The sequence below is a fragment of the Chelonoidis abingdonii genome, chromosome 19, assembly GCF_003597395.2.
Source record: "Chelonoidis abingdonii isolate Lonesome George chromosome 19, CheloAbing_2.0, whole genome shotgun sequence".
Lineage (NCBI taxonomy): Eukaryota > Metazoa > Chordata > Testudines > Testudinidae > Chelonoidis > Chelonoidis abingdonii.
This window is the reverse complement of record NC_133787.1, coordinates 30,189,101-30,333,279: the sequence shown is the minus strand read 5'-3', so window position 1 is coordinate 30,333,279 and position 144,179 is coordinate 30,189,101. Positions and strand designations below refer to the sequence as shown.

General features: G+C 41.5%; 2 protein-coding genes across 2 annotated transcripts; both read right to left on the bottom strand.

Annotated features, from left to right (window-relative positions):
• Positions 1 to 24,025: 24,025 nt before the first annotated feature.
• On the bottom strand, positions 24,026 to 29,043 carry CLEC3A (C-type lectin domain family 3 member A). Its single transcript, XM_032768118.1, has 3 exons — positions 28,929 to 29,043; positions 26,702 to 26,785; positions 24,026 to 25,302 (listed from the first exon to the last, which is right to left on the bottom strand). The coding sequence occupies exons 1-3, from the start codon at positions 29,041 to 29,043 to the stop codon at positions 24,911 to 24,913; spliced, it is 591 nt and encodes a 196-aa protein (XP_032624009.1). The 3' UTR covers positions 24,026 to 24,910.
• A 28,147-nt stretch (positions 29,044 to 57,190) lies between these two features.
• VAT1L (vesicle amine transport 1 like) lies at positions 57,191 to 137,326 on the bottom strand. Its single transcript, XM_032768119.2, has 9 exons — positions 136,929 to 137,326; positions 126,650 to 126,779; positions 120,948 to 121,163; positions 108,970 to 109,112; positions 103,067 to 103,170; positions 101,930 to 101,985; positions 98,807 to 99,001; positions 60,343 to 60,426; positions 57,191 to 57,366 (listed from the first exon to the last, which is right to left on the bottom strand). The coding sequence occupies exons 1-9, from the start codon at positions 137,159 to 137,161 to the stop codon at positions 57,268 to 57,270; spliced, it is 1,260 nt and encodes a 419-aa protein (XP_032624010.1). The 5' UTR covers positions 137,162 to 137,326; the 3' UTR covers positions 57,191 to 57,267.
• Positions 137,327 to 144,179: the final 6,853 nt, after the last annotated feature.

Sequence of the window (144,179 nt, the reverse complement as noted above, 5' to 3'; positions counted from 1 at the left end):
TAAGTTAAAAGTTAAGAAATTAAATGACAATGTTTAAAGATGTCAAGATGAATACTTTCCCCTGCTGTTTTGAAATTGGCTCACAATTTTGCATCTCTGTCAATATAATTGAAAAAGAACGTGGACGATATTATTTTTCCAAAATAGGAATAGTGGAATACTGAGGCAAATCCAAAGACTGGACTGATTTCAATGAGGTTAGGATCAAATGTACAGGATTTGATCCAGCAAGGCATTTGCTTAAGTTTAAGCACATGAGTAGTCTCCAGTGAAGAAACCACCACCGAATGCAATGGTACTATTCACATGTTTCAATACTCTGCTTGATTAAGGCCTTAGTAAGGGACTAATAAGAGTATAGGCAAATATTGTATAGGCTAGTGTGATGCAAGCATTCCACTTCTGTTCAATATCTTCATCAATGATTTAGATAATGGCACAGAGAGTACACTTATAAAGTTTGTGGAAGATACCAAGCTGGAAGGGGTTGCAAGTGTTTTGGAGGATTGTCATAAATAGATAGCTAAGGATTAATGTTTCTTTTACCTGTAAAGGGTTAACAAAGGGAACCAAACACCTGACCAGAGGACCAATCAGGAAACCGGATTTTCAAAGCTCAAGGGAGGGAATTTTTTTGGTTCTTTGTCGGCTCTCAGTCTATGAGAGGGGGTTCTTTTTCTATCTGGTAACTCTCATCTTCATTGTACCCAGTTGTATAGTACAGAAGGTAACAAAACAGATGGCTTTTATATTTTTGTTTGGTATTTACATTGTGTGTGCTGGAATGTTAAATTGTGATTCTTTTTGGAATAAGGCTGTTGATTCATTGAGTTTCTTTTTTTTAAGCAAATGATCTCTGTATACATTGTACCGTTTGATACAGAAGATATTTTAATGTCTTTTCTTTCTTGTTTATATAAAGCTTTACTTTTTAAAACCTGTTTCAGTTTTTCTCGGTTAAGGCTAAGGAAGAACAGGCGGCGGGGGAATCTCTTTGTGTTAGCTACTAGGTTGAATTGCATAGCCATCAGGGGACAGAAGGAGGGGGAAGGTACATGCCTCTCTGTTTGCATTCAAGAATTTAAGTACATATCGCCCAGGGATAACCCGGAGGGGGAGCTGGGGATGAGATATAAGGAGAGACAAGGGAAAGGAGGTTGTTCCCTTTGGTGTGAGACTCAGGGCTTCTAGTCTTGGGTCCAGAGATAGGTTGGGAGACCAGAGAGGAGAGTCAGGCCCTGAAAATAATCCTGGCTGTGTCAGTGAGATCAGATCCAAAGCTGGAATACTTGGGGGAGTTTTCATAAGCACCCCAGATGTTTGGACGCAAATAGTCAGATTTGGGAAAGATGCCTTATGAGTAGGAGGATATGAAAAAATTCAAAATGATCTGGATCAAAACGGAGAAATTGGTGTCTTGAAGTAAATAAGATGAAAATTCCAATAGGCCAATGCATCGTACTTCACTTAGGAAGGAACAATCAATTGCAACACACACAAAATGAGAATTGCTGTGGCCTAGGAAGGATCCTGCTTTGAATAGGGATTTGGGGTCATGTAGGATACAAAGCTAAAATATGAGTCACAGTGTAACACTGTTGCAAAAAAGCAACTCATTATGAGATGTTATTAAGAGGAGTAATGTTAAGCTAAGAGGAAGAAGTGATCTTCTGCTCTACTCCAGCTGATTAGCTCACTGAGTAACTGTGTCCAGTTCTGGGTCCATATTTCATGAAAGATGTGACAAACGGATGAAGTCCAGAGAACGAGCAACAAAAATTATTAAAGGTCGAGAAACATGACCTACGAGGGAAGATTGAAAAAATTGGGTTGTTTTAGTCTGTGACAAGAAGAAGACTGAGAAAGGGACATGATAACAGTTTTTAAAGTTACATACAAAGTTGTTTAAAACGATGAGGGAGAAAAATTGTTCTTAAACCCCAAGGATAGGAACAAGAAGTAATGGGCTTAAATTGCAGCAAGGGCAATTTAGGTTGGACATTAGGAAAAAATTCCTAACTTTCAGAGTGGTAATGCACTGGAATAAATTGCCTAGGGAGGTTGTGGAATCTCCATCATTGGGGATTTTTAAGAGCAGGTTGGACAAACACCTGTCAGGGATGATCTAGATAATACTTAGTCCTGCACTGAGTGCAGGGGACTAGACTAGCCGACCTCTCAAGGTCGCTTCCAGTTCTATGATTCCCCACATAGCTCTGTCAATGCATTAGAATTGCATAAGCACTTCCTGCTATTTCACGTCCAGGACTCCCTTTCAGAACAGATGTCTTTAATGCTTGAATTCTGCTAGTGTGGGTTGTGCATGTGTTTAGTTTTATTTGTCCACTAGAGTGAAGAGAGGAGACCAAGCTTGTTTGAATTTAGGTCTATGGAGCTGAATATCTTAATCCTCAGTTGGGAAGGATGGATTTAACCAAAGCTTGTTCCATTGTTAAATCTGGACAATCGTTCTAAATTACGCTCACATCCAAACTGAACCTTCCGAGGTCACCCTTCAGCATATCTGTTCCCTGCTTAATTAGATGCTGGCTACAGTTTGTTTAGTGCCTTCAATCTTGATATATTTCACTCTGTTTACTTTAGGTGGCTGAGACAGATTACCCTGCTAAATATATGATGGTAATTAGTTTAACAGCATGTTAGATTTATAGATCTGTTCAATAACAACTCATTACTGGCTAAACTAATCCTGTAATGTACACTAACTTAATTATTTCATATATGCTGAAGTAAATATAAAATGACAGTGTGTCAATGTAACCCTTAACATGTCATCTGACTCATTACACTGGAATCAAGAAAACATATGCTGCTGAAATCTAAAAGTAACATAATAGTAAAAATAAAGATTGTGTGTAATAAAATAAATTATGTCAACCTATTTTCACCCGACCAAAGAAGATACAGAACAAGTTTCAGATTCCAAGTTACTGTCTATTAACTGCAGTTCTGGTCAAACACTACAGGTCTAGCACTAAGAATGGTCTGATGGTTAAGGTTGTGACTGGGATCCACAAGATGCAGGTTTCTATTCCCTGCTGTGTCACAAACTCCATGTGTGACACTCATCAGCTCATTAATTTTTCTGTGGCTCAGTTCCTCATCTGTAAAATAGGGATAATCATCTTTCCTTTGTCTGTTTCTGTTATAAGATCACTGGGGCAGAAACCCTGTAACTATATCTGGATGACGGGATGGATTGCACACTCAGCAAGTTTTCAGATGACACTAAGCTGGGGAGAGATGTAGATATGCTGGAGGGTAGGGATAGGGTCTAGGGTGACCTAGACAAATTGGAGGATTGGGCCAAAAGAAATCTGATGAGGTTCAGCAAGGACAAGTGCAGAGTCTTTCACTTAGGAAGGAAGAATCCTATGCACTGCTACAGGCTGGGGACCGACTGGCTAAGCAGCAGTTCTGCAGAAAAGGACCTGGGGATTACAGTGGATGAGAAGCTGGATATGAGTCAGCAGTGTGCCCTTGTTGCCAAGAAGGCTAATGGCATATTGGGCTGCATTAGTGGGAGCACTGCCAGCAGATCAAGGGAAGTGATTATTCCCCTCTATTCGGCATTCATGAGGCCACATCTGGAGTATTGAGTCCAGTTTTGGGCCCCTCACTATAGAAGGAAGGATTAGCAGCCTTCAACTACCTGAAGGGGGTTTCAAAGAGGATGGAGCTTGGTTGTTCTCAGTGGTGGCAGATTACAGAACAAGGAACAATGGTCTCAATTTGCAGTGAGGGAAGTATTGGTTAGATATTAGGAAACACTACTCCATTAGGAGGGTGGTGAAGCAATGGAATGGGTTATCTAGGAAGGTGGTGGAATCTCCATCCTTAGAGGTTTTTTAAGGCTGGGCTTGACAAAGCCCTGGCTGGGATGATTTAGTTTGGGTTGGTCCGGCTTTGAGCAGGGGTTGGACTAGATGACCTCCTGAGATCCCTTCCAACCTGAGTTTTCTATGATTCTATATAGAGCAGTTAACACAAGGTGGCCCTGATCTCAGTTACACAGTAATTCAAAAGATAAGAAGTCCTACTTTAAAATAAAAGTTAATCCTCCAAAATGCAGGGTGCCTGCTGGATAGTGCTAGTTGTAAGCATGTCCTACTAACAATGTTTATTTTCCCTTTCTCTTCCTGGGGACCTCGAAGTCCTAGTGTCCCTAACTCTCTCCCCTACCCCAGAAGCTTAACAAATAAACATGCTTACTAGAGTAGGTGGAAAGTTTTTAAATGACAAAAAGGGTGTCAACTAAAGTAGAAATTCCACTGAAAGTCAATTTTTAACAAAATAGTTGGGGGGAGTGATTGTCAAAAACAGGTCCTCCCAAAACCCAAGCAACCCCTGACCCCCCCCCTCCAAATATTTGGAAACCAACATTTTTTGAAAATAAAATTATGAAAACCTCAAAACATTGCAAAAATATTGTTTTCTCCCCAAAAATGTGTGCACAGGACAGAGACAGAACCATTTCCCAACGAGCTTTTCCAGATAAGTCATCCCACACTTCAGGTAGCACTCCACACCCAGAACATCTTTCCTCTTTCTACCTTTTTCCTTCCCATGTGCTTTGCTCTGATAAGGGAGACAAATTGCTGATGCTCCTTCCCTCCCGTTCCCGCTTCAGCAGGGGGACTGCTGCCTGCACAGTTCCCTCCCCCAGGCAGTGGACACAGCACTCCAGGCGAGGTCCCTCCCCCAGGCAGTGGGCCCAGTCCAGTGAGGTGCTGCCCCCCACCTCACCGAATTCAGTGGGATCGGGCCCTTTCTGAAGCAAGTTGGCGGGGGGTGGGGGGAGCCGGCAGAGACGAGTTACTCACCAGGCTTCAGGGGCTCAGTTCTGCACTCCAATTAAATCATTGGCAAAACAGATCCCAGTGAGTCAGGCCCTAGCCCCCCACTCCTCTCTTTCCCTCTCCCCCTTCTAAGGAACCGGTGGGGAGGGGGTGTAAGTTGCAAGCTGAAGTTAGTCCCCGGGCAGAGCCCGTGCAACTCGGCGCGTCCCTGCAGCTGCAGCCTGACTGCAGGGAGCCGGGTACTTGCCTTGGTGCCCAGCAGGATCCGGATCTCCTGCTTGTACTTCTGCTGCTCCAGGATGCTCAGCAGGTGCTCCTGGAAGACGCCTATGCGGGTGAAGAAGTGCTCGTTGTCCCAGCAGCCCTCCATGTTATCGAAATCCACCCCCAGGGCCAGTAGGAACCGGACGCTGCGCGGCTGCAGGGCGATCTGCTGGGGTCTGCAGAGCAAGGCTGCCCGGTAGCGCTCGTCCAGCAGCGTCAGCTTCAGCACCTTGCCCGAGCGGACAGCGACCAGCGCGGCCGTCAGCCCCACGGGGCCAGCCCCCACGATCAGCACCGAGACCCTCGCCCTCCAGTGGCGGAGCCCGTCCACGCTCACCTTCACCGCCACGTACAGCAGCACGGCCAGCAGGGTGCTCAGCGCCGTGTCCAGGGCCAGGCGCTCGTACTGCGCATCCAGGCGCCCTCCTGCCTCCTCCATGCTCCCCACGCGGCCAGCAGCCCCAGGCACCCGGGCAGAGGAGCGGCTCTCCCTGTCCCCCCGCTGCGCGCCCCAACCCGGGCTCCGGGGAAGCGCCAGCCAGGCGCGCACGCCCTGGCAGCGGCGGATCCTCCTGCACCTCCGCCCCGGCGGTCACTCCCCCTGCTGCACCGCTCACCTCTACGCCTTAGCCCCTGTGGCTCCCAGCAGCGTTCTGCCCCCTCCTGTTTCCTGGTGAAATCAAGGGCCCTCCTCCTCCGCTCGGGAGCCAGGATAAACAACGGAGGAGGTGCCGCCCAGTTCCCTTTTCACCCAAGGGGTCAGTTTCTCAGTGCGGCAGGGGGACTTGGGGTAGGCGGAGAGCTTTGGCGGAAAGTCATGCTGCATCTATCCAGCCGATTTGTGGGGGCCAAGCCCTGAAATTGTACAGTCAGAACCAGAGATCGGGTCAGGCAGCTTCTGCTGCGCCAGGGAACTCCAGCCTCGCCCCCACGCGTCCCGGAGCAGGAGGGCTGCTAAAGAAAAGCAGATCCAGCAGCAGGGATGCTGCCGCGTTTCGGTTCCGAGCCCTCACTTTCTACTGTCTAAATAGAGCCAGTCTGGCTTCCTCCCTTCCCGCCAGTTCTAAGACCCTGACACATCCCCGCACATTAACGTTGCAAAAATCCAGATCTAGCCCTTGGCTGGATCTGGCTCCTCCCTGGCAATTGTTGGCTCCCGAGTAAACACTCGAAAAAACTGCTCTTCCTTCAGGGGAAAAGTCTGTAGTGCAACTTGTAGTGGCAAATCTCATTGGAAAACTGCTGGTCTGGTCTGTGGGCACTGCTCGATGAAGACACTTTTTCATCCTGATCCTGCAACATTTCACTGTCTAAACAGAGAAACCATATTTAGCAGTTAGGAGTGCACTCAAGAACCTAGACGCGCGTTGCAAAGCGGTGGAGTAGCAGCACCAAAACATACATACAGAACCTGGAGCCTGCGGGCTCCAACAACTTTCTCGGTTTTTTGGCCCGTTTTTTAGCCTCCCCTCCCCCCAGATTGATCACTCGTACTCAGATTTAGGAGCAGATTCTCCATTTTGAGGGTACAACTTTATAGCAGGGGGCAGAACACGTCAGAGTCTGGCAGGATCCAAGTAGATCCAGCAATTATCGCCTCCCAGGGGGAGTTTCTTCTGCCATTCTGGGCTGCTTTAGAAGCTTACAGGAGTCATCCAACCCAGGAGGGCTGTCTGTTTCTTTAGCCAGGGCGCAGGCACAGATTGGCAGGGACCCTGGGGTTTTTTCTCCTTCCTTTGCAGCATGGGGCACTTGCAGGAGTGAGTGGGTGAGGGTTTGTGTTCTGGGATGTGCAGGTCAAACTAGATGAGCACAATGATCCCCTCTGGTCTTAAAGTCTATGAGTAAGAATGGAATTTTTACCTTTGGCTGGAGGATGAAAGATTCTTCCAGCCTTGGTAGGTCTGGACTTCTCTTGCCAGTTGGACAGTGTTGCTAGTCATTGCTGGGAAGGTTTAGGATGGAATCTGGTCAGATTGGTCTCCAGCCTCAGTGTTGTGAGCAGAATGGTTGAAGAAGCAGCATGATTTTCTCCCCATCTTTTTTCCATTGAAATTTTGATCCAAGTTCTCACTGATATGTTAACATTTCAGATATTTAAACCAGCTCTATAGATGGTAAAAGAGCAGAAAAACATTTCAATTATTTTTTTCAGATTCTCCTCCCCAACATTTTTGTTTTGCCAAAACAGGAAATTATTTAAAATGTTAACTGAAAAACTGAAACATCGACATTATGACACACTAACTGATCAGCTTTGCCCAACCCCGTGAAGGGTGTGTGTCTATCAGGGTTCTTTGGCTCCACAGCCACTGTGATGATAGGACATTGTCTGATGCTGGTTCTTGGAAGGAGCTAGTTCCTGATGATGGATTCCATCTCTGCACTGAGAAGATTAAAATGGGTTGACACTACATGTGCCCAGAAAGAGGATAAGCAACATAATTGCAGAGACCTGTCTGCCTTTGAACAGTTCGCTGCACCTATCTGAATCCTAGTGGTTGCAGCAATTTCCCCTCTTTATATTGGTAAAACAACTTTAACGCAAGCTATAAACATGCTGTGTTACACCAGCCACATCCTTTAATGGTGTACAATAAATCCTTCAAACTGAGCCTATCATTTTACCTGAAGCTATTTTATCATATTTGGGATTTACTGGACCAGGCATAACCTAGCTTTTTAAAGTGGTGACATGGGGTCTTGTTTGCTATAATTTGAAGAATAACCTTAAAACATGCTTCTACTGTGAGAAGAGGCTGTGTAAAAATGGCACCTTTTTATGGAGATCCACTTGTTAGGTGGAGTCTGAAACATTTCTGCTGTCTGGGAATAAAATAGTTTGTACCTGTTAGAGGTGGCACAGCCAACACAGCTAAGCAAGTAGGAGATGGATTGTGCTCTGGCTCACAAGGAAATTGTTCATTCAGTTCCAATTGCAGGGACCAAATGGTGCCCTCACTTATAACTTTTAGTGCATCCCTGCTGAAAGCAATGGCATTGTACCCATTTAACCAGGGGCAGACTCTGGGCCTGCATTAACCAGAAAGAAAGTAGCTTGAGTTTCAAATTCCAGGCTGAGTTTGCAGAGCTGCAGTCCTTTCCTGGGAAGGAGTCCCTGCAAGCTCGCAGAGAAAAGGCAGTGAGCCTATCCTAAAAATATAGATCTATCAAATCTCAACTTTAAAGCTGAATGTAGGGGGTTGTTTAATGAGCTTGCCCAGGAAGGGTGGATCTGATGCACTATTCATTTGCTAATTGTGTCACACATGAGCCCAGGCTTCATCTTCATGCAGGAGAGAGAAGGAATATTTGGGATGAAGATTAGGGATCTCCAATGTGCATTTTCATCTATCCATATTTTTTTTAATTTAGGAGCAAAGCTTCAGTGCTCCACTTATTAAATATATTCAATAGTATGGGCTACCATTTTCATCTATGAAAGGCTTCTTAGTAACCGCCCAGTCTTGTTCATAAACATGCAGGGCCGGTGCAAGGAAGTTTCACGCCCTAGGCGAAACTTCCACCTTGCACCCCCCTAGCTAACCCCCCCCCCAAGGCAGCTAACTCAACCCCCCAACCGGGAGCCCCCCGGAGCAAGCTATCCCCCCCACTTGCGACAGCTAACACCCTCTGCCCCCCCCAGATCCTTGACCCCCCCGCAGCTAATCTTGTGTGGCGAGACTTCCCCCCATCCCCCCTCCCGGCAGCTAACCCTGCCTGAGTAGCCCACCCCAGCTCACCTCAGCTCCGCTTCCTCCACTGAGCACGCTGGCGCTGCTCTAATTCTCCTCCCCACCCAGGCTTGCCACGCTGATTGGAGAAGACTTAGAGCTGGGCTGTGTGCCCAGCGGAGGAGGCAGAGTGGAGGTGAGCTGGGGCGGGGAGCTGTTCCCCTGTGCGCCCCCCCCTTTGTTATTGCGGGCAGCCCTCTCGGCACGCCCCCCACCCAGCTCACCTCCACCTCCTCACCTGAGGGGGCTTTTAGGTGCCCCCAGCCACTAGGCGCCCTAGACGGCTGCCTAGTTTGCCTAAATGGTTGCACCGGCCCTGTAAACATGGTATGCTTGCATCTGCTCTTTCTTCTGTACTGCGTACAAACATGTCTAGATTTAACATTCAGAAAGATGCTCTCGGAAATCACATATTTAGCTCTTGCATTTATACTAATGCTTCACAAGAAGACACTCACCTCAGCATTCTTCTTTCCCCTGTAAAACACCCCTATTCAGCAAACAACATGGTTGATATATAATCAAGAAAAGCTTATTCATAGCAGAGAACCAATTACAATACACCAAAGGTGCTTAATTAGGTTTTTGCAATTCACTTATCAAACCAGACACAATGCTGTTTTGTGGTAGTTGCCTTTACAGCTGCTTGTCCCTTGCAGTCTATTTAGAAAGAGACAAAAGCCCTGTATAAAACTGGCAGAAAAGTTGTTGTCCATACAAGCAAACACTTTTCAGAATTCATTAGAAGCCCTTATTGGGCTGTCAGTATCATATTAGTTGCAATAAGCAGCCTGCATTCAAGATCAGATCCAGAGACTATTGAAGTCAGTAGAAGTCTTTCCATTGCCACAGGTTTTATTTCCAAGATTATTTATTTAAAGCACTTAAATACCACCATAAGCCAGTCTTTAGACATACAGAATGCTAAGGGCCCAGTCCTGCTCCCACTGACATCACTGGCAAAATGTCTATTGACTTTGATGGGGTCAGGATCAGGATGTAAAGAGGGTACATAGCTGCTGGAACTATGGGTGTGTGTGTGCGGGGAAGCGGTGCTGCAGCACCCCCTGGCTTGAAGTGGTTTTCATTATATACAGGATTTACAGTTTGGTTCAATGGCTCTCAGCACCCCCACTACACAAATTGTTCCAGCACCCCTAAGAGAGTAAGTTGTATTCAAGGGGATTACAATTTATCTAGTAGTTAAGTTTGCAGCAAGAAATTGTGCCAATTAATTTGCACGTGAGGTCACACAAGTCTAAAACCATTTAAAACTGCATGAGGCAATCTAATGTACAGTATCTTTTTCCATTTTCCCCAACCTTGACTACTGGGCTAGTATACACTAAAATTCTACTGATATAACTGTCAGTTAGAAGCATGCTTTTTTCTGATTTAGTTATACTATTATGCCATGTGGATGTAGTTATATTGGTATAAGAGTTTCTTGTATTGGTATAGGATAAGCAATACTGGTTGCAAGCACTTTTATACTGAAATAAATGTATCCACACTTGGGGGAGTTTTGGAGCTTGATGCCAGTAATATTTTCTAGGGGAATGCAGCAGAGTTGCTGCTGCATCACACTCTCAAGTAGGTGGATGTGGAATGATAGTAGCTTTTTCCCAGTTTCCTCTCTTGTGTTTTGTGGCCTGATCTCTGGTCAAGACACATTCAAGCATTTGATCCCTTCAGCATCCTTTAACACAGGGTTAGTCAATAAGTGCACTGCAGGCCAAATCTGGACCACCAGATGCTTTTGAATGGACTCCAAAATCTTTTTATTTACTTATTATTTCCATTATTGGGTTTTTAAATTATTATTTTCTCGGGAATCTGGACCTTGACCAAGAAATTTGGACACTGACAAAAAATAATTGACTACCCCTGCTTTAACACATCCAACAGAAATATAAAGATGTCCTTCAGCCCTAATCGGGCTCAGCTGGCCACCACTCTCTTTCAGAGGAGACCCTCAACTATAGTGTAATATCCTCACAGCAGAAGACTGCCTATTTCTCTGCTCTTCCCACCTTATATCAGGTCCCTTCCCAGCAATGGGGAGCTCACTGTCTTCTCTGTCTCCTCCTTTAAACCCATCCCCTTCACCTGCCCAGACCCTCCTTAGGTGCAGTCAATTCTGGTGCCTGTGTAGGGTCTACACCCTGTCACATGGAGACGCTCTGGTATATGGTTACATTTAAGCATCTTTACATTGCTCTGCCAGTATACAAGGGCTATACAGTAGGTGGGAAATGACATTTAATTATATGTTGAAGGCCCTTCATGCTGCCCAAGCAGTGCAAGGAGGCTATAGAAGAAGTAAGAATGAGGCCTAGTTCACAGAACTGAAAAAAATAGTCAAAATAAACAGTGTTTACAAAGTTGGTTTTTTAAAGTAACAAATGTCTCAGCTACTCACCAGAGTATGTATGAGAAAACTTATAGTTCACCTCATAACAGGTTTTTTTTTCTCCTGTCTCCATACGTACATGCTAGAAGGCACTGGATTCACAAGGATATGCCGGTACCTAAAGTAAGACAGGCTTATTGGGATTTCTCAGAATATACAACAAAACAGGGAAGTGACAATCCAGTTCTAAATCAACATCTGCCACGGCTTTGGATTTTTAAACTACCCGCTATTCATTTGTATTGCTGTAGCACCTACAGGTCCCCCATTGTACTAGGCTCCATACACAAACAACAAAAAGGGAGTCCCTGCCCCAGGGAGTGTGAACTTCTACTTCTGAGGAAACCATCTGAGGAAGCCCCTATTTAAACCGGTCCCCAAGTGCTGTTATGCTCATGTACACTCCAGGCTGACTTTTTATGAGAACACCTAAGAACAAAAGAAAAGAGCAAAGCAACACCTGACCTAAACAGGAGAATGAAGCGATACATAAGATTTAGCTTTGCTAGGTAATTATTTAGCATATAAACAGCACTAAAGAAACTCTGAAGCAGGCTAAGGAGGCATAAAGGTGTTTAAAGCTAGAACTGGTCTGAGATCAAGAAAACCTGACTCTCACAGTAACAATTTAAACAAAAGCCAATGTTAATTGAATTTACACTTATGGGTCCAGGATAAATTACTTCACACTCAGATATGTATAAATTACAGAGCAAATGTGAGGGGGGAAAAGGACTGACAATAAGGCTGAATAATGGAAAGGAATAGGAACACTGAAGTGACATTTCTAAATGAAGTTTGAATATAGGAGGCTTATGGGTATAGCATGTAGTACCCGGGCTACTTTTACCAGCTATTCATTTGCAGAGAATTAGGATCAAATCCTACTTTATTTCATGAATGAACATTAATTTTGTGGTTTCATTCAAATTCATAAGGCAAATTCTGCCCTCAGCCCCACCAGTGTAAATCCAGAGTAACACTGTTGCAATCAATAGAGTTTCCTTGCACTTATACTGGTGGATGTTAATGCAGAATTTGACTGAATCTTGTTGTCTGGTGAGCACAATTTTTATACTTCCAGTTATTTCAGCAGGTCTGTTTCATTTAGGCTGGGATTTTCAAAGGAGCCATAAGAAGTTAGGCATACATCTCTCTTTGATTTTCAAATTGATTTGGGCTCCTAATTTCCTTAGGCTGCTTTGGAAAATCCCAGCCTTCAAGGATTGTTGTACTCATTTTGTATTGTTTTTTATTTACAGGTGGCCAAAAGCTTGTGGGGGCGGTGGCAGGGAGAGGAGGTCTGATCACTGGAGTCAGGGAGGTACTTTCCCTGGATTTCAGTGGCAATGGATCAGACACTAATTCCAGGCCCATTTTTAAACAATAAAGGAAATTTGCAACACAAGTAAATTTAACAAAAGTAGCAAAAAAGGGGTCCTCTTTCCACAAACCAGACACAGCTACACATACAAGGTGGGCACGTACATGATGCAAAAGTTGTCATTTGGTGCCCATCTGGAATTGTGGGTAACATTACTTTAATTCATTCCCCTTAAGGGTGAGTGGGAAGCTGAAGAGAAGCTTAAATATCACGGGAAATCTTTTTATAACTTTGGCTCAAGTTACAGTTGCTAAGAGAAGAGTGTTTTGTTTAAATTTGAAGACTTTATTAATTACTGAGAGCTTGGTGATCCAGCCACCTGACAGAGAGAATCCAGCCCATCACAACACTATAGTATTTATCCGAAGAAGCAGGGGATTTTCAAACTCTACTTTTACAAGCGTTGGCCCCAATTCCATTTTGTTAGCCTATATTCTTGTGCTACCCTGACAACTTGGTCTATTTGTGCAGAATTTTCCATACTGCAGTTCCCTGGCAATCTGAAGGTAAGTCACAGTGTTGTTATACATACCACATGGTTTTCAGGTTTGGATAATGCCATTTTCCTCTGTACTCTGTCCCCAATTCAGTAAATTTATCTTGTTCAGCATGTGGTCACAGGTGCTTTGCTAATTAGGCGTGGGCTTCAGCACATGGTTTGTAGAAACAGGACTTTGTTAGGGGTATTGTATTGTGCAGGCACAACCTCAGGCAGGCATATCCCTGCTCTCTGGGGGCTGCTCTATGTATATGGAAGGCTGCTTCCTTCATTGGGCTGCAGCAGAGTGCTTCTGCATTCATGCTGGTCCTTCTCTTTGAACCCTGCCGTCTCCACTCCCTTTTTGCCAACTTATTCTGGGTGAGAAGCAGAGTCCAGAGCACAGGGAGAGCAAGGATTGCTATTGTGGGAGGCTCTTCGGCAGTCATACAAATAGAGGGCCTGGGTTCTTGCACCTCCATCTTCCTTGGGCACAGGCCATCAAATCTAAGTCAGTTATTTTAGTTAGAACAAACTTCGCTTCACAGAAGCTTTCCTCTCTTCCATTTGACATACCAAAGAGATTGGTGGATTGCTCTTTGATGCTGTGCTACAATAATACGATGCCACGATACCACTGCTACAATGATCCAACCCAGTTCATTAAGCCAATACTTGAACTCAGCCCATTCACTGGACCTTCTACAAACATACATTTCAAGGAGATCAGGGCCCCAAATTCAACACAAAGCTTATTTAAAGTTGCCAGTTTTCACCTTGTTTCATCTCAGCACTGGAACCTCACAGGCCTCTGAAAAGAAGTCACAAAATGCTACACATTTTCTCAAAACCATATCCATTGTGCTGAGTCTAACACAGAAGGCCTCCTCCATGCTACAATGGCAGCACAAAGGGGAGGAAACAACCCTCTGAATATACCCCTTGTACAGAGGCTGGCATAAATGCTCTGTGCTGACCCTACTCCCAACCACTGATACAGGGGGTGTATTGAGGATGGGAGAGGGGTCTGGCTGGCCTTCACTCTGTTACAGCTGGTTTCTGCTTCCCAGAACCCGCCTACTGCTCTAACTTACACCAGTGGCTGAGCGACCCTGACTGCTTCAGAATATGGGGAGTGCAAAGTAACTTAAAAGCACCTTTATTCTCTGCTTCCATTCTTGCCGCATACATAGGCAAAAAAGAACCAAGAATCAGGACCCTTGACATCTGTGGAGTGGTTCCTGATTTACATCATTGTAAGAGAGAAAGGAACCAGGCCCTAATTATGTAGTATAATGTTCCTAGGGCGCCCATCAGTGTAGCCCATCTGAGCTCTGACATTCCTTGTCTTGTTAACTAAGCTAATCACAGATAAGGAATTTAACAAAAAGCAGCTATGCCAGAATGAGGCTTTGTAGGTGAAAACCAGCAAACAAAACCAAACCAAACCAAACCTTTCAGTCCTCTAAACAGAAAATCAATAGGGAAGGAAATAGCACCAAACTCTCAGCCGAAATGGCAAACCACAAAGGACAAACAAAGTAAACACCACAGAGTAGCAGAGCTCTTTTTAAAAGATAAATATTTATATTGTAGGTCTTACTCTTTTCTTCCAATTCCAGAAGAGTCACACATTGCATGTGAACCATCCTAGATAGGCCACATTCTGCCTTCATCTATATAAAGGCAACAACTTGGAAATCAGGGAGGGCAGAAAGAGGACTAGGATTGTACAGCAGCACATTCTTTTTATTTAAAAATCTAATCTTCAAAATCATGTCAGCTAGAGTACTCTCTAGTAGGGTCTGAGGAGGAGATGGCTGGGTTCTGGTGGCCCTTTGCTTTCTGTTCATTATTAGTGGTCCAGTAAGGAGATGGTTTCATGGAATCCTACCAAGAAATTTCTAGATCATCATCATCTGCTTAACAGGATGGGAGTGGGGCAAGGCCAGGGTTTATGCTACAGAGATAGTTCACAGGAGTTCTACATCAGACAAAATAAACCCCTCTATGAGGTTTCTGGTCTACTCACAGTGTTCTTGTTCAAACTAATGGATGTAAACTGTTAAAGTCTCTGCCTATCTACCCTTCATGCAACTCAACAGTTTGTCCTAAGGCAGACAGCAATCCTGACATCTGCAGTGCACCCAATCACAACTCCCAGCTAGCAAACACCTATCTGTAGTTGCTATCATGTGATGAAAACACCTTTTAAAGCCTTTGAGCCCATTTAGTCACATCTGCATCTGATTGCCTGAGCTCAGGGAAGTACTTTCAGCTGGTACTCTGAACCCCCCAGCTGAGATTTAATCTCCCAAACCTTATGCTGCTTTGGGGGCTTTTCTTTTACAGATTCCTAAATGATGGGGGTATAACAGGGCTGTCACATCTGTCCCAGATGATACTGAAGGACCGTATACCCCAGCACAGCAGCTACTGTGGTCTACAGAGCTGTTTTTTATTGCAGGGAAAGGTTTAAACTGAGCATTCTGAGCAAGAATCCTGAAATTCAAAGTCTGGAAACTGTTTCCCAGTGTATTAGTGGCTCCCTGCTTCATTTTATTTAGAAACTCCTAGGCTACTTTCTTCTATGCAGACTATTTGTACTGAAATCCATTGCACATGGACATCCACCCTGCAGATACTACTGCAGCCAAAACCAGCCTAGGGGAACTTCCCACTGCATTCTAAACTTCCAAGTGAGAAGGGCAATTGGGGAACAAAACTGAACAGTGACTTGCCTAAACTCACAGAGGACCAATCCCATAGTCATGAATAAGACCCAAAAGTCCTGCCTCTCAGTTCATACTGAGGTAAAATATCACTTGTAAAATCTGTAAAAAGGCAAGAACAGCATAGTGGAGGAAGAATGAGAGTCCAATACAGATGAGTGTTGTGGGGAGCAGGACTCTGTTCTTATGTGCAGTGAGTTGCTTAGCCATGACAGTATGAAATTAGAACCTCATGCCTTAATAAGAGTTGTTTACCTACTATGACAAGCTGAAGTTAATTGTATTTTTAAAAATATTAATTATTGAGTCATGTGTTTGGGGATGAATCCTTTGTACAAGGGTCAGTTCCCTGCTGGTGCCTCCCCAATAAAGATAGCGGTGAGGCTGGAATGAAGAGAGTGAGCGACTTTTCCCAGGGCAAGACAAAGGCAGCAATGACTAGAGGAGGACTCCTTGAGGGCAGCTATTTCCAATCCAATCCTGAGCTCCTGGAAGGACCTTTCATTGCCATCACCAGAGGTCAAGGTGGAAGGAGAAGTGGGGAGAAGAGTATATGATAGGAATTAGCTACGATGCTGATAAACTGCAGGCAGGATTTTTAGTTTTTACAAATATTGAACATTTTAAGCCTCTTCCTTAAAGTTTGTGTATAAGGCCCTATGGCTGCTCAGAACTTCCCAATGGTCAGCACAGAACTCAGAGGCTCCAAAAGCACAGGTACCTTCTGGTAGAGCTAAAGGATGAATCTCTGTTCTCTGTGAGCAATTTAGGATCTATGACCCACAGCCAGGCAGTTTTAAATCTATGAAGAAGAGCAATATACAATACTAGTTAAAAATGAGTTGCTGTTTAATGGAAGCTATATTAACCATTCACTTAAATATTAAGAATATGCTAGAATCTTCATTATGCTATAAATAACTTATGTATGTTGAACTAAAAAAACTAGAACATACAGCAGGACCTTACCATTGGCATTGCTTGTAAAGCATCAAGATTATACTAGATAATACTTAGTCCTCCTTGAGTGCATGGGGCTAAACTAGAAGACTTCTTGTAGTCCCTTCTAGTCTTACACATGTATGGTTCTATAATCTGATGTAATTTGTGTCAGCTCACTGAGTGCTGTGCCTAGAAGTTAATACCTAGCAAATCCATTAATGATATATATGAAATATTTCTCACTAGCTTATACTGACTTCATTATGCAAACCTTGGAAGATGGAGCACCTGCTTGTTAGATGAATGCACAGGTGCATGTATTAGATCTCTAGTCCATTGTGATACAGCCATATTACACACTCACTAAAACATACACAGCCATTCTCCAGAGACTTTACTTCCATACAAGATAACCATTTGCTCTGTCCTGCAAGTCTTAAATTGTCGGTATCTATAGTAGTGAGGTATAGGATCATCTAGCTGTAATAATCCTAGTGGATTCAAAGTGAATATGATCTGGCAGAAAATGTTCTGTTGTATATATTTATTAAGCACAATTAAACCAGATGCCCAAGAAACACCAGGATCATTCTTTTTCCAGATACCAACCTGCAGCTGGTTTCTAAAATACATAGTAGTAGCATCATCCTTTTAGATTCATTACCTATTTGTGACATTTATGGCCTAATCATTTAGACTCTTCAGCATCTGTCAAGATGACTGTTACATATAATTACTTCATACACATTGAGCCTACACCGTAGTGTCCCTAATAGTTGCTCCTTCTCTTTCTGCATCAACATCCCTATCTTTCACTGTTTCTCGTTGCCCCTAAGACTTCTATACTTGAGCCCTTTCTCTTCTTCCTATTTTTAGTGTCCATGGGCAATCCCATCTGTTCTGAACTAACTCCTAAATCTACCCCTAAAAGTAACATAAATCAATACAAGGTTATTCTATATTGGTTCCTTCTGCATGCCTGCTAACTAGTGCTATAGTTTTACAGTGGGTTGATGGCGCAGATAAAATAGTCACATGGGCCCTCTACCACAGTATTTACAAGATAGCATAGAGACTCCCCCCACGAGACACTAGGCACCAGAGTTTCCAATGGACTTTTTAACTAGTCACCACAGCCAAGATTTTTAAAAGCAGGAGCCTAGAATTAGGTTCCTACATCCACAGTTAGGCTCCATAATAAATGGCCTGAATTTTACAAGTACTGATCACCCATTGACTTCAATGGGAGCTGCTGGATGGTCAACACTTTTAGGATCCTAACTATGATCTCCTATTATGCTCATCTTGTCCTGCATCATCATGAAGTAATGCTGTTTTTTCTGATTCTGGGGAATAACTTGTCATCACACATCTTTTTATTTCCAAAGTTCAGGAATTAAATGCTTGGATCATCCTCCTTTTCCCTATGTTTTCCATGGGTTAACTTATTAATTCTATTTACACAAATTTCTGCTGAATGTAAGCAGAATCCTCTTGATATTCCACCAGCCATGAGTTTAATCATTAAATCTGCATGGCCATCAGTGCCTTTGGTCTAACCAGAGACAACCTCAAAGCCAAACTGCAGGTAATCTGGCTTTGTACTCTCTGCATTGCTACTGTGAATCATGGGCTACTTATCATTGTTGCACAGACCTGTGCACTTTTAACCCATTCTGTGGCTCATCAGATTAAGTCTCCTCAAAATTAACCTGGCAGGTCAGATAACAGAGGATCCCATCTCCTCCTGGATATCCCAGATTCGGGCCTTTTGAGACCATGCTACATGCATCTGATCTCATAGACCTGCCAAGAGTATGCCTGATTCTGCACTTCTTGCATTGTCCTGGTTGTCCACATAAGGGCCATTCTAAGTGTAATCTTATAATTTAGGTTGAACATAAGTCATCATCCGTTAAATGGACTAGAAATAAGTCAGACAATACATTTGCCTTCAGAACATTTTAAATAGGTGTTAATGTAGACTTCCAAAATATGGATCCCTTCCTAATGTAATAATAGCTGGGTTGATTTATTACACTGCACTAATTTCTTTAGCATTGAATTAGAATGGGGGGGAAAAAAGCAGTTTTAACAATACTTACTATTAAGATCATCTGGCATTTTTAAAAACTAAGTAGGAACCACACTGTTTTGTTATACCACTAGGTGTCACTACTGCAATTTCTACTCCAGATCTTGGGTACTTTTACTGTAACTTACTTAACTGGAAAACTATGTATCACATTCAACGACCTCCAGTCCATGCAAAGGAACCAGCTGATTTCCAGGTCTGCCATCACAACTAATCACTAAGGAAAGTCATCAGTGGGAAATCACTAACTAACCAACCACCTATCATGTGCTGCTCTGACAGTGATCAAAACAAAGCTACCCTGGCTGTGTTCAGTAGAGACCATCATTATTTGTATTGTAGGGCCATCTGGGAGCCTCAAAGGAGATCAGGACCCCATTATGTTAGGTGCTGTACAACCAGGTGCAAAGAGCAGGGACTATCAGAATTTGGAGTCGGGGGAAGGCAGCAGAAGGGGAATTTGGAGGAAATATATCAATAGGATTACAGGTGGGGTTTGGGAATGCAAGGTATTTATGACTGGAGGGTCTGGTTAGGGGATGAATCAAGATCCATGGGTTATGCGACACATTCCATTATCAGGAGAGAGTATAAGCTGTTTGGGGCAAGGAAGGTCTTTTTGTCCTTTGTTTGTACAGCACCTTGCACAATGAGGTCCTGATCTCTGACTGGGATACCTAGGCAATATTAATAATTCATATGAAGATGACAGCCCCACATCCCAATCAATGAATTCAGACAGCAGAGCCACAGCCCATCTTAAGTTCAAGCCTTAAGTTCTCTGTGGTCATGGTTTCACAGATACTCAAAGCTATTATCAGTTATTATCATGCTTGTTTGCTTTTCAATCCTTGTCATATACTGTTCGCCAAACATGTATTTTATTACATCAAAGCAAAAAATCATTTGAGGGAATTGGTAGCTCTGTGTTTGTACTTATGTAGTTATAGTCTGAAAATCTTTCTGGGTTTTACTAAGGAAAGGTAGACCTCTGCTGGAAGAAATAAATACTAAGACTCTTGACATACACTATATCTGTATAAAATAAAATGTGGATGCAGATTACAGGTAGCCAACATTTTTCAAACAAAAGCATGTTTTATTGAAAAATGGTCTGTTTTCAGAAATAACATTTAATAAAATAATTGTTGACACTGTCAGTTTTTTCACAAAAGAGACTACCTTTTTTTTGCAATTTTTATCAAAACAATTATCAATATTTCTCATTTACCAAAAACCAATTTTTAGTAAACACAAAACGTCTATAACTAGTTCATTAACATTTGCAATATAAATAGTGAGAATTAAAAAAACCTCTCAAATATTTTGGAAAAAACAACTATTCATTGTTCCATTTCAAATATTTTGAAGTGAAAACAACTTTGAAGTGATGATACATATGATAAAACAGCTTCTAAATTCTCAAAAGGCTGTAATCATTGTTTTGAACATAGAGAACAGAGGCTACATGATTGCTACTTGACTTGGAAATAACTTTATTGTCTGTTGAATCTAATTCATTTGTCCCATTTTGATTCTCTTTAACCAGGAACCAATATTTTCCTTGTTTTTTTATTTTTATTTTTTGTGTTAATTTATTTCACTAATAATCCAAGTGAAAGAAAAAGAGCTAATTAATGCTGTACAATTAATTGCACTTACAACCACAGATGAAGAAACAAAACTATTTAACATGTAGAAAAGTTGGCAAAAAATATTTTGTAAATGATTAATTTCCCTTTGCCTGTCTGATCTCTAGTCTTTTTTTCTGTCAAAATGCTTACATGGGTTCCATCCCAGTAATGTCTGAGCACTTGGGACAAGAATTCGTCAACAAAGCTGTACTCTCTCTCTTTCAGAGTGAGTAGGATTTATGTCAGTGTTCCCAAACTGAGATTATTTACAGAGAAGTGTGATTCTCACTGTGCCATGATGGCTCAAGTGCTGTTCATGCTGCTTACCAGCTTGTACCTCTTACCTTGAACCCAAGAGCAGTGCGTTGCTTTGGGAGCATTCTCCATTTCACTCACTGTTCTAGGATAAAAGTGGAGCTGCTGCACAGAAAGGCTACAAGAAATACATTCCCCTGTGAGGCTCTGATGAAGTCATTCAAGCCATCTGGGACAGGGTTGTTTCCTTATCAGGCATCAAACACCTATCCCCTAATGCTAAGTCATCCTGGCTTCACGCAGGGATAGGATCACAGTTAGAGGAAAAGCAGGGGAATGTGGCAGTTTGTGCCTTGCTGGTGCACTCAGACCCTTTGCTGGCACCAGCTGGTCCCTGCATTAGGAAGGCCATGCAAGCCCTCTTGGAGGGAGAGGAGCAAGGAGGTGAAACTGACTGTTTTCTGTGGTGAGAGGGCAATACTCACTTCTGTGGAATTGCTACATAGTATCTACAGGATGGGATACGCTAGGTGAAGGAGTGAGGGTGGGGGCAATGGAAGAAGATTGTCTGTGCTATTTAATGAGGTCCTTCTAGGACTCGCTAGTCACTACTGTCTAGAGCCACAACTGCAAAGCTCCGTGCAGCTCATCAAGTGACCTATTTCATGGATGTGAGTGAATGGGCGGAGAGGAACATTCTTTGCTTTGGCCCAATTACCAGCAATTGACTCTTACCATCACTCTGTTTCCTCTTCTTCATCTATCCCAGCTCCTCTCTCTCCCCTGCCCACTTCCTGCTGCCCACCCTCAACTTCCTGCCAGCCATTCCATTCTTTTTGCCCTGCCTTTTTCACCCTATCCTTCTGGTCTACTTCAGATATCCCAGTTATTAGATAAAGCATCTGTCTGCCAGTGTTAAGACCTAAATTTCAGTCCCCCAAACTGACTGTAACTTTGTGAACTAATTAATTGGCACAGATGTCTGTTTGTTTAACAAAGTGTATGACATCTGCTGTATATGGAAAAATGTCCCCCAGTAGTGTCCATAACCAGTTTATATCGCTATTACCTAAAGTAAATGGATGAAAATTAAGTAGAAATAAAGAGTAACCTCCTTGGAATTTGGTAGGTATTTGTGCTACTGCGCATGTGAATAGATTTCCAAAACGGTGGTGAAATTACATGTTGAACATAATGTAGTTTCAGATATATTTATATAATTAACCAACCCAATGAACCAGCACTCAAGAGGCCATATCAAACTACTTTAGGGCTCTCCATTTATTTAAATCACAGTTTATAAACAAAACCAAATGGGGACCATAGCATCTGCTGAGCTTAATAGAGATGGATAGCTCCTGATAGCCTGCTTTGCTCCCGTAATTTAATTCAGAGGACGGCTAGCAGGGTGGACAGTTAAACCTCTATTGCAGATTCTTCGTCTAGGGAAATAATGATTTCACCAATGAAGGTGCAGTAATAGTAACTATTTATGCATAAAATGGTTCTATATGTACAGATAACATTGTCCACTATTGATTTGTGGCCATCTCTGGAATGGAAGGGGCAGCTGTTTGCCAGTACACAGCAACACAACACAACAGCTAAAGATGAGGAGACAAGCTTATCTGATTGAAAGTTCAGGAGAATTTAGTTAGCCGGAATCTAACTACTTACAGTGAAATCTGCCTACAGAACTCACTCTCTCTACTCTTGTGATAAGGGCTATGGACAGCAATAGACTAGATGGGATCAGGATTTTGGTGTAGCATCTCACCTGGAAGATGATCCCACAAATGTGTCAATTCCTTTACTGCCGTACTGAAATGCTGGATCAGTCAGAAGAGTGACACCTGTCAAAAAGGACGGCATCATTTCCTGCTGCAGCATCTTGCACCGTCTTTGGTGGTCTCCCAGCCAGGTGCCAACCAGCCCTAATGGTGATTAGTTTGTGAGAAATTATGTCACCTTTGCCCTAGCTGGCTAGAGAAATCTGTGGGTGAGCAAACCATTTACCCAAAGGTATCACGTTCCACTTACAAATACTAGTGATGGGCCCAACTGGAAGTGGAACCTCCACTCTGAGTCACTGACACCCAGCAATGCAGGTAGGGTGGTACGGTCCAGTACAGCATACCAGCAAGATATTTATAGGTGGTGCGGCGTACCGGAAAGACGAGCAGCAGAATACGACTGAATGAGCTGAATGGCCCCATGCCAGCAGCTCCTCCGGCACAGCTGTACCACCCCCAGTCCTTCCATGCAGGGTCTCCTCCATCTGTACAGCAGCAGCCCTGATGGAGGACAGGGCTGGGGAGGGTGGGGCTGGGGAGGTACAGCCACCAGAGGAGCTGTGGCTCCACATTCTGCTCCTTTCCCCGTTGTGGTTCCAAAGGCACAGTGAGAGGAGGACAGAGGTCCCGCCTCCCCAGGTAAGGGGTGTGAATCATGGGAAGCGGATGGGAAAAGCATGGGGGCCCTGGGCTGGGAGCGAGGAGGAGTCACATGGAGTGTCATGTGAAGAGGTCACCTGCTCCTGGTGTCCCTCCTGCCCCCGTACTGGTAAGAAATGGATGCCATTTGCATCACTGCTGACACTAGACCTGCTGCATTAGCTTTGGTTCTCGGTTGGAGCTGAAATCAGAAAGGGCCTATTTTCTGTATCTCTCATGTGACTTCAATAGCATCAAACTCAGCCCAAGATAGCAGAAATGTCACAAGAACAGCTGAACTCTTATGATTTTTATTTTTCTGGCCCAGAGTCTTGCAAGATTTTGGTGACATTAGACTCTGATCCTAGCCCAGATTTGGCTTTGAACATGAATCCAAGCCCTATCCTAAACCTAATCTGTGTCTGAGCCCTGTCTTCTCAATGTATCTTGAGCAAAGCCCACCTCAAGTACTCGATATTATGGAATAGCAGCTTCACTCAGATTTCTCCCAGCCTTAGCATTGATGGATTTCTCTCTCATATAGGATGTATACACAATATTTACAGAACCACAATACATATAATCTTGTACACTTTATCTTTGAAATGCTGATAGTACATGTCTTCATGTTCTCAAAAAAAACTCAACAATGCACTAGTGAATTATATGTTTGATTTATTAGCAATTAAAATGTATTGTATAATTAAAAGGAAAACTAAGAGTTGGCCTCCAAGTAACAGAATTCAGGTTCTAGGATGCAAGAGGTTATTTGCAAACTGCATTGTATATACCACTAAGATAAAGCATACTTGGGTGATGCAAAGCAAAGTATATGGCTGGCTTCTTTTTTTCTATCATTTCCATTTCTCTGTATGTAAATGATTTATTTACAGTTCTTTTGAAAGATTAAGAATAGCAAAAAATAAACAGTGTAATTCCTCCACTTCCAAACATCAGGTGCTTAACTGGAATTTGCGTGTAAACAAGTCAGGGCAGAAACACAAAGACAATGTTTTCCAAATGACAAGTACATACAAAAGATTTCCACAGCTGGCATTTCATGATGTCTCGATCGCTAGTGGGAATATTTCCCCCACTTTTTAGGAACATGTCATTTTTAACTCCATAATCTTTCAGAATAACATCAGCTTCTATTCATTTTTTAATTCCTTTAGATCAAAATCTTATCTCAGAGCTACATTGTTGAGCTCCAGAAGATGAATTCCATCCATTTGCAGAGGTTTATACACCACTAAAGTTCTACTTAAGCTTCCATAGCCTCATGCTGGCAAACTTCACTCTCTAGTGAATGTTTTTTGTATGGAACTTTCATAAATATTGACAGGAGTTCTGCATGGGGTTCAAGCAAACACTAATCTATAGAGACATGTAGTGTGGGTTTGAAAGATGGATTTTGACTTTACGATGTTGATAACATGAACATCGGACTGTGAGAATATGGCAAAATATGATGCAATACATCTCAAAACAAAACGTACAGCATATGCGACAGTTGTATGGTGAGAGACCTCACTAAACACAAACTTTTTAGCAGTTGAATGGAAAATAAATTAATAAAGAAAATTCCTGCCTTAGGGCAAGGTTTGTGTATTGTGGGAGATGTGCATTTCAATAAGTATTTTCAATTCATCACTGAAAGTAGGAGGAACTACTAACATGCAAAACCTGCACATTAATAACCAAATATTCAGCTAATGGGAATGGAATTATGGGATTAGAAATTCACAAATGTATCTTTTGACAGTACGGCAGACTTCATCCCCCCACTTGCCTTGAGATGACTGGGAAAACAAGACACAGTTTTCACGCTTTCCCCCATTTGGCTGGGAGCGATCCCAGTTGAAATAGTTTAGAGCCATCCCATTGACATCAACAAATTTCCCTTCGTTTACCATGTCGGTGATACCCAGCCAAAAGTCTGCAATCCCTGGCAGACTTTTCTTGCCATAGTCTCGAAGGGAGTTGGTTTCATCATTGTCTCTGGGGATAGCCAGTGTCCCTCCCTTGGCTATGCAGTCTTCATTGGCTTCATGGAAGTGCTTGGCACCTTCAGATGCCAGGTAGCACTTCTTATGGATCTTTGTTCCACGAAGACAGACTGTGAATAGATATGGTTGAGCATGTTGATTAAGAAACAGAGTCACATATTAGAATAGGGTCAGGACCAGTTCTAAGGGTAGGTGAGCAGGGCAGCGCCACCCAGCTTTTGTTTGGTTTTTTTGTGCATTTGGCTTCTCGTGGGCAGGTTTGTGGGGGTGGGGAGAGCACCAAGAACATTTTCCACCCTGGCTGGCAAAATGGCCAGGGATGTTCCAGAACAGAGTTGACATTCTAGTGGGAGATTTTCAAAAGCCCCTAAGGGAGTGAGGCCTGCAAGTCCCACTGAAAGTCAACGTGACTTGTGATCTTAATTTCAGAAGGGGCTATTGAAAATCTCACCTCTACGCTTTTTATATTAATCTACTTGGCTCACCATTCTCAGCCTGGATCCAGTCAGGAACGTAATTTCCTCAGGATTATTTATGCTGTTGTTTGAGACCACACATACACACAAAGACGGTGTAGGTCTGTTGTTTGTTTAATTTTTTTTATTTTTCGTAAATAGTCCCTACTGCCAACTTTACACGTTTGGCTTCACCTCATTGGGTTCATAACATATGCTGAGGAGAAATGGATGTTTGTATTGTTGGCAGAGCTGGTTTAGTTGCCAGGAAGTAGGTGTATTCTTGGCTTCACACCAAAGACAAGGATCTAAAGGTCTTTTCATACTTGTGATATTGAAGTGCCAAAGTAAAGTGTGTTATGCATTAGCTACGCCTAGTGCCTAGTAAATAAATGGAAGACAGAAAGTGCAAAAGGGTTAGTTACAATATGTCCTGGTCATCAGATATTGATTGGAAATTCATAATTCAAATCTTCGTTTGGGCAATTGATAGATAAATATTGTCACTGGAAGGATAACATACAGAGGACCTAAACTCTTTAGGGCTTCACTTCCAGTCACTTCTTCCACCATCCTCCTCCCTTCAAATGCCAATTTCAAGTGACCCAAGGTGATTTAAAACTAGAAATCCCTTTTAAAAGAGAGAGATTACATTCAATGCTTGATTTGCACAACAGTCTCATTTATTAAATCTTATTTAATTTTGGCTATGCTTCCCTATGTGGTAATAGACCACGAGGTATGCCCACATGGCTCTTCCAAAGTCCAGGTCATTGCTGGCTTCATCAAATGGAAGATGTTGGCAACATATCAGTGACATGTTGCTAAGGAATCCCACTTATAAAAGAAGTATGATTCCTCATGGAACATTATAGTGGGGCAGGAAATGTTTGGTTTCACTTATAAAATGTTTAGTGACATTTAGTTAATTTAGTTGGGGATTGGTCCTACTTTTAGCAGGGGGTTGAACTAGATGACCTCCTGAGGTCCCTTCCAACCCTGATAGTCTATGATTCTATTGCCTGGTAAAACAGACTAATAAAACACGTTTTACCTGTTTGAAGTGCCTGCATTTCTTTCAGGGAGTTTACTTCTTGCCACAGCTTGTCAATCTGAGTCTTTAGATCACTGTCCTTTTCTTAAAAGAAAGAATGAATGAATAAATATACACATTTGAGAATATCTTAAAATCAGAAGCCCTGTTAAAATACCATGGGCTTCTGCAGGTATGAGATTTGCATAACTCTTTAGTTGGGAGAAAAATCATAGTAATTACAATGTTCATAGATAATCAAAATACTATAATGCAATAAAACTAAGTAGCAATAATTTACATGCCATAAAATCACAACATCAAAGCAATGCAATTCTAATAATCATTATAAGCCAAAGGAAATGTTCACCTGAGTCAGACTCAGTTCTCTGCGACACTAGTGCACCTTCTTCCATTGAAATCAGCAAGATTATACCAACACAAAATTTATGCAGGATCAGAATAAAGCTACAAATATTCATAAACAAATAAATTGCATAGTTAACTATTTTAAAATACAAAGGTTTAGTAAAATTAATTTCCCAAGATTAAGTTCAGTATAATATTAATATGGCAGCTTGCTGTTTTGTCATTGGTTTCTACTGAATTGAATTTTGGACTCTCTTTAGGTAAATACACATGAAATTCCAATGCACTCTCATGGTAGTTCACGTATTCCAACTTTTTAATGTGTTACTGAATTATAAATTCAGACTATTGCTTAGAGATCAGTCATTATTGTACTAGGGCTGCTGACGAGATTTGGTTTTGGCTGTACATTTGAGGCCTGGTCTATGCTAAATGGTTAGGTCAATGTAAACTGCATTACATCAATCTTGCTGTGGAAGTGTCTTCATTTAAATTTGGCTCCCTCCAACATAAGCGTCTCTCTACACCAATTTAGTAACACCGCTTCCCCAAATGGGGTAGAGTCAAGGTCGATGAAATTAGGTCAATGCAGGGTCAATGTAGTCACTGAGTTACTTCCGTCAACTTTTACTGACTTTCAAAAACCATCCCACTGTCCTACACTGACAATTAATTGGTACAAGAACTCCTGGTACGGACATGCCCTGCTGACACAAGGAGCCAACCGTGCACACACACAAGCGATTTAATAACTACGGTGGCTGTATGAATATATAAGTTAGATCGACATAATTTTGTAGGTTGGACATGCTGAGAGTTTGTTTTCATGGAATTTTTAAATTGAAAACTATATTTAGTGGCTGGGCTACAACCTGCCTTATATATTTGTCTTAGTAAAAGAACCCCAAAAATCCCAAAAGATGCTATCTATGGCAGACATTTTCAATTTTGGGTGTCTAAAGTTGTCACCTAAATAAAAAAGGCCTGATGTTCAGATTTACTTTGCTACTGCACAAAAATGCACATGGGTTAAAATAGGAATCAGGGCTCCCAGATACCACAGTAATGAGCATGGTGGAAAACCCTCAAAACTAGACAGATAGATTCATGAGAAGGGAAAACAAATGCCGTATAGTCTCCTGACTTTCAGAATAGTGTGAGTATAGTAAGAAATGGAATTGGGTGAGCTGCTTACTTTTCACTGAGTAACAAGTAAATATTCACCAACTGTGTAATCCACATTATGCTTTCTAAAAAATGGGAAGTAAGTTTAAATTAAATACACACATTTCCCAACATTCAAGGTTTTTGTCTTTGCTCTGCATATGTTTAGCGGGAAGCTATACTTTTCTCACCAATTCTTTCTGGCTTCTTTTGTCCATCATTGTACAACACTCCTAAAGAATTACAATAGAAGAATATCCTACAAATATCCCATTAAAAAGTTACAAAAAATGTTCTAGGTTATGGAAAATAAATCTCAACAAAAATCCTTGGGAGTCTGTTAGTTTCTTCAGTTTGTTTTGATCAGATGCACACGATATTCCATTCTTGGTTATATCCATTATATAATACATAACTGAAGACCAAACTGCAATCTCATTTACAACTCAGAATCCCAAATAAAGTCAATGGAGCTGAGAGGACAGTATTTTGCTTTCTACCCTATATTTATGTAATACAGTTTGGCACGTGACACTACATCCAGATAACGTATACAAAATCTTCTCTCTAGATAGAGTAAATATAGGCACAAACCCCCTTTGACAACACATTTTAAAAATAGTAAAATAATATTAACCACTGGTTCAAATAATATGTAAGGGTATTGTAAATTCCCATGGCATATACCCCCCCTCCCCCAAATTAAACTGATTACCTTTCACTCGACGTTTACTGTGCTTTCTGGCTTTGAACTTGGAAGCCTGGCCAGTAGCTTGATCCAGCAGTAGTATGCTAATGAGGAGAAAAATTAGAAGTCCAGTTTGTGCCATGTCTCTTTTCAAAAGCTAATAAGAAGCTTCCAGAGAGTCTCTATAGCAGCTAAGAGAGCAAATCACACAGCCACAGCTCAATATGAACTGCCTGAGGTCAGCTTTATAAAACTGTAGTGACAGAGTTGGCTGTACTCCTTGCTTACGAAATGTGTTTGATGCTTCAGCTGGCTTCAGCATAAGGTACCCCCTTGTTCTCATTCCTCCTCTTCAACTGATTTCAATTGGAACAGATCCATTTTACGAGCTTATACCAGAACTGAACAATTTATTTGTTTTGCTGTCAGTGAACTCCATTTTTCAGGAGTAATTTTTAAAACTTTGAGGATGAATGTCATGGAAAAGCAAATGGGCGTTCAAGAAACATACATCTGTGCAACGTCACTTTCAAGGCGATACAGTCAGGCTACTTATGCGAATGTTATAGAAACATTTAGCAATATCCCCATCCAGCTTCTTGAAAATAGGTCTGGCCTAGGCCAATTAAAGATTGACAATGGACATGATCCTCCTTCCATTGAGGTCAATGGGAGTTTTGCCACTGAGCTCTTTAGCAGCAGGACTGAGCTCTGTAGCTCTCCAAGGAGTTTTGGTCACTTTCTATGAAGGGTACATTTATCAATAGATACAACAGGTTAATAAGTGACTAATAGATGTTACAAGTTTACTGACATGAGTAGTATGTGTTATAGACTCGGGTTGGATTGGGGGGAAAGTCTTAGTACTCTTCCAGCCTTCTTCCCCACAATAAGCACTTCTCACTTAAGTCATCAAAATCAAAGGTCTCTCAGTTAATTGAAGTCCACGGGGCTATTTAAATTGAGCTTCCTTGGGTGGTCTTGAGTATGCCCATGGAATCTGCTGTCCTCCATGGGCCGGGATCCTTCTTGATTAGAAGGAAAAAAAATAAGCAGTGGCACTTCCTGCCCATTTGTGACACAAAAATGAGATGTTGCCCACAAGGAATTGTGCAGATCTGTGACCTGGCTTCTCCTCTTTTACATGAGGAATGGAGTAGCTAACTGTGTTGATGTTCAAACAATCATCATTGGGTGTCTGGGTTCACATCTCAGGAAGATGAATGGGGCCATTCACATCTGTTGGAGCTGTTTCAGACTCACCTTGACATCGTTGCACTGCTACATTCCTTTTCCCTTTGAGAGGTTTTCTTCACAATCAGAACAGCTGGGGGTGCAGGAGAGTGATGAAAAAGCTGAGATTCAGGAGAACGAGATAATAGTTTCAGAGATGTGCCTGTACAGTGCATAGGTCTGTTTCCAAGCCCTGGTTATCAGGACATCAGGAGAAGGTGTTAATAATTGCTATAAACAACCTGTTTGACTCTAAGAATCCACAACACTTGATTAATCATTAAACCATCTATTAATAATTAATTAACCCTTTACAAACTATTTATAAATGTACCCTTAATATAAAGTATGAGTAGGTCTCTTTAGCCCTCTCGCCAGAGGAGCTGGGCACTTTGCAGTTATGTTAGATCAGCATAATGAAGTCTCTGTCACAGTAACGTTAACTCCTTGGTGTTGTTCTTAAATATCACAGCACAACAGGGTCCTGTAGTAGTGGGCATTCTGGCATACTTCTGACCAAGTACAAGACATGTATGCAAACATACAGTCTGCCTTGAAAACATAGTAGGTAAGTGTGATGGCTGCCATTTAAGCTGTCACACCAGAGACTGAACTGTCAACTACTATAGCTGAAAGCATGAGTCTCTACAGCATGAGCTAAAAAAGCCAAGCAACCAAGCTGAGAACTGTAACAGACTCATATCCTCTGTAGATCAGGTACAAAGGGAATCACACATTTCAATAATTTCATCAGTGACTTGGATAATGAAGTGGAGAGTGCACACAAAATTTGCCACACTGGGAAGGGTGCAGGCAGTTTGAGGATAGGACCAGAATTTAAAATTACCTTGATAAATTGGAAAACTGGTCTGAAATCAACAAGATAAAGTTCAGTAGAGACAAGCACTAAGTACCATACTTGGGAAAGAAAAAATAAATCAAATGCACAACTACAAAATGAGGCATAACTAGCAAGGCAGTAGTATTGCAGAAAAGGCTCCAGGTGTTATACTGGAACACAAATTGAATGTGAGTCAACAATGTCATGCAGATGCGGAAAAGGCTAATATCATTCTAGGGTGTATTAACAGGAGCGTCCCATGTAAGAAACTGAGATAAAGGTTCTGCTCTATCTGGCACTGATGAGGCCTCCGCTGGAATATTGTGTTCAATTTTGGGCACCCTACTTTAAGAAAGTTGTGGACAAATTGGAGAGAATATACCTGTAGTCTGGATGGAATTATATCAGTGTAAAGGTGCCTTATGCCAGTATAGTTTATTTTCCTTCCCCTAGAGGACTACACTAGACGAGTACAAGCACCTTTATGTTGGTGAAACCGCATCCATGGTGTGTGTGTATGTGTGTGTATTGCTTTAACAATACTGGTATAGTTAAATCAGTTCAGCTTGTGTGTTTAGACAAGGTCTTATGATCACCTCCAACTTGCAAAAGCCATAATCCACGATATTGTTCAGTGACCCAGGTGGGTTTTTAGAAGCAGTTTTCTCAGTTTGTCCATACTTGCTTTCCAATAACAGGGTCATTCAGAAAATGAGATAGCTTTGTTTATAGGACCCTGCAGGTTAGTCCATGGAGGCTGCTCAGGGTAGAAAGTATGCCCTATTGGCAGTCAGATCTTTATCTGCTGCTGCATACTGGCTTTGAATAACCCATTCTTAGCCTCCACTGTGTATATAACAAGTCTGTGGAAACAACATGCAGTTACACATCGAATACTAAGAGATCTATGTGGAGCCAGCCTTGGATGCTGGGCTCAGCTCCTGAAATAGGTGTGGATGCATGAATAATTTCCTGTTGCATGGAATAAGAAGTTACTGTAAAGGATGGTCATGTCATTCACTTATCTCCTGAGTCGGTAGAGCTGCAGATAAAACACAGCTGGTGAACAGATCTTTTAAGACGGTGAATGCATTGATCTGTTCAAAGGAAAGCTGTTCAAATATTGCTTTTTGGCCAACTATGTTTTACTGTTAGTCTTTAAGGTGCCACCAGACTTCTTGTTGTTTTTGTGGTTACAGACTAACATGGCTATCCCCTCATACCTGAGGTTTACCACCTCCTCCAGGTCTTGGAACTAATAGATTACTATGTGTGTCATGTCATGCTTGGACAAAATGTGAAACTGACATGTTGTTGCAATAGCTATTTCTGGAGTTACAGTAAGTTGGTTTCCAGAGTTTCATACTCTGACAAACAGGACCAATAGGCTTAGATAGAAAAGCTCTTGAGTTTGTGGCTAATTGTCTGTTGTAGAGAGAATCTGAAAGCTGTCAAGAATTACACTGAGCCACTGCCAACCTGTGGAATTTCAAGTGGCACAACCTTAGAAACTAAACATGGTAGATAAAAGTAGATGATATAAAGCTGAGAGTGAGGTCTCTTTCCCTATCATAATTCTCTCTCCAAATGTCATTTCATGACTATCCAGGGTAGAAAGTATGGAGTACACTGGATAACATACACAGTACTTGTTTCAGTTAAATGTAACAGGTTTGCAAACTCTTCAAGTCACTGAATAAGTCATGCTTGGAAAACTACTGTATGTTTCAATTTCCTCAGTCCCCAAAAGCCTTGTAAGTGCCTCTTAAAAAGATCTGAACTCAGACCAAGCAAGCATAAGGGGAGATTATGGCTGATATCCCAGAACTAGGAAGCAGCACATGGATACTGAGTAAATGAAGTTGTACGTTTGGAAAAGGGATGGCTCAACCTCCTAGTGTGTGAGGTTTTGTAAATGTGATTAGCCATATTCTGGGTTTGCACAGGGAGGGTGAGATGGATAATCTTCTTTCCTGTCATGTTAACCCATTCTTTCCAAGGAAATTTTCTAGTTAAAAAGAAGACTGTGCTATGTATTAGAGATAGAGGGGGTGCAGGATTTTTACTACACAAAGTAGGACGCATAACAGGAATTTGTCTTCTCGTACACTGAAGACTAGAAAGACTCTGAACACAGATACTGACTAGATGAAGAGTTATGGGCACCAATTTAAAATGAAAGAATCTAAGAGTATTTTAAGTTTCTTTCATGAATATTTTGTGTTATACATAAGGTCCCATATTTGGGCCTTTTCTAAGGCAACTATCACTGTCCTATCTAGGTGGCCTAGAGTATTGTATCTTTATTCCTCCAGTTCTCTTGAATAGTCAGAATATAGCAGGGGTTCTCAAACTTCATTGCACTGCGACCCACTTCCGAGAACAAAAATTACTACATGACCCCAGTGTCCTGTAGTACTCTAGATTCTAGAATCAGGGATGGCATTAGAGGGCTGTAAGCAGGGCAATTGCTCGTGGCCCCATTCCACAGGCAACCGAGTGAAGCTAAGTTGCTCATGCATGGCTTCAGTCCTGAGCGGCGGGGCTTGGACTTCAGCTTTTGCCTCTGGCGGCAGGAGTCCAACACCAGCCCTGGCGACCACATTAAAAGAAACTCACGACCCAATTTGGGGTTGCAACCCACGGTTTGAGAACCATTGGAATGTAAGTATAATGGAGGTGGTGGAGCAGGAAGGCAATGTTAGTCAAATGGAGTTGCAGAGAGTCACTCAATAAATATGAAACAATGTGAGGCAATTGCATTACATTGTAGCCTCTCACGTCATGTTGTGTTGACAGGGATGCATTGTTGCAACAGTTCAAACACGTCACTGGAATGTCAGACCATTTGCTGTGTGCCTTTGTGAATCGTTATCACTCTTTGCTGGCTTTGTAGCACCGCCAGGATGAAGATCATTGAAGGAGAGAGAATGACCATTTCCATGAGGATAGTGGCAACTAGGATTTTTGCATAAAACTTCTTCTCCAGAGCACAAATATTTCCAAGTTGCTTTCACTTTTGAAATGCAAGAGCATGGTTAAGCATAAAATTTGACTAGGTAAAATGTATATTTTACCATCAACCCTCAGCTCCTCTCCTGGGATAACTTGTATTTCAGAGACTTGTCTCATTGCTGCTCTATGGACTGGTCAGCTTGGGAGCATGCTGAAGCACAGCTGGTAGTAGCACATTCACCTCAGTCACCTATTACATCCCACCTGCTGGGCGACTGATTCCCTCAGGGCCAAATTGCTGGCAGGTGGGAGAACCTGCTGCCCATCAAGACTAGCTGTGAGTTTGATTTTGATTAGTGTGCCATAAGGAGGAGAATCAAGAAATGTTGACTGTTCTTCTGGTTTCAGAGAATGGGAGCATGTGGCCCAATGTGAGAGTATTTCACAGGCGCTCAGCAGCAAGGCTGAAGTGAAAAGGCTTTTTCTATTAGAAGCCGTCAATGGATACCCTGTTCTTCCTTAGGAAAGTTTTCTGGCTATCACCTGATTTTTACCAGGTGCCTGATGGGATTGGCACTCATGTTTTCTTGGCCTCACTGTATTTTAATTTTTTCCCATAGCTCAAATTTATTATGGTACCTTTCAGGCAAATAAAGGGCCTAAATCTTCAGAGTGCTGATGCCTTTCAATACCCCTTGAAGTTTGCAGTCAGGATTGAATATACTCAGCATATTGAAGGATTTTTCCCATCATACCACAGGTTCTGCTCAGATATTGTACTGGATTTTGCTAAATAAACCTAATTTGCAATGCACTACCGTGGTCACATTCTACAGGACAAATATGAAATTAAAGAATTATGTTTAGTTTAAGTTTGGTTAAGAAAATGGGTTGTAAAGAAATGCCCTGAGTAGTAAGTAGGAGGAAGGCCTTGAAAATAATTAGATACAAGGCCGGAAGGAGTGAAGTAGAGAGGACATCTGGTTCAAAGAACAACTAATGGGATAAGGGGAAGTTTGTGAAAAGAAGGCATGTGACCAATAGGGGTGGCTGCAAATGGTTTTAAATAAGACAAAGAGAATCTGTCTTCAAATAAACCAGCATGGTCCTTCCAACCCACACACCACTGCTGCAGCCTATGTGAACTTGGTGCAATGGAAAAATTGGTGGTTAGTAAGAAGGAGGGGAGGAAAGGCCTTGAGAAGAAAGGAGGTTGTAAATTTTATCTGGATTAAGACTGGTAGTAGGGTAAATTGTCTACAATTGGTTTTAAGCTGAAGTCAGTATTTGGGGATGACATCACTTGTTTGTTGCAGGGTATAAAAAAGTTAACTCTTGAAGGGTTCACTGCTAATAGCTGCCTGAGCACTCTGGAGTGGACCAATCTGGGTCTAAGTACCCCTCGGTTTAGCCCTCTTGTATCTTGATCAAATGCTTGTAAATGTTGTGTCACTGTTTGGATGTAGTAAATGGCTTAATATTTAGGCTTTTTAAAAGCATGTTTAGAGCAATTGTATAAAATATCATTTGGCCTTTGAACTTTAAGGAATTTTTATGGTTACTTTAGTATTGTGGTAATACCCTGTATAAATAATAATTCCAACAGTTTCCAAACACTGTTTTTGTTAGGCTAAACCCTGCACTGTAATGTCAAAAAGAACATATTTTATTACATCGTGTTCCAGAAGAGAATTCACTCACAAATAAAATGAGTATTTGTACCATATAAAATGCATGGTTATTTCCATAGAACTTACTGAAATCTTCAGTCAATGGCTTCCATTTTCTACTTCAGCTAGTTTTAATGCACTAAATATTTTTTCTTAGTTGCAGTAAACATTTTAGTGGTTGTCACACAACTCATTTCTCATTGGGGCGCGGACTGCACAATTAAGTGACCATTCTGCAGACTGTCCCTGAACTCTTGTTCTATGTAGTTGGAGAGGAAAAACACCAGAAGTAATTTTCCATCAAAACATTTCTCTGCTGATTAATATGTGAAGTATTCAAATGTCGCTGAATACCCAAACAAACTCCTGCAGACTAGAGACCTCATGCACAGGATGTGGTTTGGGTTTTCTGTCCCAAACCCCCAATTTTTACATTTTTTTAAATCCTGCATTTTTGGGGAAGGCTGAATTATACCTTCTTTGTTTGTTAAAGATAAAATGGAACTTTGTTTTGTCTTCTTTAAGGAGAAGGAGAGTTAGGATTAAAAGTAAAGCCTCTGTTTCTTTGCATTCCAGGTGCAGTGAAGAAGCTGAATGGAGGCTTTTAAAATGCTGCCCCTTCTGGCTTGGCAAAGATTCCAGGCCTGGCTGGGAATTACTGGCGGCACCTCAGTTTGTTTAGACCTAGGTTTGGAATTTTTTTTAATTTTTATTTTAAATAAGCAAGGATAACCCATTGTGTTAATTTCTCCCCTGTAATGTGTAGTGCTTTCTTTCCCTTCCAGGAAATGATCTGAGAATTTCAGACTCATGGAAGTTTTCGTTTTTTCTATCTCAAAATTGTCCTGGCCTGGCACTGCTGCTATTCCTCCACAGATAGGCAACTTCCAGGCAAAGTGGTGGGAATGAATGTTTAGCTTCAGTAAGCGAGACAGAGGACAGCTAGTCACATATGCACATGTTCATGAAATCTGGTGGGATATTATCCTTGTGAACTCCCCTTCATGAGCAGCTAACTTAACAGGGCAACTTGCCTCTTGCCAGAGTCCAGCCAGAGTGAGATAAATGTGCTGGCTTGTTTGGACTGCTTTCCCACATAGGATTTGGTGACTCTGGACTTTTATTTAAGCTTTAAGAGCAGGTCTTCTCAAGTACGTGGTCATTTCTCCCTTTAGCAGCTGCATCCTACAGAGGATACATCATCCATACCTCTTAGCGCCACAAACTTCTTCAGGCCTGTGTTACACCCATAAGGTCTATGTGACCACAGGGATATGTAGGGAATAGATGAGGTCTGAGATTCCTCTGCAGATGTGGGTTTGTTAGAGTTCCTTTGAGGGTCCCAGCAACCCTACTCTTCTTACCTGGCCAGCAAGAGTTATTGTTAGTGAGAACAAACAAACAACACCCCCCATCTCTCTCACTCATTGGGCACTGAATGCCCTGTCTGTGGCAGCCAAGACAGACCACCAACTTTCAGCTCAGGGCTATCACTGGATGAATAGCTGACATCAGCTTCCAGTGTTCCTATACCCAGAGATCAGCAGCCTTTGGCATGTGACTCTCCAGGGTAAGCCCCCTGTGGGCTGGGCCAGTTTGTTTACCTGCTGCATCCGCAGGTTCGGCAAACCGCAGGTTCACCACTCCAAGCCAGTGGGCCTGTGGGAAGCGGAGCGTGCTGTGTGCCAAAGGTTGTCAATCCCTGCTATAACCAGCACCAGTTCAAAGCATAGCCACTATACATCGGTGTACAGGTCCTAAGTTTTGTGATGAGGTCAGAAACTCAACTTTCATTTCACATAGTCTGACATCATGACTGGAATGAAACCTCTACAGTGACATCTGCCCGAGTGTGCAGATAGCCTGGAGCAAGAGTTCTGAGAGGTGAGAGTTGCCTCCTGCATCTCAATGAGGTGTTAACTCCAAGACAAAAAAACAAAAAGAAACCACCAAAACAAAACCTTCCATTAAGGATGAGGGATGAAACCATATGTCACTTCTTGCACTACTGGAAGGTACTGAGATACTACAGTGACCTCATGGTGCTGCATCTCCAGGGGCAAGTGGGGACTCCTGCTGCTGCCCCTGGCCAGAGGAGGGGCCTTGATGCTGAAGCAATAGGGGTGCTATGCTACTGCCCCTTCCTCTCTGAGAGGGAATACCCCCACCCAATCCCACTATAGGGCCAGACAAAAGTGTGAGGGAAGGGCCTCAGGGATAGAGACCCAATGGGCCTAGGTTTGGTATACTTAGGCCCTGGACTGCCTTAATCCAGCCCTATTTATAATATGGGTGACATCTAGCTGTGCTGAGTTTGGCATCTAGCATCTCTAAGGCCCAGATCCACAAAGGTATTTAGGCTCCTCGTTTCCCTTGAAGTCAATGGAAGTAAGAGCCTAGAGGCACGATCCAACACCCATTGATGATTGTAGGGAGATGCCATTCCAGGGCATTCTAGTATGGGCTGGGGTGGCTCTGCAGGCATTCTGCCACAGTTTCCCTCAGAGGTTCTCAGAAGAAAGCCACTAACAGAAATGAAGTATTCCCCCCCCCCCCCCCCCCAGATCTAATTTGTTCAGTATAATCCATCCCTCTTTCACCCTTTGCTAGGTGCAGGGTTTCCATAGAGCTCCTTTTGGAATGTGCAGTTTTAGTCCTGGCTGCCCCACCCTTCAAACTCACCCCTTTAGATCAGAGTTTTACAGTCTTCCTCCCAGAGCTGGGGACTAGCTGCACACTTGCTCTTTCTAGGCTCCCAACCACAGCTTCCTCAAGCAACTCCTTGACTGAGCTTAGAGTCTTCTTTTAAATTACCTGCCCAGCCACCTGACCAATCCTTAATCTTTCCCAGTTGAGTCTAATAATCTCAAACACCTGTTTGTGTTGCCGTGGCGATAGGTGAGTCTTGTCCCACCCACTGTATAAGGATTATGGTCCTGAGGCTCTTAAAGGAACAGTGGTCTGGGTTTTCCTCCAGCTTTCCCCTCATAGTCATTAATTGGTCCCCAGATCCAACTTCCTCTCTCCCAGAGACTGCTTCATTCACTTTCCGGGACACATGGAATGGGGTAGCTGCCATCTCAAGCTACCTCCTCTGACCTTAAAAGGCCAGTCCCCTATTATAATGCCAATGGGGCGGACATATCACTGGGCATTCAGTCAGACCCTTAGCAATACATTCATTATTCTAGAACTCTGGCAATTGTGTCTGCAGAATTCTAGAATGCTGACAAATACATCAGTGAAACATCAGGAATCACATTCCCATTTACCCTAAGGCCCCTGTACACCACTCTGTCAGGGGGAACGGGGACTTAGAATGGATGTAAATGTAATTTACTCCCACTTCATGGTCCCTTCACATGGCCAGAATGGTTTAAAGGAGAACCTAGCCTTTGATTTGTTCCATGTTTTTTTTATAGCTGATGTTTGGATTTGTATAGTGGCAAATGAGGGGGTGTACTGTGGTGGGGGAGTCTGTGTGTTTGGGATTGTATATGTTGATTGTGCTGTGGAGTGGGTAGTTATGTTGATTTAAGTCTTGGGGCATTGCTGGGGTGATTTGTTGTGTTGATTTGTGTGGGTGGCAGTTGGACCTAGTAACCCCGCATCTGTGCAGTCTCCCTCATACGACCAATGTAATTGTTGCAAGAAAATCAAGTGCAGGGGAAGAATGGTGATATGTTGAGTTATCTTTGATAACACAATGGTCTAGAACTCTTAGCAAGACTCAATGGACATTCTAGGCTAGGCTTCGGTGTGACCCAGTGACATTCCTGGAATCTTATTATGTAGATTACTACAGTTCTCACTAACAGTCCGATTTGTCTATTTATAAATTATGTTCCTTTCCAGAAATGCTGCCATCTCATGGAAGCTCAAGTGCGTAACATGCCCTCCAATTTTCACATCTGCTATGGTCACTATGGACTTTTATAGTTGCAATCCTTATAAGTTTATTTTAAATGCACTAGTCTATGAAAGGTTCCCAGAACATTTATACAGTATAAATATATTACATACCACATCAAAAACATGCCCTCAATTTTCCTGTTTATCCTTATGATACAAAAATCTTGGAGGGCCTTTTCAAAATCTTGGTGACTTCCCTTTGCTTAATCTAACTTGGGCATTTAGTTATCATACTGGATAGCTGGGACAGCACTGCCTGGTGGCTTGACAGCTCTTGTGTGGCTGGATTTCAAGGCAGCTAGCATCTGTGGTGGAAACCAGAGAGAGATGTGGCCACTAATTGATGAATAGGTTTAGGCTGTTTCAGAAATTCCGTTGATTTACAGACCTTAGCATTTATGACAACTCTAGAATTACTTAAACAAATGGGGGCTGAAGAAGTCTTTGTGACAGCCAATTCAATTGTACATGATAGGAAAGATTCATCTGACGTTTTAGGAAAACTAGATGTACTCTCAGACAAAAGTGTGATGACTGATAGACAAATAACCTCCCCAGGATGCGGGCTAAAAGGTGCCCAGGCAAGCACCAGGCAGAAATAGCTGCTAGCCAGGGAAAGGAAAGCATGAAAACTGCCATATCTCTCGCTCCTTTGCCTCTGAAACAGCTGTAAGTTTGGTCTCTATGGTAGAGCTGGAGGAATCCTGTAACAGCCCATTATCTCCATTTGCACACAAGAGTGACTGCTCAGAGGGCTCAGGGCTGTTAAGGGGACAGGTTCAGTCTGTAGGGATTTCACCATGCAAGACAAGAATGCAACTTCTCAACATTTTGTTGGCTGACATGGCATACTTCAAGCAGTAGCTATGTGGTCCACTTTTCTCATTAATTCCTGGACGCCTTGCGCTTCAGATATAATGCAACCAAAACCATATTATATGTTGTATCATGCTCTTTTGCATTGCAGTTTATTCATATTTCCAGTAGATGGCTCAAGAGACCTAGGAATAACTGAGTACTCAGTCCATGATTTTGTGCTGCTAAACCTACCAAACTGAACAGAAAAGGCCTGATTCTTTTCTCACTGGTTTACACCAGAGTAATTTCACTGAGGTTTATGGAACCACTCCATATTTATACCAGTGTCAGTCAGTAAGTGGAGTGTTGGGCTTATTCTGTATTGTATATTCTCCAAACAGTTCTTCAGTGCATGATGTCTGGTTGCAGAGATAGCCAGAAGGATGAACACCTTCATGGGATCCAGAGATATTTCACACATGGGGGAAAAAATAGGCTGGCGATGTTTTCTCTTGTTAATATTGTTCCCCTAACGAATACCTTGATTTCAGTGCTCGTTAATCAACTTAATCCAATGCTGTGACATGATTTCAAGATTTCATGCTCATGTGTGCCGTAAGTATATGGCAATATGACAGGCTGGTTATGTTGCCTAATCGTTCACAAGCCCTGTGTTTGCTGGATCAAAGTTACTTGTCTGCCGCTCATCTCACTATATTGCTATGGGAGAGCGCACACATGCCAAGACTTGATGCTTAAGTTGTTACCCACCTTTACAGAAGACACCTTAAATCGTTATGAGGCAGGCCTCCCTCTAAGACCCAGGCCAAGCTGTTGGGCTGGATGCTGGGGTCTACCTTGGAGGAAGTAGGAATCCTTAAGCAAAACCATGGAGTGGCTGGAGCAGCCTCCCTGGCCCGGGAGTGGGGAAGGAGCTGGAGGAGGCATGCAATGAGATCCCTTGGTGCAGCCACTCTCCTGGCCCAGCCCCAAATGCCACATGTGCATGGCCAGGCTCCATACCGAAAAAGGGCACACTACTACTGCATGGCTTTCCCCTCCCTGCTAGCAGCCTTATGTGGTGGTACCATCCCAGCTGTGCTGCAAGAGGGCCCTCCTCACAGGGAGGAACGGTTTGCTCTCATGAGCCAAATCCTTGCTGAAGTCAACAGGGGTTTTCTCTGAGTGAGGCCAACAGGATTTAACCCTCTAGTCTTACTTTTTACTCATTGGAAACATCTGTGTGTCAGATAGGAATGGTCTTTATCAAGACAGTCCCTTTGCAAAACATAATTCCAAGAAACAAACCAATCATTCTATGGAAGGGCTAATGAATTCATACTCTCAGCACTGAACCTATAAGATAAGTGTTTTCTCCTTAGCTTTATATATCTAATACCTTTTACATGGGAGCTTAATACAGCTGGCTTGGCTGGCATTTTTGCAGTCTTTGATAGAGCAGAGTTTCCTATGTGCTAAAGAGACTCTTTGCACATAGGAACCAGTGAGTCTCTTTAGCACATAGGAACCAGTGCAGCAATGATTGCAAAGTAACATCAGTATTCTCCGTACAGAGATTTTCCATTTCATACATCACTTACTTCACGATTTGCTTCAGTGGCTCTTCAAAAACCAATACCTACTAGTCCAGGAGCCTCAAGGAAGACAGGCAGCTTTTGCCAACATCAGAATTTGACCTTAACACAAATTTTACTGAAAAAGAGAGAATTAAATAAAATTAAGTCAATGCAACATTGAATATATTTATTAATCAGTTGTTCTCTGAATTATAAATACTACAGCTACAACAACTGGGTTAACTTAAGGTGGCAATTGTAAGATCTTTGGGGCAGAAACTATCTTCATATTCTGTGTTTACACAGTGCCTAACGCAATGGGGTTCTGGTCCATGACTGGCGCTCCCAGGCACAACAATAACAACAAATGAATAATAATAAAACTTAATAATGATCCTCTCTCCAGCAAAGTCAGTAGCAGAACTCCCATTTATTTCAGTAGGGATGAGATTGGGCCTAATTTACCATCTTATTGGGGATAAAGCAGGAAGCTTAATAATCATAATCATTATTAATCTTTTTATTAGGTCTGTGTTTGCTCTGTTGGTCCAATGATTAATAAACAGAGCAATGTGAAACAACATTATTCAGTGATGGAATGTCGAGCTAGAAGGAAGCTCAACCATCTCCACATGAGTCATATTAAATATTATGTGTTGTTATTAAATTAAAGCCACAATGCCAGCACAAACGCTGCTGCCTAGATAGTGCTGAAATAACACCAGCGTCCTGCAAGTGAACTGTGTGACTATGTAAAGCCAATATCATGTAGCACAGTCTGGAAGGACCTTGAGAGGTCATGTAGTCCAGCCTCTGCACTGAGGCATGACCAAGTATACTTAGGCCATCCCTGACAGGTGTTTGTCTAACCCGTTCTTTAAAATACTCCAGTGATGGGGGATTCCACAACCTCCCATGGAAGCTTGTTCCAGAACTTAACTCCCGTTACAGACAGAAAGTTTTTCCTCAGATCAAACCTAAATCTCTCTTGCTACAGATCAAGCCCATTACTTCTTGTCCTACCTTCAGTGCACATGGAGAACAATTGGTCACCATCCTCTTTATAATGGCCCTTAACATATTGGAAGGCTGTTATCAGTCCCCAAATATTGTTTTCTCAAGACTAAACATGCCTTATTTTTAAAAATCTTTTCTCATAAATCTGGTTTCCTAAATCTTTTAACATTTGTTTTTGTTTCCTCCGTGTGGACTCTCTCCAATTTGTCCACATCTTTCCTGAAGTGTGACACACTACTCCAGCTCTACTCACTGCTACTCTACTCACCAGAGCTGAGTAGAACAGGACAATTACCTCTAGTGTTTTACACTCCTGTTAATATACTCCAGAATGACATTAGCCTTTTTTGTAACTTCATCACATTGTTCACTCATCTTCCATTTGTGATTCACTATAACACCCAGGCCCTTTTCAGCAGCACTACTGCCTTGCCAGTTATTCCCCATTTTGTAATCGTGCATTTGATTTTTTCTTCCCAAGTGTAGTACTTTTCACTTGTCTTTACTGAATGGGTGTCTATTGGCATTGGTATCTAATGGCAAACAGGTGACTGTGTGCAGATCAAAGTTCCCTGGGCACTTTTGTAGGACAAAAATTTAGTCTGACACCTTTGGGCAATATGTACCCTTCCCATTACTGCTATGCTCCGCACCATTTCATATACACAGGAAATCATTTCAATAGTGCTATATGTAATTCTTTGGGATTAAAGACATTATAGGGTTAATATTTTACATTTCAATATATAATGCTATTTTCCATCTGAGGAGCTACAAACACTTTGCAACAGTTCAGTAAACCTCACACTAGGGGGACAAGTCAGGAAGCTTGGAGCTAAGATCTGATTTGAATCCAAACTTTGCCAAAGTCTGGTCATATTGGAACTGGGGTTCCAGCTTTGGCCCCTCTTTACCCAGGATACCCGCAGGGAGGTAGTGTGTTCAAGCCCACCCTGTTGTGACTGTCAGGAAGGACAGCAAAAATGGTGGTAGTTAGATAATAATTGCCAAATTCAGCACTGAGCCATCCCATTCAATATGTGTTAGTAAATAATTTAGCCTATTGTTTCTAAACTAAGTCTAGGGTAAGTTATTTCATTCTTTGCAGATTTTGAGTGCAACTTTCAGCTCAGAGCATAGTTTCCAGCAATATCTTCCAGTTAGCAGAAAGGCTAAATTCAAAGGGCAGCTATGGCCTTCTTGGGAATGGCCTGGGGGACCAAGGAGGTCTTGAGTTTATTCCCATCTGTGCTACTGACTCACTGTGTGGCCCCGGGCAAGTCCTTTAGCCTCATTGACCCCTTCTAGAATGGAACATAACAGTAGAACCAAAATGCACTGTTGAAGGAAACGCAGCCTTTTACATGGAAAATAATAAGGTTACTGGTGAGTCATGAGCAATTCAATTCCAAATCCAAATGTGAAATGCAGGCCCTGGAGGGAAAAAAATAGCAATGAGAGTGAAATTACAGAGAACTTATGTGCCAAAGCAAACTGACATTGATAGGGAATGAGAGGGAAATCACTTCAGTCACCATCCATTCTCCTTGGTGTTAGTATTAAAAGAAATGCCCTCTCCTGTTGGAATCTTTGTGAAATCCTGTGCATCTGACATAGTTCCTTTTCACAGTACAATGCCGGTATTGTGGCCAGTACATAAGGCCTGTAGTCTACTTGCTTCCCCGGGGTTTCACAATGCATTGCCTATATTTCATGCGGAGGACCTTAGCTGTCTAGTCACCTGGTGCAAGAGCAGCCTCACAGCTATTCAGTGGACTCCAGGCTATATATGCACAACCACTGTACAGGCATTCACTACAAATAACGTGTTTTCGTTAGTCGGAGTAGCTTTGCAAGTAGCTGAACAGTTTGCTCTGACATGGAGATGCTGCACCAGCTAAAGCTGCATTTTATTCCTTGAGAGTGTGTCTGCATTGCAGCTGGGGATGTGCTTCCCAGAGCAGATAGACAGATTCATACAACACAGCTGGGGGCAGCTTAGGTAAAAACCGTCCAGACTCCTGGGTACGTGCTTGGCTAGCTAGCCCGCGTCGTCGCCTGTGCTACCCCTGGCTGGTACACTGGTATTTTGAGTGTGCTAGCTCAAGTACATGTCTGTCCCCCCATTCTGGGAAGCATGCTCCCTTCTGCAGGTTAGACACACCCTAAATAACGTGATGTACATTTGAGGGGTAGGGGTTGTCGAGTAGAGGAATATGCAGTCATCTGTACTGCAAACGGCAGCTTATCAAGAAAATGGTACTCGGTGGGATAGTGGCTCTGGTCTGACAATGCATTTGCTTTGCAGAGGCAGAGCAGTTTCTGAAAGGGTTGTAGGTTGCCAGGGGCTGATTGGGTGCTGCACAGCACAAACGCTGGGATGGAAGAGCGCGCCTGAGGTTAGAATGGGGAGTGGTGAGGTCATGGGCACTATGAATGTTCTCACAGCTCTCAGAGCAGACTTGTCACCCGATAGGACGGAGCCCTCTCTCCCCAACTATGTGCTACAACTGCCTCCCTAGCTTCTTGTCTCACTACTTTTTTCCAGCCCAGTTGTTTTTTCAGACTCACTGTAACTGTTGAAGCTCCAGGGGCTCCCAAAGCAAGGGTGAACTGTATCCAGGTCAAAGCCTGCCCATTTCCAGGCTGCAAGCGGGCAAGACAACGCTCCCTCCCTTTTCCAGGATGCAGTAGAACACCCTCTTTCCCACTCAGCTGAGGACCATAATTTCCCCCAGGCTCCTCCCTTTCCTCTTCCCCTTTTTTATGCATGGCAGCTGGATCCAACCATTTAACCCTTGGCAGGCTGGTTTGCCACACTGCAGCCCTGCTAGATGATGGCAGCATTGCTAACCTCAGATGTTCAGAAATAACGAGTCAATCCTTCTCTGCCCCTCCCCTCCCAATAATCTTAAAGCTGGGTCAAAATCCATAAGATTTTAACTAGGTTCATTTCCTTTGCCTTCTATTTTGGAGCTCTTTGGTTTTACTTGGGTCACATTTTTCTGCTTTTCTCTGCAACCATGAGCGCTAAAATCTTACTTTTCTCTCCTTAAAGGGCAGCTAAGAGCTTCACATAATCAGATTCCTCCAGGAACAGGGGTTTTAAGAGAAACACCAAATATTGTGGGATTTGTTAACCTTCAGTTCTGGCCTTCTGTCCCCCTTGTCCAAAGTACCTAGGGGGCCTTCTGCTATGTGGAGGGTTAATCCACCTCACCGTACTCTATGGGAGTGGAGAGCCCACCCTCCACAAGGAACTGCCATGGAGTGACTATGCATAGGGATTCCCAGCTCCCGTGTGGCACAGACCAGTGCTCTGGTATGACTCTGCTCATAGCCAAGCAGAGGGGAGATGTGGGCTACATCTCCACCTGTCAAACCTTCAATGTCTAGGGTTGAGGTGACAGCCACAGCTGCTCTAAAAGTCATGGTTACAGCAGCAACATGAGTGTTATACACTATTTTGTGGCAGGGGGAAGGATGTTTCCCATTGCCCCTTTTGGAGATCTCCTGCATGAGGCCAGTTTACTCAGGCTTTGAACAAATTTGGCTCCTGGAGCACTATTGCAGTGTTACATACATCTCGTTTTGCCTCATTGCCGTGCCGATGGAATGTACTGCAGCCTCTTGGAAATGCTGCTCATTCTGAAAAAAAAAGAGAGAGAGAGAGAGAGAGAGAGAAAGTCAGTTAAACTGCGTTGCAAGAGCTGAACCCTCTCCCCGGAGATGAGGTGAATCAGATCTCTAGTGCTGCTGTGAAGGAGGAGAGGACAGAACAACTCTGAGCCTGCACTGGAGCAGAACAGCCTGGCAGAGATTAAAGGAGACAAAGCCAAACCTCCTCAGCGAATCGCCCTGCAGTGTCCATTCCCCTGCTGCCTTTGGTTTGCAGGAATGAGCACTGGCTGGTATAGTTTGCACAGATTCACATGCCCTTTAAACATCACATAACTTGCCATTTTCAAACAGTGAGGCTAGTCATCCTCCTTTGAAAGCCATGGGACCTCCCCCCCAATATAGGATCCAGACGTTTTATCAGAATCTCCATTACTGCATGGTGCAGTCTTGGGGCATCTCAGGCTCTCAATTAGGGTCACTCTAGCTGTGGATGAAGAATCCCTTCTGGTAGCTATGCTGCAGAAAGGTTGGGGGAGGATGGGTAAGAATCCTGCACTTCAATGCACATCTGCCAACAGAAATCGTGGGAGGCACAGCCTTGTGTTTTACAGCCCTCCCTACTTCTCCTGGCAGAATCCAGCCTGGAGTCATGAAATGGCCAATAGGCCACCCACTGAAATTCCAGGCACAGGGAAGGAAGTCAGCCAAAGAGGAGAGAGTAGACAAAGATGGTTAGCAGGCTAGTGGATTTCCTGCAAATAACTACAGGAAGGGGTGTGGGTTATGGTGCATGTTATGGCTATGGGGGAAGGAGATGGTGTAAGGAATGGGTTCCATTTTTTAGTGGTTTTATTCTTTGGTTGACAGCCAAAACCAGTGGAGAAAGAGATTGATGGCTTTTATTCTCAGTATCCAAAGGAATTCTTCTCCATCCTTGGGGTTTACTTTCTCCAAATACCCACGCAGGATTACATCCCTCCTTAGCAGAGGTGGGTGAATGCTGCAAACACTTATTCATCAAATAATTCATCCAACAAACAATGGCAAGGTTTATGAAATAATTCAACAAATGAGAGGCAACCAGCTCCACTCCTCAGGTGTTGCTCTGCCTTGATGCACATAGTTAATGTAATATTTTCTCCTACATCACACCTTCTCACCTCTTCATCATCTGTGTTTTTCTCTTAAGACCTTCCAGGTTCTGAACAACTTCTGGCAGTGAGGCACTGAGCACAGTGTTGTTCCGCTTAGGGTGACCAGATGTCCTGATTTTATAGGGACAGTCCCAATTTTTGGGTCTTTTTCTGATATAGGCTCCTATTACCCCCACCCCGTCCCAATTTTTCACACTTGCTGTCTGGTCACCCTAGTTCCACTTGGCAGGGACCCAGCCAGCATGCAGATTACCACATGATTTGTAATAGAAGTAATTGATAGAGATACTGCAGGTATGGCTTAGTTAAGATCAATCAGATGGGATCAATCAACATGACAGCTCAGACTAAGAAGATGAAGTCACATTCACACAAACTCTAACCTGTTCCCTCAAAGGAAAACATTTGCTGAAGAATGTCAGCCTGAATATTAAAAATGACTTGGAACAAAGATGTCTTGTTTGAAGAATAGGGATGCAGATGTCAATTATAGCTGGATGATTGTTTTAGCTCTTGTCTTTGTGAAAAGGGTGTTAACACCCGGGATAAGGCTGGCTCATGCTGCGGGATTTACAGGCTGCCAATGTAAAAAATATCCCCATTGATTGCCTATGAGCTGGAAGTGTTTTGTACACTGTTATGTGTTGGCAGTTATGGCAATAACCAGGAGAATCTATTCTTGGGATGACCACCAGAAAGAATCACTAAACTCAAAGAGAACAAGGACTTTAGGGGGAAATATTAAACCCCCATTCCATCCATTTTATGTACTGCAAGATGAATTTGTATTTCCTTTGGCCTGAGGTGATAGATATACTCCTGCAATTCTGTTGTAGTGTAGCAATTCCTGTGTGTTAGAGAATAAGATAATTGAGTACAGATGGCCCAGCAGGAAAGCCTCAAAGAGGCAGAGCTTTGCTGGTAATCACAAAAAGTTTACAAAGGGCTAAGGCTGCTTGCTTTTGGCCTACTCTTGGCCCCATGATAAGCAATGGACTGATGATTATTTGCTTATTAAGACTGGAAATCATAGAGCAGAAATCTGATGTGCTTGCCTTCAAGTTGACATGTGTGCTTTTTGGATTATGGGACTTATCCAAAGCCTACTGAAGTCAACAGAAATTCTTTCAATGACTTTAATGTGTTTTGGATCAAGCCCTGTGTGACTGAAATTAATCAAAGATAGCCCTACTGCTTTGATTTTACATCAAAGTGAACAATATTGAACCATTTTCTCCCTCCATGCACTAAAGAAGAGAACTTTAAGGCCTATTTCCAAATGACAAAGCATCCCAGTATGAATTTGACAAGACCACTAGACTTATTTTCTGACAAGAATTTTGGTGGGTTCTTCACAGAACAAGACCACTTATTCAAGACCACTTTTGATCCCCGTGGACTTTCCTTAGAGAGAGCTAAAGAAAATCCCTCCAAGGTACAGCTGACTGGATGAGAGCACTAAAAGACAGTGAAAATAGAGTCTGTTACTCACCTTTGAATAAACTCCATATTCATGAAGAGACATTGGAGACTTTCATTGATCTATACTGTACGAGAACGGAAAATTGACAGTGTGGAATGCTGAGGCTTTTTTTTACTCTTCAGAATTATTTTTCATGCTCTTTGGAATAAAATGTGTGATATTTCCTCTTGTAGATTACCCTGCGTTCCTCATAGAATATTTCCTGATGATTATTTGCTATGGGAAGTTTCATTTTGTCTTTTGTTGTTGGGTCCAAATTCACAACTAAAAACAAGCTACATATGTTAGTTGCTACACCCTACGGTTCAATATACAAATGTGTAAGGTCTACATTCCCATACATAAACTTACTCTATATAATCAACACAGTTCAGAACACCAAACAGATTGTGCAGTCATTAAAATATTCTTCTACCCCATCCACACACCATACTATGATAAAACTTATAGAATTCTGACATTATGAGCCTGTGATTATTTTCCTTTCTAAATCATTATTATACATATTAAACTATATATAAAATCAACAGTATATACGCCTAGCAGGTTATTTCCATTACAGAACAGAAAAAGGGAACAGAATTGAGGCTGAACATAGTCAGAGTTGAGTTATATTATATATAAAAAAAATCTACAAATATCCATTCAATTTTTCAAATCAATTCACTTAGAATATCTTCATGTTCCTCTGATGTTTAATTTCTAGGAAAAGTCCAGAAAATGAGTTTAGTGGCAGGACCGTTCGGTGGGAGAAGCATTATGAAAAAAACATTTTGAATTAATAAGCATGAGTATTCACATGTTTTTAAGAGATACACTCTTTCCACTCAGGGAGGGGAAACGTGTCATGTGACCTACATGGCCAGTCAAAACTAAGCAAGGCAGCTCAAAGTTTGACTATCATATATTCACAGCGAACTGCTGACACCCAATCTACAGACCAAGGCTATTCAGCCAAAATTATTTGACAAATAATTTAGAATAATGAATGATTATTTTAAATTCAGAAACTCAAAATCAAGGAGAAGTGAAATTCACTAAATAAATAATTTACCGCGATGGATTAATTCAGTGCTGAGTCTCATAATTGCTGTCCTCATGCCTTCACAGTATGCATAGTTTGCTCCCTTTGAAGTAGATATGAGTTTTGCCTATGGCAGGTCTGAAGGATTGGCTCTTCTATATTTGCAGATATCTATAATCTCCTCAGAGATGCCTCCAAACTGCAGTAATTAGAGCTTTGGAGAAAGAAGGTGGGGTTGTGCGTAACGGGTTTGGGGATGGAGTCTGATGATCTACTCTGCCAGAGGAAGAGAGAAAACCTAGTTCCTTCTTTCTGTTTCCCCATGTCCTTCAAATGTTAGCTGTCTCTGAAATAAGGCATTATGCATCTTAGCCTTTTCATACGCTGCTTAAGTAATCTTTAAATAAGTGTCATTCATCACCACATATAAAATTGCTGCATCACTCTTATTTGCTTTTCTAAGGCTGCCTTCAGCCCCTGCTCACATTTAATTATTCCAAGTCACTGCATTATACCAGGTCCTTTGTTTCCCATCCAAGTCCATTATGGATTACTTACAAGTCCCATCAGTAGAACTCTTTTCTCAGAAGAGTTAGCAAAACTTTTCCACTTTGATGCTCTGTAGGCTTAAGTCCATTGTTTGATCAGAGAATGTGCATTTTGGATCTTTTGAGTATCTTCACACCTAAGTAGCGAGAGTCGCTATTTTATAAACTGTAACTTGCAATGTGAAGACTAGCAGTTCTGCCTACCTTCAGTAGTGACTGTACAAGACACTGAAGCATGTACTATGGGAAACAAGCCTATATTGCCATGGAAATGGACTGGATGGTTTAACAGGTCTTTTTCATCTTGAACTTCAATGAAACATAGAAATGACTGGTGGCTGTGTTGATAGCTGAGCAAGCAACCAATGGAGCTCTTAGATCTGGAACTCCTGTTCTCTTTTTTTCAGGCAAAAAAGTCCACTGAAAAACCCAAGTAAGGAATGTAGAAATCCCATCAATGCTACTGGCAGCCCAATATCAGAGGTGCCATTCATGTGCCCGAGGTATCATGTCACAGTACAGACAGGTTTCAATGTTATCTGAAATCTAAGCAACCAGGAGAAATGCTGGGTATTCATTAGTTTAAAGAAGCTCATTTAAAGGAACTCACCAGATAGAAGGATGCCTCACTTCATATAATCCTTCAGCAAGACATTTATTCTGAAATGTCAAGTCATTTCGGCTAGCGATGGAAACTTGCTATTGAAAAAAGGTGGGAGTAAGAAGTAATAGTGCGGAAAAAGTCAGCTAGTTAAAATGGGTACCTTAGAAATGAAGTCAATGGCGAACTGGAAATTCGCACGAGAGACTTCTAATGGAGCTACTAAATCAAAAATATCACTTTGATAAGTGTGCTGAGAGGACATCTGTGTATAAAGTTATCATCACTGGTTTATATATAATATTGTGAAAGCCATCTGATCATTAGCACTGGTGTGTGTGTCTGTATACACACACACACACACACACACACACACACACACACACCAGTGCTATTGATCGGATGGCTTTCACAATAATTAAAAGCACACCCAATCTTCAGGATGCGAATCAAAGACATGTCCATAGAGCTCGTAAGAATGCATTCAGAAAATTATATAGTCTAATCAACACACCTGGAGTGGATGAAACTTGGCTGTGAGATGTTTCATGTCCTTAGGAACACCTTGCATAATAATAATATTATTATCACTTACATATCCCTTTTTGTCAAAGCACTCTACAGATATTGACCAGTCAATACTTACAACACTCCTGTGAGGTGAAGGAGGCATCAACTACTTACATACCCTTGACTTAAACCTGCAAAAGCCAGGAAACTGACAGTTAAAGTTACAGCATTCATTCACTGGCCTACAGTGATGAATGTAGTATGCAATAAGGGCCTTGTGAATGCTTTGGAGAGGTGCTCAGCTTCCTCAACTCCCATGGGATTTAACATAAGCTAAGGGATGCTCAGCACCTTTCAGAGTAAGGACTTAATGGTCAGCTTTTTAAAGGTATTAAGGCATTTAAAGATGCAGTTCAGAGTCTCCTTAGATTTTCAAAAGCATCTTGGCACCTAACTCCCATTGGGAATATTTTGTGTAAATATCCTTGAAAATCTAAGCCTAACTGCCTAGATAGCTAGTTTAGATGCATCTGAGGGCAGAATATGGCTCAATGTCAGTATATGGGAAGGCTCCCTTAGTACTATATTGGCTATTTGTCTAAATCAGAGTCCAATGAGGAAACTGAGGAAGAGAGCTGTTAAGGGACTTGGCCCAGGTCATATAGCAAGTTAGAAGTCAGGTCTTCTTACTCCCAATACTGTGCACAAAGCCACCTGACCTCGCTTCCAACCAGTCCCTCCTGATTGTTTCAGATCACCATGTATGTGGTTCTTTCATTTAGTCTACACTCGGGGGTGGGGAGGAGAATCTAAGTTACGCAACTTCAGCTATGTCAATAATGTAGCTGAAGCTGATATACTTAGATCTACTCACTGCAGTAAGTTGATGGATGACACTCTCCCGTCGACTCTGGCTATGGCTCTTGCCTGGTGGAGTACTGGAGTCAACGGGAGAGCACTCGATCGTCGATTTATTGTGTCTACACTATATGTGATAAATTGACCCCTGCTGGAATGATCGCTGCCTGCCGATCCAGCAGGTAGTGTAGACAAGCCCTTACACAAGTTTGTTCGACTGACTTAGACAGAGCTCCAGTGTGTGAATCAGGAAGGAGGCGAAAAACCCCCGATCCCATTAGCTAAAATTATCTTATTACTGTCTGAAAGGAAAAAATTGCCTCTGATGTTAATGTGCATGTAACAGATTTATGTTATCAATCTGCCTGGGGCTTCAGGTGATCAGGCTGATGCTGCAGGATCTTTAGGGGAGGATATGAAGGAGCACACCAAGTGACTAAGTTTAAAGCTTTATTAATCAAATAACAGCGGTGAGTGCTGGGTACGCCCCACGTCATTTGGAGGAAGGAAGAAAGCATTAGTGCCTGAGCCCTAACCCACTTTGATACTCACATACATACAACCCAAGGATGGCCAAGCCTGGGTGAAACGTAAGAAGAAGAGGGGGAAGGGTAGACGAGAGTTCTGTCCTATGCACAGGCCGTCCAGGTTCCGCTGTTGATCTCTGACTTGCTTCAGCTCTTGGGAGGGTTTTAAGTCCTGGGTTATTCCAGGGGCATTTTCGTCTAGGGACCTTCGCGCCCCCACCCCCACCCCCATGATCTCAGTACCAGTCCAAACTGGTCTTCCGCAGCTCTCCCAGTTTCCCCAAAACACACCGTCTTCAGGGTTGTGAGGCTGTTGTTTTCAACTCACTAGCCTTCGCAATCGGTCTAGTTTTGCAACCTCATCAGGTCTGTCTGGCTCAGTTCTCCTTTCTCACAAGGTTCTGGCTGTTTGGCAGCAGGGAGCTTGTTTGTGTGCATTGGCCTTGGGCTGCAGTTTCATTCCTTATCTTTGAACCTAGCTGGATTGTTAAGTTAACCCATTCCTTTCTCCCTTCCTCGCCCTCGGCCTTTTGCAACCTGCAAAGGAACCTTTCACTCAACCCTTCCCAAGGTCCTTTCCCATGCATATATAAGCATTAGCAATATACAACCCTGGTGCTACCCAGGGGACCCCATGGGGGGAGCAATCTTTACTGTGACACGCATGCCCATATTTATCTCAATGCAACCAGAGAGAACATTCTGAAAGTTGGTGTTTACTTGCTGTGAAAGCCACTGATTCCTCCCCCTAGCACTTCAGGAAAATGCTGCTGTGATAGTCTGACCTTTCTCACAGACTGTTAAAAATACCAATTCTTTGTAATATCATAGAACATTTTATGCCTGAGTTGTTACTGTTCCGAAAGGCAGTGTTTTCAGCTGGTTTTAATGACCCTGGTCCAGTGCATTTTGCAAAAAAAATGTTCATTTTCTTAACCTGTCTTAGCCTCCTCCCAAACAGGAGCAGGATACTAGAATGAGGGACACCAGTCTAGGGTAATGCTATACGTAATATTTTATTTATATTTTTATGTAAACATAATTTGCTTTGTAGGCACAATATAACAAAAGCTCTAAAGCAACAAGACAATTAAACAACATTTCAGTTCACTTCAATCAGACTTCAGTTAAAGAGAAGGTTTCACAGTTCCTTAAGGCAAAATTGAGAAATAATTTATTTCAAACCAATCAATTATTTAGAGAGAAGTTGTTTAACTGACAGAGTTAGCAAGTGGTAAATGCAAATATTTGTTTAGACTGTGAGAGGGTTTTGTTCAGTAATAACAGCCTACCTACTACCATTTTCTTCTGAATGGCCTGTAACATGCCAGACGAAAGAGATGCCACCTTTTGTGAAGTTTCAGTAAACTCTTAGGACTAGTGGGTCAAATTTTGCTCTCACAGCCCAACCCTGCTTCCACTGAAGCTAATTGAAAAACTCCCATTTAATTTCAATGGAAGCAGGACAGGATCTTCACTTAATCCACATTTACACCAGTGTAATGAAGCGTAGAAATTAGCCCAGGTTAGGGGAGGGTAGATCTGGAGGAAATTCATTGTATCCAGTGGAATTGCTCCAGCCCTTTCAGGGGGTGTTTTGGAGCTCAGAAACTGGCCCTAAATTGGCATGTGTTGCATCAGAAGTATTTTTGCCTCACTAAAACAGCCAGAAAGAATGAGAAAAATGGTTTCTTTTGATCCTCTACCATTGCTACAGATACTCTAGGAATGTTAATCTTTATTTGACTCAAAAGGAAATGTAAGTGCTGTCCCACCAAGACTGTATTAACAGAAGACCTGGTTTGTTACTCTGCTTGCCCTAGTTATCTAAGGCCTTGGGAACGCCACTTTGCTGCCAGCTCAGGGTTACTAGCAATATTGCTCAGTTTAGTGTCAAATGAAAAGTCATGAATTATGTTTTAAGTGTGGTGCAGGACAAAATTGCTACAGTAACTTTTAAACAAAGATAATCAACCATTTTTCTTACTGTCGTCATCTTATGTGACAAAAACTAAATGGCGATTCCTTTAAAGGTTCAATTTAGCAGTCCCAAAGCATGGAAAACTCTCACTGAATTCATTTGGGCAGCATTCTGATGGCAAACTTGGGCCTAATGTGGCACTAATACCTTAGATAAATACCGGCATTATAAGATGATACCATTATGCTGAAGTTCTGCGTTAAATTCTATAAACTGACATTCTATTTTGTATTTCAACAACAGCTTTTTCTGTGGCATTTCTCTCTATAAACTGACTATTTGGCTTTTTTCATTATTTGTCATTTTTTTCAATCCACGGTAAACCCATTGAAAATGAACATTCTGCACAATTAATTAGTATTAGAGCAGCAACTGCATGAGCACAGAGTAAAGAGATGGACATTGCTACTCACGGAGCATGGATTAAACAGGAAAAGAGGAAGAGGGTTAAAAAAAAAAAAGAGAGAGAATCTTCTAAAACCACACACACAAGTCATCCAGACCTCTCTTTCTCAACACATTGAGAAAAGCCTGAGAAACCCAATTTTCACTTTGATCACTACATAATGCTGATAGGTTTAGGAGCTAACTTGGCATTTGGGAGAAGTGTTTTCTTTTGTGAAAAAGATATTAAATCTAAAAGGGAATTGTCAGAATATGAAGTCCTGTACATGCCTTTACTGCTTCTATTGTGAGTGGCTGCAGTCATTTAAAAAAAAAAAAAAAAAAAAAACGACCACGGAAGAACTGAGTAGCTACTACTTGGGTAAATGGAATATAGGAACAAGCATATTTATTTCAGTGTCATGTTTTGTTTTTGTTTCCATTACCGGGAGGTAGATATGCTACATGTTCTTAAGGGCTCGATCCTGCAAACATTTCCACACATGACTAACTTTACACAAGGGAACAGATCTGCAACGGGATTACTCACCTGTGCAAAATTATTCATGTGCAAAAGTGCTAATGGAATTGAGGCCTAAGAGTTGTGATCAAATTGATTAATCTTTGTAGGAGTTTGGCACCATTACTTGGCTTATTAGTCCATCAGTGATTTCAGAAGTGTAAACTCAGCCAACAAAACAACATCTATTCCATGTGCTGAACAATGATCCCTACTGTTAGCCAGCTTTTAAATATCACTAAGAATATGCTTGCTTCGGCTTTTGGACACAGCCAGCTCAAATTAAACCTCAGGAAAAGGCGCTGTTGATTCAACAGTACATTTGGTAAGTTTCATATGGTAAAGAAGCACTGGACAGAAAAAGTGGACCATTGACTTTTCCTTGCAAGTAATATAAGGGAATGGTGTTAGGGGAATCAACAGTAAGCATGACACTTGGCACCAGACATCAATTTCCATTTAATTTGTAGTGCTGATGACTAATGTGGTTATACAACACTAATCAAAGCCACTTAATAATGACTTCCGGCACATTTTCTTTCAGACTCTAACAATATTATCTAGGTTTACAAATGAGGTATCTTTTAAAACTTAAGACAGAACTGTTTATGAGATGAAGTAGCATGATTCAGGGAAACAGAATTTGTCTTCTTTGCAGCCTCTTATTTATGTCTCGTAAAGAAATGCTATGTTTTGACCTTCTTGACTGAAAGTCCACAAAATGAAAGCCCTCCCTCTGATTACTGGAGAATATCAGACGATGGGCAGGGAATTAAAAAAAACAAATCTCTGAATTGAAAAAATATTACACAAATTCACAAGAAGAAAGATGCCCATTTAAAATTACGCAGAGTGTTAATAAGGCTTTTAGATAGGAAAAGAAAAATCAATGGGACTCCTACAGACTGGCCGTCACACTATGGAATGTCATAATACTGCACTGGATGGGAATGGCACTTGAGTTCAAAACAACGAGCAACAATTTATAGCTCAGCTGGCTGCAGACAAATACAACACACACTGTACTACAGCATTTGTTCACTGATGCACAGAATAGATTTCCCAGTCTTGTTCCCCAGAATAGATTACCCAGTCTTGTTCCCTTCTCCTCAATCAATCTTTCTGTTTGCCCCCATTCCCTGTTCCTAAGGGTTACTGGATGAATGGCATGCGCTCTTTATTCTCATTGTCCCCTTCATGGTCCTCCTCCTCTTCTCCTGCTTCGCTTGTCTCTGTGCTGTCATTGGCCATCTGTGAACAAAATGAAGGAAATCACAATATTTACGGTGGTTTTTCAGCTATTTTTATTTTAGTTTGCCTCACCTGATAAAGTGACATTAAAAAAAGAAAACTTCATTAAAAACGGAAAATGCACATTCTATCTGTGCAAAATATTTGTCTGTTGCACATCAATTTCAGTGTAAGGTCATAAACCATTCTCCAAAAAATTACACAGTTGAATTATTTATCAGGAGCTGCTATGTACGACATTTGTGCATTTGGGTTTGATGTGTGTATTGGTAGCAAAATAACATCAAGGCTCCCAAAGATGAAAGAAAAATGAGTGGGAGGGTCACAAAGCGCACCCATCATGTGTTTTATGAATCCTTCAGAATCAGTTATCTCACAAAAGCGAATAGCAAGATACTTTGGTGAGTGTTAATAGATGGCATCCGGTCCTACAAATATTCAAGGAGGCACAGTGTCTTAGGAACCCACAGAATGGTTATTTGTTTTGTATACAAACAAATACAAGACCTATTTTTATAGGACCACTGGGCATGTGAATGTGCGTATACTTGCTGCCATAGGATAACTAGATACTGAATCAACATCATTACAGTGAAAATACAATATAATTTAATGGTGGGACAGATGCTAGATTTCTATTGTGTAGTGCAGGAACTTCTCCAGGTTGCAGATAACCACACAAAATATTAATCCATAGTAGTATTTAAAGAGCACAGCATCATTTTTTCCAGACAAGAATGATTATTATATGCTGTATAAATAGCAAAGATGCAACAGATGCTTACACTGCATCTTTCCAATTTGACTGAGGTCAAGCAGGCATAAACACAATTGTAGTCATTTTACATGTTCCATGAGAAGACATCTTTGGTGCATTCATCTGCATGGACTGAATTTTCTTGTTAACTAAGACTACCCTACTTAGTACATGGTGAAATCCTCACTTGACTTTATAGGTATTTTCTAAACCTGTATGAAACAAGGAATTAAAAACCAAACATTAATACCATCAAGCTTTGATTTATTTTTCTGCCTGCAGATCACAATAATCCACAATGGAGAGTTCATTAGTGGGCTCAGCCTCAGAGGGGTGTATTGCGTGAGGGCACCAATAAGTTAATTATGCATGCCCTGGAATGGCTTATTACAGTAAGAACCTGACTCCTTAATTTCACAATAAACAACTTACTTGGAAACATATTCGGGGAAAGAAGGCAGTTTTACTATGTATTCTTCCATTCTTTGAAAACCAGAAGAATAAGAGGTAACGCTGAGGAAAATGGCTACAATCACTTTTCCCCTACTGCTCTGAATATATTTGTGGATTATTGTTTCTAACGTATTTCTCTCTTTTTGGAGTTCCTGGCCCATTTGGATTCCTTCATCCCACTCCTGATGCCAAAGTCCAGTACAGCTAAATACTTACCTTCAGAGTAGCAGACGAGTTTGCAATAGTATAGCTCTATTGTTCTGAATTAGAACGGAATCATGAAATACTCTAGTGTTCATAATGCAGTTTGGGTTCCCTAACTAAGGACAATGAATAACTATAAACTCTGGAGGAAGAAAAAAAAAACGGAGTCCAGCCAAAATTATAGCTCCTCTATTAGATTGTTGCTAGCTCTTCAAACCCCATGGAAATGAAATGAAATAAATAAATAAACGGAACCTTATTTTAATGGACACACAAGTGACATTATGAAATTTCTCATATTTCTGAATGAATTCCCTTCAGCGTTTGTGAAAATATATCACATATCCGCTCACTTTCTAAGTCTGTAGCTTCCACAGACACTAATGGCAATTAGGTGTGTGCATTACCAAGAGAATAGATGGCTTAATAAGTATTAATGCAGTGTTGGAGACTCCTCCTCTTTCCTCCCTCTTTATTGCTCTGCTGTGTTTTACAGTTTTAGGGCTCAGTTGAGTGTCTGGTGTCAAATAGTGTCTGGTTTCCATGTGTGCGACTCCAATCGCCTTTAAGTCAGGTTTCCTGCTGCCTTGTGAGGGTTATATACAGTATGAAGTAACTTGTGGTCAATTTTAGAGCACATCCAAACCACCTCTCTCCAAATAGGGAAAACTTCAGATTTGAATCCAAACTGTGCTTTTTAGACCCATCTCTAGTTAATTTGTTCCTGCTTTTCTTCAATTACTCTTTCCAATGTAAATAGCCAAAGTTTGGGGTTGATCCTGCTGACTTCCCTCTACCAGATATTTCTCTGTAACCTTTCGCTCTCAGCATCTTGATGTGCTGGGCTCAGTCTGAACACAACATTTAGTTTCAGTAGATCCACCATGTGCCTTCTCTCTCAGGTGTTGCCCAGTAACAAGTACAATTATCTTTACATTAAAGCTTACAAAGCATGACTTTACCCAAAATATCAGCATACCTGGCATTTTCAGAGTTTAAAGAAATCACTAGTTGGTTTCTACTCAAGACACATCCTGTCCTTTATATGGAACTGGGAAGGCAATTCTACAGAGATGCAGGTTTTAAGGGGAGTACTCTCTTGTGTTTGTAGGTAAAGATAAGTTGATTTTGTCTGTTTGGCATCAATCCATTGCATTATCTCCACTAATGTAGCAATCTAGTATTACACGGAACAGCTATTTGTTTTCCATCAGAAACAGACATAGATGCTGTGTTATTTTTTTCCCTCCAATCAAAGTAATTCAATAAGATTTTCCAGAAGCAATACTTGCTTATATTTTGAGAGACAGAGATGGCCATTTTACCTATGAAATGAACTGCTGTGGCTATTTACTGCAAATCTCTTTCAAAACAAGAACTACAAATTTGTACTGTACCTTACGATATAAATTAAAGATTGTGATTGTTGGTTTTGATTTTGTCTCTTTAGGTGAGATATATCTGGTAGAAAACCACAGGCAAAATAATTAACTCAGAGTTGTTGACACACTGTCATTTGTATGATAACAGTTGTTATAACATACTCAGTGCTTTTCACTCACCAGCGGAGTGGGTGCCTTCTCCACATCCAGAATAAGTTTTCCTATATTGCCCCTGTCATGGATTCTCTGCATGGCCTCCTTCACCTGTAAGACAAAAAATGTTAAATTCCAAGGATGTAATAATGCAGAAACCAGAATTTTATATTCATACTAAAGTGACAGCTATTTTCCAGGATGCTCATGTTGTTCTTCATAAAGAAAAATGAGGAGAATTAGACAGGAAATAGTTTTGCCATCCTGTGACTTCATAAACTGTTCCTCTTCTTCATCGGAACACAACAGAGACCTGTCAAATTTTTCATTAAAAAAAACAAAGAGAAACCCCTGCCAGAATAGCCCAATGTTCAAGGCATTTACCGGGGGTGTAGGAGAGTTCAAGTCTCTTTTCCAAATCAAACAGAACATGGAATTGAAACCAGGTCTTCTATAGCTCAGGCAAGTGTCCTAACCAATAAGCCATTAGCTATTCTGAGGTGGCCTTTTCTCTAACTGGCTGTCCCCTCTGGTTTTGACCAGAAATTCCATCATGGACCTGAAAGGCCTTTCTGATTAAAGTTTCATCAAACCCAGTACATTCTCGTAAAAGGTTTTAATGAACTGACATAACAAACACCACCAACAAAAACCAAACAAAAATGTTTTGTCACAAAGTTCCTGGTCAGCTCTAAAAAAATTACATGTTTAGCGCTATTTAGATTATAAATACTTGGGGCCAGGGATTCTCTTTTCTATAGCACCTAACACAGTGGGATCTCTGTCTTGATCAGGGTTTCTAGGTGCTAGTTTAATACAAACAACAAATTATACTATGGCCACCTGAACCGCGAACTAATGCAAGTAGTGATTAACCAGTAATTCCCAGCAAAAAGTTCATTTCTGCCTCTTTCTCTTTGCAGAATATCTGTGAGCAGACTGTTTTCACTGAATGTATTCATTATAGGAATATATTCAACTACTATATTTTCAATTAGTTTGTCATGGTTTTCAATTAATATCTTTTTTGCATGCAGGAGCAATGCTACGTACACTACAGCAAATGCATGGATGTGACTAATACCATAATTTAACCCCTCAGTGCATGAGCTATGTGCATTTCCAATTTTTTTCGTGTCCTTCAGATAGCACTGAAAAAAAAGACATTCACCAGCTGAATGTAATTAGTACGTGTGAAAAAGGAACAAAAAACCCTCAGCTCACCAATGCGTTGGAGAGGAGCTTATTTTGATGTATGAAGTTTCAGAACTCATGGGAGCGATGTGTTGATGAAATGGAATACTGTGAGTGTGTGTTTTACTGGCTATTTGATGCATAAAATGTAGACATTATTTAATAGTCGAAGATTGGAAGAGGAGTAGACACTTTCCTCACTTTAATGCTGGGAAACTTCAGTAACTGTGAACATTGCATATAAAGGGTGTTTCATATCATTGTCACTTCATTTTTTTTTTTTTTGCCAGAACAATGGGATGTGATGAGGCAAGAATGTAAAACACAGAATGATATGTTAATAAGACCTACCACCCGTGACATAGCTTTATTACATTATTAAACAAGTTAGCACGGACATCTGAAACTAAACATTGTTCCATGAACAAATAAACCTTGCATTAGATTTAAGGGCATAAATCAAGACCTGGATACTTAGCATAGTCAGTTAGGGCCCAAATATGGATGTAGATACTTAACTTTAGACATCTTGACTTGGCTCTGTAAAAGTGCCTAAGAGAGTAAGCCTACAAACTTCTACTGAAATCCAATGAGAGCTGGACTCCTAAATCCCTTATTAAATGCCATCCCAGTGTTTGAAAATTGGAACCAATGAACCCTCAGCTCTGAAACCCAAATGTTGCACAATGGTGCTCTACGTAATAAAATGCTGGACTTTAGAAATCTGTGAGAACATGAATGAATACGTACATTTATAATGTAAACAAATGTACTACCAATATGAAAGGCTTTCCAATTAAGGACTCTGCTGTAACTTACTTTTGGAAATCTTCCCTCTTTTCAGGAATCCCAGATGCTTTCACCAAAAGGTAGACTGTTGACTTTTTTTAAATGGTGTACATAAAACCACACAGACTTTTATGAAATAACTGTATCGTGATCAGTAAGCCCAGTTACACTGTTAAGCTTTCTGTACTGAGCAGGATACGTTCTGTGAGCCTAGGAATTCTTTTCAGAAAACAAACATTCTTTTAAGAACAACCAACAGAGTTCCTGAAGAAGAAGCAGTTTCTTTTTTAAAAAACCTTTTCAGCTAAATCTAGTCTCTTTAAAAGGTTACAGAATAATATAAATAATCCAAATGAATAGGACAGAACTGAAGGAACAAAGAATAGGACAGAACTGAAGGAACCAGCAAACACATTTGCCCACCAGTTGAAACTTATCACCAGAAATGTCATGCTGAAAGCAAGGGCACACAACATTTATTATCATCACGTTAAGTGAGGCAAATTTGAGAAAATGTGCTTTCCCAGCATTTTTTTCCCCCCATCCACAGTATCAGGTTTAAGACTCTGGAGAAAGGTTCAGGTGTGTTTCTAGGATACCCTTAAGTAGCTTGCAAATGCAAACAGCAGGCAAGAGGAGAAGGGAACATTACAATTTCTAAAAGCAATATTGGATATGGGATCCAGATGGAGCAATTAAGAATAATATTTAAAAAAAGCCTCACTTGACCGAAAGTTTGAAGGAACTGCTACAATTTCACACTCCAAAATCTGTATATGAGAATGTCCTTTGTAACTTGCTTGCCCAGCCAATAGCCCTGGGTTCTGCCCTTCGCTGTATCAATGCAATTCCATTTGCTATACAGTATCTGAATCAAGCTGCTGTAAAATGCATGCAAGTAGAAGACTTTGCAGTATATGGGTGCCAAAAGTTCATATTTGATAAATAAGTCTGTGGCAACTTGTTTCATCAAGGTGCTAGGAAAAGAAAAAAATCAAACCATTCTTTGCCACTATATCTCACTGCTGTTGATATTTATTATAACAGTTATTTAAATGACAGTAATCTGTACTGATGCCTCTCTATTGCACAGCAGTGCATCCTGGTGACATTCACTCCAAATCAGAGGTCTCATGCCTTATTTATCATGTTACCCCATTTGAGTTGCATCCTCTGGGCTTGAGTTTAAGTGGGGCTTAAGTGATAAAAAGAAGGTAATGCAGATTCTCTGAACTTTGGTTGAATTTCATCCACAGGGCCTGTATCATTAGCTCCAGCAAGGAACTGCTGGAGTTGTATAGCATGCAGAGGCCAAGCAAACTTTCTTATCCCTAAATTACCGGTCACTGATCATGCTGTGTGTTTGCTGTTTGTATTTGTCAACTCAGAAAGTCAAAATAGACAAATAAGATTCACTTTAGTTTTTGTAGTTTAGTCAATTTCATTTTCTGCTTCTTGTGCATTAGCACAGTGATAAAGTGTTTGGGTTGCAGACACTGCAAGGGAATGTTTCCTTACTTAACAATGGTTCCCATTGAAATAAGGAAGCCATAGAAACATTCCGATAGGCTTGCTTTCATACAACTTACACTTTGGGCCCAATTTGACCTGAGTGCGTTTGGTGCTTAAACACCACTGAGGTATTGATTTTAGCCCCAAGAGGCTCAATAGAGACACAATGACCATCCCAGAGGCATTACACAGCTCAGAACTGGCACCAAATAACCATTTACACACAGTCAAGGAGAAGAAGAAAAGACTGCCATGGCCAATGCTGCTGTAAAGAAGTATAGTGCCTTGTGAATATGAAGCATGTCCTCCTGTGTAGCAGGAAGAGATACCAATGAGTAGGAAACTGCAATAAAATGAATCCCTGGAGTTCTCTCATATCAGTCCAGGCTGATGGAGACCTATTTCCTTCTTGCTCCCCACTCCAAGAACTATATCTGGGGGGAGAGCAGAGGAAGGATGAACGTGCATCGTGGGATGGTAGATGGAGGTGAGGTAGGGTATTGAAGGCTAAATCATGATTATAGTTGGGAAGGACTGTGGTGGTGGTAATATGCACGTGAGCAGCTATAACTGTTTTTAACAAACTTTTTGTTTATTTAATTTACACACACACACACGAGTCATTTCATACCATCCTTTTTAAAGCAGAACTCCTTAATGAGGCCTAGATAGGAACAATTTAAAAGAAATTCACAAAACTGCCTCAGAGACGGCCTGCGGTGAAAGAGCCCATCACAGTATATTTTCCGGTGGGGGATGTTATGGTTGGGAGCTTAGAGCTGCTGCTGTTGGATCAAAGCCATTTCTGTCCATCTGTATTGTGTAGCATGCTGAGAAGAGCAGCACTTACTGCCAATGGACCATGGTAGAAGAGGAAGGGCAGAAATGCATTTGCATTAAAGGTCAGAGGATGTTCTGAAATAGGTTTCATGACAGCTGTGTTCTTTGGAGGTTTAGGGTTTGACAGCTGCATCAAATCTTCTCCAAGACCACCATGTTGTCTCTGTTAAGACACTCCATAAAAACACAGAGCTGCTTGATTTGATGTCCTCTTCACTATTTGTTATTATCCTTTTCTTTTTAGTAACTTCACATCCCCCTAAATCTTTTCACTGTGAATTATACCCACCATAGCTGAACAATGAATCCAGAATTTGGGACCTTGGATGAATTTACTCATCCAAGTCAAGGCAATTATCTTAATCAACAACTGCAGCTTGTGGAAAACTGCCTGGTTTAATACTCTCATCTCCTGCCAAATTAGATTTCCTCTTTCTTCTTGTGAAGAACAGCAACACATTATGTCACTGAGTCCTCAGACGTTATTTATACAAAGAAGCACTCCAAAAAAATTAGATGAGACACCATCCAAACTGAAAGCAGAAAAGTTAATGGGAAATCCAGGCTGCCCAGATGTCTTAGGTCCTGTTATTTTGGGATTGACCAGTAGACATTGTTTGTGATTTCGAACAGCTAAACTCTACATTTCTTCAAAGAGAACCTGGATGATGGTGCATTTTAAAAACAGGATTCCTAATGTAGAAAATCCATTTGGTGGATAGGTTTGCTGTCTTGAGACATTTAAAAAACTAGACTTCACCAAATTCTGGAAAAAGTCTTCTAGTGAAGCACCTAGCATGACAGGAGGTTAGATTAGATCAGTACTTTGCTCTTTTTCCATCTCCAATTCCTATGATTATATACAAAATCATAGACGTTTAAAAACAGTTAATATTATTTTCTATATAATATACACACACACAATGCTCCCATAATACTGATTCACAGCTGTCTGGCTTTCCTACTGGACTGCTGATCACTGTGGATCATTAATGCTTCATTTTGCTTCCAGTCACCCCAGGCAAGGATGTTAGTGCTAATGAGCATTCTGACCATTATTGATTGTGTCAACAGCTGTATGCAAACACAGAAGCTATGCTGCACCACATGACAACTGTGAGCAGGATGCTGCTCAGCTTCCCTATGTCAAAAAACCAAAACCCTTTAATTAATAAAACCCTTATATTGCACATGGTGACCATCTCTGATCCCTTACATGAGCAATAAAAAGAATAATCACACAGATCCACTATGTAGGCCTTTATGTGGTTGATTTTTTTGGATGAACATTGGCCAGTCAATTCACCTGTTTTAGTATGCTCTGAAGTTGTAGGGAAAAGATTAGCATGATTCAAAGAATTACTCCAACATTTGACTGCACTATGCAAACTGAAAGTCCAGCTGATGCCTTAAGATATGAGGAACTCGAGATCGTTTTGAAGTAATTAATCATGTATCTCGTCAACATTAATAGGATTAACATATCTATGGTAGCTAATGCTAGAATATACACAGTGGAAGGCACAGTAATTAAACAGTAATTTAACAGATCTTACTTCAAAACCTCCACAGGAAGTTTTAAAAGTATATTGATATTTTAAAAGTTATAATTACAATAATGGCAATTTTTTATTGTGCCATAATTGACAGAGATCCAAGCATGTTGTCTAATGAAAATAAATACACATTTTACATACAGCGCTTTAAAGATGTACCGCAAAGCAGTAGAAATGCAAAGTGTTGTTACTGTACATTTCCTTCTAACAATGATACTTTAAATTTGTTGGATTACCTGTTAGAGCCAAAGGAAGATTATTACTCTATCTCATTAGCTGTGCCAAAGCCCAGTGGCAAAGCAGACTCTTACTTTTGAACGGCAATAGTTCTTTTTCATTAAAAATGCACACTACCACATAATAACCACACATTTTTCTCCAGTGACTAGGATAGTGATGTATATTATGGGAATCTGGGATAGTTTTATTGTAATCAGTCTTTAATTAGTGCCTTGAAAGCAATTATACATGAAAACAAATTAAGAACTAAGCAAAAAAGTTACAATTAAAAGTAAAAAGTCAGAATTTAGGAGGCGATGGGCAACTATCTAACTGGTTATTTAAAGGCGTTCCCATGAATAAACAACTTGAGTATGACCATTACGGTTCCTATATCTAACTGTTTCTTTATCTGAACATGAATAAAAATATGGAATCCATTTCTGCTGAAAAATTAATGACTTTTTAAAAGGCTGAAGTAATAATCTTGTTCTACTTAATCGTTATCAGATCTAAAATGAGACTGTAATGCAACTAAGCAACCAAATCCCTTGTATTCCTTCCACCTCTTTTAGAAATCACGCTATATCAGTGTTGCTGCCTAAGTATGATTTTATTAATAATGTCCATCTGCAATTAGCGAGGCCTGCAGAACTGCAGCACCTGATTCATATGGAATGCATATCTTCGTGAGAAGTTGTTCAAGGTTAAATACGACTGCTTAGCTGCAGTCACTCAAATTAGACAATTAGTAGTTTCATTTTCTGATTTTTAAGAATTAGTTGCAACTATATATATATAAAAATCATTTCAGCAACTCTACAATCATGGAAAACGAGGAACGTCACCATTAGAAGAAGTAACTTTTTTTCAATCACATTATGAGAATTATACATACGGTGATCAGTTTGTAACTTAATTTAGTTTTAACCTTGCATTCTCAGGGCTCTTGGCAGGGCTGGTTGAAAATGTTCCATTGAAATTCAGTAAAACCCCATTTGTCTGTGTAACAAAATATTTTGCAGAAATTGTCTGCTTTCCCTGAAAATTTTGGATTTTTGTTGGAAAATTGGTAGGGGTTTTTTAGGGCATTTTTCAGCTGCAGCATTTCAGTTTTTGGTTTCCTTGATGTAGTTTTTCGATGAAAAGCTGAAATTTTCCACTGACAAGTTTGACAAAAGAGGGTGCTGTGTACCTTGCAGATGATAGTTCATTAATGCACTTTGGTGAGATCTCAGTTCAGGAAAACGCTTAAGTGCTTGCTTAAATCTCAACTTCAAGCACATGCTTAAGCAGCCTTCCTGAATAGGGACGCTTTCCTGAATCTGGTTCTAATAGTTTAGGGCAGTGGTTCCCAAACTTGTTCCGCCACTTGTCCGGGGAAAGCCCCTGGCTGGCCGGGCCAGTTTGTTTACCTGCCGTATCCACAGGTTCAGCCAATCGCAGCTCCCAGTGGTTGCAGTTCGCTGCTCCAGGCCAATGGGAGCTGCTGGAAGTGGTGCGGGCTGAGGAATGTACTGGTTGCCTCTTCCAGCAGCTCCCATTGGTCTGGAGCAGCAAACTGTGGCCACTGGGAGCCATGATTGGCTGAACCTGTGGATGCAGCAAGTAAACAAACTGGCCCGGCCCACCAGGAGCTTTCCCTGCACAAGCGGTGGAACAAGTTTGGGAACCTCTGGTTTAAGGACATCTTACTCCTGGAGCAATAACCCAAAATCATGCTTCAACTGTCTGTTGTTTTACTCCATCTCTGCTTCTTTATTTTCTATCCCCTCAAACCTGTCAGGAATTCTCCATTTTGAAAACAAGACCCAGCAATAATCTCTGTTGAGGTGCTCATTAATGTTTGCTAATATTCAGTTTCCTTTGGAATTTCATTAAGTGTGCACAGTCATTACGGTACAACCAAAGCAATTTACTTGCTACATATATAGTAAATGTTTAATAATTTGTTATCCAAATGGAAAAAATTTATTTCTAATTATCTCCTGTATCATTTTGCAGTGTGGAAATTAAGTGCAGCTTTCCTGTGAAACAATGAGTAATGCAACATAATTATCAAGTGTGTCTTGCAAAATCCTCTTTTGAATATTTGAATCAATAGGTTCCATTTCTGCTACACAGCTCGAATTAAGAAACAAGCCTTTGGGAAGTTAAAGAAATCTCAGTGTAGCTGAATGCAGAAACATATTCAAGTCAAAGTAGTATCAGGCACCATTTGAACATTAAACTGCTCCCTGTGACAACATAACACCCATGGGGGCTTTATATCCATGTTAATAATGTGGATGCTTGGTACAGAGACAACAAATGCAACATACCATGGGAAAAAACTTACCTGTGGGAACATTAAAATAAAATGGTTTCATCATCCTAAAAAAACTGATCAGCTCAACAGTACCATGTATTTTATAAAAATTATTTTTGGGGATATCTACACTGAACTCAGGCTCTGAAGCTTGGGGGGTGAGTTTGAGAGCCCAAGCCCCCACCCAAGCTGCCATGTAGCAGCACTGTCTAGAAGCTATTTTTAGAGGGCTAGTGCAAGCTCTGCTAGCACATGTCTGTGGACTAGGGCTGGGATGCTTTCTCCCAGACACAGTGTATATCCTTTATGAAAACAGAATCTGGACTAGGAGGCTATTTGTACAGAGGAGTGATTCAACATGCTTTCCCCTCCATCTGGGCAAACGCCAGCCAATAGCTCAAAATGACATCTCTAGGTTATAAGTTTCCATCTTTAAACCTTTCATGTGCTTCTCCCTCCATACATACCTCTTCCTACAATAAGGCATGTTTTCTTTGGGTTTGGTGATTTCATTCCCTGGGTCCCCCTGGTGTAGGTTATTCTTTGGGAGGTGGCTGGACAGAAACCCAAACAGAAGACAGAAATCCTTTTTTCCCTTTATAAGTGGCAACAGTTGCAGTGTGACACCCTGAGTAACACAGTAACCCCTTCCCTAATTCTTTATAAGCAGCACCCTGTGTCTTTCCCCAGTACTTGTGCTCCAATGTGAACTACAAGCCTCGATTAAGAAGCTGCTCGATATCAACACCTAACTGCTGCTGCCTCCTTCAATCCCTTAAGGTGATCCCACTGGAACGAGGAACAGACTACACGTTCACACACAAATGATAAGCTTCCACCAAGAGAGAGACAGACTTGTGCCAAAGGGTGGCGAATGGGCCAGCCCCCTAGCCCCTTCTCAGAAATCTAAGATGCACAGAAAGTAGGTACGTATTAGGGAATGAGGGGGCAGGGAGGATTGTGGTGAGACTCTGAGCTTTTCCTAAATCTCGTGAAAAATGATGTTGGGGCATGTAGGTGAAGGTTGGGCCAGTTTTGAATGGTGCTGAACAGATTTGTCCATTCCTAGTTTGAATTTGGCCCAGTCCACAAGTGGAATTAGTTAAGAATATAGGACTGGAAGGAACCATTTGGGTCACCAAGTCCAGTCTCCTGCTATTGCTGGTGCCCCTATCATATAATCCCTTCCATAAACCTATAAAGCCCTATCTTAAAACCAGCTAGATTTCTTGCCCCCGCTACTATTGGGAGACTGTTGCAGAACTTCGTTCCTCTGACTGTTAGAAACCACCTACTTTCCAGTCTAAATGTACTCCTGGCCAGTTCATACCCATCTGTTCAGTAGTCTCAAGGTAGCCTGGGACACTGGACAACAGTTCTGCCAGTGTAACCATTGATCTCACATTTCAGCAGGACATGAGAAAATGCAAATTTCAAAACTCTTCTCCATCCCCTCTGGGCGGGGGGCAATGTGGAACACACCACTATTTATTTTGTGACTCACCACCATAACCTGGCCCTCTCTTTAGACCCACACCTCTAGGCTGCATCTAAATCTTGCTGCTTCTCTACGATCCAGCCTTTCCCCTCTGTTTCCACAGCTAAAATTCTCATCCAAACCCTCATCTTGTCATGTCTTGACTACAACAACATCCGCTTGTCTGGCCTTGACAAATGCCATCTTGATCCCTTCCTTCTTTTATCCTTCTAAACTTTCCCGCAAAGAACACCTGCAAGGCTCACCATCCCAGTCACTTCACTTTGCTTCCCTCTTTGCAACCTTCCACCAACTCCCCCTGCTCCTTGCATCAAACTCAAACAACTTGTCCTCACCTTTAAGGACTGTTACAGCTCGGCCCTACACTACCAATAAATCTCTTACATGGTACTGAGCCATCAACCACTACCTCTGCTCTGGCAAGGCCAGCCTATCACCTAGCCGTCCAATCTCCCTTAAACACATTCATGCTTTCTCCCATGCTGCCACTTGGGCATAAGTGGAGCTTCCCATAAAAATATGCAAAGCCACTAATTTAGTGACCATTAATACTGGCTGCCACAGTGGTCTTCAAATTTCTCCTTCAGTCACTTCTGTTGTCATGCCTACAAGATGTTTGACAATGACTAGGCAGCCATGAGTCAGAACTGTTGTTTGGTACAACAATCATAATCATCTCACCATTAACAATGCTCTCCCATCTGCTTCTTGTCATCTCCTTTCATATACTAAGCTTGTAAACTCTTTGAGGCTGGGACTGTCTTTTCGTTTTCTCTCTGTATGGTATAATGAGACCCTCATCCAGTTCTAAAATGTGGCTGTTGGACACTACTGCATTACAAATAAATAACAGTAATACCGCCATTTTATATCCCACACCAGTACAGCCCCTTCCACAAAAACCAAAAAGAATAATAAGACAAGGCACTAAGCTTTGTGCAAATGCTAATGTCTGTTTTGAGACTCCCCTTGTGCCAGTCATAGACCCTTGAAAAACATGGCAGGAAATCAGCTAGAATAAACACAACCTTTGGAAGAATTTTACAACAATATAAAGCTAAACCATTTAACCATGTGAGGTAGGACATTTTTGCTCAAAAGCTAAATAGTTATTTGATTAGTGCCAGCAGATTCTTGGCTGCTTCAGGATCCCAGGAGAGAGAGAGAGTAAGGAAGGGGATATTTTAAAATATTATACATAATCCATAGTCTGGCCAAGAGGCAAATGATCTTTACTAAAAGTAACAGATGTAATGCAGACTTTAATAGATGTGTACATTTTCAATTATGGTTATTATTAAAAAACAAACCAACAAAACCCAAATCCAAATGCAGCCCAGAATCAGAGGAGAAGGATAGTCTTGTGGCTAAAATACCAAAGGACTCCAGAGATCTGGGTTCATTTCCTGGCTCTGTCACAGGCTTCTCAGGTGATCCTGGACAAGTCATACAACCTTTCTGTGCCTCAGTTCCTCATCGGCAAATGAAGAATAGTAGTTCTCTACCTCAGTGGCTCTCAACTTTTCCAGACTACTGTACCCCTTTCAGGAGTCTGATTTGTCTTGCATACTCCCAAGTTTCACCTCACTTAAAAACTACTTGCTTATAAACTCAAACATAAAAATATAAAAAAGTGTTACAGCACACTAGTACAGAGAAGTTGCTTACTTTTTCATTCGTACCATAAATAATAAAATACATCAATTGGAATATAAATATTGTACTTACTATTATATGTGTAGTATATACAGCAGTACAAACAAGTCATTGTCTGTATGCAATTTTAGTTTGTACTGACTTCGCTAGTTCTTTTTATGTAGCCTGTTGTAAAATTAAGCAAATATCTAGATGAGTTGATATAACTCATGGAAGACCTTGGCACACCTCCAGGGCTACAGGTATCCCTGGTTGAGAACCACTTCTCTACCTCACCCAGGTGTTGTGAGAACAAATTATGTGAGTTACTCTGATACCATGATGATGGGAGCCATCTAAATATCTAGCCAGACAAGCAGGGGCGGCTCTAGGGATTTTGCCACTCCAAGCATGACAGGCAGGCTATCTTCCACGGCTTGCCTGCGGAGGCTTTGCTGGTCCTGCGGCTTTGGTGGACCTCTCGCAGGCCTGCCTACGGAGGGTCTGCTGGTCGTGACCGGTGGACCTTCCACAGGCATGCCTGCGAGAGGTCCACCAAAGCCGCGAGGACCAGCGGACCCTCCACAGGCACGCCTGCGGGAGGTCCACCAAAGCCGCGGGACCTGTGGATCCTCCGCAGGCAAGCCGCGGAAGGCAGCCTGCCTGCTGCCCTTGCAGCGCCGGCAGAGGACCCCCTACGGCTTGCCGCCCCAAGCAGACGTGTGGCGTGCTGGGGCCTGGAGCCGCCCCTGCAGACAACTGTGTTCTATTGAACAAAAAAGTGTGTTACAAGAAAATAAGAAGCCACAGATCACAGACTGTGTAAAGAGCGACAGAGTCCTGTGGCACCTTATGGACTCTTTGTTGCTTTTTACAGACCCAGACTAACAAGGCTACCTCTCTGATACAGACTGTGTAGTGAGAGAAACTACCAAGAAAGGTGAAAAAAATAGAAGAATATATCATGATCTCATTCTAAGGTGCGCTGTTTGGCTTAGTGGATAAAGCACTAGAGTGGGACTCAAGAGCTGCTCCATTTCTAGCACTGCCACTGGATTGCTAGGCAAATAATTTCACTGCCTTCTGCCTCAGTTTCCCCATCTGTAAAACAGGAATAACAATACTGACCTCTTTTTTTAAAGTATGTTGAGATCCACAGATGAAAAAGTGCTTTGTGAGAATTATTGCTCTGTGGAAAGGGAGTTCTGCTATGTGGTTAGAGAAGGTGCCTTGGACTGTTTCCAGGTCTGTCACTGATTCACTAGGTGACTGTGGGGTAGTCATTTAACCACTCCGAAACTCATTCTGAAGAATGGATATAGTATTTACCTACTTCAGGCTTTACTAAGGCATTGTGAGGCTTTACTAAGGTTTGTAAGGCTCTCAAGGACAACGGCATGGATATGTTGTATGCAGAGGGAGAAATGCCAGCTGCTTGACTAGAGGAGGTCCATATAACATATAGGGAGAAATTCTGCTTCCACTTACACCCATCCAACTTCACTGACTTTAGTCAGGTCGCATAGGTGTGACAGAAGGAAAGGAAGTAGGAGGGGGTAATAAGTCCCTGAGTCTCTGGACTGATGCAAAGTTTGCCATCTTCTATGTAGAGATTATACTTGTGGGGCTATTGGGCTAATAAATATTATGCCTGAAGGGTATCTCTCTTAGAGGACATATACTGAGATAAGCTTGCTTGCCACTCCTGATATCTCAATAATGCAGATGCTATTCACTGGGAGGATTTTAAAAAAAACCCTTCTCTTTATTAATCTCTTCCTCATCCTCTGTCTGCAGCAAAACAGTAAGGCAGCGCAAGTTTATGCTTCTGTCATAAGAGCCAATGCAGGCTCTTTCTATCACAGAAAAAAGAGTGGGAAGAACATTCTTTACCCGTAATTAATTCCTCTCCCTACCCTGGTGTGGTGTGTCTGAGGAGCCAGCAGCTTAATCACATCTGCAAATCACATGGATAGATCTCCATGGTGACAGGATCATGTGGTATGTAAATATGAGTTGGATGGCCAAGGTTACTTTAGCAACCTGAGTGGCACAGATAATGATCCAGATTTGTTCAGATTTATGAAGGGATAATCTGAATAAAACTTGTCCATTCTATATTCTAGAGCTGGTCCTATTTTGCTGCTGTTAATATCAGTCACTATTTGAGCCAGACCAGAGTTATCACTGTTAGAATTACGCCAATATCAATAATATTTAGTTAAGCATCATTTATATGCAGCAGTGAAGAAAAAGCCTGTTGCACCACTTATTTTAGAGGGGATACCCCTTAATCAAAGCTATAGTACTATAGCTTTCAGTAGCATCATAAAGCACCCCCTGCTTTTCACAATCTGAGAAGCTGCCCTGGTCTATTATAGACTTGTGTTGCCTTTAATAAGAGTTGCAGATTGCAATTATAACTGCAGATGCTCTGCTCAGGCCAGAAAGGGAGTTTTTCTTCACTTCATTACCTTGGAAAGAGTCAAAGGTTTTTAATATAAAGGTTAGTGTTTCAGTGTTTTGATAGACATTAGAGAATCCTGTGGCACCTTATAGACTAACAGACGTTTTGGAGCGTGAGCTTTCGTGGGTGAATACCCACTTCGTCAGACGCAGGTAGTGGAGCATTTCCCAGGGGAGGTTAATTTATTGCTCCCTACAAGCAAGCTAGAGAATAACAGGTTAGTTCAGTCAGGGAGGGTAGGCCCTCTTCTAGCAGTTGAGGTGTGAAACCAAGGGAGAGAAACTGGTTCTGTATTGCAAGCCATTCACAGTCTTTGTTTAGTCCAGAGAGCTGATGGTGTCAAATTTGCAAAATGAACTGAAGCTCAGCGTTTCTCTTTGAAGTCTGGTCTGAAGTTTTTTTGCTGCAGATAGCCACCTTAAGGTCTGTCTAGTGTGGCCAGGAGGTTGAAGTGCTCTCCTACAGGTTTTGTTATAGCACATCTGATATCTGATTTGTGTCCATTTATCCTTTTCCGTAGTGACTGTCCAGTTGGCCGATTACATAGCAGAGGGGCATTGCTGGCATTATGATGCGTATATTACATTGTGGACGTGCAGGTGATGAACCAGTGAGGTATGGCTGATCTGGTTAGGTCTCAGATGGTGTCGCTGGTGTAGATATGTGGCAGAGTTGGCATCGAGGTTTGTTGCATGGATTGGTTCTGAGCTAGAGTTACTATGGTACGGTGTGCAGTTGCTGGTGAGAATACATTTCAGGTGGCAGTTGTCTGTGGGCAAGGTGGCCTGCCACCCAAGACCGTGAAAGTGTGGGATCATTGTCCAGAGATGGGTTGTAGACTCCCTGATGATGCGTTGGATGGGGTTTAACTGGGGGTGTATGTATGGCCGTGGAGTCCTGTTGGTTTCTTCTTGGAGTTGTCTTGCAGTAGGAGGCTTCTGGGTACACGTCTGGCTCTGTTGATCTGTTTCCTAATTTCCTCGTGCGGGTATTGTAGTTTTGAGAATGCTTTGGTGGAAAGATTTTGTGGTGTGTCTCTGTCTGAGGGGTTAGAGCAGATGCGGTTGTACCTCAGTGCTTGGCTGTAGACAATGGATCGTGTGATGTGCCCGGGATGGAAGCTGGAGGCATGAAGGTAGGCGTAGCGGTAGACATTGGGGATCACGGACCATGTTTTAAGAAGCGGCTACTGTGAGCATGAGAGAGGAGCCATCACTTGTGGTTCCTGTCTTACATCTGGTGCACAAAGCAGCCCTAGATATAGTCTGCCTGAGGAGGATCAACTATGTTAGAGGCAGATAACCAGTGGCGCTGGGAGAACTGTTACAGTGGTTCCTACAGCACCATTCCTCCTGCACTAGGAGGTGAGGCTGGGACATCCCTGCATGCTGATGACTTTCTGCTGTACTGATTCTTTGGGGTTGTTGGCAGCTGGCATGTTAGACCAGCTCTAATTTACACCAGGAGTCCACCTTCAAGCATATCACCCCCAGGATGTAGGGAGCTCAGAGTTGGCTTAAGGTCACTTTTGGACCTCCCTTACCCATTCTGAGCTGTGATGGACACTTCTTGGTGGCAGCCAAGTATATGGGCCATGAAGTCCAAACACTCCAGGACTCTGGAATGTTCAACAAATTGGTCCATATGTTGCGGTTCAGGCCCATCTCCAATGATAATCTATTCAGGGTTGAACCATAGATGAAATGCCTGTTGACCTCAGTATGCGTTTTGATGGCACACACCCTGAAAAAACAGGCCTGTTGTATTTAGTAAACATGAACTAATCCTTGCAGATAAATTAAATGCATATTTGAAGCACCATTTAGACTATTCCTATGGAATCGACATCACAACTGTTGGGAGGATTTATAGCAGGAAATAAAGTTTATGGTGTTCTTCTGGAGAAATAACACGTGCATGTTATAAGAAGTACAGCGTAATTAAAATAAGACATTTTATGCTGTTATTGACTAGCAAAACCATGACATCAGTTTTTTTTTAAATCTTGTCTAAACAATGTATCCTTGTGATCTTGCAAGGAAAATATGCATCATGCCACAAATACATGTCACCAAAATACTGTTTCATATAAGCATGTTCTAATAGTTAAAGTTCTTTCATAAAACAAACAAACAAAAAATCCTACTTAAACTAAACCAAACCTACCATTTAATAGTAAGCATTCCTTGCTTTTTCTTATTGGTTTGATTCTGTTGTACCATCCTACAGATTACTAGTGCTTTTCTAATTATGATACTCGGGTGATAGAAGGTGAATGCTGTTGATTTCCCCTTTTCCTCTCCATCTTCTCTCTCTACCCCCAAACCTTCTGTCTGGTAACTTCTCTGTGGGAATCTGGCAAGTTGTGATCCCCCTTTACACAGAAGAAGTGAAAGATCAGAAACAGCCTTTCTTGAATCATATTGTTTGGCAGTCATGTGAGCACTCAAAGTCTGAAACACTTCCAGAACCACAGTTTTTCACACACAATGTCTAGACGCTTGCAGGACACTTTTTAAAGACAACAAAACCTTTTCTCTGACAATCTATTCTGAATTCCCTCTCAAATCTGACCCATTGAAGGCATTCTGAGTTCATGAATAGTCTGTTTCTAAGCAAACATTCTGAATGGGAAGAAATGAACTTGCTAAATATGACCCTCACTCCTGAGCCGGTGAATTTTCATCAGTGTCTTGTCAAATAGTATATTAAGCCCAGTTTCTTGGTGTGCACTCAGATGTAGCAGAATATAATCTCTGTACTTAGACTGTAAATTCCTCAGGGCAGGGACTTTTCATTCTTTGGCCTGGTCTACACTACGTGTTTAAATCGAATTTAGCAGCGTTAAACCGATTTAACCCTGCCCCCGTCCACACAATGAGGCCCTTTATATCGATGTAAAGAGCTCTTTAAACTGGTTTCTGTATTCCTCCCCGATGAGAGGAGTAGCGCTGAAATCAGTATTGCCACGTTGGATTAGGGTTAGTGTGGCTGCAAATCGATGGTATTGGCCTCCAGGCGGTATCCCACAGTGCACCATTGTGACCACTCTGGAAAGCGATCTGAACTCGGATGCACTGGCCAGGTAGACAGGAAAAGCCCCGCGAACTTTTGAATTTCATTTCCTGTTCTCGGCCCAGCATGGAGTCTGATCAGCAAGGTGGCCATGCAGTTCCCAAATCCAAAAAGAGCCCCAGTATGGCCAGTACAGGAGATACTGATCTGATTGCTTATGGGAGACAATTCTGTTAAACATCAGAGCTCCGTTCAGAGAAGATGAAATGACAAAGCATTTGAAAAAATCTCAGGCTATGATGACAGAGCCACAGCAGGGATCAGCACATAGCGCCGTGCGCGAGCGAGGTAACGAGACCAAAGAATCAAATGGACGCTCCTGGAGGGAGGAGAGGGATTGAGGACTCCAGCTATCCCACAGTCTTCGGTCTCCGAAAGCATTTGCATTCTGGCTGAGCTCCCATGCCTGTAGGTCAAAAATCCATGTCCGGGGTTCAGGAATATTCTCGTCAATTAATCCCCTCCCTCTCCATGAAAGAAAAGGGAAAAAAAATCATTTCTTGCCATTTTTCCAATGTCACCGTATGTGTATGCATGCTGCTGGTAGATTGCGGTGCTGCAGCACTGAAGACAGCAGCATCCCCTCCCCTTCCTGATGGCAGATGTAAAAATGGTGGAAACATCTCATCCCGTGAGTGCTCCTGGCTGCCCTCGGTGAGTCGGCCGCGGCTGCCTGGTAAAAATGGGAATGACTCCCTGTCATTCCTGCAGACGGTGCAAAAATGCTGGGTAACTGTCCTCATCAAGAGCCCGAGCTACCTCAGCCATCCACTCGCCCTTTTCGTGTCAAAGAAAAGATTCTTGACTCCTGGACTATCATAGCAGCTGAAGGCTGCCTCTCCTCCATTTTATCTCACTAAAAAGTCAGTATTTCTTATTCCTGCTTTCTTTATTACTTCATCATACAAAATGGAGGACACTGGCACGTATAGCCCAGGAGGGGAAAAACAAGTGCGGTGTTGCAGGGGCACCCTTAGAATGGCATGCAGCTCATCATTTTGCGCGGATCTCTGGGCTTTGACTCGGAGCCGTTGTGCTCTTGGCTCTCTGTAGACTTGCCTCATATTCTAGCAGACTGACTCTATTTTAGACAAACATAAAGAAGGGAATGACCCAGGAGGTCATTTCCATTTTTGTCCATGCGCCCCCGACTGACCTCAGCGAGGCCAGCCAGGAGCATCCTGACAGCAGCAGATGGTACAAAATGCTTGATAACCATCACATCGCCACTTTCCAATTGCAACAGTACAGAATGATTGAAAAACCGTCATCTCATCGCCAAATTACAATGGCAGACAGTGAGTAGGGATGGTAACCATCTCTGCTTCCTTGCAAAGGCAAATAAATGCTGCATGTAGCGCTGCAGTACCGCTCTGTCACAGCAGCATCCAGTACACATAACGGTGACAGTGACAAAAGGCAAAACAGGCTGCATGGTTGCCATGCTATGGCGTCTGCAGGGCAATCCAGGGAAAAAGGGCACAAAATGATTGTCTGCCGTTGCTTTCACAGAGGAAGGATTGAGTGACAACATTTATCCAGAATCACCCGCGACACTGTTTTGCACCATCATGCATTTGGAGGACGCTTCAAACCCAGAATTCCAATGGGCAGGGGAGACTGCGGGAACTATGAGATAGCTACAGGATAGCTACCCACAGTGCAATGCTCCAGAAATTGACGCTAGCCTCAGTACATGGACTCACACCGCCGAATTAATGTGCTTAGTGTGGCCGCATGCACTCGACTTTATACAATCTGTTTTACAAAACTGGTTTATGTAAAATCGGAATAATCCCGTAGTGTAGACATACCCTTTGTTTAAACAGCATCTAGCACAACAGGGTCCTGGTCCATGACTGAGATTCTTGTGTTTTACCACAATACAAATAATACTGTTGTAGGGTAGTCTAGTGGTAGAACATGCAACTGTTATTCAGGTCTCATGAATTCTGCTCACGGTTCCACCATTGACTCAGTGCGTGACCTTAGGCAAGCTATTTAATCTCTCTGCCTCAGCTTTTTTATTTTTGGTAGGATCCTGTTTACCTACCTCACAGAAGTGTTAACATAATTAACTTAATATATTGCATTGTGCTGCCATGCTTTAGTTGTGCTTGGCTGTTTGTGCTGTTGGCTTTTTAAACTATGTGAAGTTTGACTAAAGCATAGACACCTGTTTTATCCAATCCAAATAAATATATATAATCTAATGTGTGTAAAGCAACCTCAGATCCCCCTATGAAAGATCATATCAAAGTGTGAAGTACTGTTTAAAAAGTCAGAGCATAAAGAAATGCCTGACAATGGATGTTTCACTTATTTTACTAATTATGCTGGTTAGTCAGTTTTGCCCAAGGATACAAACCCACGCATTTCCCTTTGGTTTACGTGTATGTGTGTGTGTTCATGCAGGGGAGGGATTTGTAGAGTTATTTTATGCTGCTATGATGACAATGAATAGTTTATTTTTACAATTGTATGCTTTGACTGCGAGCTTCCCCAGGAGGCTGGTTGAAAACCCCAAAGTTATTTCCTTGCTCCTACTTAAATTTTTCATCACTGGCCATTTGTTCAGAGTTTTGTTTATTTGACAGCAAAGTGATTTCTTTTGCATCGAGGAGGAAGTTCCTTGTATGTTGATCAAGTGAAGGGATTAGCTTTGTTTTAAGAACTACATAAAGCTCTTCAGAAAGAACACTCCTCTCTTCCCATCTGATTGCCAAATTGTAGTTGAATGCATGACTTGTCCAGCCCCTTGGCCTCCACTGCAGGACAGTGCTTAAGTCCATACTGAAGTGCTTTGCTGACTCAGAACTATTGTCTTTAAGTGAAAAGGATTTAATTGCTCTGACTGTACGGCCATACAGCTGATTATTCAAAAGTGAAAATTAAAGAAAATAAAAGCACGAGCAAAATTTCTCATGGCAAGAATTGGGCATGAAACTTACTGTACCTTACAATTTTGGAATGGACATTAAGGAATTTTTTATTTTATTTTTTTAAATATAGAGCCCAGTTCTGCCTCTTTTGGGAACTAACAGCCATTCTGGTAAGTGGTCTCTCTATTTGCTTTGCTTCAAAAACATTTCCACTGTAAGTATGCAAGGCATTTAATAAGCCAAAGAAAGAAACTAGAGGAAAGGTCAGTTAGTTACTTATCATATACTGTGCAGCTGAGTAAATCCAAATTAAAGTTCTCCACCCACATCCAGACTAAGGCTAATGCATACCTTATAAAGTAGAAAGCCGACCTCCTTCTTGGGGTCTGGCTTTGTTACCAAAGTAACTCAAGAGGAAACACAACATAAATCACAACTTAAGCCTTTTCCTTGGCTTGACTGCCCTTAGAGCTCCTACCATAGGCCCTGCTCTAGCAGAGTGTTGGAGCACATGCTTCACTTTAAGCATATGAATGGTAGTTGAATTCAATGGGAGCATTCACATGCCTGAAGTGAACACTGGATTGGCACCTTAATTCACTGCTCCCAGACGCTTACTATTCTGCCAGACTGCTACTCTCACTTTCCTTATATCTAGGGTAGGGATTATTGAGCCATATCAGCCCAGGGAGATAAAAAGTTAACCAGAAGCTTCTTGGAGGGTTCCAACATCTATTAGCAAGGTGGGGAAATATCAGAATCCTTTCATCCTACTACATCAAATGCACATATGAATTCATATCCAAACCAAGCAGGAATGGATGAGTAGCTCTATGGTACATTTGGATTCCCATAGATTCTGCAACATAGATTAAAACCAGACTGGAGTTGAGCACCACTGTTTAGAATTCTCAGCAGGTCCACCGGTCAAAATACAATGGAAACATTCAAACAGTCTCTTTCCTGTGATACTTCCAGTACCAGCTGTCTGGCAGGAAGAGTAGTGAAAAGGAGAGAAGAGAAAAACAATGAGTGATGGCTTGGGCAATGCTGATGATATGTCTCTAGGCAAAGGATTGTCCAGGTGGAGAAATGCAGACAGATAGGTATATTGCTAAGGTCAAAGAAGTGATGCATAGTTTACTGAAGTCTGCCACAATGTTATCTTACTTCTGCTCCAGAACTCCAGGGGTTACTCCTGCTAAGAGATGCGATAGCAATGATTTGTTTAAGCTATTATCACCCTTTTCTAAATTTCATTGTTCCATCCAAGCTTTAATGTGAACTCTTCTTTATTCATCTAGGGAAGAATCTCGAGGCCCTTTCCACTCATTCAAGCAAAACTCCCACTAATGTTGATGGAAATGGTGAGGCCCCCTAGGATTCAGCCCAGAGTCAAGTACAGGTGAGCGGTCAGCATCTATTGAAAGAGTTTCTCACTAGTTTAATGTGATCTTCATTTAAAAAAAACAAAATACAGATGAGCAGGGACTTAGAATGGGCTATGTTGAATTAGGCCTGACTTCTTAATATCATCACCCACATTTCCAAATTGCTAGTGCTTTTATAGCATGTCCAAATCCTGCCATTGGATGCTCAAACTGTGTCAGCAGATGCACAACATCGATTTGCCCTACAAAACACCTTCCTTTTGCTCAAAGCAGAATACAATATTTTTAGAAAAGAAGAATTTAATCAGAGCGTGTTTTAATATTAGCAAAATGAAATAGTTTTAAAAGCTTTTAATGGTAGGACTTTCAAACCTTTTGTCAGCGGGAACTTTAGTTAATTAAAGATAAAACTAACAAACAACTCAGCAATACCTATGCCAGCCTAAGACTTCAGATGACATTAGGATGGAATGGTGCACAGCCAAGCTTGTTGCTGTGTGCCATACACTGGACACTCATGGACTGCTACGACAGCCTTTAGGGACAACACCCACCCCAAATGACCTGGGGTGTTTTGGTGGATGCCAGAGGATGGGCCAGGAGGGATCAAGGCGGTCATACCATTGACTGCAGGGTGGGTGAGCTTCTTACTGATGGATGGATTGTAACCCGAATTACTGAATTTGTTTTACACTGACCTTTTTCATGCTGGTATTTTGAATTCTGTCGAATTTGTTCCAATATTAACAATACCATCCCTCTGGTTTTGGCAGTACATCACAAGACAGGCTTTCTTTGGAGGAAATGGTGCCCACAAGTAGCATATTCTGGGCCCACAAGTGACCACTGAAAGGAGGAGCAGATTGCAACTGAGCTTCAGGATAGAGGAAGCCTGACAACACAGGCATCACATCAAGGGAATACCCTGAGATCAGTTGCTGCTGGTGCTCTGCTCCATGGAGTGCATGCGGTATTCCCCACATATATTAGCATGATCTCTTTTCCAGAACTACTGCACGTCTTCTTGTCACAATCAGTCACTTGGGGGCTCCTCAGCCACAGGCGGCATTTTTCCTACTCCCCGTTGGGATAGTCTGGCTTACTCCTGAAAAGGGTGTAGTGTGGCACCACAAGACAGGCTGGGATTGATTTGAAGCTGCAAGGTTTAATCTGCATTTGTGCTTCCCAATTACAATATCACTACAGCTGATCACAGAGTTAATGTAACACTTCTGGGTTAAATACTGTTGATCAAGGATTCAAGTGTGCATTGCTATTTATGAATGCAATTTTTGCAAGCGTCAGGATAATAATATGGAACAGAAGTCTGTCCCCTTTCTACAACAAAAATAACTAACTACTATTTACATCACTGAGCCAGTGTGAAAGTGCAAAAAGCAGAGGCGGAATTCTGCACCACTGCTCTAGAGACTTCCCTCCAGTTCCACCAGCCTGCCAAAACCCGTCGTCATCAGTGTGATTGCCGTTGAGAGACAGCAACTCATTCTTGCTGATGTAGCTAGCAACATACTTCTGCTGTGGGTGCTGTTGCCCAGACACACTGACAACTGATCTTAGGAACACTGCTAATTCTACTAGAGTTATTATTTTAGAAAGGCACTTCTTAAAGGGTCTGATCCCTTTTCTTTATCAGACACGTATATTTCTGCTGACAAAAAAAACAGTGTCTCTACAGAATAGTGTGTGTGATCCTCATCCCCATATTATCTGAGCAAATGGAACTCAGAGGGCATAAAGTTGTGACCCCAGACAAAAACCCTTAACATATACTATCTAACATTGTTTCCTACCCCAGCTATTTTACATCCTCTTGGAAGTCTTCCTCGCATTTTGTTCCGCTCTATTAAATTTTCTGTCACACAACATTTGGTTAGGACCTCTCTCTGATGCCTTACCAGATACTGACCTGGCTTAGCTGCCTGTTTTCAGACATTTAGATGGCCACAGAGGACATTAATGTGACTGTGGCATATTCTAGGCAAACTATGACTAGGGACATGTTATCTTTTTCTCTCATTCAGCTCTCCCAACACCTTTTGGGTCTCTCAGAACTCCGCAGATAGCATGATGAATAGAACCAAGCCACAGCCTCATCATGAGTATTAAATTAAGATTCATATTTTAATGGCCATCAAGACAATTATGATTAGCTAGTCTGATGCTCTGCATAACACAAGCCAAAGAACTTCACCCGGTCATCTCAAAGTCATGACCCAAGTGACCTCAATGGCGTATACCTCAATTATATCAACAGTGAATTTTGCCCCTAGTGTGAAAAAGGAAAGATTGAGTCCTCACAAAACTGAATTTCTGTGCCTGCAGGGTATCTTAATACTTGGCGGGTGCTTTTACTGTCAGTTCTTTCCATACCACTAGTTAGACTCCAGCATTACTACCTGAATTAATTAAGAACTAAATGCCCAATCTTCTGAAAAACTGGCATCTCTCCTTCATGACACACTGAAAATTTAACAAATCCGGTTTTTCTAAGAATCTCTGTCAGTCAAGCCTGAACAATCGAGGGCTTTCTCGCTGAGCCAGTCAACTAATTAACAAAGAAGTGTGAGTGGAATTTTTGGACACAGAAGAAAATCCTGCATTTCATCTACAGGCCGTGTGGCTTAAAGAGAGCACATCGATGTGGCATAGCACAAGAGTCCAACTACGTCCTTTAAACTTTTAAAGACAGTTTGAAACAGGTCTTAAATATTTTTCCTTGATACCTGCCTGGCCCTGTTCAGTTACAGGCCTATTCCAATAACTGTTGTGCTGGGCTGCACATGAAACTTGGACATGGTAATTCTTAAAAGTTACTCTGATGGCAAATTAGTGCCACTGCAGTTCCACAGAGTGGAGAAAAAGAAATCAATAGAAGTTGATCTCTTTATCTTGGGTCTAATTTGACAATTCTTTTTACAAGATGGATCCAACTGATTGTACCATATTTAATCATGAACTATGAAAATCGGGATAAGAAACACAGACAGTTAGCTGCATTACCAGGTTGAAAGAATGGGATGACTGGATCTCAGCATGCCTGCATCGGGAGCACAAACCTGCAGTTCGTTAGTTTCCTGGCTGCAGAGCATTAAAGGGGTAGCAACCATGGGCAAGACTAGCTATTCAAAGTCCTTTCCTTTAACTTTCTCAAATGCAGGGATCTGCAGTGATTTTCAGACCTCCTAATTGTATGATATGTTTACAATTATTTCCTGTAAGAGTCTTGTCCCTTTCCCCTTCTTTTCCTACTCATTCTTCCTCACTGGCACCAGTAGCAAAATTAGTGATAAGATGAGCTGCTTCTAAGGAAGAGGTGGGCAAACTAAGCCCGCGGGCCACATCCAGCCCATGGGACTCTCCTGCCCGGCCTCTGAGCTCCTAGCCCAAGAGGCTTGCCCCAGTCCCTCTCCTGCTGTTCCCCCTACCCCGCAGCCTCAGTGTGCCGCACTGCCGGCACAATGCTCTGGGCAGCCGGGCAGCGCAGCTGCAGAGCCTGGCCTAACCCGGCACTCTGTGCTGTGCGGTGGTGTGGCTGGCTCCAGCTGGGCAGCATGGCTGTAGCGCCGCCAGTCACCGGTGCTCCAGGCAGCGTGGTAAGGAGGCAGGGAGCAGGTGGGGCTGGATAGAGGGCTGGGGAGTTTGGGGTGGTGGTCAGGGGGTGGGGGTGTGGATAGGGGTCAAGGGGGTCAGAGGACAGGGAATGAGGGGGGTTGAATGGGTGCAGGGGTCTAAAATTTAGAGTCACTGGCGCCAGTCTCCCATGTACAGCACACTGGATACCCTCTTCTTCCCCCACCCCGCCAATATTCCTGCACTCAAGTCTGCATTTTCATACGTTTATCAGGTCTCCCTTGGTAATGCTCTCCAAAAATCAGGTCTCTCTGATTTTATCCAGGAGGCTGTTCTTGGGTGCTATCATCAGTCTCTATTTAACACAGAGGGGAAACGTGCCAATTTATTACTTAAAGACGTTTCACCTATCTTAGTACCTTGGCTCCTTTTGTTAAATGTTGTTTCCTCACAGTAATTAATCAGCAGCTCACGCCATACAACAGGTTTGTTCTGATTTTCTAATGAATTACAAATTAATCTAATTCATCTAAGTTTGATCTCCTCTAGGTAATTTCATTAATTGGCAGGATAGAACTGGCTTCTCTTTCACACAGCTCATTTTTTTTTCGAGTGGAATCTATTAGTGCTAGCTATATTATTTTTATTTTCTTCCCTACGTTTCTTGTTCTCCTTCACGTTATCAATCCAGATACCAAATCTGCATGCTGCTTTTATATGTCCTGCCATAACTGGAAGCTGCTATTTCCATGGTAAACAAGGGCAACCAGAAGTGACAGTCAGCACTGACCCAATAACATGTGTTACGACTCGCCTCTTTCTCCAACTTCCAATTTCTCATGGCCTCCAGAAAGGATTGTTTTCCGCTGACTTATCTTCATAATTAATTAATCCTTAGCAGTCTGCTTACCGAGTGGCTACAGGCTGTATCTTTATTAATTGGGAGAGTTTTATTTCAGCTGATCAGCTTTCTAACCTTTCCAACCACAGTATTTTAGCACAGGATCTACACTCATCAGTATAATGGACGGAATGCTTTACAAAGCTCTGTGCACTCGCTACTTCTTCCCAAGATTTAGCTTCATCATACTCTTTCCTGAAATGCTCCCAGCCTAAAACTTTGTATTCCCAAAGACCATGTGACTTCCAGCATGCATCTAGAATGACAGGGCCTGATCTTCAGAATTGCTGAGACAGAGCTGAGTGACTCAACACTTAGAAAACAGAACTGAAAAATCACAGGTTTTATTCCTGACTCTTCCATTAACTTGCTGTGTGACATTAGGCAAATCACGACCTAGCTGTGGTCTTCTCCATACCCATGTGGGGCAAACAGTGCTTTAAAACCCTCCCAATGACATGCATTATATACACTTACAGTATTATTTACACATTTATGTGCACAGTTGGCATGTGAGCCAAAACAAGTCACATTTCAGAAGCCCAATTGCCAGCAGCTGGAAACAAATGTATTAATTTGGAATAATTCATTAGTTTAATTACATCCCACTTCTATATGAGGTATTATTTATCGTACTTGACTGCAACTTAAAACAACAGTTCACTTGAGTATATATCCCTGTCTGTACATACAGATAAAAATCCTCTCCCTTTAAGAGCTCACCCACCACCTCGTTCTTGCAGTAACAATGACCAATGTTAAAGTATATCATAACCACCAGGGATCTGAGGCCTTAGGCAGGTACTTACAGTGCCTTTGCCCTAGTCTAGCTCTGCCTCATTCTTTAATATCACAACCCTATTGCATCTCAGTTCAACAGCAAATGAAGCTAAAAACCAAAACTTCTACTGGACTGTACCTTCATTTATAGTGAATCAGAGAGGGGGAGCAGATGGATTATAAATGAGGTAACAGCTTTTTAGATTCACATCTTGGTAAACCACAATAAAGGGCAAAGAATATCAAGAAAATGATGTACAGTGAAAGTGGGGCAAGGTGGGGTAGTATGCATGAAAGCAGCAAGGGCTCTAATGAGGTGTGCAGAATATTTTAGATGGATTACTCTCTATTCTTAAGTGTTAACACTAGAATTTTTCAGCTAAAGTAATTAATTTTAACATTGCCTAAACATCTCTAGGAAACACTCTCTTGCCAGGTCCTTTAAAATAAACAAAGAAATAAGTCACCTTACTCATGTTCCGTTTCATCCATTTAGAATTGATGCTCGTTATACTACTGGAGTAAACGTCAAATGGAATGCAAGCTTTGTATCTATCCTCCACAAAATCTAAGAGAGAAATTGTTCTTTAGATGCACCTAGGATTAGGAGATTGTTTTTGGCAGGTTATTCCCATGCTTGTGTTCCTTTTTTGTTTCTCAGTCTCTGCCCCGCCCCACATTGCATTACCAAAACATACTCAGTTGATGGACTGTAGTTTCTTGGAGTTTTGTTAGCTTTGATATCTGCATGAGATTACCTTGTTACATTAAACAGTATCTGTATACAGAAACTGCAGTGATTTACAGGATAAACAATGTAACTAGACTTTGAACTGCTGATTTTTTATTTTATGTAGTCATCAAAGCAAGCAAAATGTTATACTTCAAGAAAACAGCAAGACATCTCTCTGGCAGAACAGTGTATACCAAGGTCTTATAACTTTGGATTAGGAAGACCACCTGCATGACCAACTGCTCTTAAAGTACCATCAGGGCAATATTCCTAGTGATAGAACAGCAGAGTCCATACTCTAGTGCTAGAGGGATGGCCAATAGGAAAGGAAGCATTTATATTATAATGAACTGAAATATTTTCCAATTCTTTAATTGTAATACTGCAGTGATATTATTTTTAAATCAGGACAAGGTAAATGATTCTATTTTAATGTCTACTGTACTGCAAGCAATCTGAAGAGTTGCAGTGAACTTTCATTTCCAATGCTTGAAATGTTTCTTTAGTCCCCTGGTACACCTTCAAGGACAAATACAGGGCTCAAACTGCTTCTACTGAAGCCAACAGCAAAACTCTAATTGATTTCAAATCTTGGCAGGAAAGTTTTGTAGTGTCTTCAGCTGGGGAGGCTGCTTCCATACAGTAGGAAGACACACCATCCATTCTGAAATATACAAGTTTTCTGAGAATCTTACTGAACTGAAATACAAATGCTCCTTCTGACCTCACAGCTAAGACTGATGACAGACAGAGAGAGGTTTTGTTGAAATTGTAGCCTCTTTAGAGGTTTCCCTCTTTCATTATTCTACATCATCAATTACAGGAGCTTTTCCCTTAGAACAGTTTTGCTATCTAACTACCTGCACTGATAAGGTTATTTATGCCAGACAATGTTTTCAGTGGAAAAGCAGCGAGATTTACAACAGAGGAGTTCTTTGAAGCCATACAGTACTGCCTAAAACACTAATATACTTTCATGCCTTTAACCTCTCTACCATACAGTTCAAATTTCTGCATCGGGGTTGCTGCTCTAGTTGGAAAGTGCTCTCCACTCCCCATCCCAACAGCAGTTCTAGAACTCTTTCATCACTGGGACATAAAACTTGGATGCAGAGGGCAGAAGGTTGCTACCGTAATTCCATTGTAGCTAGGTAGAAAGAACAAAAACTGGTGCAGAGAGGGGAGAGTGAATAAAAATGGGAATATACAAAATGGTTCCTTTCAAAATAAATTATGATACTAGCATGGATTCTGTAATTCTATTAAAATATCTTAATGCTAGGTTTAGTGATAGGTTCTCAAAGACAGTTTGATTCAGGATATTTCAGGAAAAATGAACTCAATGCTTCAATAGATTCATGGAGACAACTAAGTGGCCCCGTATGTTCCTTTCACCTCAGAATGATTGTCAGCATCTCCCCCCTTATTCATAACACTTACCAGCCTCTGATGTCAGCCCCCAACATTTCTACCTCATGGGCATAAAAGCTAAACACACACTTACTGCATTATCACCAGGTAACTAACATTACGAAAGGCATCATCACACTGCTGTTTTGTAGCAACAGATATTACCTGGAGTGAAATACAATTAATTCAAATCAACAATCTAGGTAGCAAGGTATCAAGAATCCTGTGGCACCTTATAGACTAACAGACGTTTTGGAGCATGAGCTTTCGTGGGTGAATACCTACTTCGTCAGATGCATGTCATGTATTCACCCATGAAAGCTCATGCTCCGAAACGTCTGTTAGTCTATAAGGTGCCACAGGATTCTTTGTTGCTTTTACAGATCCAGACTAACAGGGCTACCCCTCTGATACAAGGTATCAAGAGTTATTGTACAGCACTAAATTTTCCCACGATGTTCTAGTACTTCTATCACCCTCTTTTCTTCCAGTACTAAGCCTAATTAAAGCCCTAAATAAAGCAGTCCTCCCTGAGAGACAATGCTTTTGTGCCTTACATTAGTATGGGCTTCTAGACGCTGCTGCTACACAAGAGAAAAGTGAAAATTTCTTTTTCATAATTTTGGTTATCCTGAGAAGACTTGCACCTGACTGGAGATCTTGCTCTTCCGTTTTCCAGTAGGATTCTCTTAATTATCGCATCATAGCAGAAACAAAACCCACTAATTAAAGGAGGAGCAGTACTCGCTGCAGTCTGAAGAGATTCACAAGGACTTACAGGTATGCAGTGTTTGGGGCCTGGCTCCTCCGTACTGCCTATATTAAAAGGCAGCTCTTTTTCTACAACAGTGCAAGTAGGGGAATATGACAAAGATCAGTAGGACCTTAATAATCTGGTACTTAGAAGCCAGAGGTCCCTCCTTATGGACAGAACCAGAGATGGGGAGCCAAGTGGCAAATGCTCTTCAGCCCAAGGTTTTCTTCTTGTGGAATTCCCCACGGAGTTCTACACTGTCACTGTCATAGCTTTCCTACTCAGATCTGAACCTTAGAGTTCAGAAAATAAGATGTTAGCATGAAACCTCCAAGCTTAATTACCAGCTTAGATCTGATAGCGCTGCCACCAGCCAGATTCCAGTGTCTGGCGCACTCTGGTCTCCCCAAAACCTTCCCTGGGGGACCCCAAGACTCAGATGCCCTGAGTCTACAACAAAGGGAAATAACACCCCCCATTAGTCTCTCTTTATTTCCTCCCAGGCTTCCTCCCTGGATGGCCCTGGATGATCACCCTATTTCAATTCCTTGAAATGCAAAACAGAGAGACCCAGTTTCTTTCACCTCAGTCAGGTGGGTCCCTGCAAGGTAAGCTTTGCAACTCTGACACAAAGAGTTCCCCCTCCCAGTCTTTCCCTGAGAGAGACCGTAACCCTGGCACAGAGATTCCTATCCCCTGAGCTCAACTAGAAAAGAAATTCAACAAGTTTTAAAAGAAAGCTTTATATAAAAATGGTCTCTGGTTCAAGGTTGACAATATACGGGTCGATTGCTTAAAAGAAAATGAATAAACAGCCTTATCCAAAAGATACAATTTAAAACATTCCAGCAAACTACACACATGTAAGTACAAAAAAAACCAATATAGCCTATTGTTTTTCTCCTTTGTACTCAAACTTGGAAATAGAGGATTAGAAAGCCTGAAGGTAGAGAGATTCCTCTTCAGGCCGAAGAGAGCACTAGAACAGAACAAAAAACACACACCCAAAAACTTCCCTCCCTGAGCTTTGAAAAATCCGGTTTCCTGATTGGTCCTCTGGTCAGGAGTTTGGTTCCCTTTGTTAACCCTTTACAGGCAAAAGAAACATTAACCCTTAGCTATCTGTTTATGACAGTCACCCTTTTGTTCAATGTGCATATGAAGCCCTTAAGAGAGGCAGTGATGAGATATGGTCTGAAGTGTTTTCAGTGTGCTTATGACATCCCCAGCTGTATATCACCATCTTGTCCTGGATGAAATGTGCAGCTGAGTGTCTAGGCAAGATCAGGGTGTGGAGAACAGTGAGTTAGACGAGAATCGGTTCAGTTAAAACTAAGATGTTTCAGGTGGCTTAGAGGAAGCAGCCTGAGGATTTGGTTAAAATGATATCCCACTCTGCTCCCAATTAAGGGTGTTCATCCATCTTTTGTCAGCAATGTTTACAAACTACATTGGTGATTTGTAGGAACTGCTGGTTAGTTTCCAGCTGCTTCAGCAACTATAACCTAAAATTCTCTTTCCTTTTCTGAATCTGGTCAGGCGATTGCAAGCTTTCCCCACAGATGCTGATTTGCTCCTGTGGTCCAGTTCTTTGGTATCCTAGAGCAAAGGTTTTCAACCTGCCATCCACAGACTGGGCATACTACAAAGCTAGTTTTTTTGAGCGAGCATTTGGAGTGGTCCAGAGCTTTTGTGGGCACCTGGGAGGTGGAGAGATTTTGTTTTGCAATATTTCCCTTCCGACTGTTTTATATGGGAGGGGTTTGAAATTATTTTGTTGTTATTGCTATTGTAGTATTTTTAATTGCTGCAGGGCATCTAGAGCCTGGAATAGGTGTCTAATATTCTTAAGAAAACACATGATTTCCAAACATTATGCCCCAGTAAACAATAATTTCACTTATAATTTCATGCCTCTTCCAGATGCTACTTTTGTAACTATGGTAAATTGCAAATTTAGCTTTCACTAGAGGGTGAAGCATATACACGATTAACTAATGTGCTGGATCTTAAGAGAACATGTTTTAGAATTTACCTTGGATGATAATCTGGAGTCATCTATTTTATGAAGCCAACCTTCATAAAAGGTCAGGCAAATGCAAACTCGCTTATTAAATGCTTATTGCAGACTAATCAAAATGGGGAAAAGCAACTTAATGAAACCAAATCACAGGCTTGATCATTAGTTACCAACAAAGACAAACATATAGCTCAGCAAGTAACTGATTAATTGGGATTCTGATCTAAAGTTTACAGTTGACACTGAAGCGCCATCTTGCCACACAATCAACCCTTTGCTACAACAATATTTTAAGCATGCACCAGCAGCAAAATTACCTGTTCTCTTAAGTACTCCACTGCATAGGCAAATAACTGCAAAATATTTGAGGAACTAATTAATCATTCGGCTCTGCTTAGTTAGTGATTAATAATTCCAACTAAACTTCCATTTTATTGTAACTGTGGATTTTGTTTGAGTCTCTTTTGGCTAAACCTCTGTGTATAAATCACAAAATGTTGCTAATCCGAACCACTTGAGAACAGGCTTTTAACTTGGATTTATGGATAGGGATCTGCAATAAAGAATTAATCTTCATGAGTCAGCATCAACAGATATTACAGCAGTAAAAAAAAAATACTCCTACAATCAGTGACCTAGAAACTGATTACACTCACAGCTGTATAATCTAGTGTAACTCTACTGAAGAGAATGGAATCATTTACATCAGTATAACTGAGATCAGAATCCAGCCCACTCTTCAACAGTTTGTTATTCATTTAAGCAGCCTGTATTAAGAATGCATGCTTAGACCCTGATCCAAAGGCCATTGAAATCAATGGGAAGACTCCCTGGCATTCTGTCTTTCCACTGACTTCAGTGGCATTTGGATCAGGCCCTAAAGTGGAGGGCTCAAAACACTGGAAAGGATTCCACCCCAGCTAGACAGTGAACGCAGTGGCCCCAATCCTGCTCTCACTGAAGACAGTGGCAACCCCCTCCCCCCCACTGATGTCAATGGGAGCAGAGTCAAGGCAAGTATGTCAGTCTAATATCCTGCAAGTCATTTAGCAACCAACTAGAAACCCTTGCATTAATCCAACAATACAGTGGAGTTGTATGGATAGTACCTGCTATGATGCACTTTGCTTCCTATATTGCTAGGCTGAATTTGGAGAGAGGATGGAGGTGCACACAATCTATTCATTTGTAGATTCATATCTGCTGAATGAAGGAAGATGTGAAGACAAAGGCAGATATCGAGTAGGCAACATGATTAAAAGTGGTACTGCAGTGGGAGATTGGAGTGCTCAGCACACCTGAAAAAATAGGCCACTTACGTGCCTGAATATAGATTTAAATAGCTGACTTGAACGACCTAGGTTTGCAAACTATGGCCTCTGTTAAGAAGGAATGCTCAGGGCCGTGATAGTTTAGGCTGCATTGAGTGCTTGGAACAAGATTAAAACCTCTTCACACTTCAGATGTCACCAATTGAATTTAATTACTAATTGTCTCCAAGTTGGAAGTCAGTGAACAAGTGAAATTTTCCAAGAGACTTGGGAGATTACTAAGTTTTTCCAGAGAAAACTATTTAAATTATTCACTTTTAAAAATTTGGACCAAAAGGAGTCCTACCTTTTTTTTCCCCACCTCCCTCGACTTAACAAGCCAGTCACCACTAACTAGTGCCCAGCCTGCCTCAAGGTCTCCTCACTTCCACCTCTGGAGAGGCAAGTCGAGGCAGTGTGCTGTCCTAATGCCCAGCTCATATGCATCCTCTCTCTCTAGGCTTCATCCTTATCACCACCACCCCCAACTCCGTTGCATTTCTTTGGCTTGTTGACTATTCCGATAAGGTGGAGGGCTCTCTATTGATATGAGCAGTCTGAGTTTATTTCTCCCATCCTGCATGCGTATGCACCCCGGGGGCTCCTGTGGGCCAATAAGTTTCACCCACTGGAGTCCTGGGGTGTTAACTTTAATTAGGATAGGGCTTCTCTCTGGAGAACATCATGAGAGTTTCTAGATAAAGGAAGTACTTCCATAGTGGAGCTGCAAGTATTGCTTAATCGGTAACTCTGCCTGCAAGTCAACCCTCTGCTTAGCCCCCATTGCTGTTAGAGGCTTGCCACGAGGCAGGAGAGGACAAGGATAGGGTTTTTTTCCCATGCAATATGAAGAACCCACAGTAAAATGAACATGTGTCCATACAAATGGTGGCTAGTGCATAAATATACATTTTAAAATCATGCCTGAGTTGAATAGAGCTTCTGAATTCAGCTTGTGAGGTTCTGCATCAAAGGTTACCAGTACTGATGAGAAATGAGAAGCAATCAAAATAAGTTCACGATGCATTCTGGGAAGGGTCAGATCCATGAAATTCAGAGACAAAAAAAAAACAACTTTCCCATAGTTCAAGATTGATGAATCTAGGGCACTAGCTCTGGCCCATCTCTAGGTCCATCATATTGATTTTGCTCTGAAAACTGACCTGGGCATATTTCCGAATGTTTAGAATGAAGAGTAATTCTTTATAAATCAATTCAAAACCGAACAACCCCCAAAACTCCAGGATCATTATATTCCTGCAGATGCCAGCCAGTAACACATTTTGTAAATTGCCTCCTAGATCATGCAAACTGAGCAGGATTGATAAATGAGCTATACTTTGCCAAACCGCAGTCTTGAACAGATGGATTTACATATTCCACAAACTAATGTCAGAGAGAGAGTTCATGTACTGCCAAATGTTGTAAAATGTTACCAAACAAATGAAAGAATATTGCTTAAAGTCTCCCAGTAAATTCCCGTCATGTTGACTAGAAGATTATTCTGCCATGTAGAACCGTTTTTTATATTGTTTTCTCTTGGTCTAAAATTACTTTGGCTAATAATTGTTGGTTTTAAGTGCTTCCTTATTTTAATATATACCACAGCTGAATCTACAATGAAACAGCAACATGCTCAGTCCAGCACTTACATCCTCATGCCACTTAGAGATTTTAAAATATTGTGCAATGCCATTTAATAAAAAATGATTCATATTCTGCATGTATCTATCTTAGAGTTTTATACTGCTGCCCATCACTGTACTCTCTCATCAACTTCCCTAAAAAAATCAAGAGCAAAACAGAGTCGCTGGCACTTCTCCCTTTATAGGATCAGAACTCTGATTGAGATAGGTCTCTCCTTGGGGAGGGGTTAGGAGAAGTTTAGGAATACAAGAGGTGTTTGAAATATGTCACTTATGGCAGAGAGGTTCTCTCAAAGAGGGAGGCTTTCCCTTGTTTCCCAAAGATGGTTAGACTCTAGATTTGCCTGAGCAACTCAGAAAGATTGTTCCATAGCGGGATCCCCTTGACAGAAAATGCTTTGTCCCCAGCTCTCACATGCTTCATCCTGGGTCCTGTGAGCTGCACTGTTGCAAAGGAGTGCTGCTGTCATGGGAGTTTATAGACTGAAATTTGGTTTTGATGTAGGTGGGGCTTGATCCACTAATTGCTTTGAAAAATCAGGACATAAAGTGGCATAAGAAGTGGACTGGAAGCTGGTGGAGAAACTTGAGGACTGATGTGCTCATGGCAACCTGAGCAGGCAGAAGGCAGGCAACTACAATCTTTACCACCTAGAGCCTGAGAGTTATCTTTACATTCAGCTTCAGATACAATGAATTACAGTAACCCAGCCCAGATGTGACAAATGCATGGAGCACTGTGAGCTATATAGCTGAGTGTTATAGCTGGTGATAGCTCACCCCATGCATAGGAGTAAAGGCCCACATTCGGCCTGAGTGAACTATGGTTTTAAATTGAGTTTGGATAGCAGTATGAGCAATAGGCCCAAGACACGTAATCAAAAAGAATAAAATCACAAGAAGGGGGTTGTTTGTGTTAAACTTATAGTGACCATTGAAATATTAGTGGTATTTAAGATTTGGGTTGGGGTTATCAACATTTTTAAAAATTGGGTATCGGATGCAGTAAATTACTGATTTGTTTCATTTATTATAAAGAAATGCTTGGCCCAGTAGTTAGGAAGAAATATGGCAAAATGAGATAAGAAGAGCTTGAAGAAAGAGGTCCAGTCATTAATGTTGTCTGTACTGGAACAGGGGACAGGGCTCAGCCCCAAGCTTTTATCTGGCCCTAGCTAAAATCCCATAACCAGCTATGATTCAACTTGTTTGTAATAGTGTATAAAAAACAAGGGTTTTCTACGGGTTCTTTGTGAGAGCTTTTCCTTGCCCATCTGGAGTCATGGTGGGAAAGTGTCTCCTGAGCCTGATCTGGTTGTAAGTATTTTGGCCGATGCTTGTAACTGTTGTTACTAAGGTATAGAATAGAGGTGTGTGCATATGCTAATATTTGTGTTTTGGATGTAACAAACGTCAAGTGACCTTTGAACTAATAAAGGAATACTTGTGTGGAAACTTAGTTGTGGTAAATCCGAATGAAATTATGATGAAAATTATTTCCAACACCATGACATCTCACTATCTCTGCTAGTGGTCTGAAACAGAGGCCAGGTCTACACTGCGACTTTAAATCGGTTTAATGGCCGATATACCGATTTAACGCTGTACCTGTTCACACGACGTCGTCATTAATATCGAGTTAAACGGCTCCTTAAATCGATTTCGGAACTCCTCCCAGACGAGAGGAGTAGCGCTAAATTTGAAAGTGATTTAACTCGGATTAGGGTTCGTGTGGACGGAAATCGACATTATTGGCCTCCTAGAGGTATCCACAGTGCACCACTGCCGCTCTGGCCGCAATCCGAACTCGGATGCGGAGTCCGGTAAACAGGAAAAGCCCGAGACCTTTAGAATGACATTTCCTGCTTTCACGTGTCCAGCTCTGATCAGCACGGGTGGCGATGCAGTTCAAATGCAAAAGTAGCTCCTGCATTGAACCTACGGGAGATACTAGATCTGATCGCTGTATGGTGAGACAAATCTGTTTTATCAGAGCTCTGTTAAAGAACAGGAATGCCAAAGCGTTTGAAAAATAAACTCCAGGATACACAGCGGTGCGTGACAACCGTAACGGGAAGCCAGAGACTCAAACGGATGCTCATGGAGGGAGGAGGGGGTAATGAGGACTACAGTTACCAGTCTCCACACAGTCTCTGAAAACATTTGCATTCTTGCTGAGCGCCACATGTCTGTAGCTTAATACACGGTGTCTTGCGTGTTCACGGAACAGCTCGTCAGTCTCTTCCCCCCCCAGCACGTGAAAGAGAAGTAAAATAAATAATTCCTTGAGTACTGTAAATGTCACCCTCTGTGTACTGAATGCTGCTGGCGAGAAGTACGCGAGGTGTTGACAACGGTCAGGATACCGTTTGTGATCTCAGGGTCCATGATTGCTGTGCTATGGCGTTGCTCAATGCACTCCGGAAAAGGCGCCAAAGGTTGTCTGCTGCCTTCACAAAGGAGGGGTGAGGCTGTACCCAGCACCACCCGGGCAATGTTTCTGCCCCATCAGGCACTGTGCTCTCAACCCGGAAGTGGGAACTATGCGGATAGCTGAGGACAGCTACCCACAGTGCCACCACTCCTGAAATCGAGGTAGCTTTGGACCAGGACGCCAAACAAATCCGATTTCGTGATCCCACTGTGGACGCGCTAAACCGATTTTATTAGATCTGTTTTGTAATATCGGTTTAAGCTAATTCGAAATAATCGTGCAGTGTAGACGTACCCAGACACTGAAGACAAGCTGGGATAGTAGGGATCCAGGAAGAGGAGCATTTACCCAGCACCACTCTCTGAGTTCTGGAGAGGAACAATTGGAGCCATCTAGTGCTGGGCCAAGTACTTCTGCTAAGTCATGCAGGTGTGTTAGCACTACCTTGCGGCTCACTGCATCAAAGGCTGCAGAGAGATCCAGCAGTGTGAGTATGGAGATCTTACCAGTGATCATAGCTTGAGGAGGGAGCAGTCTCTGTACTGTACCCTGTCTGAACTCTCATTATGAGGCATCCAGGATTTTGGCTGATATCACACATTGATGGAGCTTGCTGGTTACTACCAGCACAATCACAGCCAACCTATGTTGCCAGTACCTTTTGAATAGCAACTGTACAACTAGAATTCACATTCAACACAGCCGAGGGAAGCAATCATCATAGTTGTGTGTCAAACTTGGTAAATTTCACAAAAATTAAACCTCCAGGTGTTATTGTAATACAAACAAATAATTAAAAAAAAAGTCTGTTCAGACCACTAAGACGACCAGAGTTATTTTTCTAACAACATCTTAGGGACAGCAGAGTTTTCAGAAAGCAGTGGCTTGGTTAAAAAGGGGTGTGTAACTATCCTATTATCAGCAGACTAGATCGACTCCAATCCTTTAAACAGAGTTGAACAAGCAATAGAAAAAATTGTCCTTGAATATTCATTCAAATCAGAAGAGAATTCTGATCTGCCCAGATCAGCAACATTTGTACATTCAGTTTCTGCAAAGATTTGAGTGGTTAGACTGATCTAGCACAAATATAGAAATATAGGCAAGAAATGAGTCTCATTCTAATGTATTAAGACTATTCACTAAAGGCAGATTTTGAGCCCATGCGTAGGAGTAAAGGCCCACTATAACATCTGCAATTCATGCTGCATTGGCTATTTACACAATTCACCCAATCATGAAATAGAAAGAATACCATGTGACTATCCATCACTTCATACATTATGAGTATTTGCAACGAAGTAGGAACAGATCCTCTGCAAACCAAAAATTATTCATAGTAGAAATGTGTGGATAACTCGATAACAAAGAAATGTGAGACTGACAGGGTTTTTGCAAACAATTCACACACAGAAGTAAAAGCAAAATGTGTTGGATAAATTAATTACTGTAAATAGTTTACTCACTCTGATTTCATATTTCAAAATAACCATTTACTTTATGAATTTAAGAAATAAGGGGGGCGGGGGAGAAGCCATTTTCCTACCTCTTCCAGAGCCCATAACGAATCAACCAGAGGCTTGATCTTCTTCTCATTGTACAGTGTTATGAGTTTGTCCATTATACCCTTAATTAGGCCACTTCGGCCCTGTTTGAACAGTAGATTTAGCAGAGAAAATCCAGCAATGACTTTATTCTCTTCATACAGCTTGATAGGGTTCACTTTCTCAACCTGCCACCACTGGAGAGGAACAAATGGCATGAAGGTTACAAGAACACACACACACATAGGCCAAAGGGTTCACAATATTGCAATGTATGCAAAGAGCTTATCAGGGATTTAGATGTGTTTATTCTTCCATGGGAGATGTAACCCAACATAGAATAAAGGTTCTCTGCAAACAGGACTCAGCACTTGATCAAAAGCCCATTAACCTCATGGATTTTAAGAAAAACAAGGCAAAAATACAGAGGCACTCTTGTTTTGCTGACAGCTCAAGGGCTATGGTGAAGGAGAGAAGATTCATGAAAGAAAAGTGTGAACAATAGCAGCAGAAAGGCACAGTATGAGGAAATAGCTGCATGGAAAACTGAACTGTCTGATGTAGAATAATGAGCTAAAACATACTTGTTTGTTTTTTGTGCCCAAATTCCAAAAATTTCCAGAGCTGTCTTCTTTTAGTCACAAGGTTTGCACAAAGAAATGGGGATAGACAGACATGTAGCTACCTGATTTGCATGTGAAGGTCAAATGCAAGTATTTGAGGCAAACAGAGACAATTGGGAGGATGGATAATCCTGTGACTAAGGGGCAGGATTTAGGAGTCTTGAATTCTATTTGTGGCTCTGCCACAGTCTTCCTTTGTTACCTTAGGGAAGCCATGTAACCCCTCTCTAAAACCTCTTAACCCGACTCCCCCCTATAACTCATCCCACCAAAAATCCCTTTCTGCTGCTCTTGCCTCTCTGTCTACCCTCCTGCTGAAGTCTTGTACATTGATATGTTTGGGAGTCTTGTATTATCTCTAATGATGTCATTTTGTCTACTGTAGCTCCAGGGCACCCTTGCGAGCGAGATCCCACATCTTAGCAAGTTTTATTCTAGTGGGCAAAATTTTAATTAAAAAATTTCTTATGGTTTTTGGTAACTTAATTTTCCATGGGATTAATTATATTAACGTAAAAAAGCAGTTTACATTTTTATGAACAATTCAATGCACTACTTAATATTTTGATTAAATATTCCCTTTGATTGCCTTTTAAGTTTCCAGAGGTGGCATTATTCCCTCCAGTATCCATTACAAAACACCTATCGACTCATTCTGGTTTAAAGCTTTTTAATATAGGCCTGGACATGTTGATCAAGGCTTTTGTTTTAGCCTGTAACTTCCATACAGTTATTTATCACAGTAGCTCCAGGCAACCTGGTTTCAGGACAATTGCAATGTGCAGCAAGATACCAAGGTTTTAATCTTTTTTATAGAACAGTATAGCCCCCCCTAGTGGATTGCGTTAGTAATCTTCAACAAGTCTCATTCTCCAGGCCTCCCTTGGTTTCAGATGGAGAACCAGGAGCTCAAGGAACCAATGTAAACTGTTGCTTTTTTTTCAAAACCTACAGTAGATGCTCTAGATGGTACCAGTGGGAGCCAATTTCAATTTCTACCAGGGTTGTCTACACTACCAATTGAAAAACGTGGTGACCTGTCTCCTTGACTTATTTACATGTGCAGTGTGAAGCTTGCCTAGTCTTAGGCTCAAAAACAAACCAAGGCAGTGACAGAGACAATAGAATAGCTTAATGGATATGTTGGTCTTGCATTTCTCAATTGTCCCATTATGTCAAACTAACCAGACCAGGTTGTTTCAGCGCCCACAATACCTCTTTCTGTAGGTTCACATGTAGATATTTTCTCTGGAGATAATATAGTTTTTAACAGTGACAGAAATTTCTTCAGACTATTTCAGCTCTATGTTTGCATCTAATTACAAGGATCTTTGCACATTTTAGCCCTTGCCATTATGTGAGATAGAACAAGTAGGAGGTAAAGTCTCTGAGTGTCTCTTATTGGGGACTTTGATACATCTTGATTTTAGCTGCATAGAGATATTCAAAGTTAATTTCTTCTGGGAAAAAGGGTTGCTGGTATGATGTGTTGATGAATTTTTAGCAGATAAATTATGTGTGGTCGATCTCTGATTAGTAGCTTATGTCCTTGTTTCTTATATCCGAAGGAATCACTTTTTGAGGTTGTTGAACTTGCCTTACAAACAATTTATATGACAGATTTGGTCTTTTTCTTTTTGTGAATTGTCTGAACAGATTTGTTCATTATTGTAACAGGCTAGAGAATAATTTATTAATACTTCAGCTTTTAGTTTGTTCACAAAATCAAGGAAAAGGGTAAGACAGCACCATAAGAATTGAAGCATACATTTCAATGGGTGTCTATCCTGCAATCATGGGCTGTGATTGCAGCTCGTGTAGACACACTCACACTAGCATTAATCTAGTTAGTTGGGGTGCCAAAGCAGCGAAGCCATGGTAGCACACACTTCAGTGTGGACTGTACAAGCCCACCCAGAAGCCACGTAGTTACTCATGCACTGCTGAGGCTTCACTGCTCTGGTGTCTGAGTAAACTAGATTAAAGCTAGCTTGGGTGTGTTTACATGAGGTGTAATCACACTCTAGTGTAGACATACCCTCTACAGCTCAATTAATTCCTAAGACTCTTAGAGATGATGGAACCCTGTGACTCAAGTATATCCTTGAATTCACATAATTGTGCATACACATTAGAGAAGGAAAGAACTCCCTGGGAGTACAGTTGTACAGTGGATATGACATGCTACTACCAGGTCAGAAAATAAACTGATGGTTTAGTTTGGTCTAAGATATAAAATGACTTTACACAGATTATTGGCAACTCAAATATTTATTGCATACAGAGCAGACTCCTGACTAGTTGTCATACCAAAAGAATACCATACCAGGCCATGCTACATTTACACTAGTGTGATGTGATATTTTGGAGTTAGTAAACAATGGAATGGAGACAAATTAGGCTGGTGTTGGTTAAGATGAACTAAGCTGCTAAAAATAATGGGTTTAGGAGATAAATGCTAATAAGTGTGATATAACAGAACCACAGGAGTACTATACTTACTGATTTTGCAAAGCTAAAGAAGCTTTTTGTTTCCCCAGTAACCATATTAGATGAACCTGAAAAAAAAGAGATCACATACATGTAAACACCCTTTATAACATGCCAGTGAATGAGGCCATTTAATTGTCTGTATTAAAAAGTAAATCAATAAAAAATAAAAAAATAAAATTGCGCTTTGGAAAAATTCTTCTTTTCTTTCCAAACTGCATAAGCCTTAATGATGCCCTTCCTTTTATCACTGGTACAGCAATCAAAGAAGTCAAGTTGATAGCATCCTACACATTTCAGGAACAAAAGAAAGATTTGTTCATATCAAATGACAGATAAGCTCTCATTATTTCTGAGATCAGAAAAACCATCAATTCAGCCTCTCAGACAGATGTTCATAGTTAAGCAGACTAGATAATATTAGGTATTTTGATAGCAAATCTCTTCCTCCCCATTACACTTTCCCAGCTAGGTGGCAGCTATAACCATATAGACTTCCCCTCTCTGTTTTCAGAGATACGTAGTCTCTAACTCTCCTCTCATAGAGTCTGGGGATGTTGCTGTTTCATTAGCAGAAAGTTATGTGGCAGGTAGGCAGAGTTATAGGGAAGCAATTTCTATTATTAAATATGCTGAGTGGCCAGTGGTACATGCTGAGGCTGTAAAGTGAGATTTAGAAGTCTGGATTCAGCTTGCACAGCTTGGTGTCAGACCAAGTGAAGTCATTCCTGAATGACACTGTTTCTACAGTTCCATGCATCATACTACAGTTACTTCTACCAAACTTCTAGCTTCATGTGGCCTGAGGAATAAGAGATCCAAAGTCGCTCCCCAAACTTATTCCTTCTATGTAGCCAAGTGATGTTCAACTATCTGAATCATATAGCCAGTTCTGCCTTTGGATATTTTGAAAAAACAACTTGCTTTGCAGCAACTAGCTTCTCCTCATGTTTTAGCCTATGAATCAGATCCTCAGAAACTCTTAAATAGAAATGATTGATCAAAGTGTAACAAGATAGATATATTCATCATACTCCCCAAGGAGAACTTATTAGCTTGGATGTTTTAAAGAGTGTTCCCATGCTGCTGGAAGAGGTTGGCAAATTGATATTTTTGAAATAAACTTCTAATTGTTTTGTTTTTACTCACCATATAAAATGTAAGTCCCAAGTGGTTTGAGAAGACTGAGGCCTTTTCCAGTATTTTCGCCACACAGACAATCCAGAACGATATCTACTCCTTCTGCTGAGATTCTAAGACACAAGGAGGGCAAATTTCACATCGCAACAGGACTCAAGACTTCACTTCTTTTAACTGGTCTACTATAGGATTATTGTTTACATAGCACCTACAGTTTGAAAGGCACTTCAGAGAGGAGTCGGAAGAGTTTATTATTTAATGTAAAGATTTTCAAAAGCAAACTAGTGATTTTGAGCGTTTCAGTTACAAAGTACACAACGGGAGCATTTTAAGAACACCCAATTCTCCAAAAGTGCTTAGCATTCACCCCCCGAAAACCAAGCATCTCCACTTGGATATGCAGCAATGGAGACACTCAAGATCAATATTCACTTTTGAGAAACTTGGCCCAGAGTCTCAACACTGCCACACACAGTCATGTTAAGTAGCATCTTACTCCACAATCAATCTCAATGAAGTTAATGGGGCTATTTGTCGAGTAACATACGACTCAAAGTGAGTAAACATGTCAGAATCTGGCCTGAACTAAACATACATGTGTGAGATGGGAAAGGAGTTGCAGCAAAAAAAGCCAAGTGTTTAGTAAATGATTGGTTAGCTACACTATTTTTATTTCCTTCTTCTGGAAAAATGAACGAGGAAGAAGAGTTTAGTGGAGTGGCCAGAATGTTATAGGTGGTACAGATAATTATGGAGGAAAGAGAAGTTTGGCTTAATTGAGATTCAACTGGGATAGTATATTACAGAATGATAAAAATATGTTTGTTTATCTGAGCAACAGTGTTGTAACCAGAACTGAGGGAAAGAAGCAGAACATGAGAAAGTGGAAATTATATACTGTTAAGCTCTGGCACAGAGACTATGGGGACAGTTGGGAGAGAGAAAATCATTATTTATCACTACAACTATTTTACAGGGCAAGATGAGAATCTAAAATAGGGAGGTTATGAAAATAAATCAAGAAGTGTTTATGCAAGTCAGAGAGGCCTGTGAAAGACTAGAGCAAGGGTAGGCAACCTATGGCCGGGGTGCCGAAGGCGGCACACGAGCTGATTTTCAGTGGCACTCACACTGCCTGTGTCCTGGCCACCGGTTTGGGGGGATCTGCATTTTAATTTAATTTTAAATGAAGCTTTTTAAACATTTTAAAAGCCTTATTTACTGTACAAACAACAGTAGTTTAGTTATATATTATAGACTTATAGAAAGAGACCATCTAAAAATGTTAACATGTATTACCGGCACGTGAAAGCTTAAATTAGAGTGAATAAATGAAGACTGGGCCCACCACTTCTGAAAGGTTGCCGATCCCTGGACTAGAGCATGGATCATGGGAATGGACGACTGTAACAACAGCATTGGTCTACTTCATAGAAGATATCGACCATGCAACAGAAGTGCAGTGGGAGTGTTTACTCACAATACAGCCCAATCCTCTTCACGTGTCATTCAAGTAAACCATCTCAATTCTTTTCTCACACCAGTGTAGATCAGAGTAACTTCACTGAGGTTAATAGTTACACTAGTGGGAAGCCAGTGATAGATGACAATCCTGTGCAAAAAGCTACTCAGGTGACTAAGGGCTGAGTCTACGCTCAGACATATGGGGATGTATTGGTGCTTATAAAAACAGCTCTTAGGTATGAATTTCTTCAGGGAAGCAAATAATTCTACATGATGCATTCTCATTCATCCCCCATGCAGATTCAGAGGGAAACTTGAAATCTATAGTTTCCACACTAGAAATAAATACTAAATTTGTAATCCTGGTAATGATGGCAGGCAAGGGAGGGCTGCTTCTGCATTCATCAAGCAAAGTAAAAAAGGGGAAATGGGTCATTTTCTAACTCACTTCTCCTTAGATAGTATGTTTTTAAGTGTCAGATCAGGGACATAATTCCATTTTGGATCTTTGATCTACTAGGTCCCTGCATTGAATCAAACCAAGCTTAGAGAGAAGTCAACAGGAGCCATCCACATGAAGCCAAGGGCAGAATATGTCTACAATTTGTGCAGCAGAGGAGTTGAAATTTTATATGGTTCCAATAAATAACCTTGTTTGCAAGCATTTCTGAACTATAGCTCAGTATTTACTGGCCAAGAAAACCACTATCTTTTTTTCAGGTGAAAAATATAACCCGACAATGTTTGAAGTTTTTTTTTTTAAAAAAAGAGAGAAATATTAGTTACTCTCATGTTGCCAGTAACAAGGTCTGATTTCACATTTCTCTGCACTAACTAAACCTGTGAACTCCCGCCTCCAGTTTGACTAAAACCTGCTATTCTACTTTATGACCAAGTAAATAACCCTAGTAGTTGCAAATTATTTACCAGTTCTCTTTAATTAAACAATTACGCAAACCACTGGCACATTATTCTAGGATAATTATACCCTGGGGACTATCAAAGGCATAAGGTGCAGTCAACAGTTTCTAATCCCCAAAAGCAACTATTAGCATGTGATGACCATACTTCTTGCAATTGCCTAACTGTAATTAGACAAAGTCAGAGAACAGGGAAAGCTTTATGACCTATAAAGAATTTTTCATTTTCCTCAGAAAACAGAGATAAAGACAGCATTCAAATGTCTGCCAGAAACACATTACAAAGACCCACAAAACATGAGTGTTGTTCCCTTAGTAGTGTAACAGGTAGACACTGCTGATTTTTGTGGGCCAATAATTTCTCCAGGTGGGTAAATTAATATCTTTGATTGGACCAACCTCTGTTGGTGAAAAATAGAAGCTACTGAGATACACAGAGTTCTTCTTCAGGACTGCTCAGCTCTGTGTGCTCAAAAACTTCTCTCTTTCACCAAACAGGCCTTGGTCCAATAAAAGCTATTTCCTCACCCACCTTCTCTCTCTAACATCCAGGGATCAGCACTGCTACAACAACAGTGAACACAATATTTTTTGTCTACAGTTAGGTAGTGGATGAGCATTCATTTGTAAACACATGGTATTTAATGTACCCTTTCGGAATGTAATCAGGGCAGGGAATGTATCATTATTATAAACATCATGCCAGTCATTGTTACTGCAGGATTTTGATATAAAACAGGCCACTGCACTCTGGCAACCAAGCCATCTATCTACTAGAGCTGGTCAGGAATTTTCCAATGGAAAAATCCAGTTTCTGCAAGATCAACATTTTCCATTTCCTGATTTGAGACAAAACCAAAAATTCAAAATGTTGGCATTTCCCATGGGATGGACATTTTGATTTTCCACAGCTCCACTACCTACATTTCAGTGACACACTCATCACCCTGCCATCATAGTCACGCCAAACCTAAAGAGGAAATGTAACATTTAGCGTGTATGTTTTACCTTCCATTCCAAATAGCCCCAAATCACACACCCTGTGGACCGATCACCAGGCATTTTAAATGAACCCCATGTAGCAAAGTTTCTCTCCACTATAACTGGGTTCCACTGTAATAATCCCTTGGAACAGAACAATGATTACCTAGCACCATAGGGAGTGGGGCATTCCAAGGAGATTGTATCTTCTTCTGGCTGAGCACAGGAGAAGTCAGCGTCCCCTGGGTAAGGAGCAGGGGCTAGTTTTGAATTCTGATGAACACTTTCTTCAAAATGTCAAACGTTGAAGAGTGAAAAATTTCTGTGAACAATCCCCCCACCCCCCAATTTGTTCAAATGGCCCTAGTACAGTGGGAAGTAGCTGACTCCTGGTCTGCTGTAGCTGCTCCCAGAGGGAAGTGAAGAGGAGCCAGACCATCATGCTATAGCAGCTCCTCACTGGCAGTGAAAATTCACCCCCGACAGCTTCCAGTGGGGGTGAAGTGAGGTCCTGTGAACAGTCCAGGGCTGAAGAGGTGGTGCTGGCTGAATATCCTTTGCCAGACAACTCTTCTCCTTATCTATTGAAACTTCATGCCGAGTGAAATTTTCTTCTGATGTAACAGGTGTTTTAACAGTAGACAGTCAGACTACTCAACCCATGTAGGATGAAAGAGTGACGAACACTGTATCCAGCTGACAACGCAGAGAATACTTGTGGGAAGCACAGTGTAATTACTCACATTAGAATTATGTCAGGATGTGGGGACTTAACACTCTGATATTACAGAGGAGTGGCACAGGATCTTCAACAGCCATGAATGATGGAGACTCCTCCAAAAGTTCTCATGGTTTCTCCCCCCAACACCAAGCTGGGGCAGCAATGATTGAGAAGGAAGCATGCCACCTACCGAACATCCAACACCACTTCCTGTGGCCTATGTTCTTTTGGGGGACATCCCATCTACACACTGAGCCTGCTTAGCTTATGAGATCCATTCTTGATCCCAATCCAAGGTGGCATAAACTACAAACTTTGCATATACTTTGATGTAGCATCCCTTATGGAGAATCCACACAACATACTACCAGGGTGTGTGCATGTGCAATGGACATAGAAATTTCTTTTGCTCCCGCCAGCTGATTGAGGTAGTGCATCAGTGCACTCAAGACATATGTAACAACAAATCATCTTTATTTTTAAAGTAGAATTAGAAAACCGCAACGACATCAAATATTTGTTTCTAGAATTAGAGAAAATTTTCTTTACTTTCCCTGTCAAATATATCCCTTAGCAGCCAGTATTAATCAGACTAACCCAAAAAAACTGCAAGCATTTGTGGAGAAAAAGAAGCCTAGGTGACAACTTCAGGAGGCTAACATTAAAGCAAACAAAATCTAAGTATTCACAATTCAACCAGACACCACAGAACCCAAGATATTAGTGGTTTGCACAGTATAAGAACCTAGACAGACAGAATCACACAAGAGAATTCCCAAACATTTTGAATCAATTGCACCAAATCTACTAAAAACAACTTAAGTGAACAGCAATAATGAAAGATTATTTTCCTGCAGGCTGATAGTATGAGATTAGATTCCCCCAATCAATTTTTTTGTTCTCTTTCATTTAATTCCTTTGGCTTGTGGCAGGTATCTAAGTGAACATGATCAATAAAGCCCATATTGGATCGTAAAGGAAGAGGGAGATACTGATTTGCTATAATTATCTTTTCATCGGAAAGACAGAGAATATCTAGATTAGATCTGTGATTGTTCCAAAACCAACCTGTTTAATCAGTTCTCATATATATGCTTAACTCACTTTTCATAGTAATTTGCTAGCTCAGAGTTGGGGAAACTATGGCCCGTGGGCCACAATCAGCCCGCATGACCCTCCTGCCCAGCCCCTGAATCCCCGGCCCCTCCCCTGCTGTTCCCCCTCCCGCATAGCTTCAGTTCACTGTGCTGCCAGTGCAATGCTCTGGGCAGTGGGGCTGTGAGCTCCTGGGGCTGTGCAGCTGCGGAGTTGTGGCCTGATCCGGTGCTCTGTGCTGCGCAGTGGCGTGGCTGGCTCCAGCTGGGTGGTGCGGCTGCTTGTCCTGGTGCTCTGGGTGGTGTGGCTGTAGCAGCCCCAGCCACCAGTGGTCCAGGCAGCGTGCTAAGGGGGCAGGCAGAAGGGAGAGTTGGATAGAGGGCAGGGGAGTTCGGGGAGAAGTGGTGTAGATAGAGGCCGGGGTGTAGATAGGGGTTGGAGAGGTCAGAGGGCGGGGAACAGGGGGGGTTGAATGGGGGCAGGGGTCCCAGCAGGGCAGTCAGGAAGGAGAAGAAGGATTGGATGGGGCAGTGGGGGGCCATCAGGGGGTGAGAAGCCGGGTGGGGGGGTTGGAGAAGGCAGGGGCCAGGTCACGCCTGGCTGTATGGGGAGCCACAGCCTCTCCTAACCGGCCCTCCATCCAATTTCAGAAACCCAGTGTGACCCTCAGGCCAAAAAATTTGCCTATCCCTGCGCTAGCTACTACTTGATAATCAAAACAAAACCCTTACCTCTTTACTTCTTGGACATAGTCTGCATTTCTGTCAAACAGGTGAGTTACTGAATCTTTGATTGCTTCATGCTTGAAAGAGGAAGCTGTTCCAAAAACAGTAACACTAGGGATCGTTGAGCAGAGCTGAGCAATGGCTTGACCCTGCAAATATATTGTTATATCAGTTCCACTGACAAAGTCAATTACTTGATTTTTGCCTGCCAGTTCACTCATAATACAATAAAATCCCAGACTGGCCATATGCAGTTTTCAAAACTTTCTTTATATCCTGGTCAGACATTTCACAGTCACATAGCAAGACAGATGTAAACCCATGCATATCCAGAAAAATATTCTTTGGGGATAAAATTAGTTTAACAAGTGATAAATTATACTGGAAAAACTACCACACATATATCCCTTTCACAATGATATTTTGAAGTAAATTCAGCTTTTGTAAAATGTTCCAGTTTAAGGGACAGCATCCACTTAAAATGATACTTTTGCATGAAAGACATTTACATACTGCTGCTACTGAAGGATTATCAGAAAAATATTTCTATTTTTTCCCAGTTTGTTTACTATGGGCATTTGCCAGCGTCTTCTGCCAGATTTTTTAGCATACATTGGGGAAATCCACAATGATTGGTGGATCTTATGCTCACCTGTATGATGTGCAGCTTTAAGCTTTGAAAGCTTTCCAGCACCTTTGTAACTTGTGTCACTATAAGCACGTGAGCAGTGGAGAACTCATTTACTTAAAATTATGTTGGGTGCACTGAGTGAGAGCTAAAGTCTCACTGAGAGTCAATAAGACTTAGGATTCTAAGGCCCAGATTCTCACAAGGTATTTAGATTCCTACCTTCCACTGATTTAATTAAAACCAGTGGGAGTTAGGCACCTAAATACCTTATAGATCTGGGCCCCTATGAAGAAGCAGGATATCATGGTTTTCCTGGTACAGTCATTTTCCTCCATTTGGGTGGGTTTTTACATAGCAACAAAACAAAGAACAATGGTTATTATTAGAATAGGATATGAAATTGTAAGTGTAAACAACTAGAGCAGTTTGGTGCTGCTATATCAGGGTTATGTAGCTCTAGTGAGGAAATCACAGTTTATTAGCTCGTGTCTTTAGAAACGTGATCACACAAATTAGTCAGGTGTTCTCTCAGTAACTTTTGGTCGTCAAATGCAAAGGCAATTTTAGGCATCTGCAATAAATAGCAACCGTCAGAACTCTACCCCTGGTATCATATGAACACTACAAGCTAGAAAAATAAAGTCATATTTTAATGGTATTTTTAAACTTTAATTGAGTGGGAGGCATTCAAAATCCATTGTCTGGCCTCGTGTACCTGCAATAACCACAGCATCTTGCTATGCTTACAACAGGAGATAAGCGTGTGAGAGACAAACGTTGCATTTTTAAACATGCCTACTCTACCTGTTTTATCAGCAACACTTTACTTGAGGATTGGATGCCTGTTAAATGAGGGATGAGGAAGGACGTTCAAAGATATTTCACAGTTGAGGTTAGTTTGTGCCATTTACTCAAATGCCTTTTTAAGATAATTTTGCCATTTTACAGCAGAGGAGTTGAGCCCCTGTAATCTTGCAAGCTTTTTTTTTTTTTATGTATTCCTTTTAGTTACTAGCAGAAAGTATGAAATGTCTTGCAGTATTTTGAACTAGTCATGTTGCTTAAGCTCTCCTGAGCAATGAAACACAATTGCAGCCACTGCTTCCTTCTGACTTTCACAATATGATGGTCTGAATTTAATAAAGAAAAAGTACATCGCTCTTTGGTAGAGCCTGGAACAAGGAGCAAGTGAGACACAAAATGAATCCTGATTCTCCTCCCACTTAAAATGAGACTAATTCAACAGTTACTCCTGATCTAACTGAAAACTAGAGCACGTTGGAAAAATTATTTGTTTTCTTCAGTTTGCTGATTCATCACAACAGAAACATTCTGTGGAGACAGCTCATTTTTGAGTAAGTTCCTCCGAAACCGAGGCAGATTTCAAAACATACCCAGGCTTTCAGAGTCACAGACCCCAAGGCTTCCAGGTTCCCCTGCTCTGGGGTAAGCCACCTGGTAGGCTAAAGGGGAGCTGGGAAACTGAAAGTTCCTACTATCTCAAGCTCTGGGGCTCCATGCTCAGTTATGGCTCCCAAGGCATCCTGACTCGTGGCTCCCTTTTTCCCCACCAGGAAGAATTTATTCTGAAGTTATCTACATGAGACATTTCCATTTTTCTGTGTCCCAGAATTTTGGGGAAAAAAATGTTTTGTTTTCAATCGGAGCAATATCAAAATTTTGAATTCTGAAATCCCCTATGAAATGGAATTACCATGATGCTGGATGCACTGAAAACAGAATAATCAGGCCAGAAGCAGAGCTCTGCAAACTTTCATATCAAGATCAGCTTTTGCCTGATTTCATTAAATCTCTCTCCAGGCAAGGGGAGAGGTTTGTAAGTGTTTCTAATCAGCTGAGTCAAGAATGCACTCCGTAAGCAGAGGGGGAAGAGTCTGATGGATATTCACTTCCATCAGATGGTTGTGACAAGAAAGCAGGCACAACTATGTGTAGTATTCACTAAGCTTTTTATTAATTATTATTATTCACAAGCAAGATGTGGAGAGTGAGTCAAAACAAATTAACCACCCACTCGTACAAGGCCTCTGTACGTAGGGCTCCCATTGAATCCAAAGAGCTCATAGGCTTAGGCCCAAAATACACAGGACCCCTTGCAAACTAAGGTCCAGATCCTGCAAGCAGCTCCTTGTGGATGGAAGCTTCTGGGCTTGGGCAGAATTCCACAGAAGTCAATGGAGTTCTACACTGATGCAGGACTCTGCTTGTGGGGAGCTATTTGCAGGATCTGTGCCTTAAACGGTCAGAGTTTTACATCCCTCGTCACAGTGGGCTTTAAGTGATCTGAATTAACATGGAAAAATTGTATTTTCTTGAGGTGGGGGAAGGAGATATTGCATGAACACTAAATTGCTTACATTTAGAATAGAATATAGAGTTATCCCTACTGTTATTTTATTAAAACAGATGCACAGAAGACATATTTATAAGCTACTTTCAGCCTCTGATTGCGCCTGTGTAATCTCACTGAGACCTGGAGGCAAGAACTGGCATTGTGATTCTAATAATTACGTCTGGCTGAATTTAGCAACCCCCTGCTATATTTTCTAGCCAAAGGTTGGCATTTGTAAACTGCCTGCATAATTAGTAAGATCATTCATGGATAAACACACTTCTTGTTCATTCCAACCAGAACTCCTGGTGATATAAGTAAATATCAGTAATCAGTGCTTTTATTTACATGGATAACTAGATAGCCCTGTGATGTTATCCTCTCACATAATGATGAATGTGATTTTCACTGGAAGTCCTTCCTGTGGTGTTTTTTGGGAAAGGACATTATTACTATTAATACTATGGTAACCCCTAGAAGCTTCAAGACTGGGCCCCTATTGTGCTAGGTACTGTATAAATATACAGCAAGAGATAGCACTGGTCCCAAAGAGCTTACAAACAAAGCAGAGAGTTGTGGCGTTTAGATGTTGCTTGTTATTATTAGAACTGGAAGCACTGGCTGTTGGGAGTCTGAAAGGACAGGAAACAGGAAGGAGCGGGGAAGAGTTGAGGAGGCCGAGTGAAAGTTACAGAGTGTGCAGCAGCAGCTCGGTAAAAAGGTTTCCACTGTAAAAAAATAAAGTTCTGTTGAAGCTTGTCAGTACATTGCCTGCTTGATACAACAACACTGAAGCGAAGGATGGGAGATATGGAGGATGAAACCGAAACAGAGTGATTAAATGATGTGCCTGAACACAACACAGAAAAACTGTGGCACAGATAGGAACCGAACCCAAGTCTGCTGAATGCCAGTCCAGTGTTTCAAAGCACTGGCCATCTTTTCTCGCTGTTATCTGCCATTTTTGCTTGAGCGGGAATTCCTCATCCCTCAGAAACCATAGGGAATTCTTTTACTAGTCTCACACTCACTTCCATCTCCAATTGTCTATATTGTTTTGAATCCAATTTTAACCTCTCCCCTGCAAGAAAATTACACCATGAGCTTATAATGGAAACAAGATCTGACTTTTGTACTTTTCTCTTTGTGGCCACACTTCTGCTATGGGACTGGTTTCATTTGGTGCCAGTTTCCATTTCGATGCCTTCTAACCAGACTGGACTGGTATGAACATGATGATAAATGGATATTTTGCGAAGGACGCTAGTGAAATAAAACTCCGACCTTCTCATTGTTCTATAATATAATTAGTTTTCTGCATACAGTCCCTCTAACTTGGGAGGAAAAGGGAGAATAAATGTTCCCTGAATCAAAAACACTGAATACTAAAAAGGTCAAACTATTATAGTAGAAAACCACTTTATACAGGGTATATACAGGATGTAAAAATTCCCAGATTTTCACATTTCCAAGAGAATGCCAGGCCATTAGGAACATGCACAAGAAGAAATGATGCGTGCCAAACCTGCTGAAGATTGGGTGGTGCACCCATTGCAGATACAAGCCTGACCAAAACCCCCGACTACAAACTTTTGTGGGTGTTCCAAGCCCAAACTGGAGAAGGATGACCCTTACCTTTATAGTGGGCTGAAAAAAGAACGCTGAAGAGTCTGGAGGCAATCCTAAGAAGGACTCTTATGTATGTTTCTCTTATCCCCCTACTCCTCCATTCTCAGGACAATTGACCTTAATTTAACATCCCTTTTCTCTTCTTTTGAAGAAGTAATTCACACGTATCTCTGCGACCCTCACATACCAAGATATAGGGCCAGATCCTGATATGAGACCGTACATGTCTTTTCCAATGAAGTCAAGTAACTGTGGACTCAAATACTTAACTAAAGATATGTAGAAGCTGGTTGCATGCCAAAACAGAGCTGTGGCTATGCAAATCTCTCTTAAATCTCCTTTTTAATCCCTTAACTCATTTAGTTACATTCACATTAAGAGTTCATGTTTATGAGGTTATACATTTTAATTACAAATACCAGAGGGTCCAGTCCTAGGCCCCTTACAGAACTTGAGTAAATGGGATGTGCATGGAGGACTTGTGCAGCGACTGGAGAGAACAGAGTCTTCCCCTCTCCTGCACGGGAGCGGCAGTGGAGTTACTTGGCAATTAACCCTGGTGACTAACTGCTGCACATTCTCTACAAGGAGCACAATTTGGCCAGAGGAATCACCCAGTTGAGGATATGCCAACCACAGCCCATATCTCCTGCTTGATAGGGTAGTTCCACTGGAGAGAACATCTTTGTAATGATTGCAAACCTGAGAGGGCTTCCAGTGTCCTACCTGCTCCTTTCACCGCAGAACCATATCAGCAGCTCTACTGCCAGTTAGCCTTCTGCCTGCATCCTGGATGTTGTAGGGGTGGGGAAGCAGGCAGGATTGTACCAGAAGTAATGACTTATGCTCTGCTAAACCAGCCTAGTACTTATGTGATTAAACATGCATGACTACAATATTCCCCCGCAACCCCTTCAAAAACAACACACACAGATCAAGCCAGCAACAAAAGACCAAACCCACCAACCACTCTCCCCCCACCCTAGAATTGTTAATATTTGGAAATAAATCTCCACGCATAACCACAGAACAGGTTCTTGCTTTCTGAAACTGAGAAAAACAAAACATGAAAATCCAAACTTCATTTGACAACTAATTTTACCTTTAATGAGACTTAGCAGCCTTTGGATAAAGTGATTAGCTGTTTCACTGAAATAATCAATGTTATGATGACGTATTTTCTTGAAACAGAATTAATCTTATTTCCAAAACCTGTAATTTGTATACAACTTATCATGCACAACATCACAGTAAGAGTTTTGAGAGAAATAAATGACTCAGATTAAAGTGCTTCTAGGGAAATATAAGGAATCTCATAATATTGTGCTTGGCATACAAGCAAGTTTCAAAGGCTGTTTGATGGATTTTATTTACATGAACATCAATTTATAGAACCAATATGTTGGGTCACTACAAAATCTCATATAAATAGAAATAGTGTGTGTGAATGTTTTAAGGTCCTGTTAAAAGGCCTGGTTTTTTTGTTGTTGTTTTTTTTTAAAAGTTCAGCTACTCACCTGCAGAGTTGGAAACCTGCAGTGTTTTGCTAGTCATACAGGAGAACCAAAAAAGTGAAATTTAAGAAACATAAAATTGAAATTGATAGTCTAATTCCATTGTTTATGAATTTCATTCAATTTAGAGAAAAAGCATACATGATGAAAAATAAATTATATTTTTAAGTAAGTTTATTTTAACAATCTAAGGTGTTACCAGGACCACAGGAAAGTTTTCTTTTTTTTTTTTAAACAATAGATTTTTATCTTCACAACCTCCCTTTTGATCAAAATGGGCCAGATCTGCAGCTTATATGAACTGGCATAGCTATACTGACTTGCTAACTTGCCCTAGCTATGACTCTGACCGGAAATACCTTTAGCAAGGTTTCTGTATATGAAATTTATTTATTTGATAAAATATAAATTGAGTCCAGCTTTAAAACCTGAGTCAATAAACCATCTTAAAAAGGTAATGAACAGTATAGCTAATATCTCAGAATGAGCAGCATCAAAAAACCAAAATATCCTTCTATTAGTCTCATTTTTGTCAAGTCTAGAGGCACTGCTCAATTCTTTTAATTTTTTTTTTTAATCATTCAGATTCAACCTTGCATTAGATTCCTGTTTGGGACTGAATGTGGATAGAACCTATTATTCATTATTAGATTTTTTCCGCTGGTATATTCATATTTAAAAGTGGACATGACAATGCCTATATTCAGGATATGTTAGGGGATACATGTGCTAAACATACTGAATAGGAGGACTGTGAGCAAGGATTGTGTAATAGCCTCTCAGCATCTAGAATGAGATATCTGAGGTGCAAGGAGACATCAACCTACACAATAACCCACTTCCTGAAGGTGTCATTTTCCAATTAAAATGGGGAAACTGGAACCCAGTAGAAAAGGCAAACATTGCTGAGTAGTAAAATGGAATAGGAGAAATTCAAACACTTGAACAGATTTGGAATACAAGTCTGATTTAGTTACACCAGAAGAAAGGTTTTTTTTATCAAAACAGGGATCAGAGAGTGATAATGGCCTCTTTTTACCCAAAAGCAGGCCTATTTTTAAAGCAGAAATTTGCAAAATGTTTTCCCCTCCCTGCAAAATTGGATAGTTGTGTTCACTTTGAAACAAAGCATGTAAATTAGCACCGCTCTATTAACATCAAGGGAACTATACCATTTTACTCCAGCTGAGGATCAAACAAAAATGCAAGTCGCTATGTGACAGGATACAAATAAATAACAGTAAGGGCTGCCTGCCTTTCAAATGACTTGGCAGGGGATTTAAGGAAGGGACTTGTCCTCTGGGGAGGCATAGCTGAAAAGGGCTTTTTCTGTGGCCTCTGCGGACTGCAGCCTGCTACGGTCAGGGGAATTGATTTTTTTTTTGTGTGTGTTACTTCTTGAGCTCATGTGTTTGAATAAACTGTGCACTGAGGCAAGGGCCTCAGACAGACTTCTGCATGGCACTGGTTCTTTCCTGGGCTGGTGACACGTTTCCTCACACTTTAATTGAGGCTTGCAATTTCTTCATGAATATTTTGCACAATTTCTGTTGCTAAGAATACGCCACTGCTTACATTTGCCACCATATACTCCTCATTCTGCTTCTCTCTTCTCACTTATTTAAAAATAGAATTCCCCCCCAAAAAATAAAACCTTGCAGATTTGTACTAAGGTTATGGAGGAGCAATTTTCAATAGCTAAACCAAAAAATGCCATCATTGCTCACGTAGATTGGTTCGCTTGGAAAACGTGTGCTGCAGTGTCTGCAAATTCAAATAAAGAGTACCTGACAAACAGTAAACAGCGCTGTTATGACCTAAAAGAGCTGTCCTACCAGTTTTATCCTTCAAGTTCAAATGTATGAGATCGCATCCAAAACCTACTTATGCTGCTTGTACTTCCTCTGATGTTGAACTTGAAAGTGAAGGTCACATCACAGCTATAGGGTTGCAATCAATGTCTCTGCATGAGCGTAAGTTTAATTTTAGCTCATGTGAAACTGAAATACTAGTGCAAGAAAGTTACTAAATATTAACTCCTAACAGTATCTGGAGGTTAAGTGATGAGGTGGTGCAATTTACACCCTTCTGGCTTTCAGCAGGTGTGCAAAAACATGAACAATGAATGTATAGAAGATGGAAGGGGAGGATAAAAACCCAGAAAAATAAGACTATAGGGTAAACCAGAGCCCTGCTTCCTTCTTTTTCTCCCCTCCCCTGCCAAAGCCTCTTTGCGTGCCAGTTCCACTAGTTTTGTATGTTTACTGAATACCAAATTATAGCCAACTACACTCTTTCACCACTAACATTGTCCTAGTCCCTGGGTTTAGCAGGGGGCCCTGGTGAAATATATGATTTTTTTTTAAAGCTGTGTCTTGTAGCATCATGCAGGTTGCTACCAGATTCCTCTTCTGGGCTCATTCTGTTCCATGAGTCTCTTCCCCCTGTTCCTCTGCAAGTAAGTTTCAGGGTGGCAGGGGAGGGTCCTGTGCCCAGGGGAAAGCAAAGAGAAGGGCTGGGACCAAGACAGGAATGTCCAGCAGCTGTTTCAGGTCTATTTTCTCAATAGGCTAGGAAAAGAGATGGGGGAAAACACAACCCGCCTGCCAATAGGCTTGACCCTGCTCCATTGTAGTCAATGAAAGTTTTGTTATTGACTTCAGTGGGAGCAGGATCAAACCCAATAAGAGGAGGAGGAGCCCTGTCCACCTGTTGGCAACCACAGCAGAAGATGCCTACTGCTCCCTCTTCCCTGACCTCTGAGGAAGGGCGGAGAACTTCCCTTAGCCTCCCTAGAGAACAGAATCAACTGAGAGAATGTGAAGAGCAAGAGGAAAACAGCAGAGAGAGGAGAGAGAATGGGCTGTAAACTGGAAGAGATGGGGCTCTTTTACATTTTGTCTCAGGCCCTGTAAATCTTGGCTTGAAGTCTGGTCACATCCACCAGAGGAACGTATGAATTACACCAGCATTTGTAAGCAACTCAGAGATTTTCATGGGAGTGGCTCTTGCTTAACCAAGTCTGCAGGAACAATCCTCTGCCTTACTGACAGCACTTCCTATGGCAATACCGAAGAGCTCACCATGGTCATGTGGAGGATGAAATACTGTATTTTGAGGTCTAACCGTACTAATCTATGTAATACAGCAAGGAAAATGATTTAATAAACACTTATAGGACGAGTTTACCCTGAAAAATGACCAAACGTTCTGAAAGGCCCGGTTGGGACCATAACGTATCAATTTTAAAGGATTTCCCAGCTGTCTATAACTGAGTCAAATAAGATTTGTTAACATGGAATCATTTTTATATTTATCTGGGCAAATTGAGTTGCCCTGTTCTATGCTACAAAGCTCCTGGTTCTTGGCTCTAGAAAGATTAGTAACCTTAGATTTTTCAAGAAACCAATTTTTACCCGGTGACCACTTGCTGTCTCCCAGGATCTGCCTGTCTGGCCCAGAACGCCTGGAATGGAGATTACCTGGCCCCCAAGCTCCCCGCTCTGACTTTAAAGAGACAGTATACTTAATCCCAGTGAGCATATCCCCAGACAGATATTAGAAGAGGGACAGCTTCTATACTAAATATCATAAGGATTTCTATAAAAACAACCACCAAAAACAAACAGGCAATATATGCACAGAGGTCAGTGGGAGTTTTCTCTGGCTCCTGCCTATGAAAGGGCTGCAGGATTTGTCCAGGGGGAAATCCAAAAACGAACAGGCAAGAACTTAACAATCAACAAGTTTTCTTATATAAAATGCCTGAAGTAACTAGAATAATAAACTAGTATTGCTGAGAAAGGAACAATTGCAAAGTTCTTGTACCACAGGAGGTCTATTGTCTTGTTAAATTATTCAGGAATTTTTATGACATTTAGAAACCAACTGGCCAATCTTTTCACTTGCTGTCAACGTTAATGGGCTTTGCATCCATTAATGCAAGAGCACAAAAAATCTCTTTTCTTATAGTGATTTGAATGCTGGTTTTCCTGTATTATTAAATGAGGAACTTCTTGGGAATCATTTGCTCAATGGATACTGTTACATTTTCAGTGGTTTCAATACATGGAGTATTAGAATTGGGCCCACTAGAATCTGGGTCTGTCAGCATATTCACTATAAGACTCAGCTTCAGTTAGTGAGGTGGAAATCCCCCACTAGCCTCCACAGTAGAATGTAGCAGGAAAGATTGATACATCTGCATTAGGTAACTGATGGGTGTAGGAGGAGATAATGGATTTGTTGTTTCCAAGGGACCACACTTTGGGATTCTATGCAGATTTGCTTATTAATTTATACAGAAATGTCTACATGGAAATTTCTTTCAAGCTTTTTGCTAAGCCCCAATAGGCAGCTCTGGGCCTCCCCCCACCTTGTACAATCTAGTGCCTTAAACGAAAACCTCAGTCATAAGTTATTACAGTGACAGCAAAGCGCACGGTTTCCCTTAATATGCAGCCCCATGTTATTTTAACAGTTCCAAATTCCACACTAAAGATTAATATTAACAAAGTAGGCCATAATTCCCTAGTCCGTACAGCACTGAACTGTAATAAGATTATAAATTCCAGTTATTTAATGGAGTATTCCAAGAGGGTTGTTCACTGCAAGTAGGATTATCTTTGGCTACAAATATTTTGTGTAAAGAGCTGATGAATTTAATCCTTTAATTACAGCCTATCTTTTAGAAGACTCTGGAAGAAGAGGTGAGGGCATAAAATCAAAGATAAGGTGTTTGAGGGCTGCCAGATGGTAGAAGACTATGGAATATTAATTTGGAATAAATAAAGACAACCAGGGCTGCCTGGAGGATTCTGGGGGCCTAAGGTCATCAGCAGTGGGTCCCGCTTCGGTGGTAATTCGGCGGCGGGAGGTCCTTCCGCCCCAGAGCGGAAGGACCCCCTGCCGGCAAAGACCAGGGGCGGAAGAAGCTCCGGGAGCCCGGTCCCTGTGAGAATTTTCCAGGGCCCCCAGAGCAAGTGAAGGACCCCGCTCCAGGGGCCCCAAAAAACTCTCTTGGGGGCCCATGCAGGGCCCAGGGCAAATTGCCCCTTTTGCCCCCACCCCGTGGGCAGCCCTGAAGAAGACAGTTTTGAAGAATAAAGGACAGAACTTCAGTTGAGAAGGCAGAGATCTACTGCAGTTCCTGAGTGGATAAACTATATAGTGAAAGGCTCCTTAGTTTAAAGATAGACAGTAGAATTTTTGTATCTTAAATTTAAGCACTTGGTTAGGTGCTTTCCTGAATCAGAGCCTACATTATTTGTAATACAGACCTGCTGACTGCTTGTTTGCTGGTTGGCTAGTGTTGTGTCTCCCCTGAATCCATACAGCTGGTGCTTTGCTCAGGCAATGTGTACTTTGCTGCAGGTATCAGATTGTAAGACCCAGTAGCTCACTCCAACTCTGCTTGTCTTTTGTATATTATTGACTTCAGGCCTGGCCTTAGAAAGTCCTGCAATGTTTTTCTTTGCTGTGGAAGTAGTAGTACCCCCTTTCCAGGTTGTGCGCAGAAGCAGAGAGAACATTCTGTGCATATCACCTACTCCCTACGCACAGATTTGCAGGCTACATTTCTATCCCTTAATATCTGCTCTTTGAACTCTGCCTTCCTACTTCATTTTTTTTGTTTGTTTATTGGGATAGCTTGTTATTTGGCCTAAAGCTCCTATCTAATCAATCCTTGGATACATTTAATATTAGGTAGAGATGGGAAACAGATAAAAACCCTCAACACATGGGAAAGTTTAGATCTGAATCCAAACTTCAAGACTCAGACCCCTCTAGAGTGTTAACATATTTCAGACCATTTCAGTTATTCACATGACAAGAAGAGTTAAATGCACTAACTTACCACCCCACCTCCTGCAGAGTGAACCAGCACAGACATGCCTTCTCTTAGGTTGGCCACTTCAAAGAGCATCATGTAGGCAGTTACAAAGTTCATAGGAAAGGCAGCAGCTTCAGAAAAACTCATGTCATCAGGAATCTTGTACACAAATTCTACTGGGGTACATACTACTTCAGCCCATGCGTTGTAGTTTACGAAAGCCATTACTCTGTCTCCAATCTGCAGTAACAGAAAGAATGACATTGGGATTATTAGGATAGTAAGCATGCACATCTGAAATGCTTATAAAATGCTATAAACGTTGAATACATGAATAACTGTATTAGAATATAAGTGACATTCCTAGAGGTTCTCCCACCTACCTTCATGGATGACAGGTTGTCCACAGAACTGCTTCTGCCACAATGATTATGAAGCACCAGTGCTTGTGCAGCTCAGCCTTGTGCTCTTTAGGATTTCCAGGGGCTTTTTGGATCAATTAAACTTTTACTTAAAAACAAAACCACAACTCTGCTTCAGGTCTTTCTTTGCTGCTTTGTTTCTTTGGTGAAAATTTAATCGGGATTAAACGTACAGGCAATGCTAACACTGGAATGGTAGCTAACACAGGAAGACCAAACTACAAAGTGACATCAAAAGATTTGAGTAGTTGGGTGTCCAAGCTGCGAGGACAGCTTTGCTATTAATGAAAGCAAGTCCTACATGTGGGAGTAGGGCTAAGACAGCACCAGCACAAAGTGAATGGACATGACTAAGCAATCCCCTCTAAAAGGGAGTTAATTTTCACCTGGCCTTCCTAATCGTAAGAATTTTTCATAAGCTACTTTTCTGGGCAATATGTTTGCTGCAAGGGAGGTGATGACATCGAAATGAGAGGCCTTCTATTTTAAAAAATAAACTACAATTTGGAAGTTTGAGAACCAGTGATTTAGCCTTTTACTTTATGCTAGCATTACCTGTTTACTTTGTAGTTATATTATTCTAAGGAGATATTTAAACTGCCTTTGCCTGCTGGAGATAATCAATATGTGACAAGGATTTTAACTGCTGAGGATACATTCTGCTCTGAACTATATCAATGTATTTCCAGAGTGACTCCCCTGAAGCTACCATGGGTTTACACCTGTGTGACAGAACAGAATTTGACCGTATAACTTTAAAATAGGACTTCAAACATCAACCTTTTGTCCTTTGGTTCTTATGCCAGCTTCTAAATCAATCAGCTCCTGTCAGTAGGAATTAAAGGAGCAATCCAATCTTCTTTTTCCCTGCAACTGAAGACCCAATTACCATAGAAAAATATATATACACACACTAGAGAAAAATGTCTTCTATCAAATACAAAATGGAGATAAGATATATTTGAAGATGGAGTGAGATTATATTAGCCACATTAAGTGCCTCTTGAGGATTGGGCTGAAGTGCAGGCACATCAGTTTCATACATTTACCTGGCAGCCTTCATTGCAGTTTCAGATTCTGAGAATTCAGACAACAATTCCCCATAGACAGCCAAGAATAATAGTATGAATGTCTGAAAATGTAAGGCAACTTCTCCTCACTTTCATGGGTGTAGGAAAACTTCAAGAAGACTACACTGGGGTAAGTGAGAGCAGAAATTGGTCCAACGGGACGACTCATGTGACTAAGGTGAGCAAAGTTTTGCCTCTATGCATGTAATTCTCCTTTGCTGTCATGCTTACAAAAGAAAACTTGACAATGATTAGGCAGCTGGTATGCTGAGACAGCTGCCTGAGAATACCTGTTTACAGTGCAAAAGCATTTTGGCCTCTCAAGATGTTTTCATCTCTTTGGCCTTAGCATGCTGTAGGTTAGTTAAAATTTAAAGTGCTGGTGACAGTTCTGAAAGGTTTATATCTTGTTGGATGAAGTCGGTGAACACAACTGTCATTCCAATTTCACTGAAATTCCTCCTCCTTTTGAGAGGGTCCTTCATATTAACAACAGTTCTGCTGTTTCCCTTGCACTGTTAAAAAGGTGCCTACTTTTTAAACACACAGTTTCTGCATAAGATTAGTTGGCACAAGATTTTAGCACTTTATAGTACACACTCTATTACCAAAAAAAATCATTACAGAACTGAAGGGGTAGGGCACGGAGGTCCCTTCTGCTAGTTACTGGGGATGCTTCTATTATATTTTATAGTGTTTAACCAGCATGTCACTTCAGATCTTTGCAACTGAGCACCGCCAATGGAATTAAGAGCTTCTTAAACAGTAGGGGCCCGATCCAGTTTCCTGTGAAATCAATAGGAATCTAGCTATTGATTTCAGTGGGAAGTAGGAACAGGCCCTTCAACTGCTGTGCAAAATGACGGGTTTTATTCAACGTGGAGAACATTTTTAGAAATCTCTATCAATGAGGGTTGCCATTAGAAGCCTGGATTTGTCATATTCTCAGGCAATGAAGAGACCCGTTAAATTCCAGTTTGGCTATGCCAGAAATGAAAGGCTCAGTTCAGTTGCAGACTCATGACCACGGGCTGAATCCTGCTCACATTAATCCTCCACAGCAAGGAGTCCCAGTGACATTACTGGTGTTGCATGGAAATGGAGTCCACTTATGGGGAGCTGTGTACAAGATTGGCGTTAACCTTTGGTCTTTTTGACCCTGCACACAGAGATGCCAGGTTGTGACAAGTATGGTGCAAACATCAGCTCTCTCTAATTTTCATATACTGATTTTGACCTGAATGGTACATTTCCTTATCAGTGTATTCATATGTGTGTGTTTCAGCTTTCTTTATGGTCTCAGGTCTCTCTACTAGATAACCCAGCCATTGCTGTCGTTATGTAAAATATGTCTAAAAATTACAAAGGCTTATTTTAATTAGAGGATCGTTCTACCAGACTGAGCATGATCTACCCTGTTCATATGATGCTCTTGATCATGACTTTTAAAGGAGACCCAATGTAATCAGTCAGGCATAATGGTATTCAAGCAAACTTTCATATCCTATAGCTGTATGATTTCCATTTCAAAAGGATTAGAAAAATTTAGACCAAAAAGTGCAATCAAAGCAGAATCTCATTATACTAGTTCCATACACTGGATTATTTCTCCTCAGCTTTATACATAGTCTAACTCTTAAAAAAAAAAAATAAAACCACACACACATTAAGAATGCTAGATCTGCACATCTGAGAGCACAGGTTTCAGACAATGAAATTATTGTTTATAGGAAAAAGGTAGTTGAAAAGCTGTGATTCCTTGAAGGAAAAAAACAGTTCTAGCCTCATTCCTAATGAGACCCTATTAGAAACCAAATGGACCATGGTCTGTTATGTAGCACTATTCACAAAGCTCTTGTGGAAGAACAATAATGCTGCCTAATAAAGCTCTCTTTATGCAATATCTACTTAAATGAGGGAAAAAAATAGGATAAGGATAAAAAAAGGAGGCAGGATTATTTCATTACATTGACAAAACATGTTGCAGAGATAAGAATGATAAAATAATTGGCACATGCCCAGCTGTCCTACTTCAGGAGATTCACACCTCCACGTTGCATTCGTTCAGCAGGATTTGCATATAAATCAAGAAGATACTGTGGGAAGTTAAAACAGAAGGTTTCAGCTAAGAAAGGTGTTTAACATCAATGATGGAAAACAGAGTGGGATGCTGTACGTTTTACACATAATACAGGTACTTTAAAATACCTGGTGCCAGCTATGGGATGAGATTGTATGAGATCTGTTATTTTAATTATTTGTCATTTAACACTGTACAACTAGGGTGAAATTCACCCCCTCCCTGCATGAAGAGTGACTAAATTATTATTAGTCTCACCCGAGTACTTAGAGTCTGAGAGCAGAATGAGGGCTCTGTTATTTTAGGCGTTGTACAAATACAGCATAAGAGAGACAGTCCCTGAGTTTACAATCTAATTTAAGTCAAGACCCAACAACTGGGACTAAGCAACAGTGGGAGTGTATAGGGGAGGGAGGAGTGATAGGAAATATGGTTACACAGACAGATTATGTTTAAAATGAGCAGATTTCTAGTCCAATTATTTTGACTCTTTTAATGTATAAATAAAAAGAGAATATAAATGATCTCAGCCGTGTCTGCTGGATTCCTGCCTAGTCATCACCAATTGGCAGCGGATCATAAGCATCATGGCAGAAGTGAGTCTTTAAGAGGAATTTGGAGGAGGTGGCAGTAGTGGCTGTATGGGTTAGTTCCGGTAGGGGCATTTTCATGTATAAGGGGCAGTAAGAAAGGAAGCACAAACTTATCTGTGGGAGGAACAGACAGGTGAGTAATGGAGGCTGCCATCATTGGCAGAGTAGGAGGCATCAGGGCAGGATGGTTAAATGGGTAGGTAATGAAGGAATGGCCAAATTGTGAAGACTGCTCTGCTCACTGCCTCCACAACACTATTATATCCCAGAAGGTTTGACATGGGGCTGCCGGCACATCAATGAATTTCACCTCTGAGATAATTTGATTGCAGAATGTCTTATTGTTTTTTATAATAGGAATTACAGCTCAGTGATAATTTGAAAATACAATATCATTTACAGTGTTTGTCACACTCAGTGCCAATATCAGAATCGGAAAAATCTTGACGGCCTGTGATCATATTAACAACTAACTTAGGCTGGCTGGGGGAAATCTAAAATACAAGTTTCAGGGATGCAACAATGATAATTAACAACAGGTAGCACTCATATAAGGTTTTTTATCTTCAAGGTGCTGGGCCAACACTGAAGACAGTTTGCTTTGCAATAGAGCTTTCAGTACAGGAAACCGTTGATACATTAAAACTTATTTCAACTTCTGTGTGTTAAAAGAATACTTGCCCCAAAGTGCCACTCTGGGCAGGTCTTTAAACACAATATAGCAGTCTAAAATCTTTTAAAAAGGAATTTCTAGAAATGGGATAGACCGATGACAAGTTAAAAAAAAAAAAGACTCTTGATGCACTAAAAAGAAAGAAGTAATAGAATTTTTCCCCATTAAGGAAGATTACAGTAAGACATTATTGAACAGCACGTATACATAAGGTTTTGGATAAGCTGGGGAACTTTTTCCATGAATTTAAATTCCCCTCAGGGGAAACTGATGTCATTTTGATTAAATACAGTTCTTCACTAATCAAGGTTCAGATAAGTGTGGTTTTATCTTAGCTTACTAGACAAGAACATTGTTCCTGTAGGAAGTGTCTGCTGCTAGTTAATGGCCCAGTTCTGTCCCTTCACTCCCTAGTTAGTTGGATAGTTTCTTACCCTGGATTTTCAATGGAGCTACTTGCAGAGTAAGGGCTTGTCTATGCGGTGAGTTAGTGTACGGGAAACCAGGGTATAAATCTACAGTACCCTGTCTTGCTGCACACTAACTGGCCATGTGGCCCCTGCTCCAGTGCACTAAAAGTTCCCTGGGGAGCTTTGACATAGTCCCGTTTCAAGCTACTTTTAATGTTTCAAACAGGAATATGGCAAAGGCCACTGCAGAACTTTCAGTGCATTGTAGGAGGGTCTACAGAGCTAATCAGTGTGCAGCAAACTAGTGCACTGTAGAATCCCACCCTGGCTTGCTGACCACTGACTCACTGGATAGAGAAGCTTTCAGATGCTACTCAAAGTGAGGAAGGGTGGCAGAATCTGGCCTTAAATCTTTTCTTCTCCACTCCTAGTCAAATGCTGTGCCCTTGATCACACTGCAAGATAAAGGAAATATTACCTCAAATCCTGCCACATTGTCCCCCAGAGCTTCTATGATCCCAGAACACTCAAATCCAGGAACAAGTGGCGTCTTGGGAGGATTGTCGATATTCCCCTGCCGCACCATCAGATCAATGAAGTTTAAACCACTGTAAACACAAGAAAAAACAAAATCAAAACACTAATATGAGAGTAGGAGGGAGAGAAACTAAGCCAGGACAATGAAAGATGCTGAAGGCTTCCATTATTTTTAATGCTGCATTGTTCTCCTGCACATGGGCAGGCAGGTGTGGAGCAGGTGTACGGAGGGAATTCACATCTTCTCTCATGGAAGAACTTGGCTCTAAGTTAGCTCTGCATGGGCTGTCTTGGAGGTAGGGCTACTAGATCTGTGATTACACTGAGCTCCTATGCTTAGAGGTTGCACTGGAGTCACAACTACTATTTCAGACCAGAGATCATTACCACCCGGATCAGAGTCAGATCGGTGATCAAAAGATGAAAGGCTCTTTCTCATTACTAATCCCCTGAGATATCTCAAGATGCTTTACAAGACATTTTGAATTATTGTAAAATACACACACATCTTTCACTATTAAAAATATGTAGCTCTGTGAAGAGCAGACTACTTCTGTAAATAACGATGGTCAGGCTATTCAAGGTATATAGAGCACATGCAAGGTTGGCATGGTTAGGTCTCAGCATTACTGTTGTAAATCTATGGGTAAGCTGAGGGATGTGTCTACTTGAATGCTCACTGTAAATCTATAGCACTCCAACATGCCGCAACCTAACTGTCCATATGGATCCTGCTGATGGGCACTAAAAGGCCATAGGATGCAATGATAAACGGTGGTTTATTTCAGAAAAAGGACAATGCAGTGATTGGAGATATTCTTTAAGGACTTCAAAAATGCAAACAGTGAAGTGATATTTGTTAGGAGTTTGTATATAATCCAATGATATATGCTACAGATATTTTGGGCCAGACACAACCTTGGTGTAACTGCACTTAAATTGCTAGTGTACCAGGAGGAATCTGCTGTTATTTTGGCAAGGAACAGAATCGTTAGTGAGAATTTATTAAACACCAAATGGGATATTATCATCAATAAACTATTATAAATGCTTTTGCACCTCATCATTTTTAAACAGTCTTTGCAAAAGATTGATTTAGGTCTTTGAAATCTTATGTGGGTGGCTGCTCAGAAGAATCACTGATGACTTTTCCTTGTATGCTCAATTTTGTGAAAAATCAGGAGGCCTCCTTACTTTGTCTTTGTATCTCATATTTTTATATATATATATACACACACACACATATATATCAGGGGAAAAGGTATTTTGTTTTTCCTGTGCCCCATTGTATAGATTCGAGACACACAAAACACTATGCACACATTCTGAAGACTCCTTACATTCATAACTAGCTAGAATATACTACAGCCCCAATCTATTGTTTCAGAGAATAGCCCTATAATTACTGCCAGCCAGAAGAGATGTATACCAGGGCCCTATATTATATAAAGTTATGCACAAGAGTCATCTCTCATATGCAAACAGAACCATTGACTGGTCACACACACAGTCACTCATGCGCAAGTGTTTGCGAGATCAGGGCTTTCATCTGGTTACTAGCAAAGACACAGACAACTCTGATAAACATAAAACAGGATAAAGACAAAGTGACACATGAAACCAAGACAATTCATGCTGAGATCTAGGTCATTAGGAACTTCAGTGGAAATTCCATCTAATGTAAACATTGAAGGCAATTGTGGATAAAATTTTAAAAGTGCCATCAACCCATCCTTCATTTGTGCATGGGAAAGATTATGGGCAGAATTGACATATGTGTCTCATGACTGACAAAGTCATAGGGATATCATTTTCATGACATTTCAATGGGAAGTTTTTTTATCCTGACTGTGCCCATCTCCTCTCCTGGACCCCATGGGAGGCATCATTATAGCCTTTCTACAGAACGGGAAATAAAGCTGATCAGCTTGCTCAAGGTTACATATGAAACCCATAGCAGAGCATGGAACTGAACGTTGGTCCTACCATCCCCTAAGCCAGTACCCAAACCACTAGGCCATCTGTCCTCCCTGAAGACCAAGAGGAAAGATAAAAAGACAGTTGTACACAGTGATTGCACTAAGCCTACAGTCAGAATTGTTGGCAGGGGCACAACACATTGCAGGTTCGAGGCTTAAAAATGATTGCGGAAAGCCTGCATCTGATCAGAAAACTATCAAGGCAATTCACCTTCTGTAATGTTATCTATAGGATAGGAAAATTCTGAATGATAAAGAGGTTTTGGGACTATTTAAGAGAAAGTGAAGGACACACACAATGATCACCATTTAAAAACAATATTTACACACGGTACGCAACATTGTTCACAAATGTTAACTTTATTACAGACCACTGTCTAGATCTTTCCACAATTCGAGTGCTTTACAAAAGTTATTTAATTAACCTTTCCCATGTTCTACTCCTACTGGGTAACTGGGGATGGAGTTGTGATGTAAGAACAAGCAGAGGAGTTGGGGTTGTGACAGAGAGCAGGCAAGGAGCACCCAGACGGACGTGGCTATGACTGTGGCTATTTGAAAAAAAATATATGATTTTATGTGTATATCATCACACCTTAATTCACCAGCACCTACTCATTCTGATGGAATTACTTGGCAGACAAATTTTTTGAATAGGAATGTTTTCAATTATGAATCTGACTACATAACTCTAGCAAACCAATTCCTTGCCTTTTGTCTTTATCCCCAGGAAAAAGCAGCAGCATTAATACAAAATTAAAATAAACTTGTTATTAGAACAGGATTGGGAAGGAACACGAAGGTGTAGAATTAAAAAAAAATTAGGGCGGTCAATCAATCAGTTAACTCAAGCGATTAACGCAAAACAAATTAACTAGATTAAAACGTTTGTGATTTATTGTTTAACAATACATTAAAACTGCAATTATAAAATACCAACTGAAATTTATTATCAGTATTTTGGAATGTTTTTCTACATCTTCAAAAATATTTATTTCAGTTACCAAAGTGTACAGTGCTCACTTTATGTTACTGTTATTACAAATATTTACACTGTAAAGAAACAAAACAGTATTTTTCAATTCACCTCATAGAAGTACCGTAGTGCAATTTCTTTATCATGAAAGTGCACCTTACGAACACAGAATTTGTATTTTTTTACATAACTGCACTCATAAAACCGCCCCACAATGTAAAGCTTTAGGCTCTATGAGTCCACTTAGTCCTACTTCTTGTTCAGCTAATTGCTGAGACAAACAAGTTTGTTTACATTTACGGGAGATAATGCTGCCCTTTTCTTACTTACAACGTCTCCTGAAAGTGAGAACAGGCATTTGCATGGCACTGCTGTAGCTGGCATTGCAAGCAATTTATGTGTCAGATGTGCTAAACATTCGTATGCCCCTTCATGCTTCAACTTGTAGGTCTTTTTAAAAATCTTTTCTACAGTGTAAATATTTTTTTAATAAAAAAAATAGAAAGTGAGCACTATACACTTTGTATTTTGTGTTGTAATTGAAATCAATACATTTGAAAATGTAGAACATTCAAAAATTTTTAAATTGGTATTCTATTATTGTTTAACAGAGTGATTAATTACATTTATTTTTAATCTCACTATTATTTGCAATTATTTTTAATTGTTTGACAGCCCTAAAATAATTGTGATATTGGGGTATATAATGAAAAATTTTGAATTTAATTAATTATAATTTAATTCATAACGGAGAAATCAAGTTTGATTTTGACATGATAAATACTTTAGTCACACACTTCATCACATTTTATTCTCCTGTATACGACTTGTTCACATATATTTTTTAAATGTTCCTGGTACAGTGTCAGGAGAAGTACTTTGGCTGCATGCCATTTATCAAAAAGGGCATGTATAATATATGTCCAAATACTGGCATCTGGGAAAAGTTCCATTTCTGTGATTTATTCCTGGCCTGATTTGAAATTCCATTTTCTATTTCCATTTCATAAAGCCATGTGTACAATCCTCGTCAACATCAATGAGGTAACTCAGAGCAGAACAAGCCTCAATGATGAGACCAGCAAACTCATTTTTAATCTTTAAATAAGCTTAAGAGAAATTTGAATGCAAGAAACCAGAGGTAAATTGCTACTCTATTAATTATCTGTGCAACAGTAGGCCTCATGGAATCCCTCGTCAAAATTCCTTGCGTCTGCTCTAATTTGAAAGGGACAGGTTGGCTTCATTGTCTGGCACAAGAGAATAGCCTCCTCAGTCTTTTCTCCACAGACTTCTGATATTAGAAAGCTGTGGCCTCCATTTTATTCGATGCGGATGCTTTTGCTGTAATTTGGACAGTGGCTAAAGGGCATACTAAGAATAATCACACAAATATATAAAATCGCTTTCCCTCTATGAACAATGGGATACTAATACTGATCTATATTACCACTTGTATGACAATCCCTGCTTATGATATATGTAGGAAGGAGAGGTTGTCTTGCACAGGGATTCAGGGGAGGTGGTGTTTTAGAGCTACAAAGTTCAAATCCAAACTTCCTCAAAAGTTGGGGAATGCAGAAAACTGTTTTTTTAACATTTAGGAGTTGACCATAGGGCAGAATCTCTTTGGTTAAAAATCTCATTTAAAAGGAATATTAGCATAACTGTAGAGGATATTACAGCAGACTGAAGACACTTCAAGTCTGCAGGGACAATTCATTATGGGCAATTTCAACTTCCCCTGTGAACTACCTGAATGACACACTGGGGACATGGTTTGAAGACGAACTTTTGATAAATACGTGATTGCTTAACAGAATAGCTAGCTTTGGGATCCTGATGGAAGGACAAGACTCCTGACTTTGGCTTAAGAAATATGCAGGAGTTAATGGAAGGTGGACTGCAGGGAACGCAGTGGGAAAGTGGGCAGAGTTCGGTTCTGTTCTAACTGTAGTTTTCATTTTAAGTCAAAGTTTGGATGCAATTGGACTCTGAGGAAGAAGGCATAGAATGACAAGTAACTACTCCCCAGGAACAGAGTATTCAGGTAGGGGTTCTGCCAGGACTAGCCTGTGAAATAGCAGCGATATTAATAAGCATGTCAAATAAGCTGAACTTTATGGGCTAAATCACCCCCTCCTTGATTGTTCTGTCATTGGGCAGGGGTTTGCCCAACACGGAGTCAGTGGTGTATCTGAATTCCTAACCCAGTGCCACTGCAACTGCTTTGAGGCTCCACCTTCGTCTGCTACTCTGTGGGAGTGTGGCATTTCTCGGCTCCCTAAGATGGAGAGTTTTGTGGCTGTATTACTTTTCCCTGATAATCTTTGCAGGTCTGGGGGTGGTGATAAAATATGTTTTCTTTACTCTTCCCCATCCAGTGCAGGGCTGCCCACTCCAGGACTCTGACTCGCCCAGTCCCTGGCCCCTATCTAAACACAATGCCAATGCTGCAGAGTGCCCTCTATGTCCCAAAGTTGGGCTGGTACTATGTAATAGATCTGATTTTCTTGCTTACTCTGGTGTAACTCAGGAGTAACCCCACTGAAGTCACTGGGTTTATATCAGTGCAAGTAAGGAGACAGTCAGGCCCTGTGGCCCAGATCCGCAAAGATATGTAGGTTCCTTTCCTAACTTACACTGAAGTCAATTGACATTAGTAGCCTAAATATCTTTGAGGACCTGGATGCATATTCCTAAAAGTATTCCTCCTCCTTTTGCCTGAATTATCTAAAACAGTGGTGGGCAACCTGCGGCCCATCAGGATAATCCGCTGGCAGGCTGCGAGACGGCGTATATATTGAATGTCTGCAGGCATGGCTGCCCGCAGCTCCCAGTGGCCGCAGTTCACTGTTCACAGCCAATGGGAGTTGTGGGAAGCAGTGCGGCTGCAGGGATGTGCTGGCTGCCACTTCCCACAGCTCCCATTGACCAGGAATGGCGAACAACAGCCACTGGGAGCTGCAGGGGCCATGCCTGCGGACGGTCAATGTAAACACTGTCTCGTGGCCTGCCAAAAGACTACCCTGATGGGCCACATGAGCAGGTTGCCCACCACCGATCTAAAATGACTCCTGAAAACCTGAAATCTCTTAACTTCTTTTTTTTAAGAGGAGAGTTCATACTTTCCTTTTATTTAGAGAAAGGCATGAAATATGAATAAGCCTATCTTTAAGAGTACATTTGACTTTATGTGAGACACTGTTACACATGGGATTTGTTTTACTTGCTTCTAATTTAGGAGACAGCTCTGTTCTTTCACAAATGCCAAGAAGGCAAAGGGGGTCACCTCTGCCCCCCATCTACGCATATGCATCATGAGGAGCAGCAGTAACAGCTACCATATCAAGATGAAAAACAAGTAACGGGAGGCAATTATATGAGATCATTACCTGTCTTCCGCTCACTGCTGTATGTGGGGTAGGTTTGTTCTAGCTGTTTATCTGATCTTGAAAACAGTATGAACTCAGGCTTTTTGTTAGACACAGACAAAATAAACAAGTAAGCAGAGCAGTGCCAAGCTGCTCCATCATTACCAATCAAGAAATAATTATAGGGAATATGCAAAAGCGGTGATTCAACTTGGGCACTGACTATTGCTCCATCTCTTAGTCACTGAATGAGGCTAACGTATGACTCATCACAAAGGAAAAAAACTTTCAGGCAAATCATTGATATTTCAGGACTTCAAAGAAAAGTCATTCATCTGGCTTAGCATTAATAGCAATACTACAATGGGTCCCAAGTTTCTCCTATTTATAGTATTCTGAAACAGGAGGGTCACATTTAACTGTCTTGATTCCTGCAATGAGTATGTACAGACTGTACAGGTACTTGTGCCGCTTACTAGGTTTTCTAACTAATATTTAGCAAAAGCTGTATGGTTGGTTTGATTCTTCCCCTACTCCCACCAAATCCCATCTTTAAAATCCCATTTGCTTGAGGCAGCTATCTTTACATTGACATAATTACATGTATTACTCAGAGTAGGCAATGCTAGAGAAGCTCATCCTAGATGCATTCTGCATCTTATATATCACAAAGAGCATGTTCCACTGGCCACAACAGGCATTTTCATCATTTCCTCAACCAATCTCCCAACCAAACCCATGCAGCCAGCACTACTTCTACTCCCTGTTCTCTCTTTACCATCTGCAAACACAAGGGTCAGGGACCTAATCTCTTCCCATTAGTTGCTCAAAACAAGTTCTGGCCCCTTGATCTCACCCTTCTGTCAATTGGCTATGGTAGGCTACATGGCCTTTCACCAATCTTCATGTTCCTCCACCTTGAACTGTGCTACAGCTTCAAAAAATATATAGCGTAGTAAGTGATCCAAGCATAACTATAAAGTAGTAATTTACTTGAGTGGCTCCACTGATACAAAAACAGTGGGTGTACACCTCCAACAGTTTATTAACAGTAACAAAACACTTGCAGTCTATTGAAAAGCTAAGTATTATTTTACAGCTAAGTATTCACTACACAGCTAACTATTGTTATTTGTAACACAGAGGTCTGCAGTCTTGATGAAAAGGAAATTCATGTGCATACATGGAAGTAAGTTCTGTCAATCACTTAGGCGTTTTAAAAAGCAACACAGACACACACCACATTCAAAATTACAAATGTTAACATTTAAATATTTAATGATTGAAAAAAAACCAGTGAAAAGACATTACAGCTCTGATCAATATTAACCAAACCCTGATTTTACAGACATAAACCACCAAGCAGGTTTCACGATATTCAATATAGTCAACATGGACTTGTTTTCATTTATTTCCCATAGTGCCCATAATCTGCAAGACCCTTTACAAAAAAAAAAAAAGGGCAAAATCCTGTCCTGCATCTATATTAATCGTTCAGGTTGCTGGATAGCTAATCATAATTCACTGATGCAAGTGAGGAGGAAAATATACTCTCATCAGGAATAGAGCAGCTGATTCACAAAAATATAATATGGAAAAGCCAGTGTCTAACGGACTGAGATCTACAGTTAATGCGTCTGTTTTGCAAACCCATCAGAACACAGCCAGTTCAGTGATACCATTTGGATACACTGATAAAACAAAGTCATTGCCATAAACCAGTGTCACTTTCAGTGTTGATTGTTTCTAAAATAAACAGCTCAGCCTTCACATCTATTTTCCACAGATGCCAAAGTATTTACATAGCAGCAGATTACCGCTGTGTGATCACAGTGCTCTACTCCTCGGATTGTGTGCACAGAGGACCTAACTCCCAATGACATCTGAGAAAAATTCTTTGGCCTTTGTTATGCAGGAAATCAGACTAGATGATCCTAATGGTCCCTTCTGGCCTGAAAAATCCATGACTTCAAAAGAAGTTCTGTGCACAGACAGATTCTAGGTTTGGGCCTCTATTAGTTATAAATATGAGACTTAAGAACAAAAACATCCAGTTTAGATTGCCTGAAAGACTGTTCTTAACAGGGAGGCTTGGACCAAACATTTCTAGATCCTGACTGGTCACTAACCACCCACGAATTCCTCACAAGAACTTCGCGGGGGGCGGGGGTTGTGTTTATCTGCTGCCAGTGCTCAGAGAGAAGCTTGGTGTTGGGGGGAAAGCAATGGTAATGCCTAGTGAGGAAAAATAATAGCAAGTATCAAAAGGAAAGGTCATGCTACCAGGACCGGCGCTAGGGTTTTGAGCGCCCTAGGCAGATGGCAATTTCGCCACCCCGCACGCTGGTCCCACGGTTCCGGTGGAGCTGCCGCAGTGGTGCCTGCGGAGGGTCTGGTGTGCGCGCGAGCAGCCGACCACCTGCAGGCACCACTGCGNCCGTCTGCAGGCACGACTGCGGCAGCTCCATCCGAGCCGCGGACCAGCAGACCGCCCGCAGGCACCACTGCGGCAGCTCCACGGGAGCTGCCTGACGCCCCCTCCGGCGGCGCCCTGACCCAGGGGACCCCCTGGGCTGCCGGCTGCCGCGGGGGCGCCCTGACCCAGGGGACCCCCTGGGCTGCCAGCTACCGCCGGCAGCTCAGACTCCCTCTCTGTCCTAGCAACAGGGCTGCTCAACCATTTAAAAAAACATTGGGGGGCGCTTTTTGGCACCCCCAAATCTCATTGCCCTAGGCAACCGCCTAGTCCGCCTAAATGGTTGCACCGGCCCTGCATGCTACTCAGCAGTATAGCAACCATTCAGAGGTACACCAACATTTCTCAGATAAAAATCAAATCCCAATGAAGGTGGCCAAATATCCCCAATTCTTCCAATCAGCTCTGAAAACCTCAGACATTAAAAGCAATATTATTCTCTTTTTTTGGCATTAAAAGTGAAATAACAACCACTTGCAGCACAAACACCCATGACTTTGCCTTTATCCTTGGCTTTGTCTAGTGAAAATATATTTTGGTACAAACTGTTCTCAGTATAGATTTGCTCTCTGGAGCTATCAGATGAAAATGAAATGTAAGCTACTCAAGTTAGAGAGAGATATGGGAAAGATGACCTGCAGTGGGAGAGAGAAACTGCCAAAGCAGCTCAGAAGTGGGGCTGAGAGAAAATGGTGAATGAGGGGAGTTAATGAAATAATTAACTGCCTTTTGACTTCAGATGGGGAAGAGAAACCAAATAAAATGCCCACAGCGAGCTTCAATTTGCAATTTCTGACAAAGGGAAACTTAGGCCAGCCTACAAAATAGTAACACCTGAAGCTAAAGTTTACAGATACAGGGTCAGCACAAAAATCTGCTACACTGAACACTGCAAAGTCACAGGCCTGGGGGAGGGGTAATCAGTTTAATAGCAAGCAACGAGGTGGATTCCCATTTGCTGCCTGCCTTCTCTAACAGGAACTCAAAGGGGCAGGGAAACGGGTGCTTCACAATGCAGAAATCAATCCCCAGAAACACACACAGACATGCATGTCAAGTTACAGGATGCTCTACGGCTAGAGGCTCCGAGACTGTCAGCGCGAAGGGGAGGGAGCGGGATTTAGACTCAAAGTGGCTGTAAAGAACATATGAAAATGCCCCTTGAACCCTGTTCCTGGGCAAGAGGGCGGGGCGGTTACTTCTCTCTCTTTGACCCCCATCCTTTCCCCATGCATTACAGGGGCAGATCCTTCCCCCTCTCCTGCCTTCCTGAAACTGACACGGTCCCACGCCCGCCCCAGACACAAATGCAACGATCACGGCCACAAGATGCTGCCGGGGGTAGGTGGGGGGCGCCGCTGGTGCCTATGGGGGGGGAGAGGGATGGGGAGAGGCAGAGAGAGGCGATACTGGACCAGGCTTTGACTCGGATTTTGAGCTCCCCTTCCTGAGGCTCCGGCATGACTTTCTTGGCCACCCTGAGCTTGTTGAGCCCCCCGAAGCCAGACAGCAGCACGGCTCGCATCTCCTTGGTGTCCCCTGCCCGCAGGCTGCTGCTGCCGCCGCTGCCCTCCGCAGCTTCCTTGCCTCCCTCCTTCTCGATCATCTGCTCCGTCTCGTCCGCTTTCTCCGCGCCCTCCTTGGCCATGGCGCTGGGCTGGCAGGCTGCAAAGCTGCGGCGGCGGAGGGGGCTGCGCTCAGCCTGGTGCGCCTGTTGAATGTGGGTGATGCTGGGATGTGCAATGGCTGCAGCTGGTTGAATGGGGCTCTGGTCCTTCCAGCCCTACCGCAATGCACAGAGTAGCTGCGCAGCACGAATCACCAGCCCCGCAGGTAGCCCCCGCATGAGTGCCTATCCCAGTTAATCTATGACGACGAGTTGATCTGGTGCCAGGTACCCGCGTGTCTAGACAGCTCCCGGGCTGCATAGTTTGACATGGGCAGAAGGGGTTGGTGAGGAAGCCCTGGGCAGAGGAGGGGGGCGATTATTGTCTGGAGATTCTCTACCCATTAGTAGGTGACCTCAGCCCAGTCTATATGGGTTTACTGCGCATTTCTCAGCTAGCCTGACAGTGGGTTATGTAGGGCTGGATGTGGGTAGGTATGAGTCAGCTATCTCTACTGAGCTGCCCAGAAAGCGCTGAGAGAGGAGCAGGGGGCTGTATTCCCATAAGATCCCCCCCCCCCCCCGACCATTCTGCAGTGAGAGCTGGGGGGAGAAAGGGGAGAGATTATCCTAACCCTTGTTGTCATCCCGTGCTCCCTTTCCTTGGGAAAGAGGTTTGCCTGCCTAAATAAAGGTCATATAGAGACCTAGATAAACTGAGCCAAGCTACCCAAGGACAGCCCTTTGCAGTGAATACTGTCCATCAGTTAGCACCTTATGTTTTTGGGGCATTTCACTTCCAGCTGCTCTTCATTCTGGTGGGGAATCTCCAGGCTGTGTAAACCCCATTTCACCATAACACCCACCTGTGCAGATATATAAATAAAGAAACTCATCTAAGGAAAAAACCTCAAAGGAAACCACTTTTAGTGGATTGGTGAGTTTTACATGGTTTATATTAAAGCCCACCAGGCACTAGTGGAAATTTTTCAAAAATGCTTAAGTGACTTAGCAACCATTTTCAATAGCAACTTAGGCCCAGCTCCTCAAAGGGGTTTCCTCAATGGAAGTTGGGAGCCTAAATACTTTTGAGGATCTGTGCCTTAGGAGCCTAAGTCCCATTGACATTCAATGAGACTCAGGCTCTTACTGAATGTATCCAACATGAGAAGTCCACTACTCACATATTTAAAGTTATGCACATGTTTAAGTGCTTTCAGAGCCTAAAGTAATACCTTATACAGGTGAGCATATGACCCACTGATCATTGTAGATTTCCTCAATATACTGTAAACAGAAAAACATCCAAAAGCTACCAATTTTGTTCAGTTAGCTTCAAAATGTTTTAATTCATGGAGGCAGTACAGTGGTCATATTGTGCTACGAAGTTTGTCAGGACTCTGGCTTATGCATTCAAGGTATGTTCATATTCCTTAACTTCTCAAATGCACATTTATGCGTCTCTGACTGTATATTTAGCACACAGTATTTAAAGGATGCAAAACAGCTTTAAAAGATGCTAATCACATTATAATTAGTAGTATGTTGGTATAAGATATTGGCACTCACATACTACAGCAATGAGTGACAACATAAGACACTGATAGTCCTACTCCAGAGTTATTCTTTGCAGGAAATGAAAAGAGCATTGGTAGTTAGGCTGTGTTTAGAAAAGTTTTGAAAGCAGGCCCAAACTCCTTTGTTTTTCACACTACAATAGTTGGATTTTAGTCTTCAGATCCACCATAATAACTCTTCAGAGGATACTTTTCAAATAAAATATTTACTAACGTTTGCTGAGGACCTATTTAAAAATGCTCCCTTTAGAAATTCTGTTCTCAAAGTATGTTAGAAGTGGTGAATTAAGGCAGCTGTAATTGCAATTGATTATGAATTATCAATTGTAATTGATGCAAATACAAATATTAACTAATGAATATACATGATAGAAGCACATGACAATGGTCCAGATCTTCAGAGGTATTTAGGCATCTAACCCCCTTTGACTTCAATAGGAATTAGATGCCTTGGAGGCTCTGAGTCAATATGATTATCAGGTCACTATGAGGCTTCGCTTACATGCCTGGAATATCATTGTATTTTATGTACAGCTTGTTTCTTTTTATCCATCATGCATTTCCCTTAAGGGGTATTTTGTACAGACATTTTAAATGTGGCCATATTTTTACAAGTCAATTTAACGATATTCAGGCAGGTGTATCTTTAACTATGTACCCGAGAGACCAGGAAAGGGAACATTACCAAGAGATGACAAAGTGACATGCCACAGGGGAGGAAATCTGCTCATCCTGAATATCAGCACTGGGACGCATGTAACCATTTTAGAGGTCAGGAAGCTCCCCTCTCTCCATTCTGCTCCCTTGGTTATAATTTGAATACTTCCTTTTCTATGCTAGCTATACTTGGCTGGCTAGATGTTGCAAAATAGAATACCAAGTTCTGTCACTTTAGATCTCTTCATTTTAATGAATGACCAGGCAACTAACAGCTAAATAAAGAATATCATACATTATAGTCCAACCAATTCACCCAGCTGACATTTTAATACAATTCTAACTCAAATGGTAAAGTGTAGGATGATTGGTGAAAATAGAGCACATGGTGTATGTCAACTCAGTGAAATCCAGCATAATGGAGAGACTTTGGGGGCAGCTCCAGCTTCTTTGCATCACTCTGGTGGTCTAAAGCAGCTACACAGCAAATAGATCTGGCCCTCTGGGGCTGCCTTGACCTGGAGGAATCCTCTGGTTGTGTAGGGCTGCAAAGCAACATTAATTTATGCTGGGGACTACCTTGGTCCCTGGTTTGCCTGAATAATAGGAGAACATGAAGCTTCCTTTTTTGTTCTGTATAAAGAGTCGCTTGTGCAGACTGATGGGTCTAGCCCAGGGGTTCTCAGACTGTGGGTCGGGACCCCAAACTGTGCATCACGGCTCCATTTTAATGGGATCGCCACGTGTGGCACTGGCCCTGGGCTCCAGCAAGTCTGAAGCCCAAGCTCCCCCCCCCCCCCCCGGGGGAGTAGAGCTTGGGCGGGCTCGGTCTTCAGTCCCCATTCCTGGAGTTGTATAGTAATTTTTGTTGTCAGAAAGGGGTCATGATGCAATGAAGTTTGAGAACCACTGGTCTAGCCCTATATTGTTTGCACCTCGAAACAGATTAAGGGATATCTTATCGCGTGGCCATTTTACAGATCCTAATGTCTGGCTTATGGTAGAACAAATGTTTTCCCCACATCAGTTACCTAAATCTATGTGTTCTAAGGTTTAACATAATGTAAAGCTAAACAGATATTCTTGAATTATATGAAATGCTCTATTCTCTGTTACACGTTGAGTCATAATCACTTTTGTAACAATATTAGATTGCATCATACATGATTGAGGTTTACACTAGGAAGTGATACAAGTGTTTATTCTGACAATTTATTATATGTCGTATGTTAACTGGCCTGTACTGCTCTGAGCCAGTTTACACTGGTTTCATACCGGTCCTGTGGAGTGCCTATGCAAATCATCAAGAGCCTGATCCAAAGCCCATTAAAGTCAAAGGATAAATTTCCATTGACTTCAGTGGGCTTTGGATCAAGCCCTAAAGACCCAGATATGTGAAGGTTTGGAACTGTACAAGCATAGAAATTAGAAGGTGCTCAGAATTCTGCCCATAAATTAGCATTTATACAGATATGAAAATTCAGATGCCTTCAAGTATCTGATGGGCACAAGCACGTTGATAACATATTGGTGGGCACGATATAAGAACCTGAACAGAACAGGCTGAATCTTTGATCACCACCTTAACCTACAAGTCAAGTCAATGAAATATTTTCCATTGTCATTCCTCGTAACAGTGGTGCTTAAAAAGGGTACTTTCAGGAAAGTACTAAAAATGTAATATATTATCTGTGGATAAATCCTGACAGTTGGTAGTCATCCATCTCTATGCTGTATTTATTTAAGGCCATTTTCTGCTACTGTTATTCATAGTGTGTATATTCTGCAAGCAGTCCCATTTAAATCCATTTGATCATTCAAGAGGCAAGGGGCTATTCATCATAAATGTTATCCTGGGGCTTGGATGAGACTCACTGCAGTTGGTAGGGATTTAATTCAGCATAACTGTAAGAAGCAGCTAAGTTTCTTTCAGAGTAAGATAGCTGAAACAATAGGAGTCACCACCCCAAACACATGCAAGGCCATACATAAGGCAAGTCAGAATCTGAGCTAGTTGGGTGGAGGAGTTTCGTTGGGAACTGAATGAAAATGCAGAGGGTTGGGTATTTTATTAGTGGAGGAGGGTGTGTGTGATTGGGTGCAGCCAAGCAGCCATACAAGCAGCCAGAGAAGGTTGCAGAAAGGCCAGGGCAGCCAGAGAAGCTCTTGTAGTGTGACACAGAGCGAGCTTTTGCGTAGAGTGCTGTCTGGAAAAAGAGACTTGGAACTGTGAGCAAAGAAACTATTTCCTTCTGTTTGATCCCACTGTGTTCACAGAAATAGGACTCGGTGTACATTTTTTGTAAATAAACAGGACTGCACCAAAGAAATACCTACCTCCCATCATCAATTTCTCCTCATGATTGGTCAACTGCTCAGGTCAAGAGGGATAACGTAAGGATGGCACAATCTGGCCTTAATCCCTTGATATAATGGGTAGAATGAGATCTCTTTAGTTCATGCCAATAGCGTTTTCTTTGTTGCATCAATGAGTTAAATCTCATTTGCAGTCAAAGCACAGAGGATTTTTTTATTTTACGGAATTGTACGTTGCAAACTTTGGTAAATAATAGAGCAGTCTTCGGCAGACATAAATTCACTGTATGTTTAGGGGGCTGCTTTATTGTCTAAACCTAAGCAATTTTTAATGTGAATGTTCTACCAAAATATAACATTTTCTTTTACAATCTAGTTTTAAATAAACTGTCCATAGCTTGGAGACAAAGAAAAAATAACAAACTACACAATTCTCTTAGCTTTTCTATTTTATTTCTAAATGTGCCAACTTTTCATTCCACATCTTTTGTCCTGTAAAATGTCCATTGTGCCTGATGAAAAATGCATTTTATTAATGATGCAGTATGTGTCCGTGTAACACTTATTTTTGTCAGTTATTATAATCCATTGTCCATAATTGCATCTCTTATCAATGAAGAGATGGTCTCAGCAATTATTTCCCATCAGTATAACCCATCAAAACAAAGGCAAGAAAATCTTTAACAGTAAAGTATATCAGGTTCTGATATTGAGATCGTACATTTCATAAACTCAATTACACTCAGAATTTTTTTTATCTTAGCTGGGGGATTTTTCTTATTTGCATAAATGTGTATGCATTCTTGTATGAATCAGAGGTGCAATTAATCAATTCTCTGTTTATAATCACGGCAGAGATCTGTATTTTCCCCTTTAGTGTAAAAAAGCAGTTTAAAGCACCCTGGAGTCATTTGGAATATAAAAATGGATTGTATTTTAAATTAAGAAGGAAAAGAAACTAAAGCATTCTTGCTGTGGATTTGGCAAGTCTAAGAGATGTCAGAATGACTCATCTGGGTGATTGTCTGGTTATTGTATTTTCTCAATAGTCTTGCCCAGACAACACAGTGATATGTACAATTGAAATTAGATAGATCACTTTTAAAAAAAACACTCGTTTTTAAATATTTTATAAGGATGCTTTTGTTTAAGGAGGTAAATTATTCCCTCTTGCATATTTGTCTTTACAATAGATCTGCAATGGATATGGCTACTTTTATTTAGCAAAATATGATAGAACCAGATATCATGGTGATGGAAATCATATGTACGTGCATAGATAGAGCTAACCCCTTTTTACCTGTCAACCTCCACTATCCAAAAGTGGAATATGCCTGTCTTTTATCCTTTGCACTGAAATATACCCATGAATCGAAACCTTATGCAGTTAAAAATAGGCCACATCCTCCATTCTATTTGGCTAAATAGAATTATATTGGACAATTTTAAAAAAACAGAGCCCCTTATCATATCAAAACATCTTTACTTACATACTATTGCCTGATACCTGTACTTCTCTGATATGCAGAGGAAACATACATGCACACTTTACAGTTATATGTTCACTAGCTGGATTAACCTCTGAGTGTGTTTATAAGGGTGCATCGACACTGCATGCTATCTCTTTGTGCCTCTTTTTCTCCTTCTGTACAATGGGGATAAATGATGCCACACAGGTATGATATGAAAATTAGTGTTTATACTGTTGTCATAAACAGATAGTTAAGGGTTAATGCCTCTTTTACCTGTAAAGGGTTAAGAAGCTCAGTAACCCTGGCTGACACCTGACCAGAGGACCAATAAGGGGACATGATACTTTCAAATCTTGGTGGAGGAAAGTCTTTTGTTTGTGCTCTTTGTTTTTGGGTGGTGTTTGCTCTTGGGACTAAGAGGGATCAGACGTCAATCCAGGCTCTCCAAATCTTTCTGAATCAGTCTCTCATGTTTCAAACTTGTAAGTAATAACCAGGCAAGGTGTGTTAGTCTTATTTTTGTTTTCTCAACTTGTAAATGTTCCTTTTTGCTGAGAGGATTTTACCTCTGTTTGCTGTAACTTTGAACCTAAGGCTAGAGGGGGTTCCTCTGGGCTATATGAATCTGATTACCCAGTAAAGTATTTTCCATCCTGATTTTACAGAGATGATTTTTACTTTTCTTTCTTTAAATAAAAGCTTTCTTTTTAAGAACCTGATTGATTTTTCCTTGTTTTAAGATCCAAGGGGATTGGATCTGGACTCAGCAGGGATTGGTTGGGGGCAGGGGAAGGAAGGGGGATCGTTAATTTCTCCTTGTTTTAAGATCCAAGGGGGTTGGATCTGTGTTCACCAGGGACTTGGTGAAAAAGCCTCTCAAGGCAACCCAGGGAGGGGAAAGTTTTGGGGGAACAGAAAGTGCTCCAGACACTAAAATTCTGAATGGTGGCGGCAGTGTACCAGATCTAAGCTAGTAATTAAGTTTAAAAGTGTCCATGTAGGTCCCCAAATTTGTACCCTAAAGTTCAGAGTGGGGAA

Bases quoted from the DNA above. Each gene is read 5' to 3' on its own strand.
- VAT1L (XM_032768119.2), bottom strand. From the start codon at position 137,161: ATGGCCAAGGAGGGCGCGGAGAAAGCGGACGAGACGGAGCAGATGATC. The intron at 101,986-103,066 runs GTGAGTAAAAAC...CTTTTTTTTCAG, and splicing joins TGGGACTTACATTTTATATG to GTTCATCTAATATGGTTACT. The intron at 99,002-101,929 runs GTAAGTATAGTA...GTTCCTCTCCAG, and splicing joins TCTTTAGCTTTGCAAAATCA to TGGTGGCAGGTTGAGAAAGT.
- CLEC3A (XM_032768118.1), bottom strand. From the start codon at position 29,043: ATGGCACAAACTGGACTTCTAATTTTTCTCCTCATTAGCATACTACTG. The intron at 26,786-28,928 runs GTAATCAGTTTA...CTTTCTTTTAAG, and splicing joins CAGTAAACGTCGAGTGAAAG to AAAAGGACAGTGATCTAAAG. The intron at 25,303-26,701 runs GTAAAACGTGTT...ATCTATTCACAG, and splicing joins AATGCAGGCACTTCAAACAG to TCTGTCTTCGTGGAACAAAG.